Here is a 121325-nt window from a genome sequence, read left to right on the forward strand (position 1 = left end):
GTCCACTACCTTAAACAGCAAATTTTCCACGTGATGTTCAGTTTAAGCAAACGACAGCTGAATACCAGTACCAAGCATGGATTGTGTCGTTGTACTGATTAGATAGTCACATAGCATAGCTCAATAAGGTCGTTGTAAAGCCTAATGGACAATCTAGCAAAAATGGATTTCAAAATAATACGACACCTTTGGTAATTCACAATCACAGCTTTCGTGAATTGCACAAACTTGTTGGGAGGTTGACATACAGAGTGTATCTCTGAAACAAATGCATTGCTTAGTGTTGAGAATTTCAAAATCGAAAAACAGCGCCTTCACTTTACGGGGAAATGGCTTTATCTCAAAATTTTGAAAACATTGACTGGCAGCCTTTCACCCAAATATGACTGCGGGCCCAAGGGGCGTGTTTAGTGTGTGTGTGTGGTTGTGTCTTGGAAGTGCAAGTTTCGATGTCCAGGCCAGTATGAGCTGTAGTCGTGCCTGCGTCACAGACGTAATCATAGATTCCGATCAGGCAGTGGTTCTCTCTCTATTCAGCGCTGTTGATGATTTACCAGCCCACTATTCCTCTTACGGTGGTTATGGGGATGGAGAACCATTGGTCGGGTACGCCTTCGTTCCGTCCCACAACATCACAGAAAGTGACATATTCCCGAATGGCATCGGTGTCCTACCCCAGGGTCACCAATTCTCAATCTTCAAGAAGTCGCATGCCGAAGAAGCAGCGAGAATCGTCAACTACCTGGTCTCACTCCCCACTTTAAAGAAGTTCAAGGAGGATGCCGATCGTCTCCGGGCAATTCTGAACGAGGGCATCTACTTGTACGCCACCTCCACGGCCGTGCTGCACCGTGAGGACACCCATGGTGTACTGTTGCCTCCGCTGTGGCAGATCAATTCTCGGCATTATTTCCCTGGGCCGGTCATCAAGCGTGCTTTCGACCTGGCTCGCCGCGGTAAGGTTGGCGGTTCCGACGTCCCGGCTCTTCCTCTCCCTACCTTTACCACTGGTACTCACCGGGACCCGGAGTTCAAGCTTGCCTGGTGGAGAGAAGATTGTGGCTTCAACGTTCACCACTATCACTGGCACCAGGTACGAAGCATTTCCATTTACAGTGCAATCATGAAGAAAACCACCACTTATACAAAAAACTACAACAACAAAATTAATATACTAGAACTTGGTATTAATTTTTGTATTATGGTTGGGAAAACCGCAAACACATGAAAACTGATCAGAGGAGAGTTGGTAAAATTATTGAAACTGTACAATATTATGTCATTTAAGTTTTCACGTCTTGGGAATACTGCGTCGTTTGATAGGTACTAGATTCGCAGGAAGTATGAACCGGGCTTTACACGAATGAAGTCATATTATGCATAATAACAACGTGGTTGTGCCCTGTTTTACTCTTTCCAGTTTGGCAATACATATCTTGTTTTTAAAGGCACTGGACACCTCATGTTCTCAATATGCATAAAATAACAAACCTGTGAAAATGTCTACTCAATTGGTCATTGAAGTTGCAAAAGAGAATTGTGAAAGAAAAAACACCCTTCTTGCACAAATTGTGTGCTTTCAGATGCACACTAAAATACGTCAGCTGAAGAATTTTATTAGTTGAGTGAGAAAATACCACTTTCTCAAAAAACTACGTAAACTATGAAAACTTTGAAAATATCCTCACTTTTTTGCTGTTTTTGTTCAGATCTCTGCAAAATTAAAGAGTCGAAGGAAATGAAACCAACCACACTTAAAAGGTCCATAGCAGGCGTTCAAATGGTTTCCTTTGCATCAAGACTTACACATAGTTGTGTTGGAATAATCACTACAGAGTAGCAAGTAAAAAATCGCTTTTAAAAATCGATACCTGGTTCCAGTTGCAGGAATAATGGGACAACATCCATTAAACCTACACTTAAATCCAGGGATCGGTTTAAAGGCAGTGGACACTATTGGTAATTACTAACAAAATAATTGTTAGCATTACAACTTACTTGGTAACAAGCAATGGAGGGCTGTTGATAGTATAAAACATTTTGAGTAACGGCTCCCTCTGAAGTAACGTAGTTTTCGAGAAGTAATTTTCCACGAATTTGATTTCGACGCCTCAGAATTAGATTTTGAGGTCCCGAAATCAAGCATCTGAAAGCACACAACTTCGTGTGACAATGGTGTTTTTTCTTTCATCACTATCTCTCGCAAGTTAGAAGACTAGGCTTTGACAATTACCAATAGTGTCCGGTGCCTTTAATAACAAAGCAAATTCACCCTCATTTGAGTATTCCACACATACATATAATTTATGTTGAATTTCACAGTTAAGTTACCTCAGGGAAATGGTTAAAAGTTATTGTTTTGTATTTGTTGTTATTAGTTATATATTTATTTTCTTTTTCTATTTTTTTTTATTGGAGCTCTTAGAGTCCGTTCATTCATCCCCAGTGAGAACAAAGGACAATCATTTTCTATATAGATACTGATAGATCAATACATTACGAACAATGTGGATACAAAAAGCTATCTTAAAGGACAGTGAACGAAAGTGATATTGCATATCAAACAAAAACATCCCAACTCGAGAAAAAGCAAATTAGTATATCCATCCAAGAAAAAGGTTTTAAGACGAACGTGAAGGTTATTAACTGAAAAGATGAACAACTTCAATTTTTTAGTTTGTGTGTTTATTAGTTTGTTTATTTATATATTCATTTACTTTATTTATTTATTTATTTATTTATTTATTAATGTTTTTCATTTATTTATTTACGTATTTATTTATTTACTTAGTGCTTACTTATTTCCTCCTTAAAGGGACACACCGGCTCACCGTTAACGCAATTTAGGGGTGTAGAATCATAAATAATGTTTTTATAGATGGTTGCTATAAAAAAATCATCAAAATGTCACGTATTTAGCGAAAAATGATTTTAAAAAACCAAAGCGGCCATATAACAAGCTTCCGTTACACGGACTCTTTGAATGTGAATCTTACGTTAGATTTTTCACCATTATTTACATTTTGTAGCGATAATTTGAATACATGATCTTTTTCGTCAATTATTCGTAAATAATTTTGTAACAAAAAAGATTTAAATTTGGTTAAGTAAGTTACTTTTAGACGGCTGAAAGTAAAACTAGCCCGGAAGGTCACGGGATTGTTTGTACCACTTTTTGGTTAGAACAATCACGCGACCTGCGTTTTTGTCTTAAAATGCTCAAATTTGCGGCTAAATTTTGTGATTTTTTTAAGGACTGTTCTTCTTCATTCCTGGAAGACCGTTGAAGTCATATCTTAGTCTATTTTGTAGCCCAAATAGCCCAATTCGGCCGGTGTGTCCCTTTAAATTTGTAATTGCTATTCCTATTATAATAAATATTTATTATGCTTATTAGGCCTAATTTTCCTTTTATTTGTATTATATATGTATATTTGTTTGTGTGTGTGTGGTTTTGCTCGTCATTCATTTTGTTCACAGGTCGTGCCTGGATCCGGCTGCCACTCAAACACTATTCTACCTTGCTTATTTTATTGTCCAGGTCAACCCATATCGTGGCGTCAACGGATTAACCAAGGACCGTCAGGGGGAGCTGTTCTACTACATGCACCACCAGATGTTGGCCCGTTACGATGCCGAGAGGATGGCCGTAGGTCTTTCGAGGGTGGAGCCTTACATAAACTGGCATCTTCCCATCCCGGTAAATAGAATAGTCTAAACACCAATGAATGAAAGTATCATGTATATTGTATTTTTTTCGCATTGTGTATGTACTTACCAAATGAGTCTTTCGCATTGAACGTGAAATTGTGGTAGACCCGTATTGTGAAGGAGCCAAGAGATCCTGTTGGCCGAGATATAATTCACATTAATTGGTAATTAATGTTTGCGCTAAAATCACGAACATGTACAACTATCTTGTCTAAAGTCTGAGTAGTTCTGAAAACAAATTAATCGCTTGACATTTTTTTGATCTGCAGGAAGGGTATAACTCACATCTGACCGACCACTACGGGGACTACCAGTTCGCTGCACGGCCTGCAGGGATGACCTTAGTCGACAATGTGCGCGACCCGTCCGAGCCTGTCCTGGTCATGCAGCAGGAGTACCATCGCAACCAACTACTGGACGCTATCATCACTGGCAAATTTGAAAAGGTACATTATTAAAACAGTTTGCAGTGCATTTAGTCGCATGTAACCTGTGCGTGTGGTGTTGTCTGTCCCACAGAAAGAGTAGGTATTCACATCCAAACAGGGGAACTTTAAACAAAAGAGGACAATAGGGTCCACGGTTCGGGAAAGCTCCCAGGTTTGAAAACGTGTACAAAACTAATGGATGCTAATGCAAAAAAAAAGTTTGAGTAAAAACTAAAGAGGGACAATTAGGAGGTCCACTGTTGCAGGCGTTTACAAGCTTGGGCATGTCTACGCATTCAAACCGAGGACTTTGAGAAGGTTATACCAAAAGGGATCCGGGAAAAAGTCACACCGAGGACGTCCTCGATTTGATTTCGTGTAGAAAACCAATGTGGACGTCTGAAAAATAAACTGTGTCCAAACAATGGGAGAACAAAGAGAAGTCCTCGGTTTACACCATAAACAAACTGCAAAGGGTTCAGAATGCTTGTGCTATACTGACTTGTAATTCCTCTAGATATTCTCAATGTAGTCCATTGTTAAACAAGTTACACTGGTTACCGGTTCGACAAAGAATAGCATTTAAAGTTCTATTATTAACGTATAAAGCCATTCATGGTTTAGCACCAACATACATTCAAGAACTCATAACCATGAAATCCCTCTCTCAGTCTCAATCGACCTACCGTCTCAGGAGTTCTCAAGATCCCACATTGTTATCTCACCCATCTAGGAAATCTAGGGCATCATTAGGTGATCAGGCATTTCTATACGCCGCTCCAAATCTTTGGAATAATCTCCCACCTTGCATTAGACAGTCTTCTTCACTTAATTTATTTAACTTTAAGTTAAAAACACATTTGTTAACTTCACTCATTTAATTCATTCTTGGTCTGTTTGTGTATTTGTTTTTTCATATTTATTTTTGTATTTCATGTAATGCGCAGTAAAGTATATTTATATAGGTATCTGCGCAATATAAATGTCCGTATTATTATTATTATTACTACTACTACTACTGCTGCTGCTGCTGCTGCTGCTGCTGCTGCTGCTGCTGCTGCTGCTGCTGCTGCTGCTGCTGCTGCTGCTGCTGCTGCTGCTGCTGCTGCTGCTGTTGCTGCTGTTGCTGCTGTTGCTGTTGCTGTTGTTGTTGCTGTTGCTGTTGCTGTTGCTGTTGTTGTTGTGGGTGTGTGTGTTTACACTGTATTTCCGAGTGACGTTCGAAAGTCCTGAGGCCGATTATTTCTACTCTCGGGCAGCTCAATTTAATTGGAGAGAAACATTTTGAAGACAAGCGGCACATTATTAACAGTTCGTTTGTGCATGTGAGCCACTAAGATTCAAGCTAATGGCTTTGTTACGTTCTTGTGTCCCCTTTTTTTTAAAATTAAGATCATGCTACAGGTACGTGCGAAGTTACAATAATAGGATGCAAATGCTACAAAGTGTAACGGCCCCGCAACTCGGTTTAAGATAAAGTAATCATATTTCTTGTGATATATTTTTCTCAGCCCGATGGCACCAAAGTGGATGTGGACATCGATGGTCTAGGTGCAGCCATAGAGTCTAGTGTCAGCTCACCCAACTCAGACCTATACGGTTCTGTGCACAACCTTGGCCATGACATCCTGGCCGGAATCACGGATCCAGATTTACGCTACAAACAGGTGCGTCAGAAGGAACATGTTGGGGTATATTATTTTGACTTTCTATTTTGACTTTCTGGGAAATGTGTAATAGCTTCGGTTTAGCATCTGGTTTAGCCAGCATGTGAGTGTGCTCCACTCTTGCATTGTGTACGAATATAGTGTTTTAGATGAGTCCATCAAAAAGCCCATACGATCACAATGTCCCCCAAGTAAGGCCTGAACTTCTTCACGTGAATTGTTACACACCAAGCATGTGTAATGTTCATCCATTGGTGCTTGTATCAGGACCTTTGAAATAAGGGAGTAAAAGAGCAGCGACGACTTCAATGCCGTTTAAAACCGGCAGGGTCGTAGCCGTGTGATAAAGGCCCGGGCCGCCTTTTTGGTTAAGAGGCGTATTATAAAGTAAGAAACTCTGTACAACTTATCCGTTTTCCGACGTCCTTCAGCTCTGTACGTGTGTTGCAATTTTATGTTTTCGGATATGCATTCGTGCGCGTAGTATGCCTCCTCGTGATTATGGGCTAAAATGGCACCGCGAGACCATTCACCCCTGGGGACAAGGTTGTGGGCTAACCCGAACAAACGTATCCGAAAATAACCGGTTAAAAACAGCTCCAGCTGGTCATTACCAGCTGTTTAACACCCTCACGTGACGCGCTGTCCACCAATAGGAATTGCGGAACTGTCTGAGGTATTTATGAATTGTGATTTATAACTCTGTTACCTGACTTGTGATCGACTTGATAGACTCAGCTACAACAGAGAGTGGTGATTGAAAGAGTTACAAAAAGGATACGGTTAGTTGCAATCGTAAAATGTTAACCCAGATGATTAAGCGTTGTTTTAATAATGGGTCTGGTATCTTCACCATCGCGTTTCATAACTATTTCTGACTGCATGTTATGTTTTCCATTAGGCCGGGGGAGTTATGGGCGACAACTCTGCTGCCGCCCGGGACCCGATCTTCTTCCGCTGGCACAAATTTCTCGACAATTTGTTCGTCATGCACAAGATCAAGTTGGTGCCGTACAACAAGACGGAGTTAGGATTCCAGAATGTTCAAGTGGACTCTGTGGAGCTGCAGGTAATATGTCAGAGTTCAAGCGGGACATGAATCTAATTACATATCCGCTCACAGGGATCGAACAATAGTGGACGAATCAATCTTTATCACCGTTCATTAAAATAACATAAAATAATGGCTGATGTGATGATGGTGTTGTGATTGAGTTTAATACATCACCGGTCAGTATATATTAATATTGCATAAAAGACACGGGCTGCAATCCGTGTACGTGAAGTCCCACTGGTTGTTCAACCACACATCCTTCACAATTCTATCACATATGTCACTGCTTAATAATAGACAATGTACGATGTTATCATGTAGCATTCTTTTCAAGGAATTTATCCGTTTTCTGCTTTTCCTTGACTGCTTATCTCAAAGATGGTCAACCCAGATCAGCCCGTTGGACCAAACATTCTGATTACTCAAATGGATACAGTTGCTGTGGACATAAGCCATGATATGTTCATGAATAAACAAGACAAGATTAAGCTCAAAACTGCAGTTAATGTAAGTGATGGTATTCATTGCAAATATGATTAGGTATACCCTTCCCCCCCCCAAAAAAAAGGGGGAGGGAATGTATGTTCGTTACAGGCGGTGGACACTATATATCGGTAATTACCCAAAATAAATATAAGCATAAAACCTTACTTGGTAACGAGAAACGGGGAGAGGTTGGATAGTATACAAATATAACATGGCTTGAGGGTGACTAGTCGATATAGCTCCCCTAGTTTGTCAACTTCCAATACCGAGGGGAGCTCATCGACTAGTCACACGAAATAAACCATGTTATATTTGTTTTACTATACTTCATACATATTCAGTTACCGGAACATGAGTTTTGAGTTTTGACGACTGTGAAACAAAATGCACATGATAAGTTTGTTCATGTGTTGGATGTCGCTAAGATGGATGTTCGTGCGTGTATACAAAACAGTGTCACATAAACGTTGCGCGCAAGTGGACTAACGCAGTTGCGTAAAGTTTCGTGAAATCGGCTGCTGGTCTCGAAAGTCCAGAAATTAAGATGCAGACATATTTGACAACCACACAATAAAGAGTTGTATTGGGTGAGGTTCTCAAAGATGCATTTGTATACCATACTTTATTACAAATGTACAATTGCATTACAAAATGACGAATGCAGTTCGTGAAAACAGTCACAGTGATTATTTTATTCGGCGCACAGTGTGTTATTTCTTCAAATTAGTAAAATGTACATGCACGCAAATGTGCCCAGAGCAAACGTAAAGGGCTGTAACCTGTTTGTCATCAAGTTATCCATGTGGTACCTTTCTGAATGATAGCATCCATACGTGCAATAAACCCACAACTTCTTGTTCAACAGGTAAACGTGACACAAGTGAACCACAAACCCTTTCATTACAAAGTGGGAGTTACCAACAAAAGCGGCAAACCAGTGAAGGCAGCCATCCGCATTTTTATGGCGCCCTCTATTGATGAGCAAGGTACCCAACTTGACTTGGACACCCAACGGCGCATTTTTATCGAGATGGACAAGTTTGTGACAACACGTGAGTAAAATCGTTCATCTGAACATGTTCCGTTTGTAGATAAAAGGAAACTATGAGTAATGGGAAGTGAGATTCAGTAAACATGACAAGGCAGAAACAGGACAAATATTGTGACGTCACACTTAAATAGCAATGTCGGTTTATTTTATTCATAGTGCCAACGGGTAGCGAGACCATCGAACGTAGTTCAACCTGCTCCTCCGTTATCAGACCACGCGAGCTTAGCATTGATGAGCTGAAGGCCAAGGGGGGATCCGGCGGACCGACAAAGAAGCAAAAAACAGACCGTTACTGCGAGTGTGGCTGGCCACAGAACATGCTGGTACCTAGGGGCACAGCGGCAGGCATGCCCTTTGACCTCTTCGTTATGGTTACCAACTGGGCCAAGGACAGCAGCACGGATTACCTGGACCGGGGTACCAGTTACTGTGGTGTGAAGAATAAGTCCTACCCAGACAAGCGCGCCATGGGTTTCCCCTTCGATCGGAAGATTGACAGCAAAACCTACAAGAGAGTGGCCGACTTCGCCAATGGCTTCCCTAACATGATGACGGTCCCTGTTAAAATCACTCGCGTGTGATGTGGATCCCAAAACACCATGTTTGATATTTGATCTTAAAGGCAGTGGACCCTAATGGTAATTACTCAAAATAATTATTAGCATAAAACCTTACCTGCATGGTAATGAGTAATGGGGAGAGGTTGATGGTATAAAACACTGTGAGAAACGGCTCCCTCTGAAGTGACATAGTGTTCGAGAAAGAAGTAATTTTCCACGAATTTGATTTCAACACCTCAGATTTAGAGTTTGAGGTCTCGAAATCAACCATCTAAACGCATACAACTTCGTGTGAAAAGGGTGGTTTTTTTTTCATTATTATCTCGCAACTTCGACGACCAATTGAGAATATTTTTTTCCTACATTAAATTAGAATGATTTATTGAAAAGCAACCAACTAGTAATTTGTTATGCTGTTTTCTTTAGGGGTCGAAATAACACATCTCTGTGGTGATAGTGTTTTATTTTCAACTTTTTTTTTTTTTTTTTTGGGGGGGGGGGGTATGTTACTCCTCGGTTTGTTGTCTAATTTTCAGTTTTCATATTTTTATATATTTCTACTAAAAATGCACTAAAAATGTTACTGAATGTATTTTTATGCTAAATGTGTTTAATAAATGTATGTTATGTGATACGCCTGAATAAAGTAGCAGTATTATTATTCAGCATAAATACGATACCGTAGGCAAACCAGAAGCTGTCAGTGCTCCTCCACGTGTTTCTAAAGATGTTTATTAGCTATCCACTTCAAATTCTCCCCCTACGAAACATTTGTTTATTGTCAACATCGCAACATTTTCTCATTGACGCATAAACCGTCATCCTGTGAGGAACATTATATAAACGCTGTCATTTTTTTCAGACGTGTCTTTTACTTCTGTGTCCAATGTAGCTCTGTGGTAACCTGGAAAAATGCCAGTACTAACTTCCTTTTTGTAGTATTTTTTCCATTTAAAATGGAAATAAGTAAACGTTATAAAAAATAAAATAAAAAACAGTTTTCATTTACACGTCGATCGTAACAACTCTCCAGTAGAAGCTTTTTACTTCCTTTTAATTTAATCGGTGGTAGCAAACCTTTGAAATTTTCAAGTAACTTAAAAAACTGATTTTACTGATACATTCCAATATTCCCTTAGCTTGAGCTTATTTTGTTTCGTTTAACAGACAATTTTGTTTCAACACGACTGTATGTTTTAGAAGGAAAATGAGTTTATGTAAGTGGCAAATCAAATGGCATAACATACTTTTTTGCAGGCGTTTAACATTTTAATGTTTTTCCTACAAAGCTTTGCAGTCAGAACTTAATTCTGATTCTATATGCACATTATAATATTTTTGAATATTGCCTATAAAACTGGTGGAGGTGAAAGCAATATTATGTAACATATCTATTTTGTTGATGTCGTGTTATGAGAATCCCTGCTTGGTCAGTGGACATTGATAAGTACCTTAGTGGGAGAACTATGAGAGCCATATAATTAAGGGCATTGAAGATACAGTGGCACTTGACTTACTGCTTGCGATCTTTTCAAGTTTGGACTCAATTGCTATTTATGTGCCCCTTGATTTTTTGTTTTTCCAGTTTTGGCCCAGATTGGGATAAATTGCTGGCCCCTTGTTTTGTTTTGTTTTTTCCGAAAAGTGAAACAAATTTGAGATAAAAATGTTGGACTTACCCTTGCATTTTTTATTCTTCAAATTTTTGGGCCAAATTGGATGCAATATTGCGATGTGCTCAATATTTGGCTCAAATGGGCCAACTCCTTGCAGTTTGTTTCATTTTATCTCCAGAGCTGTGCATCGAAAGAGTGTATCGAAAACAACAAATAACATAAAGGCCAATAAAGAACGTACAACTGTTTAAACATTCGGGTCGGAATGGGCGATGATGGGTAGTAGTGTTTACAATGAGATTATAAATATTGATAAAACCGAGGACTTTAACAAAAGGGAGTAAGTTTGAACAAATCGAGGAAGTTCTCGCTTTGCTTTCTTGTAGAAAACCAATGAGAACTTCGTTCGAACCCCCCCTCCCCCCCACACACACACAACAAAAATACCAAGTAAATCAATAAATAATGTAATGGTGCTGGTAGAAGTGAGCGTTAATTTAGTAACGTTGGTAAACAATATTTTGTCTTCTTTTGGCATGTAACAACAAATTATGGTGTATATTGATTTAAAATTTAAAAACCCAGTACAGCCTTTAAGCTGGCTTGTCAAATATTGGAGATTTGTCTTATTGCTATAGATCTCAACATGAACGGGGCATACGAAGAGTGGCATTATGGAGTGGATTGAAGCATTCATGATGTGTGTTAAAGGCATTTCTAGTGCCCGATGTCGATCATTATGAACGAGTGACCGCCCTCTGTTGATTCGACCTTCACATTAAAGATAAACATCTCCAAGTTTAACATGGACAGCGCAGTGCTTCAGCGTTTCATGTCTTGAAGATGAAAAATTGATTAAATGTCGACTGCTTGATCCGTTGGAAATTGGGGATTGGGTTTGCAAATCATGAGCTGAATTGTACCTCAAAGGAGAAATTATCAAGGTGCGGATTTTATTCATAACTTTTATTCGTGGATTTTATTCTTGTAAATCTTTGTGCGTTGTTTTTTGTGCAACATTTGTATCTGCCTGTTCCAACCTATTGATATTTGTGGTCCTTTTTAAGCTTGTGTGAGCAAAATAATTTCTTCCTTTTGGAGAGTACGGTTTCTTGTGTCTTACTGTTTTATGTATTAGGGTCATGTTACATGAGGCAAAAACGGTCAACCAGTTGTATGCCAGTCTCCGAGAAGAAAGGCCGTTCACGTTTCAATGTTTTGACAATTTTTTTTCTTTTTTGATCGTAAATTGCCAGAAAATTTACTCATGTGCTACCAAATTGATCCTGTTGGCAAGCACTTCAGTTGATTGCCTGTAATTTGCTTGTAAAAGTCGTCTTGTATGGACACAAGGCCCCGAGTCATCTCTCACAAAAGGCAGTGAGACAACCTTTCGCTCACTGAATCTGAATCTGAATTATATAGACGGCAAAGCATCTTAATGGAAACATCAGATCAACTCTGTGTAGAGAATACAAAGGAGAAATTAATTAAGTTAAAGACGTGGGAGGAAAACTCCTAAAAGGAAACCCATGCAACCAGAGCCCAGTTTCATCTACGCTTTCGTCAAGGGTATGGCCTATATACGGATAAGACCGATCCATGTGGTGATCGGATAATTTGCCTCTTTGGCGTTCCATTTTTTTTTGGTAGGGACTGAAAACTTCCAGCGACACTAAAACAAATTGTTCTTCAGTACTTTTATATCAGAGAAGACGTTCGGCAGATAGGCCTAATTATATTGACTGTGTTCACAAACAAGTCCCCCCCCCCCCCCCCCCCGCCCCATACTTAGTTACAGCCGAACCACTGGACTTGATTCAACTAGGATAATAGGATAACACCAGACAGTTTATCCTAGGAGATCTTGTCTCGGGGGACGCTGTACCCTAGACAAACCAGGTCAAGTGGTCCGGGGGAACAGTTTCACCGGGGGGGGGCACATAATATCCGTCCACACCGGCCGCGCATAAGTTTTCAGACGTTAGGTGATGGAACTGAACATGAAAGGAGTCTCACGGGATTGGGACTTGAGTCAAGTCTATTATGCCAAAACACAAGCTATACCAGCGTGTATGCCCAGTGCTAGACTTAATTCAAGTCCCGTTCTCGTGCGAGAGGTCCCTATGCATTAATCGCTGCCATAATGTAGCTGTTGTGGCACAGGTTGGGGGAGTTTTCTGATGTAGTGTGATTGGACTGAAACTAAAAAGGACTCTCGCGGGATTGGGACTTGGGTCAAGTCTAGCCCAGTGCGCGCTTCAAGTATTATTACAACTGATACTTATGCAAACGCAGCCCAGGCAAATTTAAAGGCAGTGGACACTATTGTTCATCACCAAAAATATTTATTAGCGTAAAACCTTACTTGGTAACGAGTAAAGGGGAGCTGTTGATAGTATAAAACATTGTGAGAAACGGCTCCCTCTGATGTGTAACGTAGTTTTCGAGAAAGAGTTAGTAATTTTTCACGAATTTGATTTCTTTGCGAGAATTGGTTGGTAATATAGATAGGTATATTATAACATAAAGTAATTACTCATTATACTCTGTTAACCACCTCTATATTGACAAATTTCCATTATTTTAATGGTTGGTTTGGCCCAGCCCATTGTAGTTCTTCGGAGAAACACATTTCAAATGTTGTTTATGGTGTTAACCGATGTTAAGCATTTCCTTCGATTTCGAAACGGCTACAACTCTGTGTAGATCTAAACACGTTTATGTCTATACGTTGTTTAGCTCAAATTAAATTAAATCCAACCTCCACCCCTACATCCGTCTTTGTTGAAAGTTGTTCCTCAAAATTGTGTTTTCCAATTATGGATTATTCTTCCTGCGTGGACATAAACGCTCAAGGTTTTCGGCGATATCGCAAAAACGCTACGACCTTTAGAGATGAAATGTTTAGACCTACGGGGGTGGATTTCACAAAGGTAGTCCTAACTTAGGACTAGTCCTAGGCAATGCTAAGATATAGGACCAGTCCTAAGTTAGGATGGGTTACTGGTCCTAACTTAGGACCAGTTCTATCTCTTAGCATTGCCTAGGACTAGTCCTAAGTTAGGACTACCTTTGTGAAATCCACCCCAGGTCAGTTTTATTATATGCAATCAGCAATTGAACGGTTCCACGGTCAAAAGCCTTGCCTTTAAAATGTTCACAGTAAAATTCCTCAAAGAAATTCGAGGTTCACAATAAATTGCTCAAAAAGTCATATTTGGTCTCGAAATAATTGTCCTGCATGATATACATTGAATGTGAAGTTGTCCTCGATCACAAACGAAAGTATTTCTTAAGGTTTAAAAAAGTCTCGTACGGGAAACTAGACTTCTTATTAAGAAAGCAAAATGCTGCTCTTTCGGCATGATGGAGACTACAGGCGCTCTGGTTGACAGTAGAAAGGCCTACAAACAATGCCATAAGTTTCGGTAACTTCAAAACTAGCCTTTTCCTTAATACGTTACGACCCCGTTACAGCTTTATAAGAATGAATGCTTTTAGACAGCCAAGCTCTATCAAGACAAAACGTTGATCCATTAGCAAAAAATGCATCTTCCCAAACTGTAAGGGCGTATACTAGACTTGACTCAAGTCTAGTCATGTGAGAATCCTTCAATTTTTAGTCCACTCACCTAACATCAGGGCCCAATTTCATGGCTCTGCTTACCGTAAGCACATAATCGGCGCTTACGGAAGCAGCGGCGAGTTTTGGCGTCTGCGCGTGCACTCCACGTTACTAGGCATTCTACGCTTACAAGGCTAGCGCATAAATTCGGCGCTTGCACGTAAGCGGAGAATAGTGATCGTAAGCGAAGAGTTCGGCGGAAGGCCCAGATCGCTCCCTAACCTGTGCCGCACCGCGCCATTCTCGGTGCCACGTACATATGTTGACGGCAGAGGGCCTTCTCGCACGAGAATATGACTTGAAATCAAGTCTAGGTGTATACAATCCTGCTCCTTTTTATAATGATGTAGTTTAAAGGCAGTGGACACTATTGGTAGTTACTCAAAATAATTATAAGCATAAAACCTTATTTAGTGGCGAGTTACGGGGAGAGATTGGTGGTTTATTTGATTTCGAGACCTCGGGTTTAGAATTTGAGGTCTCTAAATCACGCATAGAAAGCACACAACTTCGTGTGACAAGGATGTTTTTACTTTCATTATTATCTCGCAACTTCGACGACCAATTCAGCTCAAATTTTCACAGGTTTGTTATTTGATGCATATGTTGAGATACACCAAGTGAGAAGACTGGTCTTTGACAGTTTTCCAATAGTGTCCAGAGTCTTTAAATCAGCCTTGGCGATTGTACATAATAATACACGAAGATTCTATTTAGTAGTTTTAAGTACCAGGGCTTGTATGGTGTTCTTCTCTAAAAGGATGTGCCGTTAATTTAGAGTATTAACAACATTTTAACCTCGTCCTACATGAGTTTAAAATTGAACATGGTGAAAGGAATACTCTTCTGAATTAAAGACGTGGGCTCTCTTCCTGCGACAGAAAGTGTGAGGTTGAATTAAAACCGTTTTGAAATATCCATCATTCACCGGTTCCCTTTTCATAGGTTTTATTTTTCTTTTAGCGTTTTTAGACATCTCTGCCTCTCAAAATGCGTGTCCTTGAATACAACTTTCAAAGGGAATTAATACTAAAATGATCTAAAGCAAAGGGTTTATAACTATTCTTTAGCTTTGTAGAGGGTTCGGAAATTTATCAACTTCTACCTCTCAAAATGCGCGTCCTTGTATACAGCTTCAAAGGAAATTACTAAAAGGGTATGAAGTAATGGTTTATAATTATTTTTTGACTTTGTAGGGGGATTCAGAAATTTTCAACTTCTGAATCGAACTGTCACGGCCCTCTAAATCTTAAGACGCGCTTATTTGATTGACTTCAATCTTTTGAAGAGCAACTTCAGGTACTAAGTGATTCCAAAGTTTACACTTGTCAAGACATTCTGAAAGTTGTTTTTCAAGAAGGCATTAACATTTTAGTAAACTGAAGTTTGAAACGGCAAGTAAACTTGACTCATTTTCATACGCATTGTTGTCTCTTACTTCGTCATTATTACCGATGGTCGGAAAGTTCTATTTCGTGTATTTTTAGAAATGACGGAACACATCACAAACTCTCCTTAGCTTGGTATTTTTACAGGGAGAAGACAATTTACATAATAATGCTGGCCACATACTTGGAGAGCAAAAGAAATCAATTTGCGGGACATATAACGATAGACGTGACCGATAGACGGGGCATTAGAAGAAAAACAAAAACTTTAATAAAACCAATAAGAGGTGTTCCGGGCTGTTGGCCAGAACACCTCAAAATGGGGATCAAATTCAGGATGTATTCTGAGTAATGTCATTTAATGGGTGATAGATGGCACGCTTGTGACACTGGTTCGATTCCCGGCTAGGGTGGGTTTTCTCGGGGCCCTTAAAGATCTGAGCCATGTGAGTATAGAGTTTTGCGTTGGTTCTCTCCTCTGTCACGACGATTTTTCTCCGCCGGGCCCTTCAGGTTTTCCCTACGTGGTCACTTTTGATCCGTGGTCATTGAGTCGAGCATGGCTAGAAGCATGTCGAATGTGGCTTAGCTGAGACTCGAACGCGCTGTAGCTGCGTCCTTTGCAATTCAGCTTCGCCGGACGATTTGTCTCCCAATTTAAAAATTAATTGTTATATTATGTTCATCTAAGCCGAGAGTTGATGTCAGTTCAAACGCAACGGTCGTGGGTTCGGACCCCACCCGAATGAAGCCCGGTTCATACTTCCAGCAAATGCGAATGCGATACGAATGTTGACGTCATAATTCGCAACGAGTAATTCGCAGAAGGGCAACTCTGGGCAACTCACTTGCAAATATCGGTGCGAAAGGAGGGTTGTGACGTCAAATTCACGTCAAATTCGCTTCGCATTCGCATTCTATTCGCAGGAAGTATGAACCTGGCTTAACTTGCTTGTCGGAAAAGTACTGAGTGTACAGTGCTTAAATAACATCGGTTTGAGGGTAAACAAAACACAAGTTAAATCCTTTATCAGCGATGCGAAATTCTATTTCAGCCGTTGGATAGCTTTACATAATTAACCATTGATCATAGTCGGAAAAAACAACCACATCACGCATTATATAGATCTTTAAAACAACATTATTGGATAACTGAACAAATTGTGTTTGTTTTTAAATATATCTTCTATATAAACCCGTACCTTTATACAGTGCAAGTATTAATTCTCCTTCTTCATTGAGTTTTCGTTTGACACACCACACTATACGAAGAAGGTCGGGCCAACCCAACCTTCTTGGTCGTAGCACCTTGTAAACCCTTATAAGTGCTACATAATTGGGTCTCAGAATCCATCACTGCAATAACCTATTTTTCTGAAAGTTTGTATATACTGCATTATACGGGTCAAATGGATTAAACCCAGCTTGCAATGAAATCTGTGATGACTGGGTGACAAATTTTAAACCGTTCCCAGTTGCCTCCCCTGAATGGTTGACTAGCTATGTTTTACCGTGGCATGAAACACCGCTAAGGATTGCCCGCACAAGCCAATAAAACCATGTACCGGATTGGCTGCCAGCACAAACTGTGATTGGCCAAACATTACATAAATATTTAGTGGCAGATCTTCCACTGAAGACTTCATTTGCATGATTTCGGTTTTGTACACATACCATTGGTGATAGGGGTGTGTGTTGGTGAATAATGTGTCTAAGCACGTGCATGAACAACAAATTGCATAAACAAGTTATGGGAGAAATCAACATTGAGCAATGTTGGGTATTCAAAATATCAATAGGCAAAAACTAATGATAAGGAAAGCACGTTTAAGCCCAGATCCATATCATGGTCAACAAAGTTGGCAATTATACTGTGAAGTACAGACAACAGTTTATACGCAAGACATTACACCAAGAGAAAGCAAATGGGCAACAAAAATAACTTAACTTCTAAGAACAATAACTACAGTTGCAGGTGAGGATGGCCAGTAGACCCCTAAGATGGTTCGTGACGAGCATCCCATACGGTGTAGCTATAACAGATAATGGCAATTTTACTAAGTTCTCGAGTGTATCTGAGCAAATCAAAAAAAAAATTATCCGTAGTTGTATACTTTAAACACATAGGATGTGATATGGTCTGTGTAGGTATGTGGTTCAACGGGTTTGGTCAACTCATATATTTTGTGGCCGTTGGGTTTGAGCATTGATCTTTATGGATGCCCGCGATGTAAGGCTTCGGGAGAACATGCATTGAAGAAAGAATGATGGGGCACGGTATGCCGAAGTTGTTTTGTTGCTGTATTCCGCATCCCTTGGATTGCCCCCACTCTTATGTTCGACCTCCAGTATCCCATCGACACAAAAACACACAAACAATAGGTTGATACTTCTCTTTGCAATATACATTTATTTTACACGTTCATAACTGCGACATACCACGATGTGGCGCCCTGTACAATGTAAGGAGTCCTAAAGATAAATTAAAAAGGCGCTTTGTAACTTTTGTACATGTATGTTATGTGTGTGTAAAACATCCACTATTTTTCTTTTACCTCAGTTCACTTCGCTTATTGGTATGAAATGTCTTTCACTAATTTAAGGTACTTTAACTCGCTTGCATGTCCACCTTCCACAAGGCGTTCCCTCTGTCTGAGCTTCTGCAAACTTACAAGCCTTGTGCATCAATCAACACTTTGCTATTTAGTGGAGTTAGATCAGATTGAACTCGGAATGACAACGAACTTAAACTAATTCCTTAGCGGCTTTGCGCAAGTTTGGGAGCAGTGTATATTTTGAACGGTGATTCCAACATCAAAAGGAGCCTGGAGCCGGAGCCGGAGCCTGGAGCCGGAGCCAGAGCCGGAGCCAGAGCCGGAGTCGGGGCGCGAAGTCTATGTTTTAGCGTGTTATTTGCTTTAGTTGAAAATAATTTAAAATTCATTGGAAATGTTTTGCTGTTTTTTTTTTTTTTTTTTATAAATCAAGAGTTAGGGGGGAGCAATACTTGTGCCAAAGAGGTAATTGCAATGCACTGATGTTTATTCAAAGAGTTAACTTGTTATTGAGGTGACCTTTTTAGCTTGTGTACTACTGCCAAACATCACCCCACGGCAACTACAGGATTGAAAGAATTTAATAGAAAAGGCTGAATATTGTCCTCTCGAAATAATAAGAGTGCTTAAAGGTAATGGACACTATTTGGTAATTGCTCAAAATAATTATTAGTCAAAACCTTTCTTGGTGACAAGTAATGGGGAGAGGTTCATGGTATAAAATATTGTGGGAAACGGCTCCCTCTGAAGTGCCATAGTTTTCGAGAAAGAAGTAATTTTCCACGAATTTGATTTCGAGACCCCAAGTTTAGAACATGAGGTCTCGAAATCAACCATCTAAACGCACACATCTTCGTGTGACAAGGGTGTTTTTTTCTTTCATTATTGTCTCGCAAGTTCGATGACCGATCGAACTCAAAATTTCACAGGCTTGTTATTTTATGCATATGTTGAGATACACCAACTGTGAAGGCTAGTCTATGACAATTACCAATAGTGTCCAGTGTCTTTAAAGATGCTATGTCAGATTTTCGGCCGATTTGACCCCAAAAAATTGATTTAAAATTCAACAGGTATTTTGATGGGGGTCGAGAAAGTTACAAGCTTTCATTTGAGCCATTGCTCGAAAAAGTCCGCCAATTATTAGTGTAGCAGTGAAATAAAGTAGTTTTTGTCGGGATCCCGATAATATAACACATGACCAATTCTTATGTGTTTTATAATCAAAAGGTTTTAAATTTTTGTCATGGTTCCTGACCATTAAAAGTAAAAGTTAAACTTTTTTTCGTTAGAGCGGGTGATACCATTCACTAAAAAAAACTATTTTTTTATGTTTGGGGCCAAAAATCTGACATAGCATCTTTAATTAAGTATTGATGTTTTCCCATACACTATGTGGTGCTGGCTGTAACTGAGCCCAGATCCAGAGTCGAAAGGATTTAAGTGAGAGTGTAAAAGTATAGATACACACTCAAACCGGAGACCTATACTAAAAGATGACAATATGGTCCTCGGTTCCGGATAGGTCCACATAAGATTGACAACGTATATAAAAGCAAAGGGAGCTGTTGCCAAAAATTGTTAACTTTTTACTCGATGTAAAAAAAAAAAAAAAATTACATTATTATTGTTCATAATGTTCAATACCAATGAGATAAACGGCGCTTGTAAAAACTAAACGGTTTTTCGAAAGCAGCTGTTATTGACACTCAGTTTCGTTAATACGTGCATGGCATCACGAATACGAGTAATATTGACTGTTTCCAAGGTTTTCACAAGGCTTGAGCACTTTATATTAGCCACTCAAAATGAGCAGCAGTTACAAACGTATAATTAAAGGAAAGGTATTGGTAGTCAAACAATTTATTGACAATTATTCAACTCTTGTTTGGAAGCCATAAACATCACTTGATATTTATAATATCTCAGACAGTTTTGCTGTTCCTATTTGTTGGAAACCTTGTCGCGTGGGGTGTTTAAACGGTTGATAATGACCAGCTGGACTCTGTTTATAACCGGTTAGTCTTTACACAGTACTAGACGTTTCTCATTACGGGCGATGCGGGCGCTGTCGGTGAGTTGGCTGCGTTGTGTGTGAAAGGAAAACGAGAACGTCTAAAATTTTAAACAGTTTCTTACTTTATTACGCCTTTTAACCAACAAAGCATTTATGAATGAGAACAAAAGAGTAGTGACTCGTTCTTAAACGGCCGTTTAAAACCTTGCTGTGTCACGATTGCCGTACGGTAAAGGCCCTTTATCGCACGGCAACGACCCTGCCGGTTTCAAACGGCCGTTAAAGTACTCGTCGCTACCCTTTTATTCCCTTAGTAAAAACGCATTCTAAGAAATTATGTTGTTGTTTTTTGTTGTTGCTGTTTTTGTTGTTTTTTTGTTTTTTTTTTGGGGGGGGGGTGTTGGGGTGTACACTTCTATGTGCGTAGTAAGTGCACATGGCGTTGCGTAAAGAGATGGGTGCATGATGACCGCCTCCGAAATTTGAATGGACAAAAATGTATATATATATATCCTGTAAGGTCTTTGACCCCTATTGAATGCAAACATGTTGGAGCGTCGTAGCTCTCATTGAAACTATAGACCAATCTTCTTTAGGTCGTATAAAAGAACGATGTAGACCGTTTCGCATTTTGAACACAACAAAATGGACTGTCATTTCTTTTATTTGTAAAATTAAAACGTTATTTTTAACGAGAGCGACCCATCCCACTTTGCAAGCTGGTCATCAAAATACCTCAACAAGATAAATGCAAAAAGTAAAAAAGGAAAAAAAAAACATTTAATGTCAGTGTGGATAAAACTGAATATTAAGTAAATGGATTATTTAATCCAATCTAGAGTCACAGAGTGCTCTCTGATTGACGCAATATAGCGTAATCTTTGCATCTCTTTCTTTAGATCTCATGCATCACAGCAGTACACCGACTCGGTAGCAACTACTCTGGGTGTATTCGGGATTGAGCTTTTCTCTTGACCTTCTTCGGTAAAGTAGCACTCCCCCGGAGTACCGAAGTAGTGACCGCATGACGTCACCGTCACGTCTCGTCCTGGCGTGTCGTACATGCCCCATTCATCACTTCGGTAACCTGCATCGTAGGCAGCTTTCAGCTGGGCCAATGAACACAGTTGCATATCACACTGTGCACAGCGCTCTCTGGCCTGTGTCAGGTCGGCACTGGGATACTCCTCTGGTGTGAAGAAGATTGCGTAGTCTGAAAAAACAAATGGTATTTGTAAAGTCACGAAAGGAACTGGATTAAGTGCATACTTAAGCCCTTTTCACACTACAGGTATTTCCCGGGAAATTCCCGGGAAATGTTAGTCGATCTGTTCACACTACAAAAAAAATTCCCGGGAAATAACATTTTCCCGGGAAATAATTTACCCAGTTAAGGGGTAGGGTTAAAGGCGTTAACCCCGGGGAAAAACGTTTTTCCCGGGAAAAGCAGCTAGTGAGAACGAAAGCGGGTCTAACTTACCCCACCTTTTGCTTCCACTGTGTTGAGACGTCATTAATCTCGAAAGGTCACAAACGTCAAAAATAGCGCGCCAAATAATTCGCGTGGTAACAATAGCCCATTTTTGTTTTCTCCTTCTGAAAGTGTTTACGTTTAGGTACGAAAATAAAAGAGAATAACATCTGTAATTTACAAATAAATATATGAATTAAAAAAATTGACCACGTGAATGGAATAGGAATAGAATAAATAGTTGGCGTGAACAAGCTTCCTTCTCGTACACACGCCATGTGTGTATGGTATTTCGGATTTTTACATGTACTTGGCCGTTGGTGGACTTGTGTTGTCCAGAGTCAGATTTGAGTTCATCGATCGACATTGCTGTTTACAACCTGACAGTAAATATTTTAGCTCAATTTGTTGCTCAATTTCTTACGATGGGTAGAAGTGACCGATGGAGTGATGATGAAATTTTGAAACTAGTTGCATTTTGGGCCGACGATGCAGTCCAAAAACAGCTAGATGGGCATAGGCCTACAAGGCACGGGAAAGTTTTCTCAAAATTGGCTGACTGCCTGCGTGGTGCTGGGTATGAACGGACCCCTGCCCATTGCAAAAAAACTGAAAACCTTGGGTAAAAAAGACTTTAGGTCGGTATAGGATACTAGTTTTGTTTTTCATTGCATAAGTGTTCTCTTGCAAACATTTCTTTTTAGAAGAAACATACATTTAAAAGTCGTTATAAAGCCATGAAAAAAATGCTGGCCAATTTAGGGTTAAAGCCTATTCAGTGTTCTTTCTTTGCACGATGGGAAAACAGCACTGTTGATGTCGGAAGGGAAGATTGCTTCTTCTGCTTTCTACTGCTATTGTCAGATTGTGCAAAATCGACCATGCGGTGTTTTTTCTATAAAACCTTTAATTATCTTGGCCCTAACATCATGGACATTATTATGCAATCCTTCGAAAATGCCATTCAGAAAATTTCTAGGCCTTACCCCAGGGTTGATTCCCTTAACCCTGCCCCTGAGCAGGGTGAATTTTTTTCCTGGGAAAACGTCATTTCCCGGAAAATTCCCGGGAGTATTTTTGTAGTGTGAATAGATCAACCAAAAGTTCCCGGGAATTTCCCGGGAAATAACTATAGTGTGAACAGGCAAAAATTGAGATGAACGCCAACACAAAACCTCTGGGTAAAACACGGACACAAAAGTCCATTCAATTACAGTTCTCAAAAGAAAGAAAAAAATTGTCGCAGAGTAGAAGCTCCCTTTCGCTTTTTCTAATAGCAACTTGCTCCCACCACCAGTGGCCGCTCTTCATGGTAGACAAGATTGACCTTTGACCAATACTTCAGCAAGTGCCATGAAACCCGTCAATCGCACGACAAATTCCATCCGATTGTTATACCGCATGTCTTTAAAACACTGTCACAGCAATCGTCTTCTCCTGACAAGACGTCAGCGACGTCTTCCCCGAACTGCAAGACTTCTTCTCCGCCGTAATCACACAATATATTGGTATAACAACACGCAAATACACAATTTATGTGCAGCCATTCTGGGTCGCATGTGGCAAGGATTTTGCAGCCGGCCGCGTGGCATTATGGGAACGGACTTCCGTCCACAAACATTGTAACTTCCGCATGGGCTGACCTGTTTACCACATTTCCTGGGGTTTGATCGTAAGTGTGAAACGACCGTGCATATTCCTGGGAAATAGTACTCCCGGGAGTTACCAAATTGGGATAGTGAGAACGGTTGCTGGGGTGGCGGTGGGGTTAAAAACTCCCGGGATTTTCCCGAGAGTTTATTTCCCGGGAAATGGCTCTGTAGTGTGAAAAGGGCTTTAGTCAGGTTAACAGCACATGGGAATCATACATTCATCCATATAGTGTTGTTTGCAAACGTATTACAAAGTGCAGCTTGGTTTACACAACGCTGAGTAGAGTTGTATTACAAAGTGCAGCTTGGTTTACACAACGCTGAGTAGAGTTATACGTTGTGGCTTTAGCGGCCCCGCCTGCGCAACTATATACGTCATCGCCTCTGATTGGGGGAAAGTTCCCTACGCTCAACAGCATTGTCTGTGCGCTTAACTATGTCTTATGCTTCTAACAAAAAAACATAACAAAAAACAATAAAATATTCGGGCTGCTTAAAGTTGAAACACAAAATTAAAGATTAAAATAAATAGTTAACATCTCAGTGTCATGGGTAGCCTTGTCATGGTAGGCGTTTTACGCAAGCACCGGCCTGCTCTGACTAAACGAAATGCATATGCACAGTACCTCGTTGATACGTCGAACAGCCATGCCTCGACCCCGCGGTATCAAGTACTGTTAGGTGCCATGCGGTATAGTATCTATTGTTACTTGGTCACAGTTTGTACCTTTAAACCTGTAGCCAGCTTGTGTGTTTGCTGAGCCGTATCTTCCTTTCTTAATTCCCCACCTGTGTGCTTTGTTAAAGGCACTTACTTTCATTCAAGACGTGGTCATGCTTGAGGAATTATGCAGTATAAGCTAATGCATGCCATAGCCGCATCCTCTTTCGATTCTGCGAAGCGCGGGACGGGATGCTGACCGGTGCAAACCTCAGGGATGTGATGTGTCTGACGGCGCTACTGACTGGGCGTGGTACTGAGGGTTCTTTGACTACTCTTAACTGTGATGTTCTACCGTACTATACCGAAGGCTACCTACCGGTGGTGAGCGCCGGACTCCCCGTTCCCGAGCACTCCTGGGTCGATTGAGCACAACTTAATGGTATTTGTTTAAATAGTCTTATTTCATTGATTTCGGTCGAATCTTACTTTAGTATCCTAATTCAGTTCATTGACGAATTGTGCCTTGATTTATGCTTTATCTAACTTCATTTTGTCAACAACCTTTGTAAGCTTTGATTTTGTAAATTAATTACTTAATTAATTGTTACTGTACACCGAATGTTTCAACCCTTGTCTTTTTTCAGTTGCTGGTTTTCCATTTCTTTAATTGTTTTGGTAATTCCTTTCTTTATAAGTAGTCTGCCGTGCGTACCAACTTATGGGGTTTAACCTTGTGAGTTGGTCGTACGTAACACTGCATTTCGTGAAGTCAGAGCAGGCCGGTGCTTGCGTAAAGAGCCTACGCCATGGGCAGTAAGGAGATATTTATGGAAAGGGAAAACTATAGTGACATGAATCTCGGAAATATCAGTATCTCCACAAATAGTTTTTGAAACATCATGCTTATCCTTAAAAGGAAACATACCGACTCAGGCAAACTCCCTTTTCAGATTATGTTTATCACGGTGTATTTTATTTGTATCTTCTGTTTACACTATTGGCTGCTTGCTTTGGTTACACAAAAGAGAACAAAATGAAAGTGGGAAAGGTTGGAAGAAAGAATAGTCTGCCTCGTTCACTAATGAACTATTATTGTCCCCCTCTTCCTCCATGCTCTTCCCACTTTTGATTTTTACTGTTGTGTTTCGAACCTCTTGTGGCCAAACCAGCCTCTCCATCTACCAACCCCTTCCCTTGTTTCAACATGTTTGTTGTGCAGTCAATTAGAAAGAGATGATCGAGAAGAGGATCATTATTTTAACAGTGCCAGTTTCATGTATTTTTTATGGGTTTTTCATTGGTTAATTGCGATGATAGTTTAGTCAAAGATTTCTTCGTGGAACTTCAAACGTGAAAATGAACTTCATTGATAATAATAAATAATAATAATATCGGAGTCTTATACAGCGCACGTATCTACCAAACAAGGTACTCAAGGCGCTGAGTGTATACAAACTTTCAAAAGGATAGGTTATTGCAGTGATGAATTCTGAGACCCAATTATGTAGCACTTATAAGGGTTTACAAGGTGCTACGGCGCATTAAGCATCCACAACCAGGAACAGCGGGGCGAACCCCTTCTCTTTTCGATAAGTGCACTGGGTTCTTTTACATGCGTTACACAACACATAGGACCAACGGCTTTACGTCCCATCCGAAGGACGAAGGATTGATACACGTTTGTTTTACCAAGAAAGGTAACAATGACCAATCTAACTTTTTGAAGCACTGTACCCCAAAACGCATTACCTATGAACTGCTATGGCGTTGTCAAAAGTGGGGGGTATTCAGAGGAAAGCACTTTTGCACCATTTCAAAAAGGAACACGTCAATAAAATAGACTTCTTCTAGCTGAAAATAACTATTCTCAATAAAAATGATTTGAACAATGATAAATTACTGATTTTGTTTTCTATTCAAGTTTTCTAGAGATGGTTGCCTGTGGATATTGCTTTTTTTTGCGAAATGGCCTTTACAATGCGAAACATATAGCCCAATTTATACTCTATTCGTGTAGCAACATGAACCTTGTATACACCAAATCAGACAACACGTCATGCATCGAACAAAATTTACCTTGACTATTGGTTGTCATGTCCAAACACAGGTAGTCTTGACGTTCTTGTCCGGCAAGACGTGAAGGCTGTAAATTATTTAAGAAAATAACGTTATATCAATAATTGCCTTAAAAACACTGACATTATTCCCATAATAAAGAGACAATAACGTGAGTGAAGTGTAGTGACAGAATCCCGTGCACCGCGCCAAAACACTTTGTCTGGTGTTGTCAGAGTAGACAAGACAGAAATAAGAAATTGCTTTCAATGTTCCAGCCTTTGTATTCAACGACATAAATGGTTTATTGTTTACTGTTTATTTTTTAAACATTTAAAATCTGGGGTCAAACGACCGAATCGCAATTTGAATTACCTTTTTTTTTTACATTCAAAACACACAAAATGGGATATACAAACTGAAAGAAAACAGACGCATAGGACGGTTTAAATAAAATCTCAATCACACAAGTTAATCCCGTTGTGTGTCAAAGAAAACAATCTCTTCACACTTATCGTAAAAGAATGGTTTGCTCGCTGGTTTTATTAGGTTTGAAGTTTACGTTGAAGCACATTGTAAACCTTTGCGTATAGTAGCCTACTTTAATTTCAAGTATCATCATAAACCAAAACAATGCACATTAACAAACGCATGGCTGAAAACCCGTTAATTAGAAGAACAATAGCAAATACCGGGTTGATATTTTTCAAGGGAATAATTTTTTTGACAAAACGGCACTGCAAAAAGTAGTAGAGCTTTTACGCATAAATTTTGTAACAACAGCACCATTCAACCGCAGTATAATAAGCTCCATACATGAAATCAGTAGCCGGAAATTATATGTTTTCATTGGTACCAGCGCTTCAAAACCAACATTATTATTGCCGCTGTGTAATTGACATTTATTAAGTTATTATTATCTCCAATTGTATAGAACAATAAATGCTGACTGTATAATAATTGCTTTCGACTCGTGAAAATCAACACATCATTAGTCACCTCCTTGTAACGATACGCATCTACATTTGTTTGAACCCCCCCCCCACCCCACCCCAAATGACAACCAAATAAAAAAGTTGAACAAAAAAAGCAAAACAAAAGCAAATAAATTGCACGCAAACAAACAAAACAGGAAAAAGGCGAAATTGTTCCCCCTCAATAGAAGTTTTCCACGGTTGAATGTTGCCGTCTAAAAAGGTTGGTTCTTTATGTTCTTGTTTCGTGCATTAGGCCAATAAAAATAGTACAAGGACAAGGGTGTTTAAGAAACCATTTTCTTCCTTTTTGTACATAAGGGAATCAATGTGTGGTAAAGAGGTTTTCAACTAGTGGTTTAAACCCAACGAGGCCTGGTTCTTGATAATTTACCTCGACTTCGACTTCGTCTCGGTAAAATTTTCAAGAACCAGGCCTCGGCGGATTTAAACCACTAGTTGAAAACCGATTTAACACACTTTGATTCCCATTCGTAAATACCTTTTCGGTCAAAAAACATCAACACCTTTGGTCAAAAGGTAAAATAAATGCAAAAAATTATAATTGTTCAATGATTTCTTTCAACACAACACCATCCAGCTATGAAATTGGAAGGCCCTCATTCAAAACCAGTGGCAATAAAAATTACTGTTTAGAAGCCGACACCAGCGTGTAATACAAGCGTAATAATGGTCTATCATGTGGGTGCGTTCGTTTAGCTTCCCTGGGTCGACCCCGATGTGTGGCGTGTTTTTTTTTCTAGGACGAATGTGGGTAATTATCTGCACACGTTCGTTCTGGGGAAAAAAACGCCACACACCGGGGTCGACCCAGGGAAGCTAAACGACCGCACCCACTATACGTCATGTTTCGCCGGGCAAAAAGACACGTATTGTAAGATTGCATACACCTTTTAGCTGGTTGCCAAAACACAAAGGTTTTGCCCGGCGGTATGCGCGCGAATCATGTTATGGTTTTCGTGTGACGTCAGAGGTCACATCGGCAACAAAAGGTGATTAGACGATGTACCAATCGCGCCATCGTGCACAAAAAAATGGAGCAAGTACAATTCTGCTGCAAGGGTACAGAACATTTATGTTGATTAAATGTTGTCATTGTTGGGTAAAATGACTTTTTGTTGTTTACCCCCGCACTTGTGTAAACTGTAACACGTATAAGGGAAAAGTAAAGGGTAAACTTTTGTACCCATTCAAATAATTAAGTTTAAATGGTAGGTGGACATAATTCCTTTGACATTTTCAGTGCACATAGAAATCACAAGAGGTGGTATGCTTCTTGTTGTCAATTTACAACCCACCACACCATATCTGTAAGGTGCTGTGAGAGAGTACTTCTTAATTTCTTTACCTACCTTAGGTCCCCTTCTTCGATACTAATGCCATGGTGCATGTAATCACATTACACACTGCTACGGTTTCAGATGGAGCTTGCCGCGGTACTACTACCTCATAAAAAATACCTGCCTACTTTCCATTTTGGTGACTGGCTATGCTATTGCATTTATATTTAAAGGAACACGTTGCCTTGGATCTGTCAAGTTGGTCTTTGAAAAGCGTTTGTAACTGTTTAGTATAAAATGCATGTGGTTAGAAAGATATTGTAAAAGTAGATCATAAAGTTAATTTTGGATTTTTACCCATACACCGATGTGTGTTAGCGCTGTATACACTGTACTTTCCCGAGTCCTGTGAAAAAAATATCATAGGCATGCTACTCGGGTGGAATTCGAACCCACGACCAAAATTAATATTTTTTATCCCCGATGCAAATTAACATCTATTAAAAAACAAAATGATCTACACACATACCTCGAAATTGCGTGGTTTTCCTTTTACCTCGTCAACTAACACGGTCGGCCATTAATTTATAGAAGTTTTGACTCCTATAAATGGCAGACCGTGTTAGTTCGTAAAGTAAAAGGAAAACCACGAAATTTAGAGGCAAATTTGTGTGAATCAATGTACTCTACCTTTATTAAACATCTTTCTAACCATATGCATTTTTTAACAAACGGTTTCAGTTATAGGCCAACTCGACCGATCCAAGGCAATGTGTTCCTACGTGAGACAAGTGGTAAAAAAGCGGTACCCAGTTATTATAACAAAGATTAAATCAGAAATTTTGTCAGAAATTTTTGGCTTCAAAGAGGTTGGAAAACGTGCTCAATAGTATTTGAGCTCCAAATAATTAACTTAAACGCATCAACTTTAAAAACCGTAGCTTACCTTGATGCAGGTGTAGGAGTACACCCATCCTTTACTTGCCACCAAGCTTCTAGACTCATCATAGTGTGAAGCGTTAAGGAGCTGACACTGACCTGATGCCATCTTGTAGTTTGAAGATTCACACCAACTCCAGTCTTTGCAGGCATTGTGACATAATTTCTGGGTCGTCGACTGAATTATTGCGTCTTCAAAACCCACTAGTACATAATCAATTATAACACACCATGGAGCTATATACGTATGACGGGATGAGATTGTCATGAACGATAATATCGCTACCATGAGTACGGGTAAAACGCACCAACCTCCCCGAACGGTCTCCATGACTATTCTGCTTAAAAATGTACTCCGACGATAAACTAGACTTGTGGACAAGTCGTTAACGGTCCCACGCGGTGAGATAGTCGAGTTGTGGCGGTGCTCTCGCGAGATCACTGCTCTCGCGCGAACTGCAGGTTGTACTCCCCATTAACGACTTGTACAACCTGACAGCGGTTTGTGCACAGCCTATAGGCACTACAGCCGATATCGCACGGTATCTGATTGGTCGATGTCGTTAAATCTATGAATATTCAACATGTAGATGCCATAAAACAGTACATCTTGTACTGGATGGGTTCGGGAAGTCACATGTACGAATGGACGATCAACAAAACTGTCAGCGTGTATTTCAATGTGCCTACTACGTATCGGTATCTGATTGGTCGATGTCGTTAAATCTATGAATATTCAACATGTAGATGCCATAAAACAGTACATCTTGTACTGGATGGGTTCGGGAAGTCACATGTACGAATGGACGATCAACAAAACTGTCAGCGTGTATTTCAATGTGCCTACTACGACGACGCCGTGTGTGTGTCGTACCCCGAGAGTACTTAATCGGGAACTTCGACGTGCATAATAAATAAATAACTTCGTTGGTCTGTAATCATGGACGTAGCTGATGACACGCTGCCGTGACACTTTTGCCCTTAAGCAAGACACTTAACCATTGCTGCGTCCTTCGGATGGGACGTAAAGCCGTTGGTCCCATGTGTTATGTAACGCATGAAAAAGAACCTAGTGCTTGCACTTATCAACAAGAGAAGGGGTTCGCCCCGGTGTTCCTGGCTGTGGCTGTTGTGTATGCGCCGTTGCACCATGTAAACCATTACACGGTGTGCTAAGGATTCGGTCTCATAGTTTCAAAATCTTCGTCCAATTCATTTTGCAATAAAACATAATCGGCGCTTTGTATCCTTTGGAAAAGGCGCGTTATAAATACGTGTATTATTATAATTATTATTACTGTTTATTATTATAGAGAGTAGAGTCTCTTAATGAGGAGTATAAGTCGGGCAACCAGCAGTTCGCGCGAGAGCAGTGATCTCGCGAGAGCACCGGCACAACTCGACTATCTCATCGCGTGGGACCATAAACGACTTGTCCACAAGTCTCATGATACACCGATAAGTTACATTACGTTCAGCTGGTTATGTGGAGGTGTGAGGTGGGTGTCGTAAGTATAGTACTAACCGGTACACCAATCAGGGATGGCGGACTTTTAGAAAAGATTGGTTATTGACTGGTAATATGTTTCTATACGTTTCGAAAAAGTTTTTTCTTGCATTTTCCCGACAATGTCGACCAGGTATGTTGCTGCTGGATGCAGCAAAACAGCTTAAGATGGGTCAGCTTGCAAAGTGGTCCGGTCCGACGTCTTTTCCAGCGCTGTGCAGCAAACACTTCGAGCAGTCGTGCTTCGAGATACCAGAATACACTACACATTTTGACATGAAGAGAAAAGTTCTTTTCTAAAACATGACGCCATGGCACGGTTGGCTTGTGCGTAAAGCGCTCGCCTCTCACCAAGGTGACCCACCCCGGTTCGATTCCTGGTCGGGGCCATGTGAGTTGAGTGGTGCGTCGGTTCTTTGCTGTGCCACAAGGGTTTTCCAGACTATCCGGTTTTCCTCCCTCAGGAAAAAATCAAACACTCTCAATCTTGGCTGTGCTCCGTGGTCATAATGGGTTGATGTGGCTGGCAGCTGAATGCGCCCCTGCATGCCTGCTTCTCGAACACGTTGTAGCTGCGTCCTTCGCAATTCAGCTCTAGCTGCGAGTAAGGACGATTAGCCCCCCAAATTGTTATTATAATTATTATTATCCCATCAATTTTTCCAGCTATAGTGGGGAAGTCGAAGAAAGTACCTGAAAGACGTCACGAACCTAGAGGAGCATTTGCCTAACGTGAAACAAATCAGGTATTGTTTCAACTTTGAGGGCATGTTTTTTAGCTTGCGTCAGACGTCACTATCTTGTGTTGGCACTGCATGCGATTCATCGTGCCTCGATTGACGTCACAAACAGCGCCCTCTCGGGTCACGCTTTTTCAAATTTGTAAATAACATGGAAACTAATTTTGGTTGAAACCTTAGTTAACTGTTTATTCATGTTCCACTCATCAACACACATTTACGTGACAAAAGCTTTATTTTGCCAAAATGCCACTTCAAGGAGACTTTAGTATCGGCTTTTTGGGGTTATCCTTTAATAATTTTGGTTTTTCTGTTTTGTTTATTTGATTTCATTGTCTATTCTCCTGTTGTTGTGTACGTATTTTTGGCATGTCCTGGTTGTTTAATGACTATTAATGACTATATTGGAAAGGCTGCAATCAACTCAATTTTGGTCGTCGAAGCTGCGAGATGATAATGGAGGGGAAAAAACTAGTCACACAAAGTTCTTTTGCTTTTAGATGCTTGAATTCGACATCTCAAAATCTTAATTCAGAGGTCTCGAAATAAAATTCAAATATCTTTAGTGGATATTTTCTTCTTGCTCGAAAATTGTTCGTTACCATGTACGTTTTTATGCTTACAATTATTTGAGTAATAACCAATACAGGTCGTGACTACTGCCTTAATGTGACTGGAATTTATTCATGGAGACTGCATGTAACTATATTAGATGCCTATTATGTTATGCCTGCGTCATGTGACTTTGGCTTTAGCCACGCCAATCGCGTATTCGGTTTTGTTGCAACATTTAGCTCTGTGCCGGAGGCAGGGGACCCGCTGCTGAACAAATGTTGGGAGCCGTCAGATAATGTTGTCCTGGTGATAGACAGCATGTTCATGTTTCAGTGGGAATCAGTGGTTATTTGAAAACATATGTCTTGCCTATGGACTATTGAAACCTGACACGAGAAAAGTTTCGCCTCAATAAGTTGCGTCTTACGTGATAAGTATGTGAAATTACATTTAGCAATTTTACATTCATTCAATATGTCGGACCAAAACGTATCCAACTCTTTGTTTACCCAAATGTGTGTCTATGACTAATTACTCAAAAACTATAACCGTGTTTGTAGAATCAATATTTCAATAAGTCAAGGCAATTCCTTGACAAGAGAAAAAAAGGCTTGCAAACGCATACCCTTTCCAAACAATATATATTACATGTCGAGGTAAGATTTTCGATTTTTTTTTCTTTTCTTAAGTCACCTGGAAGTGGTATTAAATTTGTCAAAATAAAGCTTTTGTCACTAAGATAATTATGTGTTTTGATGAGTGGAATTTGAACTAAGGTTCTAAGAAACTAGTTCTTATCTTATTTACAAATAATATAAGAGTAGGTCCCGACCCGAGAGGGCGCTGTCCGTGACGTCAATCGAGGCGCGATATTTAAAGAGAAAATGTGCCGTCTGGCCCCGTTCACTGCGTCTAGATGCTGTGCGGACGGTCAACTCGGATTTACCCTGCACCGTGAATCGCATGCAGTGCCAACAAAAAATCATGACGCTATAGGCGCACGCTAAAAACATAACCTCAAATTTCAAACTTACCCGAATTATTGTCAAGTTTGGCTTATGCTCCCCTAGGTTCGTCACATATTTCAGGTACCTTCGTCGGCTCCCACTAACTGGAAAAATTGTTGGGATGACGTCATGTTTTAAAATAACTTTTCTCTTCATGTCACAATGTGTGGTGTGTTCCAGTGTGGCGGTTTCAACTTTCCGCTGTGTTCAGTTTTCCGAATGACCAAATACGGTAGCATTACGTCATGCGATGCCTGCGCACAGCAAGCAAAATTAGTCAATTTTTAGTGCCGTATTGAGTCGTCCGTTACCCTCCGGTAGCTGTCATGGCGGCGTCCACGAGTCGAGTACAACTAGCGGCAAACGCGTGGATCGTATGAGTTGTTTTATAATTATGCAAGCAGAGTGTGACCTGCCTAAAGTTGTACCCATAATACATGTTAAGATTGGGGCAAGAGATTATGTGACTACACAGAAAAAAATCGTAATATAAACAATTCGGGGTCATTGCTGAGAGAACTACAGTACTCGCCAGGGTACTCGCGGCGGTATCTGACAGGTCACCCGGAAAACTGAACACGTCGGAAAGCTAAAACCGTTCGAACAACGTGATGATATGTCCGACTACGTCACCCGGAAAACTGAACACGGCGGAAGACTGAAACCACCACACCGGATTCGAAGCACGACGGCTCGAAGTGTTCGCTGCACAGCGTTGAAAAAGACGTCGGACACCGGACTATTGCTCTTGTGGGTCTGACTATGCAGACTGACGTGACCCTTCTTTAGTTGTGCTGCATCCAGCAGCAATACACTTGGTCGGCATTGCCGGAAAAATGCAAGCATAAAACTTTTTTCGAAACGTACGAACTCACGACTTGGACTTACATGTACTTTGGACGTGTGTTTACTCTACGCATTGCAGGCAAATTCGAGGGGGTCGATGTTCGATCGAGGCAAAGTCTGCCTTGATTGACGTCACGAAAGGGGTAAGCAACTTTATCTATTTTTTCAACTTATAAATCGTGACAAACTATAACTAAAAATAAAAATGTTTCATATTGTTCATAACAAAATAATACTCTTATGTTTGAAAACAAAAACAATATTTCCAGGTGACTTTAAACGGCGGTTATTCAGTATAAACAAGGGAATCAATGTTTGGTGAAGAGGTTTTCAACTAGGGGTTTAATCCCAACGAGGCCTGGTTTTTTATAATTTTACCGAGGCGAGGACCGTTGACAGAGCCAGCAAAAGCAAAAGCGAAAAATGACAAGCAACTATAGAAATAAACAGTATAGCCTTCAATAGAAATCTACAATATAATTATAAGTATAAAGAAAACTAGGTCACCTTTTTTGTATACGTTTGGGCGCCCTTGATTTGTACTTGATAACGCACGTTGTATTGCTGAGAGAAACAATCAGATGCAAAAACTACAACGATCCTTGCGAGATTATGACTAAAGGCCAAGTCACACAGGCCCCGATAACGAGAACGATAACGAGAACCTATAACGAGAACGATGACAATGCACGTGTACGATTGGTTGATTGAGCGTGTATTCTGCGTGGAGCATTCTTCAACTAATCGACGGCGTGCATTTTATCGTTTTCGTTGTCGGTATCGGGGCCAGTGTGATCGATCCTTTTAGTCTGTACATGGTTTGTAAGTATTGAATTTGTAACTGACTTCTGGTCTAAATATCATTGAGCAGTTTTTTGTAACATGATAAAAATGTCCTAGATGGAGTCCGTTTATTTCGATGCAATAATCTCAACTTAGTGTAGTCTCTGCGGCTCCTGCTAGAGCATCTGGTACTTCTTCGGTGAAGTAGCACTCCCCCGGGAAGTTGAAGAAGCTGTAGCATATTACGTAACCCTCGTGTTACGTCCTGATGTGTCGTACAGTCCCCAGCAGTCATTACGGTAACATTTACGGTAGAATCATAGCGTCATATTTGAGTCTCCAGGGCCCAATTTCATAGAGCTGCTTAGCGGCCGATTTTGTGCTTATACAGTGCAATTTCTATTTCATAGCGCTGCTAACCGTAAGCACACGAAAAGGCGTGCTAACCTTCCGGTGCTTACCGCACGAAAATAAATGACGTCACAATGCAAATCCACGGTAAACACGCAATATGGCAGCACAATTTTTCTGCTAACCTGTGAAATACGCTAAGGCTTAAGCAAATTTTTTTGCTACAGTAAGCATGCAACCGTTAAGCAGCGCTATGAAACTGGGCCCTGCTGGAGAGGTCTTCATGCACCACAGCAGTATACCGACTCGGTAAAACTTACTCGTGGTGTATTCGGGATTGAGCTTTTCTCTTCACCTTCTGCGGTGTAGAAGCACTCCCCCGGATCATCGAACCAGCCATCGCATGGCGTCACTCTCGCGTCACGTCCTAGGGTGTCGTATAGGCCCCATGTATTACGGTAACCTGCATCGTAGGCAGCTTTCAACTGGGCCAATGAACACAGTTGCATATCACACTGTGCACAGCGCTCTCTGGCCTGTGTCAAGTCGGCACTGGGATAATTCTCCGGTGTCAAGAAGATAGGATAGTCTGAAATATAAATAGTACTATGTTGTAAAATTTAGCATTAAATGTTCAAAGGTTAAAACTAAAAATCAAAAGTTAAAAAACTAAATGATGGGAGATGTTGCCGAACCTCTCCAAGGTTTTCAAATTATTTGCTTGCATGTTTTATCCCTTTTTTATACAATTTTCAAAGGGAAATATTTTGGAAAGCAACAGGTAAAGAAGTGCGTTGGTATTTCAAAGAATGACACATAAGGTGGTACTTTACTAGGTCTTTATCAGTTTTGTTTTTACTCGAATTATGGCATACTGTTTCCTTTGCTGTTTTAGTTATTTACGGACGAGCCGAGTGCGCCCTCATTATAAGCATGCTTTGCTTCCTCGCGATGATGTCAAAACCAAAGGGTGCGTTCGTTTAACTCCCTTGGGTCTACCCCAGTGTGTGGCGTTTTTTTTTTTTTTTTTTTTTTTTTTTTCAGGACGAACGTGGGTAATTATCTGCACACGTTCGTCCTGGGAAAAAACAACGCCACACACTGGGGTCGACCCAGGGAAGCTACACGAACGCACCCAAAGCAATAGGCACCTTGGCAAATACCACGTTGAGAAGCGCGGCCATGTGCGTTCGAGAGCGGCGAAGTGAGCTATCCATGACGGGCGCTATTATTCTTTTCAGAACCGCCTCAACTCATTTATAGATTAGATGCTGTTACCGCAAACCTTTCTATATCTTCTAATTTAGTCTCATGAATAAACAAGTTGTATTTTCAGGGTCATGCACATCAGCGGCTTGAGCGCAGGCCGGCCGTGCTCTCCACTGAATAATTCATTTTCAACTCAAAAATACCATCGTCCTTGAAATTGAAGTGGACACGCCGACAAACCATTGCACTTTATGCACTTTGGATGTAATGTATATGCAAGCCGATCCTCAAACGCACGCAATAAACTTTATAGTCAACCAACTCGGTGACTTTGAAATTTAACATCTATCCCAGAGGCATTCAACAGCCCGAACGGGAGACTTTCATGACGCTTGGTGGCAGCAGACTTACCAGGTAAAATCCATTGTTCTCGGTAATGTGCGCATGCTCAGAACTACGTAAACAATGGAAATTTACCTGGTAAATCTGCTGCCACCTAGCACCTCAAAGTCTCCCATTGGCTCGTATTTTAAGGCGAATGGTTGGCGTCCCTATGAAATGATACGCCATTTAAAGTAATTAGCCTGAATAAACGCTTATTATTGAGTACCGCCTAAAAACTCAAAACTTTCACCACCTACCGGCTCGGTTTAGTTCAGTCCATTAGTGAACACATCATAAATAATTTTTAAAAAGGTCAAATTTAATCACTGTCAATTTTTTTTCTTCACCCGAATTCATGCAAGTTTAATATGTTAAAAAATGGACTGCAGTTAGCGGTCGGTTTTGCACAACAATTCTTCCATCAAAAGAATGTGGGTTTATTTTCTCCTTCCCTGAACGAAATTGATAATGGTCTTGCAAAACGTACGTCACTATGTGCCTTGTATTTGGAGGTAGACAGCAATACTTAGGGTGCCTTTGTTTTATTACTATGCCTCCAATTATATAACAAATACATCCACAGTTTACGTTGAGACACAAACTCAAACTCTTTTGCATTCTCATGGATTAAGTTAAAGGCACTGGACACTACTGGTAAATACTCAAAATAGTTGTCAGCATAAAAACTCAACTGGTAACGAGTAATGGGGAGAGGTTGATAGTATAAAACAATGTGAGACACCGCTCTCTCTGAAGTGGAGTAGTTTTCGAGAAAGAAGTAACTTCCACGAAGATTTGATTTCGAGACCTCATTAGAATTTGAGGTCTCGAAATCAAGCATCTAAAAAGCACACAACTTCGTGTGACAAAGGTGTTTTTTCTTTCATTATAGTTATCTAGCAACTTCGACGACCATTTTTTTTAGCCCAAATTTTCACAGGTTTGTTATTTTATGCAGTTTTTATATGTTTAGAGACACCAAGTGAGAAGACTGGTCTTTGACAATTTACCAATAGTGTCAAGTGTCTTTAAGCCTCGTTACTTATTTTGTTTGAACTTAATAAAGGAATTGACTAAAAAGAGTACGGTACAACCTCGGTATAGAAATGACCTTGATTATCAGTGAGTTCTTAAAATATAATTAATTACACTGCAGCGTAATCCTCAAAATGAAGAACATTTCTGTATATTGCAGATAGCTACGATCATTCTTAAAGGATTTGGGTACTTTTTCAAAATGTCCATAGATTTACATTAAACTTACAGGGTTTGAAGATAATGATAGTCGAAAGCTTCCCTTCAAATATTACTTACTGAGGTGCTGTAGTTTTTGAGAAATGAATAAAAATAATGTAATGAAAATACGTTTGTAAATGCTTAAAATAATTTTGGTCTCATGAGACCAAAATTATTTTCATGATAATTTTTTTTATTGTTTTACTCATTACCCAAAAACTACAGCACCTCAGCACGTAAAATTGTCAGGGAAGCTTTTTGCTATCATTATCTTCAAACTGTGCAAGTTACGTGTAAATCTGTGGTCATTGTTTTTGGTTTTTTTCCTACAAAAAGTGCATACACCCTTTAAACTCCACCGATTAACTATATCGTATTACATTCAATGCCAATTAGGCTGAATTAAAGCAGACCGAGTAATCGTTCACACTTAAATTAAAATAACACTATTCACAAACACCACGACGGTTGCCTGAAAATTCTTCAGTATTGATAGGCTTTAAAAGAGTAGTGAATAAATCCTTTATTACGTAAATCCGAGGCGAATAGTTTTGTTTCTTTCATTTCCTTGTCATTAGTTTCGAAAAGATAAAGGACACAGTTTGTCAGAAAACAAATTTGTATATGTGGTGATTTTTCTGGGGTGTTTTTGCGTCTGATTCATAGTAAATCAAAAGACTTTTTTATTTTTAGAATTGGTTGTAATGAACTTCGTATTTAGGACATTTTGCGGCTGTACTTTTGGTAAAAATTTTCAAAAAACAGTCTTCCCACTTGCTGTACCTCAACCTGACGTATAAAACAACAAACCCGTGAAAATTTGAGCTCAAGATCGGTAATCAAAGTTGGGAGATATTATCGAACGAAAAACACCCTTGCCACACGGAGTTGTGCGCTTTCAGATGCTTGCTTTCGAGACCTCAAAATTAATTCTAAATCTGAGGTCTCGAAATCAAATTGATGAAAAATATTTTTTTTTCTCGAAAACTACGTTACTTCAGAGGGAGCCGTTTCTCACAATGTTTTATACTATCAACCTCTCCCCATTACTCGTTACCAAGTAAGGTTTTGTGTTAATAATTTTTTTGAGTTATTACCAATAGTGTCCATTGCCTTTAATGACGGTCAATGTAAATTGGGCTACGGGATCCAAAAAATTAATGTTAAGAAAGAGCAAACTTACCACTGCTAATAGTGTCTTGACACGAGCTTTGTTGAGTTAGATTGGTGAAGATATTCTGTAAAAGAATCGAAAATATCTCCACTGATGTATTTCTTTGTCTTGAACCAATCACCAATTTCTTTTTTGCAAAGATAAATCAATGACCTACTTAGAAATTGCGTTATTTGTTCTGGTTTTTATTTTTTCTTCAAATAAAAGCTCCCATCCAACCTAATGAAATTTTCTTACCTCTTCCGGCCCATAATAGTAACTGTCGCTACTCTCAGCCAAGGCTTGCGGGACCTGCGACGCTGATGCCCCGTTCAGCTCACACAGCTTCTCTCGCTCCCAGTAATTGATGGACAAACAACGGGTGTCAGATAGGCACAGATTGCCGCAATATATCAACGATTTGCCCGTCACGTTGCGGTACCCATATCCGCGTAAAATCAGCTTACTGAAATACAGGTTACGAGAGGTACTCGTGGTTGCATTTTGACATGACTTATTAGCCTCGGCCAAAAGGAACCAAGTGACTATCAAAAAGATAATACTAAGCCTCTTCTTCATCATCGTCAATATTGGTGACGATTACTCTTAACTTGTATATTGCATGTGATCAAAGTTATCAAACTGTAGCATAAAATGAGTTTTCTTTTAAGATGAACAGCCTTGCTCAAGTAGGTTTTCGTGTTCACTCCGGGGGAAAAAATGACGTAAAGAAACCCACACGTTTACATGTAGGCATTACACACAATGTGTACTTTGTGTATCACTACCACTCGAGCACGATGTCCGTAAATATGCAACTGTGCGCAGGTCATCCGCACTCGTATTACCATATAAGGCAGTTCATACTGCGTACGCAGTAGGTTTTTCTTCGTATTGACTCAAGATGTTCACAAAGCTTTTATTTGACTTTAACGAATAGGCCTACCATTAAAACGTTTTTCGTGGCCACATGGTATAATTTTTTACGTTTCCCTCCAAAAACATTTTATATCGCTTCCAACCTATAATCGTCTTCCTAAACTACCTTTGTGAATATAACTTCGCTGGTTAGGTTTCACTTGTCCTTGTCATTTGTCTCTGTCGTGCCTTAGTTCTTTTTTTACATTATGAATTAGGCGCACGTAACACTATGGTCAATATCTAGCATGGAAGCCGGCCTTTAACAAACTAATCTGTTTAAAGTGTAATTGACTGGCCTACATCAAAACGGTTTTTGTCGTGGCCACACGATCTCATCTATTTCACTTTTCCCTCTATAAACGTTCCCTCTATAAACATTTCGTGCATATTATGTTGAGATACACCAAGTGAGAAGAAATGTGTCCAGTGTCTAGCCAGCACTATTTAAGCATGTCTATTTGTGGCCGTTCCCGGATGTCTGTTTTCACGAAGTATGATAATAAATATCAAAGCTAACTGAAAGAGGGTGCGAAGGATTTGTTACAATAACCACGATATAAACTAGTTAAGAAATAGTTAGATGCACTGGACACCTTTGGTAGTTGTCGAAGATAAAGAATCTGTAAAAGATTGGACTCAATTATTGGTCATCAAAAGTTGCAAGAAAATAATGAACGAAAAACAAACCCAAAAACCTTGTGTGTGCTTTCCGATGCTTGTGGGTGAGAAATTACCTTCTTCTCAAAACCTACATTACTCTTTCGAGGGTGCCTTTTCTGGCAGTGTTTTATACTTTATCCACAGTTCTCCATAACTCGTTACCAAGGATCTGGGTACTTTTTCAACACAATACAAAATGTCCATAAATTTACATTGAACTTATACTCAGTTTGACAATAATTAAAGATGGCACAAAGCTTCACTTAAAGTAGCACTTGCTGAGGTGCTGTAGTTTTTGAGAAATGGGGTGAGTAAAACAATGTCACGAAAACAATTTTCGTCTTAGTCTGTCAGTGAGACGAACATTATTTTGCATGTAAAAAACGTATTAACCAGTTTTTGCATGATAATGGTAAATACCATAACTGGTTAAACCATTTTTACATGCAAAAACTGAGACTAAAATCATTTTTGTGACATTGTTTTACTCATTTCTCAAAATCTACAGCACCTCAGCAAGTATTAAATATTTTAAGCGAAGCTTTCTTATATCATTATCTTCAAACTGTTCCAGTTTAATGTAAATAATATGTGGACATTGTGTAAAAAGTACCCAGACCCTGTAAGTTTTTATGCTAAAAACAACAATTTTGTATGCTATTTTTTAAGCGTCTGTTACGGTCGATTCATTATATTGGCCGCCATCTTTGATGCCAAACAATGGAAACGTGCACGTGCAACCGTTCACTAATGACTGCTCTTCGTCATGACGACCTCAATGAAGGAACTGTTTCGGGCTTGTGACGTCATGTGAACGGTATAATTGAACGCACATCATAGCGGACGCATGGTGACATAATTCGGACGCAATGTCACAACGCGTATTATGTTACGTCACCCGATTTTAGGTATTATGTTTGACCAATGTGTTCGACGTTGATTTGTCGAAGATCGCGTAATTGGTAGCTTATTTGAATAATGTTCGATGTTCGAATGCGCTGGCGTAAACTGCTCATCGGGACAATGGACGAACAACGTGTACCTTTGGTTGGGTGAAAGGTTTTGTACACAAGTTTGTAAACAAAATAAATGAGGTTTAAGATTTTACTGAGGACACTATAGCCTGGGGTTCTTGATTGAGTTCCAGCTGACTTTGAACAATGACCGTTTCCCGCTGCGGTAAAATTACAATAACCAACGACGACAACAACCATCCGGTAAGTGACGTCATTCCGATTTTGGTATTAAAGAACACAACTTTCTCAAGTTGTACATCTGTAATGGTCATTACGTAAGATACGAATGGTCCTAGTTCTCACTCTGTTGGTGTTTTAAACTTTACAAATTCCTGGGTCTGAATATTATTCCTGATTCCGGGCCCCAGAGGGCCTGACCCATTCAGGAAAGTGGATAAGATTGTAATTGGGATTCTGTTTCCTTTTTACATACCTCTGGGTCATTGTTGAAACATAGATTCCGGGCTTTCCGGTGAAGTTTTTTAGCGTATAGGCCTACTTTAAAACTATTTTGTATTTCAAAACAGAACAGATGTTTACATGCACTAACAATTAACGGCTTCATAATTAATTTTATTTTATACGAGGAAAGGTAAATATTTTGCCAAAGAGGCCTTCACTAAGGAAATAAATAATTTTGATTGACGATTGTCCGTCATGAAAAAGCATGACGATCTTTTTATGCTAAATTTAACAAAGTGCTTGAATGCCTCAAAATGAATGACTTCTGTATTTGAAACGCAGTAACAACTGGAGAGGCAAAAAAGACTTACATCGAATGCACGAGGACAAAAGTACGACTCCAGTTTTATCTGAAATGGAACCTACAAACGTAGTATTTTCGTAGAAATCAGAATTAGGGAATTAGAAATAAACTTTTTTTTATTCTTTGTTTTAGGTTTACCAAAGAGTTTGGCAATTGTCAAAAAAGGATTATACAGTAATCCAGATTAAGGACAAACACCAGAGAATTAAGATGATTCTTCGACCGTTACCACAGCAACCATCCCATAAGGTGAGTAAATTGCATCCCAAATGTTCATGTTAAAACCAAACAGCACTTCACCCCATCCCTTACGACGATACCACATGACCGGTTTGAAAAGACTGTCGCCGGCCCCCATGGCTGTGTGTTCTCTACAGGGAAGAGGCGAATCCTTGTCCAGACTCTTATACTGACAATACCTTCAAGATAACCAAAACTGTAAAGACACTGGACACTCAGATTGGTAATTGTCAAAGACATGTCTTCTCACTTGTTTTCTTGGTGTATCTCAACATATGCATAAAATAACAAACCTGTGAAAATTTGAGCTTGATTGGTAATTGCGAGATAACTATGAAAGAAAAAAACACCCTTGTCACACGAAGTTGAGTGCTTTCAGATGCTTGATTTCGAGAGCTCAATTCTAAACTTGAGGTATCGAAATCAAATTCGTGGAAAATTGTTTTTTCTCGAAAACTACGTCACTTTAGAGGAAGACGTTTCTCACAAAGTTTTATACTATCAACGGCTCCCCATTACTCGTTATCATGTGAGGTTTTATGCTGAAAATTATTTTGAGTAATTACCAATATTGTCCACTGCCTTTACATGTTTAATAATTTGACTTGTAATGGCATACAAATGTTTAATAAGTTCGACATTCACGTCAAGGACCTCTGGGCTCTGCTATAAAGAATTGAGATTTATTCTTTTGGTGGCAATCAATTATAACTATAAGCTAAATATACTAAGCAAAATCTGGTGTAACAAAGCAAGCCATCATGGTGATACTGACAACTCAAACATTTTTAATTTGACTAAGAAATAATGGACTTATCAATTTGAGGTCTTTGTAAAATCACTTGTCATTGTGCGTTTGTTTCTTTCATTTTAGTTACATGTCAAAGGACGTGGAAAGCGGCAAGCAACCAAGAGAAAGAAACGACCATCTGATGGTGGCAAGGTTTTAGCGCAAGCCACCAAGAGGCTTCGTGGGACTCCCACTGCCCGGTATTCAGATCAGAGAATACCCAGCAATTTCTGGCTCAATGAGCTCAGACTCAATGCTAAAGATGTTGAGATACTGGACAATGGGGAATGGCTAACGGATGATCACATCTCAGCCGCCCAAACGTTGCTTCGTCGTCAGTTTCCTGCAATGTCTGGTCTTCAAGAGCCCGCCTTGGGTGAGATCTTGCAGTTTCAGCACATGAATTCAGACGGGGTTCAAGTCATGCTGAACGGTGGCGGACATTGGGTGACAATCAGTCAAATGAACGGCACAGTCAAGCTGCTGGATAGTGAGAATGTTGGTCTCTCTCCGAAACTGTCCAGTCAGATTATGAATCTGTTCTCGGGGAGTGAGTGCGAGCTGCAGCCCCCTACCGGTCTTGAGATCCAACTGCCGAAGATGCACCCACAGCGTGGCTCTAGTGACTGCGGTGTATTCGCCTTGGCTTACGCCACTGAGATCGCCTTCGGAGGTCAACCTGAATCCACAGTCTTCGACCAGAGGTCAATGAGGGGACATTTTAAGAGATGCTTGTCCTCTTTGCAAATGGTTCCCTTCCCAAAGTTAAAATGTTCTCAAAGGAGTGCTAAAGACATCGGAGGGAAATCTGAAACTATATTATTTCAGTGTCTCTCGTGAAGAAACAGATTAGAATGAATTCACTTATCTCAGATGTATGAGATCTATAGATAAACAAAACTGTTATTAGATTGTACGTTAAAAGAGCTGTTATTACAATGGGCTATTATTCACCAGTCAAGGAAAGAAAGATGAATTTTTACTGTGCATAATTATATTTATCGTGGTTTTGATTCGGGGTCGTATTGTAAGATTGAAGTGGTGACTTTCAAACAGGAAATCCTGGCTAGAGAAATTAGTACCCAAATCTTTTACTCAATCATGAACCTCAAAAACCAAAATTAAACTGCAATTAACGAAATTGTTGTTTTGTTTAAGATAAAAAAATATAATAAAAAAATATATTGTCTATAAAACAAGAAGGAGACAGGGCAATCACCATCCTCCGGCCCGCCCCAATTAATGCTGTATTAAACTTACTTTTGAAATTAAATTATGACTCAGAGCCATCAAATAGTTTACATCCATGTTTTTTAATTAACAGATTTGAGAGGGATGTTAAAACACTTTAATACAGTCTGTCTTTTACTGCGTTGAAATTTGTTATTTACTTATTCGTCTTTGAGTTTTTCTAAACACAGATGCCTATTGCCGTTTTGAAACCATGTCATAAAATTGCAGGAAAAATGTTTGAGTGATAACTCTGTCTAATTTCAATGTAAATATGCATGCATATTATTTTAATAAATTATTGTGATTCAATCACACCAACACAAAACAGTTTCATTTTGCTACTTGTATTTACTTTTCATTAGCGTCTAATGAACACAAATAACAATGTAGTTTCTTTCTGTCTTTGGATATTCAATGTTTGTTAATCAACAGCCAGCGAAAAGAAGTTCTACAAATAATGTGTGATGAAAGTTTTTGGAAACTCACTTCATTGAAATGTTCGTTAGTTTTTGCTCTTGTGTTTTCAAGATAAGAATAACTTAAATTGTTTTCTTTGTTCAACTCCATCATTTATTTCTTTGTTGTTTACTTAAATGGAAGCTTTCGATTTGCTGCTGCAGGGCCGGTGTCAGATGCATTTGTGTCCGCCATGCAATACTGTCCGCTCCGGATACTTTTGCATATGCAATCGTGTCCGGGGCTATGCAAGAACCGTTCGGCGGATATGTACATGACTGTACATGTATGTGCGCGCGTAAGCGAGCGTGCATGCAGTGAACCTACGTATGTGCAGCATGAATATTCACGTATTATCATTCATGACATGTACTTAGCTCGTAAAAAAATGGCGAACGTGTTCCGTCGACCCATGGAGCAATAAACTATTGTCGACCAAGGGCGTTTAATTTACTGCAAGGACGGTTTTGTACGGGGGCGGACACAACTGCATATGCAAATGTGTCCGGGCGGACACAATTGCATTATGCAGCAGCGTCCGGGCGGACACGATTGCATATGCAAAACCGTCTGGCGGACATTATTGCATATGCAATAATGTTCTCCGGATAGTATTGCATAGGGTGCGTTCAATTAGCTTCCCCGGGTCGACCCCGGTGTGTGGCGTTTTCTTTTTCCAGGAAGAACGTGTGCAGATAATTACCCACGTTCGTCCTGGGCAAAAAAACCGCCACACACCGGGGTCGACCCAGGGAAGCTAAACGAACGCACCAATTGAGGACATAATTGCATGCGACACTGGCACCGGATAAAAATAAAATTGTGTTTAAAGGGCGCCCTCTAGAGATAAGTTTTTCTCAGTGAAATAAAATGGCAGCGCGCATAGTGAATGCAGCGAAAACGGTGCGAACCCACTGGAAAAAGTCTACATTTGCAGCAGTGTTTGCCACATGGGGTGTATACTACCTTCAAGATAAATATAAGTATGTATACAATAGTCTCTTAACATCAAAGGTGTAAGAACGAACGAATTCTTTCAGTTAAAGTCATGTGTGTCTGCTGTGCTATGCTATGTCATGGACTCGTGTGTATCATGGTATAGCCGCACCACCGCACGCGGTACAGAGTCAGTGAAATTTGTCACTGACAAGTTATCCTGGTGTCATGTGTTTTCAGTAGGATAACAGGAAAAAATTTCACAATCAAAAACTAAACGATTATTTTAAAAATCATCTTTCCAACTTTTTTACAATGACACTTGCACTTCATCGTGTGTTGAAATCTTATAAAAGTTTTGTTTTTCTGTTGCGAGAGATAATCCACTATTTACAGTGCAGTGCGGCTAGTGCCAATGCATGTACCACATTGGAGCGACGTCATATGTTTTCAAACCTTTCATTGGTTGGCATTTGGATAACTTTCCGTATGGCGCCACCACTGTTTCACCCTTTTTTACAAAAAGGGATATCTCATTGAATGAGGTAAATTAGGTACTATCCTAGTGTCATGTGTTTTCAGTAGGATAATAGGAAAACTGTTCACAATCAAATTTTTTTTCAAATCATCTATCCACGTTTTTAACAATAACAGTTATGGTGTGTTGAAATTTGTTAAGTGTTGGTTTTACATTGTGAGAGACAGTCCGCCATTAAAGGAACACGTTGCCTTGGAACGGACGAGTTGGTCGAAACAAAAGCGTTTGTAACCGTTTTTTATATAATGCATATGGTTGGAAAGATGTTTTAAAAGTAGAATACAATGATCCACACAAGTTTGCCTCGAAATTGCGTGGTTTTTCTTCTACTGTGCGAACTAACACGGTCAGCCATTTATGGGAGTCAAAATTTTGACGTGTTAGTCGTCGAGGTAAAAGGAAAACCACGCAATTTCGAGGCATGTTTGTGTGGATCATTGTATTCTACTTCTACAGCATCTTTCTACCCATATGCATATTATAATAAACGCTTTTCAACGACCAACTCGACCGATCCAAGGCAACATGTTCCTTTAACAGTGCTTATGCATGCACAACATTAGTTGCGATAACGTAACCCTCCTCCCGACGGCCACCCAGGCCGGAGCGTTACGAGTCTGTTTCGAGCGGAAACGGTTGATCTGGTCCAACACGTACAATTTTGACAGCTAGTCACCAGATTTGCCCCATTTTTACCACTTTCAAAAATCATGACACAAATTCTGAGGGTACGAACTTAATCCGCAATGTCTAATGCAGCCTGCCATAATACTCAAAACAAAACACCATTGAGGAAATATTTCGAAGAAAAATTGACAAAAACTTACCAGAACCGGAGCGAAATTCACAGGTTCAAATGTCGAACCTGCGTGGGGCGGAGCTTCGGCTCTACGTGTGTGACGTGTAGTTAGTTCGTGGCAATGCGTAGGGTGCATTGTGTAGCCGGGCAACTGTGCACACATGTACATGCGGTAATAATGCACTGTACATGATTGTACGTACAGTACTGTACACCAAGTATGTACGTGTACATGTACATGTACTGTTGAACTACACGTCACACACGTAAAAATGGGGCAAATCTGGTGACTAGCTGTCAAAATTGTACGTGTTGGACCAGATCAACCGTTTCCGCTCGAAACAGACTCGTAACCCGCCGGCCTGGCGGCCGTCGGGAGGAAGGTTATGTTATCGCAACTAGCACAACATTGGAGCAACGTCATATGTTTTCACACCTTTCATTGGTTGGTACTTTATTGAATATTCAGAAGCTAGTATGACGTGCAAAATAAATCAAAAATATTATTCAATTACTACTTAACAAATTTAATTACATTATTGTCCTAAGGCATTATGGCTACTAATTAGAATCCAGAGATATCATAAGGCATGATGAGTTTGCGCATGCGCACTTGGTTCTTCACGCAACAATGGTGTCGTATGTCGTATGGATGTAATAAAGAAGGAACAACTTTTTTTTGCTTTTTTGAGGCCTGATAAAAATTTTGTATGCTTTTGTGCACTAAATCGAAAAACACAATTGAATACCAATCATCCTCATGTGCTAATATCAAAATTTTGAACCACCTAGGGACCGGAAAGTCGCAAAAAATGTAGAAATATACTATAATATTTCCATCAAAACACCACAAACGGTAAATGAAGAAGTCAATCACAACTCACCTTCTGTGAAAAAAACTTTCTGTACAAAGAGATCTAATCGCGCATGTACATGTAATTGACCGTCCTGCAGGAGGTCTCCCATCTTTTCCCACTGGTAAGACAGGGGCATTGTCAGGGTTTTCTTTTGTTACTCTGCAGCTTGGCGGGTCGTTCGAACTCCTTCTCTTCCTTCCTCCATGATCTAATGTAGTTGCGATAACGTAACCCTCCTTCCGACGGTGGAGCCGCAGAGTTACGGGATTCTTTCGAGCGGCAAACGGGAATTTGGTCCAACACGTACAATTTCGACAGCTTCTTAGCTAGTCACCAGATTTTAATCATTTTTTCCACTTTCAAAAATCATTACACAAATTCTAATCTAAGAACACGAACTTGATCCTTAAAGAGAACTCAATGTCTAACAGTAATAAATCCTTTCATAACACTCAAAACACCATTGAGGAAATATTTTGAAGAAAAAGGCCAAAATCTTACCAGAGCCCAGAGCGAAATGGTCACAAATTTCCCAAGTTGATATTTTTTTTACTTGAGTGGGCGGAGCTTCTGCTCTGTGTGCCCAATGATTAATGGGACTTGAGACTGACTTGGGACCGAGATGACTTGACGCTGTGTTGACTTCACACTAAGTGTACAAGACCCGAGCTGATGTCCGGCTGATTTAACCTATTGTATCTGATGTTTTTATTTTACAGGGCAAACCTTCTGAGAGAAGAATTCTGTCGCAGAGCAGTTGTAAGTACTCCTGTACTAAAAAGATGGTTTTTTTTAATGTGACACATTCTTTTCATGCCTGGTTCAGTACTTTCATATCAAAAAACCAAATACGACTAATTCTATTGAGCTACAAACAAAGAAACTCTCCAATACCCTCCAGAAACCCACTACTCTGTGGTAAATTAACAGCAAAGTTTGGACATTGATAAAGGTCAATATAACGGCCTGAATGATCGACGTTTTAGGACTTGCAGTTCCCTGATCTACAAAGTCAGACAACTTTTGGAAAAGCATTTTGGAGGATTTTGGCATATTTTGGCCGAGTGGTCAAGCTTTCTGGACTCAGGTTCTAGTGTTTCTGATCAGTAGAATTTGGATTCAAGTCAGTATTGATGATTGCGTTCAACACCCCTTTAAAGTTGACTGTCATTACCGACAAGTAACCAATCATCATTGACCTGAGATACACCCAAGATTTGGGGATGGTTAAGATATGGCTTTGATAAAATCTTTCTAATCCTGCAGATTTATGGTCAGCAGTCCATTAAATATGCAACAGAGAAACCAAGAAAGGTGACAGTAATCTTGAATCCAGCGGCCAGAAAAGGGTAAGTTTCATCTTCCAAGTTAAACTAGTCTTCGTATCCTTGTGACCGAGTCATCAACGTGTCGGTTTGAATCCTATTCATTGCTCGTTCAATGTCAAATTATTTCCAGTCCAGCAGGTGACCAAGTCTTCAGGGTGTTAGTCTTGATTAGAGATGTTCATTTTGTAAAGTAGTCACCGATATCACAACAGGAATTATATCTGTATCACACAAACATCTGTTTTGATCCAGATTTGTAGACTTGTCCAGTCCCTCTGAGCCATTCGATGTTGAGCCCTCTACTGGTGAATAAAACAAATACAATGTCACCAATCCAAACTATCAGAGTGTCGGTTCAAATCCCATTCTGCAATTCCGTAGGAAATGTTTTTGATCTTGGACAAAAAGACAACCAAAAGTCTGCAAAACTGTATCCGTGTTTCTATTTGCTGACGTGTGTGCAAAAACACGATAGTCGCGGATACAAAATGTTGATGTATCAGTATCTGTATCTTTTTTTTTTTAGAAAAGCTAAAAAGTTGTTTGAGAAGAATGCCGTTCCTCTGCTACATCTTGCTGGAATTGACGTTGAAATCATCAAGGTATGTTCCATTTGTAACTTTGTATTGGACTGAGGACTGCACTAGTAAACTGACCATGCTTTACATGGGATCAGGTATACCACCAGAATAAGATTTCTATTGTTAACTCAGAATTGAGTTAAAATAAATGGATTTTGTAAGAGAGAGGAAAGATTGCATATATCACTCAACTAGAGCTGAAGTTAACAGTCATTATCTGACTTCACCTTACAGACTGAGAGTGAGGGGAACGCCAAGGAGAAAGTCAGTTACGTTGAGTCCACAGATGCCCTGGTGATCGCTGGTGGTGATGGTACGGTTGGAGAAGTCATTACTGGTCTGCTACGCAGGGAGGATGAATCGACAGTCAGTTTAAAATGGCCTCTGGGAATCATTCCGCTGGGTACAACTAACAGCTTAGCCAAGTTCTTATACGCAAGTGCAGAGTCAGATGTGAGGTGAGTGGTAACTCATTGACAGAATTATCAGGACCTGCTTATAATCAAGATTTAGAAACTACGGTACAAATTGGCAGCTACAGTGATGGTTACTGCTAGATTCTAGCGCCACACGCTTCTCGTGATATTTATGCATGACGTCATAATTCTTACCCAAAACGAGGCTATGGGCACACGTCCCCAATCACTCGCAGTGGCTGCGCCCATCGCCTCGTTTTGGATTAGCATTGTGACGTACCTCATGCATAAATATTAAGAAAGGCGTATTATCCGCTGAAGTATAGCACATCCTTAGCAACACCCTTGGCAAGAGCCGTAGTTGTAGCTGAAAATTGGGACATGGCCTAATAATATCACAGCCTTTTCAGTGCGCTCAATGTTTAAATGGAAGGTCCAATGACAAGGTCCAACACAAACCCACGACTCACAGCATGTCCTCTGTTAAGGCCTGGTCCCACTGCAGCGATAATGAGAACGATAACAACCACGACGCAAAGAGAACGCGCTCAATTGGTTGAATTGCTCCACGCAGAATACGCACACGCTCATTCAACCAATAGAATGCGTTGGCGTCGTTATCGTTCTGGTATCGCTGCAATGGGACCAGGCCTTTACCAGGCATGAGAATCTTCCGGATTTTTCCGGAATTCCGGATTTTTCACTTCAAAATATGTGGTCTCCGAGTTCAATGTGAATTTGCTATAAAATTCGGGGGGTAGGTTTTTGGGGGTATACGTTTGAATTTCTCTAATCCCTCTTCTCTAGTCAGACAATGTCAGTTTACCTTTCCCTTTGTAATTGTTATTATCGCGGATCCACACACGTACGGCGTTCATGAAAAAACGGCACCTAAACAATAAATTGCCGTCCAGCAACTGGCTCAGTTTACGGCTTGTGGTCTTCCTGGCATCGTCCATGCATAATGCAGCAGCAGCGACAGATGTATAAACTTGCCTCATTCCTCGCTTCGTTTATAGTCGTACGGTTCAATAATGTTTGCGTGTAATGTGCTTGCTGCTGCAGCAAAGATAACACGTGTGGAGACTTTTGAAAGTCTACTGAAAAAACAATGCACGTGTTTGCACCATGTGTACTGTGTACGTGCAGGTTTGTACACGAACCAATGAGCAGTGCGGCACGAATCTGAGATCGCCGGCAGGCCATGGGAAACTGGTACCTGTTATTGCCTCACAACCAGCGAAAGATAAATTTGGAACCAGCGAACACACTGTACGTCCGGACGACGTGCTTTCTTCATTGGTTCTATTTCTATGTTGGGGTCTAATCTCAACCTCGTTCCAGTTATACCCTATGCTGAATAACAACCTCTTTCTCAAAAACACATCGCTCTCGCCAAATATATAGGCCTATATATATTTTAAAATGTGCGTCGCCGACGGATCGTTAAAATCACAAACATTTAACTACAAAAGAATTTCTTTTACACAACCGAATTTCAAATCAAGAACCTATAAAAATGGTTGTTGGTGAGAAAAAAAGCATTTTCAAGGGCAGATTTAAGGGATAAGATCGTCAAAAAAATAAAAATATATATATATTTTTTTTTCCTTTCTTTTTCCGGAATTGTAACACAATCGCAGGCGAACCCAAAATTGTTTGAATTGTTTGAGCTTTACATTCCTTATTTTCCCTTAAACCTATTATAAAAAAAAAAATTAAAAAAAAACACACTAAGGTAGCTCATTTCTACCTGGAAAAATAAGTGTCAGAAATGCATCAGAGAGCACCACAGAGCTTCTAAAATAGCCAGAGCTCCCAGGGCCCTTAAGCGGGCCCTGGACCCCGGCCGTAAGGGACTTCGCGCTGCGCGCTCGTGTTGTGTGCTTCGCACACAAAAATGATGGAATATTGACATTTCCAATCAACTGAATTTTTTTCCTGTTTTTTTGACATCACCCATTCTCATGCCTGCTTTACCCTAGGTTTTTTTTTCTTCTTGCCCTTGGTGCAACTTCAAAATGTTTCCAAAGACTTTCAGATTTTGCAAAGATTGTTTGTAAAATGCACACTACACAGTAATACCTGTAGGGATTTTGACTTCCAAAATGGTACAACCAAGATTTGGGTGATGAAGTCAGGGTCTTAACACTGGTCTGATATATTCTTTACTCTTAGGTGGATGGGTAATGCAGCAATGAGTCTTAACACTGGTCTGATATATTCTTTACTCTTAGGTGGATGGGTAATGCAGCAATGAGTCTTAACACTGGTCTGATATATTCTTTACTCTTAGGTGGATGGGTAATGCAGCAATGGCAGTCATTAAAGGAGTAACAGAACCAGTAGATGTCATGGCAATACAGGTAAGGAGTTGACATACATCAGGGCCTAATTTCATAAAACCTGTTAGCACAAAATTGCTTAACAAAATTCCACAAAAGTTTACATTGCTGCAACTGGCGCCCCACTTATCTTTTGCGTGGCAAAGAAATTGCCTTAACAGACAGTTCTGCTCAAAAGCATTATAAATACAATATGGCCAAGGTCTTCTTGATTAAAGAGGATTGAGAAAATTTTTGTTGAAAGGCTGTGGACACTATTGGTAATTACTCAAAATAATTATTAGCATAAACCTTACTTGGTAACAAGTAATAGGGAGAGGTTGATAGTTGAAAACATCGTGAGGAACATCTCTCTCTGAAGTGAAATAGTTTTCGAGAAAGAAGTAATTTTCCACGAATTTGATTTTGAGACCTCATAATAATTTAGAAGTTGAGGTCTCGAAATCAAGCATCTGAAAGCACACAACTTCGTGTGACAAGGGTGTTTTTTTCTTTTATTATTATCTCGCATATTATTTGATGACCAATTGAGTTCAAAGTTTTACTTGTTTATTATTTTATGCATATGTTGAGATACAACAAGTGAGAAGACTGATCTTTGACAATTACCAATAGCGTCCAGTGTCTTTAAGCTGCGTCCAATTTTAAGATACTTTGGCTCTTACTGCGGCTAGTGGCTGCAGTGATAACATTGACGACTGTGACTTTCGATGTTGTATGGTGGGAGCTGCTTTTGAACCTTTTCCCCATGAAACAATGTGGCAAATCGGTAGAGAGCACACTTTTGTGAGTTAACTAATTCAAATTTAAAGCCTCTTAAAGGCAGTGGACACTATTGGTAATTACTGAAAATAATTATAATCATAAAACCTTTCTTGACTAGAGTAATAGGGAGAGGTTGATAGTATAAAACATTGTGCGAAACAGCTCCCTCTGAAGTGACATAGTTTTCGAGAAAGAAGTAATTTTCCACAAATTTGATTCTGAGACCTCAAGTTTAGAATTGAGGTCTAGAAATCAAGCATCTGAAAGCACACAACTTCCTGTGATGATGGTGCGACAAGGGTGTTTTTCTTTCATTAATATCTCTCAACTTCAACGACCGATTGAGCTCAAATTTTCACAGGTTTGTTATTTTATCCATATGTTGAGATACATGAACTGTGAAGACCAGCTTTTGACAATTACCAATAGTGTCCAATGTCTTTAAGAGAGTTAGAAATGCAGATGGTGAACACTTACTGGCTGAGTTTTAAAAATTGAGGGTTGAACAAAGACAATTGACCAGAGCAGGACTTGAACCAACGACCTCCGCAATAACATGTCGCCCGCTCTACCAACTGAGCTATCAAATCCTTAGGTTGGAGGTCTCCCTATTTGGTCAACATCTTTGTTCAGAGGTGCCAGTTAGAAGCCATTTAAAGGAACATTACAGAATTGGTTTTTGTCAACAAAACCGTTGCTGGCAGTGTAAGCACTTTATGTAGTCCACCCTATACATTAACTTCTCGAAGGTTTGAGATCGATCGGCCATCTAGATCGCGAAAGAATAGTGAAAAACCAATTACAAATTTTGCATTGTATCGATGCCCAAACAAAAATGAATAAAACGCTCACTGAGCGATTAACTCCAAACGCTAAATTAGATTATTTATTTCTCATCAAGTGTGACATTTCAGACAGAAATATTTCAAGGGATGTGTTCTACTATCATCATTATTAGACCATGTAAGTTTTATGTAAATCTGTGATCATCACGACTTTTGTTTCTTACCAATTCTGTAATGTTCCTTTAACTGGTAACTGCTGTTATAGCAAGGGATTACAATGATAGCCTGGGATTCTTTAATGCAAAGGGAAATTTTTTCCTTTTTTTTTTCTTTTTTTCTCTGTTTTTTGTTTCAACAGGGAGAGGATGGACGTAGTGTTTTCACAGTAAACAGTCTAGAATGGGGACCCCTTCATGAAGCCAGGGAAAACAACACAAAGTAAGTTCACAACACACTTTGTAACTTCTGAATCATAAATGGAGTCAAACTACAAACACTTAAAGTCAATTTGACAGTCTGAGACCATAGAGTACCAAGACTGGCTAAACTGGTCTTTAGAATACATCAGTCAGGGGTTCGAATCCAACCCAAGTATTCTGTAGATTTTTTTCCCTGCAGGATTCTGAAAGCACCCAGTATCCAGCAGTGTTGTAGTCGAACCCAATAGTCTGAGACCATAGAGTACCAAGACTGGCTAAACTAGTCTCTATAATGCAGCAGTCAGGGGTTTTAATCGAACCCAAGTATTCTGTAGATTTCTTTTCCTGCAGGATTCTGAAAGCACCCAGTATACAGCAGTGTTGTAGTCGAACCCAATAGTCTGAGACCATAAAGTACCAAGACTGGCTAAACTGGTCTCTAGAATACAGCAGTCAGGGGTTCGAATCCAACCCAAGTAGTCTGTTGATTTCTTTCCCTGCAGGATTCTGAAAGCACTCAGTATCCATCAGTGTTGTAGTCAAACCCACTAGGCTGAGACCATAAAGTACCAAGACTGGCAAAACTGGTCTCTAGAACTACAACACTGTTAAACAGTGCTTATCAACATATTATAATTCTACAAATGCTGTCTTCCAGATACTGGTACTTTGGCCCCTTGAAATGGAGACTGACATATGTATTCAACAGCCTGAAAAGTGTAAGTTCATATATTTATTATTCTAACTATTTTTTTATGTTAAGTCACTAGTTATAGTGCCATTCTGCTTCTGCTTGTATCTGTACTCAACGTCCTGTTTTGGTTCTGCGAGGAAAGCTTTTTTTTAGAAAGAATATCTGCTCAAACATTAAACCAGACTTAAACCCCCAACAAAAAAGTTTAGTAGCAATCCAGTGATGTTCTGTGCCATTGATTCTTATCAAACTAATAAAAGTGACTTTGTAGCCATTCCCAGATCAGCCTAAACCTCAAATGATGAAGCGAATGTCTAGTTAAAAGCGCCCAACAATTTTTTTTTTTTCGCCATTCGCATTTTTACAGATTGCATCTAGAAATAATTTTATCACGAGTGATAACCATTTTAGTTCAAATAGCAACTCTAGTAACCAAGATGATACACAAAAAGGCACAACATTCTGAGCACAAAGGCCATTTGTTGAAAAAAAACTATAGATTTGTCTATGCTCACCCTCAGTACGCAAGCTTACTATTGTTGGCAAGAGAAAGATCAGTTCTTTCTAATGATGTTATGAAATAGGGTTGTTATAATGCAATCCCTTACAGTTTGAATGGAAGGATTTGAAATGCCAAACAATTACGGAGCACCATATGGTTGCAAACAAAAAAGAGCGTTTGGGTGTACAGATCACACTGAGAAAACAAAGGCCAAGAACTTAAAACATTTATTTGGTTGATCTGAATGATTTTAGTATGATATGAAATGAGATACAAGGTAAGATATTTTGTATTACTTAATATGCTCGAAAATAAAATTGTCAAAGTGATAATAAGAGGAACATTTCAACACCAGCTTTCTTCTGTGCAAGAATTTGTGCTTCTTGCTTGAATGTGGGTGGGCACCAGTGGTTGTTTATCTCAAAACCGAGAGAGGGTTAACAAACTTTACTTCCCATCTTACCAGGTTTGGCCACCAGTACTCTCTGCAAACATTAAACACAGACCTCCCATTGATGAAATTGAACCTGTTATTGAAGTAGCTACATCAATTGGTATTGACTGGTGGGCATGGATACAGAGGCTGATGATATGGAGGACTGCCCCACCCACACAAGAAAAAAAAGGTATGTGAAACTTATCAATAAACCTTTGTTTGGTTTGAAAAATTAATTGTCAAAACTGGGCATTGATATAGTGGTGTGTCGTGGTTGTGGATTAGAGCACCAGACTCTGGAGTTTCTGTTTAGCAGAGTGTGGGTTCAAGTCCCGGACGTGACACTCGGTCCTTAAAGGTCCTGTCACATTGTTGTGAAAAGAGCTAATGTGTGCCCGACGTTCTTGGAAATTTGGGTGTACATTCGTTGTTATTAGTTCGAGACACGATGTCATTCGTTCGTGACACACTTTTGGCATAAGTTGCTTTCGTAACAGTTTGCCTACAATTACATTTGAAGATCCACCAACATGTGCTTTTTCTCTATTAAGTGTTCATGTCAGACTGTTGCGAAAAGAGCTAATGGGTGCCCGACGTTCTTGGAAATTTGTGTGTACATTCGTTGTTATTAGTTCGAGAAACGATGTTATTCGTAAGCAGTTAGCCTACAATATTCTTGGAGATCCACTCACTTTTGACTTTTCCCTATTTAATGATCATGTTTATGTCGATTTAAAGCCCTTGGACACTTTCGGAACAGAAAGAAAAATTAAAAGTTCACAGATTTACAAATAACTTACAGGGTTTACAGAAGGTAATGGTGAAAGACTTTTCTTGAAATATTATTCCATGAAATGCTTTACTTTTTGAGAAAACTTAAAAAATTATTAATTCTCGATATTGAGATTTACGGATTTATTTTAAACACATGTCATGACACGGCGAAACGTGCGGAAACAAGGGTGGGTTTTTCCGTTATTTTTTCCCGACTGATTGAACCAAAATTTTCACAGATTTGTTATTTTATATATAAGTTGTGATACATGAAGTGTGGGCCTTTGACAATACTGTTTACTGAAAGTGTCCAATGGCTTTAAGGAGCCTACATTACATTCTTCATGGTAAGTTTGTCTCTAGGATTCATTTTAATTTGTCTACAATCATATCCCTGCTCAAAGAGAAATATTTCTCTGAAGGAATGGTACTTCAGAACAATTTAGATCAGTTGAAACTTTTTCACTGGTTGTTTAACTTTTTAAATTTTTGCCAGTTTTATGTATCTAGATTCCTTAAATTATTTTACTGTGTATTACTTTGATTTGTATAAATTTTGTCTGGTCCAGACTTTTATTGTTGCTCTTTTCCAGCGCCTTGAGGCGGATTCTTTCTGCTATTGTTTTTGCGCTTTATAATAATCTCAATATTATTATTATTAATATTGACTATTAACTGTTTTCCAAATGATTACCAATCATTTATTTTTCTTTCAGAGTTGGAAAATGAAGAGCCAGAGATTCAGGGGGATAAAGAGGAAGAGATTGAATGGACAGAGGAGGACTTTGTTACCGTGGAGCTAGTGGTTTCTACCGGCAACACTGATGAAATCAAGAAGGTCAGGAACACCAAACAAGTTTCTCATGTACTCCAACATTTAAGGGAACAGCTAACTAAAAACTTGGGATGGAAACCAAATTTACTCTCCCATAAATATATGACCTCTTATTGTTGATGACGTGCTAATTTAATTTTATATTTTTGATGTTTACCTGAGTTTGTTATTTCCCTTGAGATTAATTAGCTTATTCTGCGTGTCAATATTATCTACATATATATAGATTTTGGTTTGGTCATGTGTTGGTAGTCCCAACTTAAAGGCGGTTTCGGTTTGAAACTTCTTGGACCACTACAGTTTTTATTTGTCTTTGTAAATCTTGTTTTTTAATATTGGTGTTTCATATTTGATTCTTTTCTTGTACTATGGGGTGTCGTCGCCGAGCGAATAAGAGCACCGAATTCAAGCTCCACTAACTCTGTTTGAATCCCGGTCATGACACTTGTGTCCCTTAGCAAGACACGCAACTATGTATTATTGCTTCTCTCCACCCAGGGATAAATGGGTACCTGTGAGGGCAGAGATGATTCTTGTGCTTGATTTAGCCCAGTAGCGCATTCGTTGCATGAGGCTGTATACTCCCTTGGGAGCTGAGATGGTTTAAGGAATGATAATTTGAAGCACTTTGAGACATCCTTCAGGTGTGAAAAGGCGCTATATAAGAACTTAATGTTATTATTATTATTATTATTATTATTATTATTATTATTATTATTATATTATTATATTTATTATATTATTTATTATATTATTATATTTATATTATTATTGTGGTTTTTTTTTTAACTCTTTGAAATATATATTTTTGTAGAATCTCTTTGTAATTTGACTGGAATCAGCCTTTGGCTGCGATATGTAGTTTTAATGAGAACCATTTCAAATCCAAACTACGTGAACTAACTATTACGCATTGCTATACCTACAGTCTCCCAGAGCTCTAACATTGACGACTGGCCCAACTGAAGTAACAAGAACAGAGTTTATCCAAGAAGGGTAAGGAATATTAATGACAGCATGACATTGTTGTGCATAGCTATTTGTTGTGGTTAAGCACTTGTGAATTAGGCTTAGTTCATTTGAGTCTATTAAGAACATGTCACATTTTAAACAATTCTTCCTCTTTTATGAATTCTACTTCTTTAGGTGGAGGAGGTTAAGTCCTAGTGAGGATCAAGACAGCAAAGTTGGCATTTATAAAACCCAAACGTCAACAGTTGGGGAAATCAAAATCACACCAGTCTTGAAAGAGGTATGCTAAGACAGGTCACACACTAGCCCCCCCCCCCAGCCTTTCGCAATCTTATCTAGCATCCAGCACTCTTGAGCTACCATCAGTACTCAATACTTAGTCTGTACATGTATTTTTCTGTAATACCAGCTTTAATACCAGCTTCATGGTATTGGGGCTCATGCTTAAACAAATCTGATCTGTTCCAAAATTGTTGACTAAATGCTTTTTTAGTCCGTTTCAAATAAACTTGTTAGGATGAGATTGCTGCCTGCTCGCAGTAATCGCCATCTTAACTCTTTTGTCCTCGATTAATATTACGTTTTTAAAGCAGGAGTAGGAGACGAGTGCTGGTTCACAAACTTTGCATATATTTTTAATAATAATTATCATAATTTGTTTCTCTTGTTTTGTACACATATACATCCTGTACATGGCTAGACTGAGTGTGTGGTTGACATGGATTTTATTCTTAAATCCTTGTGCACTGTTTCTTGTGCGATATTTGTTTCTTTTGCAACTTTTTAACTCTTTGATATTTGTTGTGCTTTAAAAAAAAAATTGTAATGTTTTTTGTTTTTGTTTTTTGGGGGGGAGAGTGGGCCTAATAAGGTTTCTTATGTCTTATCTTATTCAGATAAATATAAATAATTAAGACTACAATTCTGTTTCCTTTTAACTTGACCTCAGGGTGAAGAAGCTTGGTATAGTGTTGATAATGAGAGGCTAGAAGCTCAGCCAATCACAGTCCAGCTACTACCCAGGAAACTTCAGTTCTTCACTGATAGACAAGATAGAGACAACATGATTGGTGAATCAAAAAGCACATGACCAACAGCTTATAGATTGATCATGAATTGGACAAAGAAGAGAGGCAGTATTCCATTCACAGATTCCACTTCTTAAGATGCAACAATTCATTGAAGATTCTGTTGACCTGGAATTGCACAGAGCCTCTGTTGCCCCATGTCTTGGCCTTGGTGCCCCTTTGGAAGTTTCCAACGGAGCAACCTTGAAAATGGCCTGGTTTGCAGAAAAGGTTTTGTACTTTGTATAAATCACTGTAAATCACTGTCATGTGGGCTGGTGTATTGAAACTCTCACAATAAAACAAAACGACGTTAACAAGTGGTACTATGATCGAAATATTATTTTTATATTTCTTATGTTTCTCAGCATTCTGAGGCAAAGACAAAGTACCGGTTATTGTTTCTATTGACTGAAAACATTGAACATTGTTATACCTCTGTACAAATTGTGAAGTTTGATTGGTCGAGAACCAATCATGTGACGCGCAACAAAATGCACGTTACATGGCTCGACGGGCCAGGTAACATGAAAAGTGATGTACACCGGTGTACATCACCTTGATCGTTCCCAGCGTTGGTTGATTTCCAGCGCTGTGTACGAAACAACCGCGGGTTGGATGGAATTGTTTCTTGCTCGTCTGCTTATTAAAAAATGAATAGTTCGTTGTAAATGTTTGAAGATGACAGAACTTTGAGAAGAGGTATAACAATTATACAAAGGTATAACAAAACAATTGTTGCACGCTGTGACACAACCAAGGGTGTCTCAAAACGCTGCCAACATTAATACCTTTGGTCATCGGGCCTTAATTCATTCCTTGCACCCTATCAGCTCCCTTAGGAGTAGACTAAACAGCCTGTGCAACATTAATTATGCACTACTCGGTTAAATCAATCACAAGAACCACTAAAACATCCGACAAAGATTTCAGTTTGTATAAAATGTTTATTTTCAGTTACTCATCTTAACAATGATATCTTGTAAAAGTCTCTTGGCAAGTAACACAAATCTTTAAAATGACAGGATTCAATGTTGCTTTCTACTTTTACTTTTAAATGTAGCACCCATGATTAAGTCAAGCCACTCCATCCGGCTTTAGCTATGACTGTTGGCTACAACAGTAATGTTGAAGAATAGGACTTATTGTTATTGGCATTGTAGCCATAGCCACTCGCAAAGCCATTCATCCAGGCACAGTCTCATTGTGGACATTAAAGAGTCCAGTTTGAAATAACTATCTATTTCAGAGCCTGTTTTTTTTTTTGTGTTTCTGAACCTAAACTGCCCAGCTTGTTGATGTTTTTTGAAACTCTGTAATAAAACAAATATTTCTTACCAACCATGTATGTTGCTGATTTGTGTTGCTTTTGTTCATCCCCTAAAACCAATAATCATGAATACCTCATAGACAGTTTCGCTATTCCTATTAGTGGAGAGTGCGTCACGCGGGGGTATAAACCTTTGGCTTCAGCGTGTCGGACGCGCAAGATTATCATGCGGAACGCAATTCATAGCTAGAGAAACAGCGCATATAATCTAAGCGCGTGCGCGTACACACAACCCACGCGCATCAAACAGATTCTTCACAAAGTTTTTTGAAAAAATATTTCAAGCCTCGAATTTTCAATTGTTAGTGTGTCTAAATTTGTGTTTTTGTAAGGTTTTTAACAAAAGGGCATTTATGAATGGGAATAACAGAGTAGAGACTCGTTCTTGAACGTCCATTTAAAACGAGAGACTTGTTCTTTAACATCTGTTTAAAAACTTACAGAGTCGTTGCCGTGCGATAAAGGCACTGCCAGCTTTAAATGTCTGTTGAAGAACTCGTTGCTACCCTTTTATTCCCTTAGTATTACTTGAGTGATAATGCCTTCTTGTGATAACATGTATATTATGGCTCATGCAGGTTTGGTCTGTAGGATTAATAACACTTTTTGAGTACACGAAAATGGCGCTTTCAGATCACAATAAAATAGACCATACATGTGTCCTACATATATTTCTATCCTGTCAATCTCAAGTGGCAGCTGCAAATGTGGATTAACAAAAGTTAATATTAGTACTCGTGCGGGAAAGTTTTAATCTAATGAAATGAAAAATATCACATATCTCAGTGAAACAAAGGTTTACAAATTGTTTTCCAAAGTAAAATATTCTTCGTACAAATTTAATTTATTTAGTTTAATTTGTTGAGGAATAAATACTCTTTTTAATCCTCGTTTTTTTTAATGAAACTAATAAAACAATTCTGGTCCAGTTTTTCAAAAATGAATAAAATTGAGTTAAACAGCTAATTATTTCATGTGTCACACAGTAATGAAGGTTGCGATTGGTTCCTTTATCAGACCAGCTACCCATGAGCTGGATGCAGTCTTCTTTGTCTTCTTTGTACTGTAATGAAGAAAGCTCTGTCGTTTGTTCTTTCATAAAAGTAAAAACCACACTGCCAAAAATGTTGACCAATGGAATAGTTCAGATTTCATGATCTGTGTCTATACACAGTATTTCCTATTTGCTTTTTCTAAAAACCTCTTCAGGTTTTGTTTAAAATATGCACCATTTTTTGTTTTAATGTATAAAAAAGGACATTACACTTCAGGTACATTCTAGACACCTTAGGTACGTGTGCATCACACTAAATAGAGAGAAAAGTTTCACGCTCATGAACTAAATGCAAAGTTGTGAACACAAAATTTGTTTGGTAATTAAAATAATATTTGAAGGTCATGGAGTTATTTTTAAGTCATACATTATTATGTTCTGGCGTTGTTGACTTCATGAGCAGCAGCTCTCTAATGCTTGCCTTATTTTATATAAAAAAAGTCAGGTTGTTTTTTTCATAATGGAGTTTCGACAGTTTGCTTTTTTAAGAGTGTTTTCATTCTGGGTGAGCCATGCTCAAACATTCTACAGCGAACCTACTAAATATTGAAAAGAAAATCAAACTTTAGCTGTATGAAAACAAATTTGATTCGTTTTCAAGTAGCTTGAAGAGTTTTAAACGAGTTGTTGGGTATATTTTTAAATACCTATATTTCTATGGTATGCTTATCTAGTGTGGTGAACCCATATGACGTTAATAAACTAGAGCTGTGTGTAAAGAGAGTTGCGACATGAACGATCACGATTTCTCCGGTCACGTAGTTGCTGTACGCCTTTTTTGGTCCAAATGCTGCACAACCCAATAGGCAGACTAGGCGACACCTTTGTGTTTGCCCATACATTTTTGGACACAAAATGGACGCCTTATTGCAAGTTGCCGTAACTCTCTCATTAAACAGCTGTTATCAACAGCGCCCTCACTACAGACAAAAGAAGGTACAGAGCCATCATTAATGTTAGAAGAGTTTACAAAATTTAAATTATTTGACCTTGGGTTTTGCAGCAGATTTCAGTGGGTCGTTTAGCTGAAACTAAAAAAAAATGAATCACCTAAATGCACCTTTTTTCTGAAGGCTTGTGGCTTCAGTTTGTTTATAATTAGAGTTCAGTTCGTGATATTCTTGGGCCCTTCTTCCTTGGTTTCTTTTCTTTCTTCTTCTTTGGTGTTGGTAGTTCAGGCGGAACCTACATAATGCGATAAAATGTAACAACAAACTTTCTGTTTTAAAGATTCAAAGGCGTCGATCTAGGTCAATCAAAGAATTCCCAAATCTGAAAAGATGTGTTTTAAGAGATTTTCAGAAGTTAAAAATGTCATCTGTTTCTTTAAGATATTTAGGCAGAGAGAAGAGGAAAGGACATGGTCTGTTTTTAGATGTTGGAGGGAAATTTGTACTCTGATAGAGAGTGAACCATCCAATCCACATGTGAGGCTCTGTTTGGAAGCTGGATGTGAACCACGGTCCACTGGGATCAAGGGAAGACACTACGACAGCCAACTTTATTACTTATAAAGCCAATGTATCATCAAAAATCTGCAGCTAGTATACCCTGCTGCTGCTGCTGCTAGACAGACCAGCTTATACCGCCTTGGAAATCCTTATTTACATAAAACAATTTATGACCATGGGTTATTTTCATCTGCAAACCCCTCATCATCATTCTCTGTATCCATCATGGTGGATGTAGAGCCGCCCAACCAATGTGATCTGATGCACATTGCCACAGCTACCGTGCCTGAGGCTCGGAAAGTAAAATAAAGCAAACCCTGGACCTTCGTTAAACATCTTACCTCTTCTTTCTTGAATGGATTTATATAATCAGAATCTCTCTTGATCAGCCTTAATTCCTGAGACATCTGCAAGATGTATAAAAATAATGTGATGCATGAAGTAAAACTTAATATTAGAGCATGGATGTTCTGCGGTCATTTCCAAACCATGGTGTCAAAGTCTACATAAAATGTCTATATCAAGCCTACATCAGTGTAAAGAAAAGTTAAACATTATTGTGTTGGTACTGGTTTTAACAAGAGATTTTCTTCTTTTTGTTTTAACGGCAGTGGACACTATTGGTAATCACTCAAAATAATTATTAGCATAAAACCTTTCTTGGTGACGAGTAATGGGGAGAGGTTGATGGTATAAAACATTGTGAGAAACGGCTCTATCTGAAGTGCCATAGTTATCGAGAAAGAAGTAATTTTCCACGAATTTGATTTCGAGACCTCAGATTTAGAACTTGAGGTCTCGAAATCAACCATCTAAACGCACACAACTTCGTGTGAAAAGGGTGGTTTTTCTTTCATTATTATCTCGCAAGTTCGATGACCAATTGACCTGGAATTTTCACAGGTTTGTTATTTTATGCATATGTTTAGATACACCAAGTGAGAAGACTGGTCTACGACAATTACTAATAGTGTCCACTGCCTTTAAGATAAGCATTGAGACAAGTAAATCACCGATCTCAGGCTTGTATTTTTAACTGAGATAAGGATAGCTCCCGCTGTTCACAAGCTCGTTACCATAGACACTGCTTCATACCAAACCAAAGTATTCAGGGATAAGCTTGGAAGACAACAGGGCCCAATTTCATAGAGCTGCTAAGCACAAAAATTTGCTTAGCGTGAAATTTCTTCCTTGATAAAAACAGGATTACCAACCAAATTTCTTATTGTTGCATATTGCTTGTTACTGGTATTCAGCTGTAGTTTGCTCATACTGAAAATCACGTGGAAGTTTTGGTTGGTAATCCTGTTTTATCAAGGCAGAAATGTCATGCTAAGGTAATTTTTGTGCTTAGCAGCTCAATGAAATTGGGACCCAGGCTGCAACTGCCTTCATCAAGCCTCCTGCAAACAAAGACTGCAAACAAATTCTCCTTCCTCCCAAGATCCTTTGCAGAAGTGAACACACTACCACAAGATATTCGTGATGCACAAACTAATAGTATTTTTAAGAGTAAACTTCAAGCTATGGATATGGGTAACATCATCAGGGGGGCTCACTTCATGTAAATCATTGCTGCTCAGTCACCTGAACATGTACATCCCAATATATAGAGATAATGCAGTATTTCACCAGAACCAGAACTTACTAAATTCATGAGTTTCTTGTGGATGTCGTCAAAGAATCCCGTCTCCTCAGTATAAGTCACAGCCCAGCGGAGGACTTCTCGTAGCTGTTTCTTCTTGCTGTACAGACTGTGTGTGATGTCGGGAAGTCGTAGAGTTATGTCTCCAAAGAAGGCTAGGTTTTCAAGAAGTAGCGACAGACCTGATGGTAAAACAAAGTTAGAAGTTTACTTGACAGGGGAAAGTTCCAGTGAAATAAGATGTTTCTTTTTGAAAATTGATCATATTGGACAAGAGTTTTGTTGCTAGTAATTTGTCAAGGCGCTGTTTGAGATTTTTTAGGATCTTGATTCTCACCTTCTTTGGTTGTCTCATCTGTTGGGAAGGACATTCCTGGGCTGAAACTGGACTCGGACAGCTTACTTCGGGACTCCGATAAAATCTGGCATACAAAAAGAGAACAAAATCAAAATTATTTATTTTATTAGCCCCTCCTACTGTCTGACCATTGAATATCATCCACTGTGGTTTTGAAAGATAGAGAAACTACGCCAGTCTGCAATTATTGTATCATGTTGTGAATACATGAAACAAAGTCAACCCTCCTACTGTCTGACCACTCAATATCATCCACTGTGGTTTTGAATGATAGATAGAATGATATGCAAGCCTACAATTATGTCATGTGGTGAATGCATCACATCGATACACACAAGCACAATGCCATACTACATAAGTTCAGATGGTTGGTCGTAAACTCAGTGGAAAATATGACCAAGGGTGAGGGTTTGGGATTGCCCAGCATAATTTGATGATTGTATTGAAATATGGATTTGTGCATTTTGTTTTACCTCATTTGGGAGGTGGAGTGAGGTGGAGAGCCAGTCCACCTAGATTCAAAATGGAAAAGGGTTCTTCCAGGGGACATTTTATAGAGCTCTGAAATATTTCTAAAGCATTTTCTGCTTATTAAAAAAGTAGAAGGAAACCAGCCAAAGATGCTACATATTATTTAAGCTTGGAACCTCATTTTGGTTAGCAAAATTATTTTGTGCTTGTTAGTAAATGAAATAAAACCACTGGTTGTGGATAAAAAGCCATGTATCAGTCTTACAAACTCAAACCAAATGCTTCGTTGAAACACACCAATTTCTTTCCTGAAAACATGTCAATGCCCTCAAAAAGGAAAGTGCGTGACTTTGCAATACTGAGAAATTAAAAAGAAGCAGATTAGCTGAAGAAGCCAATTATGTGAAAGCAGTATCAATCGGAACCCAAGATTTCCAAATGGTTAAAACTTGTACCGTCTAATACGTTGGTACATGTACTGTACCTGTTGCATTTTATCAAACAGCATATCAATCAATTTAAACTGCTGTTGGTAGTCATAGCTGGCCAAAATGCTCTGCGTCGCTTCCTGCTGCTGAAGTCTCTTTTGGTGGAAAAGCTTCTGAACTGATAGAAGTCAAGGCATTGTCAAAATTATATAATCAGAGTTATACACTCTTTTAAAACTTGGTCAATTCAAATGAAAATGAAACTAAAATATTGAGTGTAGTTGTTAGCTAGGCACTCCATAGTTTATTAGTTACATTGACCCTCAATGTGTAGGTCATAGGTCACACTGCTGGTACGACTTGTGTACGTTTGTAGTTGTCTTTCCGTACCACAAACAATGAAGTAGCCAAGTTGTTTTTATACAGTTCTTCATATCTGAAAGCGAACAAATTTGTGAGAACAAGTTTCTTGCAACTTCGACGACCAACAAGTCCAAATTTTCACACATTTCTAATTTCATGTATGTTGGGATACCTCCATGGGTACACCAAGTGAGAATACTTGGTCTTTGACAATTACAAATAATCATTAGTGTCCAGTGTCTTTAAAGACCGTCTTGAGAAGCTAACTTACCAGCAGCTAAAGAAGTAAGTAGAAGTTAAGACCATTGAAGTAACCCCCCCCCCAAAAAAAAAAAAGAAACGAAAACAAAATAACAGATTGTTTACACTACCACTGTCTTATATCAATGTACTAAATCACTTAAATCCAACATGACTCCTATATAATCAACTTTGATACGTTATCATAAAGTACACAATACTGTGCACACAAATAATTTGGCCCATTGTCAAGGAAGAGCTTGATCAAATATCTGAAAATATTCAGGCAATTTATTGTTCATTGTCATCTATATGTGACCCAGTTCTAACCATCGTATGATGTCTGTCTACCCATGGTGTGATATCGTGAACCCTGTAGCTGTAAGGTGAATGAAATCGTCATCAACCTATCGGGCAACATGGTTTGAGTTCACCTTATAACAGACCTGGAACTTCATTGCTATGTAATACATGTACTAATAGAGGGCAAGGTGTGACTATGAAAAAAACTATACCTCATTCATAGTGTTTTGTAATTTAAGTGACATTAGATCTAGAAGTATTTGTAACCTAAAACCTTTATCCTTGACCTTGCAATGGCCTTATATTTTAGACACAGACTGTCCGAAAGGTCGAGGTCGAATGCTTCAACAATGCAACTACTTTAAAGGACACTCATCATATAGGCTCTACATGTACACCTGCTACTTTGTCCTTCCTGTCTCCTATTAATTACGATGAGTTACAACTCTGACCTCCTGCTTCATGGTGGAACGAACTCAGCATAAGAGGAATGTTAGTGACATTCGTTTATCATTTTATCGTAATGGTCCTGAAAAAAAGGCTGAATGAATGGGGTAATCAAATAATCAAAGAAGATGGATTAGGCCCAATGTTACTTCTCCCCCACCCCCCCCCCCCCCCCTTTAGTACTAGAAACTATATCAGGCTCCCCTGCTCACAGGGGAGCCTTATATTTTCTAGAAGTAGGCCCAATGTTATGGTACTTTAAAATCCATTTTGGGCAAATTTGTATGCAAAGTAACTGTTGAGTTTGGGTTATAATTGTCAATCCTGCATTGCACAGATCACAAATCCAAACATTGGAAAAAAGGATACACCGTTTGAGCTCCATGTCACTTTCTCCACTGCTTTCCTTCTTAACATTAGCACCATCATCATTGTCTTGCCCCCAAACATGCGATGATATAATGAGCAACTGAAGAGATATCCACGTAAGCTCCATTCTTAAATAACTTGTGCAAAAAACAGGAAACCATGAAATAATATCTGCAGGCTGGCCAAGCACACGACGACATCCACTCTCCGACCCTCTACAGTAGCTGCACACGTGTTTGTTTATGATTGTTTCAGTGAGTAAATCATGTGACCAAACAGCTGTTCATGCACAGTCTCTGTTTCGTGTCGCTAACTAGTCTTCGCCCAAGACGTCAGTGATCGATAGTGGGTGCAAGAGGGCGCGCTGTTATTCAAGCAGATTGCAAAACATTGAGGATGATTCAAAAGAGGACGCTTTCGAAAAACATGCAAAGTTTAACATCATAGAGGTAGCCTCCCAGTGGTTTTACTACTTCCTTTGTTCGGCTTGATGTTAAGTCAGATGATTGTCAGATACAGAGCGTTACAAATTTATAGGGCCTCTTTAACCATAAAAAGGCTCAGGTTATACCAATATATAAAAAAGGCTGCAAGCATGATGTTGGAAATTATTGACCCAATTCTGTCTTATCAACATTTTCGAAATTATTTGAAAAGTTAATTATACCCGATTGATTTTGTTTATTTACAAAAATGACCTTTTGACAGAATCACAGTTTGGCTTTAGACGTAACAGCTCGACTGATAGCTACTTCTTTTGTTGTTAATAAATTGTATAATGATCTAGATGTAAACCATTTTTCAGTTGGCATTTTTCTGGATTTATCTAAAGCATTTGATACAGTTAACCATGATATCTTGATGCGTAAATTAGAACATTATGGTGTCCGAGGAATAGCGCTTGACTTGTTTAAAAGTTACTTATGTAATAGATCCCAATAATATGTTTTGTACAATTCTGTAAAATCTACTGAACGGCCTATTACTTGCGGTGTACCTCAAGGCTCCGTTCTGGGTCCCTTATTATTTATCTTGTACATTAATGACATCTGCAATACATCAGAAAAAAATACATTTTGTTTTTTGCGGCCGACACAAGTTTGTTGTATTCAGATAAAAATGTAGACTTAGCTGTGCAGAACCTTAATATTGAGCTCAGGGTAATCACTTCGTGGCTTTTAGCAAATAAATTATGTATTAGCGTTCTCAAATATAATTATATTATATTTTGTGCTAGCCAGTCCAAGTACACTCAGTCTGTTCCTTTAAATCAAAATAATGCCAATCTTGAGCAGGTTAAGGGTGCTAAATTTCTGGAAACTCATATTGATGAAAATTTGACTTGGAAGAAGCATATTGGCACTAGAGCAGTTAAAATATCTAGAAATATAGGAATAATGAATCGGCTAAGAAATTCCTTCCTTGTAGCATAATTACTGACCTTGTACAACTTTTTTATTTTACCTTATCTTTATTACGCAATTTTGACATGGGGAAGTCCAACTCCTAAATGTAATAAACTTCTCACTCTCCAGAAACGTGCAGTTCGGGTTATTTCCAAAGCGGACTATTGTGAGCACTCTGGGCCTTTTTTTTTGTAGTTTAAAACTGTTAAAATTCGTTAAACTTTATCATCTTAACATATAAATATAGGAATAATCTTTTACCTGCTTGTTTCAAGTCCAGTTTTACACTAACAAACCTCAAACATCCACTCCTATTATACCCGTAGCGCTGCTAGGAAAAACCTGTTTGTTATACTATCGTAGAACCTCGTTGTCAAAAAATGATGTTGTCCAGCGTGGCACTTTATTTTGGAATAGTCTAGATGACTCTTTTAAATCACTGCGTACTCTCTCAACTTTAACCAAAAAACTTAAAACTCGTTTTCTTAGTGAATACTAAAATTCTGATGTTATTTTTGTGTGTAGAAATTGTAACGGCTTTATTTTCTGTCTTACACCTGTCAGTTTTGTCCTGTTAGTTTTGTCCTGTATTTTTAATGTATGTCTGGTTTTTATGGTCTGTGGAACAAAAGCTGTGCTTTCCCCGGACCTAGATATTGCCTTTTGTCTAAAGTTTCACAATTTAATATATGTTATATTTACATTAATTTGATCCATATTACTCTGTGTTATACCCTATTTGCACATTGAATAAACGTTTATATCTATTATTTATTGCCATCTACTGGGGTAAGCATGGCAGTTCACTGTACTAACTTTGTTTTAAAGCGAATGTACACGTTTGGTAATTGTCAAAGACCAGTCTTCTCACTTTATGCATAAAATAACAAGCCTGTGAAAATTTGGGTTCATTCGGTCATCGAAGTTGCGAGAAAATGATGAAAGAAAAAACATCCTTGTTGGACGAATTTGTGTGCTTTCAGATAGGAATAAAAGACTTCTAGCTAGAAGTCTTTTATTATTTTAGTGAGATATTACCAATTTCTCAAAAACTACATTACTTCAGAAGGAGTCGTTTCACACAATGTTGTATACTATCAACAGCTCCCCAATGCTCGTTACCAAGTCAGTTTTTAAAGGAACACGTACGTTGCCTTGGATCGGACGAGTTCGTCTATAAAAAGCGTTTGTAACCGTTTGTTATGAAAATGCACATGGTTGGAAAGATGTTTTAAAAGTAGAATACAATGATCCACACAAATATAGAAATTGCGTGGTTTTCCTTTTGCTTTGCGAACTAATGCGGTCGGCCATTTATGGGAGTCAACCATATGGCCGACTGTGTTAGTCGACGAGGTAAAAGGAAAACCACGCAATTTCGAGGCATATTTGTGTGGATCATTGTATTCTACTTTTAAATCATCTTTCCAATCATATGCATTTTATAACAAACGGTTACAAACGCTTTTCAAATGCCAATTCGACCGATCCAAGGCAATTACGTGTTCCTATAAGTTAATATTTGTTTTGAGTAATTACCAAACGTGTACCTTCCCTTTAACAGAAACATAAACTCCCAAGGTGCCTCAGTGCCCGGGGCAGCCCGGGGCACATAACAAAAAGGGTCTGGGGCACATAACAAAAAGGGTCTATCTGCAAACTTGACTTGCGGCGCGGAAACCTGGCAGCGAATCTGGCTTAAGACATTTATTGGCATTCAACCGCCCTATGGGCGTCAACCTGTAGACGCTCTCTGGTCTATCTAGGGAGTCTGAGGGGTGATGTGCCCCCTCTCAGATGTTGGAATTTAACGTCTTTTTCAAGCTATGAAATCTTTACGGGATTGGTCCGGGCCCGCTTAATTATATTACTTTGTTTGCAGGGCCCTAATAGAAACCAGTTATTTTTTTACTAACCCGGTTTACCCTGGGTGAATAAAAGAAATAAAACAATAAGGGGGGGGGGGGGTGGGCGAGTCGTTCACGTTGTTAGTTAGAAGGTATTGCAAACGTTGTATGGTTGTGGGCAAGGTCTCCTGTCCAGGTTGAACTCATTGTGAGAAACTCATTGGCAATTGCACTATATATCTTATAACAGTTGAATCTGTGGTTTATTATTTTCTTTTTACAAAATACAACCAGAATGTATTATCACCAAACCCCCAAAATACTTTTAAAGCTATCTCATAAAATAGAAAACAAAAATGCAAGAAAACAGCTACAACAGGTTCAACTACACTTTTTCACATTTTCACATTTTTCTTTAATACAAAGCATTGTTTCTTAAAGTTCTTTCTAAAATGAAACAATCATGCTGTTTTTCTTCATAAAATATTGATTGGGGTACAAAGTTAGAAACTAGTGAACTTAAAACAAAATTAATTCCTTTTTTATTTACTCATTTTTGTTAGCAAACAAATTTGCCAAATTGCGTACTCATATTTATTGCTGCATCATACCATATAAAAAAAAACGCACACCTCTTTATTAACAACAAAAAGATGAGGGGATAGATTTTTCTATCCCTTGCTCCTCAAACCTATAGCCGAAAAGAAGAAGAGATAGATTTTCTTAGTCCTCGGACTACAATCATGACAAAAATAATGTGCGTTATATTGCTAACAAATATCTGGAATTTATAAACTTTTTAATTGTTAGCTTTAAAAAACTAGATTGATTTCTAAAATCTGGAGCATGTTTTTTACAGTTTAGAGGAAAAAATGGTAAAAGACAAATTTGCTTAAAAATCCTGTTTCGATTGAAATTTTCGGACTTTAATGACAATTTGAAGCAGTAAATTTGAATGTGAAAAAAATGCAGTTAAATGTGAACCTGTTCTACTTGGATTTCGGAACGCCGACAAGGCAAAGCATTAACACAAGAATCACAAGAAAGCTCATCTTTCCCGTCTATTAGACTACAAGCCATTAATCTACAAAACATTACCACAAAGCCTTTAAAGGCACATAACACAAGGTAAATTGTCCAAGACAAGTCTTCTCACTTATTCAAAACATAAGTATGCATACAAATAATAATAAACCTCGTGAAAAATTATGAGAGAATAATTAAAGAAGAAACGAGTAATGTGTTTAATGATGCTTGATTCCGAGACCTCAGCTGAGCTCTCAAATTCAATTCAAATATTTTAGTGAGAAATAACTTCTTTCTTAAAAGCTACGTTACTTCAGAGCGGCGTTTCTCACAGTGTGTTATAATATCAACAGATCTCCATTGCTTGGTACCAAGTAAGTTTGTATGCTATCAATTATTTTGAGTAATTTCCAATAGTGTCCGTGGGGGAATTACTCCAACATAGACCTATTCCCGATGAATTATTACAAACATGCATCTTAAAGTGTATGTAGATGTTTAAAATATGAATCTGAAAATCAATGGAAATAAACAGTTGTTATCGTACGTGGTTGAGCAGCTTTGGCTGCATTTTGAGTTTACTTCGAGGTACTACGGTTGTGTAAAAAGATATCACTCCGTTTCCCCCAAATTACTCACAAGAAGCGGTTTTGTATCGCTCTGTGATCGTTAAAGGAACACGTTGCCTTGGATCGGACGAGTTGGTCAAAACAAAAGCGTTTGTAACCGTTTTTTATAAAATGCATATGGTTGGAAAGATGTTTTAAAAGTAGAATACAATGATCCACACAAGTTTGCCTCAAAATTGCGTGGTTTTCCTTCTACTGTGCGAACTAACATGGTCGGCCATTTATGGGAGTCAAAATTTTGACCCCCATAAATGGCCGACGTGTTAGTCGACGAGGTAAAAGGAAAACCACGCAATTTCGAGGCATGTTTGTGTGGATCATTGTATTCTACTTTTACAACATCTTTCTACCCATATGCATTTTATAAAAAACGGTTACAAACGCTTTTCAAAGACCAACTCGACCGATCCAAGGCAACGTGTTCCTTTAATAATCCCGGTGTCGCCGTCTTTATAACCGTTCGAACACCGCCCTCTATCTATTTGACCTTGATAATTGGCACCATGGCTTTCTCGCAGTCCTCGCCCTTCATGTACCCAATCCAGCGCGTTTCAAGAACTTCCCACAAACCCTTCTTAGTCAGTTCCTCTATGGCTGCGTCCAACTTGTCTTTGAAATCAAACAGACTCTTTTCAGTAACAGTAAGTATGATGAAACCACCTGGCATGGACACACAATTATGAACTGTTATAGTTAATTTACATTGATTGCTAACTTTAAGTAGCACTACTGTGTTTGTTGGACGAGAACATTTTTTATACTTCATAATGAACAATCAACGCCAGGTGTGTCTGTCCCCAGTACACGAGCCAAAAACTACTAAAACAGCCAATAAAGAATGATCTCAGTATTTCAACTATTACCCTTTTATGGCCAAATAGACATCGTACCTGTTAATAACCATTAGTTTTACTCTCAACATTTGCATTTTAGTAATAAATAACTCGAGTCAAAACAGCACCCGGCCGCGCGGCTTTTTTCAGCCGAGAGTCAAAAACGGCTTATCTATTATAATGACCCCTTGAAGCCAGTGACGATTTTCCCCTAATTGAGTTTGAACACAGTTCTCAAGCTTTGGCAAACTGAGGGCTATTACCACATAAACAACCGCCACTGACGTCACGATTCCTTCGTCGCGCGGTTTTTTTTTTTTGACCCCGCGTTTTTCAGAAATTTGGCTGGAGCGTTCTAGAGAAAAAAAAAACATTTTTACCATGTTTTAACGTGAGGGAAGAGACTCGTTATATTTTTTTGTATGTGTCCTATGGACTGCAGCTATTAGAAAACTGTAATATATATATATTTGAGATCATCCTTTATTGGCTGTTAAACAATACTTAGATCTCACAGATTTGTGCACTAATGGGACTCAATTATTCATTCATTCTTTAAGTGTTATCCTCTGATGGGGAGTCAGGCCCCCATCGAGTACTCCCCCCCCCCCCCAAAAAAAAAAAAAAAAAACTTACATAGGAATAATCTTCAGAACAGAGTAAAGTGCCCACTCAAAACCCTGAGTAGGCCGACGCTCTGTAAAGTTCAACTGCACAGAATAATGACTACCCCTGTGTTTTGTTTGTTTATTAATGTTTGTGTATTTTGTAAACGTGTGGCTCTCACCTGGTTTAGTTATTCTGATAAGCTCCGGTAGACAAGATTCCGTCACGTGACCTGGCAATCCCAGCGATGCACACATCATGACAACGTCATAGAAATCTGGGCAAAGAAATAATATTCTGCCACCTCAAAAAATAAGTTCTTTCCAATTTGTACAAGATGGATACGGAAAGATCATCAGTAACGGGGAAAAAAACATCACACCGAACTCGTCCTGATAAAATCATCAAATTGAAACATAATGCCAATAATGCAACCACTATGACTACCGTTTATGGACCATATTATTGTACGAGCAAATAAAAAGTTGAAAAAAAATTGAAACCTGGGCAGTGCTGAAAGCAATTGAAGACTAAAATAATGGAATAAATAACACGTACACGTCAATATTTACAGAGACATTTTTGGCTGATACAAAATTTGTCGTCAAAATGGACAGTAAGAAATAACTTAAGGGAGCCCTCGGCCAACGGTTCCCCCTTACAAAAACCAAAGCAACAAAATACGAATATTATTAAGACTCGAAGTTGGATGGCGAGCCTTTGGGAGATGTAGCACTGGTCTTGTATTTGAGTCTAATAAAATCAACTGAGCGTTTTGTATTGGAGTCTAATAAGTTCAACTGACCGTCTTGTATTTGGGTCCGATGTTCATTCAGAGTTTCACATATAAAGTTGGTGTAGACATCCAGTGTCTTACTCAGGTCAAGTGAAGTCTTAGATGGATCCAAGGCGTCGATGTTAATGAAGCCACGTTTCTTCATCTGTTTAGTAACGAATCCAAATGTTTCGTTACTGGAAGTGTGTTAGAAAAGCTTTGGTTATGGTAATATGGATATTGATAGATTTTCAACAACTTGCCATAAGAAGCCATTTCGGTTTTAAAAAAAAAATTAAAAAGTTGGGTACTCGCCCATTTAAATTAAAGACAATGGACACTTTTGGTAATTGTCAAAGACCATTTTTCTCACTTGGTGTATCTCAACAAATAACAAACCTGTGAAAATTGAAAAAAAAAATTCTTACCTCTTCTCCAACCATTCCGACTCCCGATGCAGCGTCCAAGATCCGCGCTGTCTTGTCAATGATGACGTCAGTAACTACGTCAGCAAAGTTGGAGTGACCCACGTAACCGTATATGAGCGAAGCCTGATGTGTAAACAAACACTTTCAATTCATTTGTTTCCCACAGAGTATTTTCTCTCAAGAGTTTTTATATCTCTGGATTTTCACTCACATTAACAAAATAATGTGCTATGCTAATAAAGTAACATTATTCATCGTGTATTAATGTTTATACAAATTGAGATAAAACACCCATCAGCACCCAGATTGCTACCGTTGGTTCTTATAGCTTAATTTGTTAAAGTCCCAAGTCTTAAACTTCTTCATTAGGGTTTTTCACGGAGAAGTAAAAACACTTTGTCAACGACCGTCGTTCACTGATAGATAAGATATATATATATTGTCCACGTTAACAAACATAGAAACTTGACATCCACTGGCCAATACACAATCAATATCAAAGCATATATAAATTACAAAAAAGTTAAGTTAGAAATATAAAGCAACAAAATACAAAAGACCCGCACACTAAAAAAAAAATTTAAAAAATGCACCAGCAAAAACAACGCCAACCGGTCACAAAATAGGACATCAAGACAACATCAACAGGCTGGGGAAAAAAACAGTCCTCAAGTGTGAATTGTTTCCCATTTCTCCGAGTAAAATATTGTGAAATGTTAGTTATTTTTTCGAATATGTCTTCCTTATTATACTAAAAAATAGGAGTCACTCTATAGGTTTGGGTTGGGTGTTTACAGACATCAAAATCAAAATCAGCTTTTATTGCTTTGCCGTAAATAACGGATGTACTCTTTCGCGCAGCAGCAGCAGCAGCAAAATTTGTAATTTTTAACTATATGGCTCATATCACGTAAATGCCTTTATAGATTTTGTTTGTATAAGGTAACTTAAGATTCTGTTTAAACCTGATCTTACCTGCTTGTAATGAACGGCAAAGTCATCATACATTTGAAGAATCTTGTCGTTTCTTTTGTTTGATTCCCAAATTGTTTGCCGCAAAGAGCGGAAGTCCTCTTTCGCACAGTTTGCCCATGCAGGTTTTGTCCCTTTATACTTATCCTCGTCAATTTTATCTCCCATGGTGTTTCGAATCTTAATTATAAAATCAGAGAGACAGCACATGAATAATAATAAGTGTCTGCTTCATCAAACAATGAGCGGGTATGATATTTTCACCTCTGTCAGCCGTAAAACGAATTATAGTACATTAAAGGCAGTGGACACTATTGGTAATTACTCAAAATAATTATTAGCACAAAACCTTTCTTGGCGACGAGTGATGGGGGAGAGGTTGATGGTATAAAACATTGTGAGAAACGGCTCCCTCTGAAGTGCCATAGTTTGCGGGAAAGAAGTAATTTTCCATGAATTTGATTTCGAGACCTCATAATTTAAAACTTGAGGTCTCGAAATCAACCATCTAAACGCACACAACTTCGTGTGACAAGGGTGTTTTTTTGCTTTCATTATTATCTCGCAAGTTTGATGACCGATTGAGCTCAAATTTTAACAGGTTTGTTATTTTATGCATGCGTTGAGATACACCAAGTGAGAAGGCTAGTCTTTGACAATTACCAATAGTGTCCACTGCCTTTAAAATATAACGAAACAACAAAGAAAATAATGATTATTGATAACAAGTAAAGGTGAGTGTCAATTTGTTATACTGTAAATCATTTTCATTGATTTTACGGTGAGTTGGCTCAGCATCGGTTGCCAATCCTTGAACGGGGAACATTTGCATAGCGGCAAGAATATAAAATAAATTGAATTCGGGCTTTATTTCCCTTTTTATTTTTTTTAATAATAAATTCTTGAATGGGGAACATTTGCACAGCGGTAATAAATATTAAGTTAATGAAATTCTGGCTTTCTTTCCCTTTTTTTAAAAATAATCCTTGAATGGGGAACATTTGCATAGGAGCAATAAAAATTAAGAACATGGAATTCGGGCTTTCTTTCCCTTTTTTAAATAAACCTTGAATGGGGAACATTTCCATTGTGGCAATAAACATTAAGTAAATGGAATTCGGGCTTTCTTTCCCTTTTTTAAATAATCCTTGAATGGGGAACATTTGCATAGCAGCAATAAATATTAAGTAAATGAAATTCTGGCTTTCTTTCCCTTTTATTTAAAATAATCCTTGAATGGGGAACATTTGCATAGCAGCAATAAATATCAAGTAAATGAAATTCTGGCTTTCTTTCCCTTTTATTTAAAATAATCCTTGAATGGGGAACATTTGCATAGGAGCAATTAAAATTAAGTACATGGAATTCGGGCTTTCTTTCCCTTTTTGAAATAATCTTTGAATGGGGAACATTTGCATAGCAGCAATACATATTAAGTAAATGAAATGCTGGCTTTGTTTCCCTTTTATTTGTAAAATAATCCTTGAATGTGGAACATTTGCATAGCGGTAATTAATATTAAATAGATGGAATTTGGGCTTGAATTCCCTTTTTGAAATAATCCTTCAATGTGGAACATTTTGCATAGCGGCAAAAATATTAAGTAATTGGGATTCTGGCTTTCTTTCCCTTTTTGAAATAATCCTTGAATGGGGAACATTTACATAGCGGCAATAAACATGAAGTAAATGGAATTCTGGCCCTCCAAACGTATGATACATGTGTTAAGTCGACCCCCATACTTCATGTACACACCATACTTCATGCACACACCAAACTTTATGCTACAGTACACACAAATGTATATGTGCACCAAGTCGACCCAGGGAAGCTAAACGAATGACCCTTTTACACATGGATCCTATACTTCATGTATATGTGCACCAAGTCGACCCCGGCCCCTCCAAACGTATGATACATGTGGTAAGTCGACCCCCATACTTCATGTAGACACTTACATTCGTGCGGTCACTGTTCCGTGACTGCGTAGCTGTAGCCGGCGGCTACGAGGTGGTGCTTATGAGTTGCGGGGTATTCTGCAATTGTGCCGTGACATTTAAGTCTAACGTTAAAAAAGACACTTTCTAAACGGTCAAAGTAAATTTGAGAAGGGCTGATGTTCACATCAACCGAAGGGCTGCTATTTGTTTTATCGTCGACATTATGGATCGGCAACCCCTTAAAAACCAGCGAATTAAAGAAATAGTCAGTAGAAAAAGAATTAAAACCCAGAGCTAGGATGACACAAAAAACAGCGAGAAGTAGAAAACGAATGACACTACCTACTTTATAACAAGGCGTGCAACAACGTTGTTCAAATTGTTCGTATCTGGTTGTACCTCCACTGCACAGGGTGACGGTGGCAGTTGTGGCGTTTGTAAAAACCTTTATTGTAATTGCAGGTGTCGTACTTGGTGCGCAAAGACTATGGGTGTGTTCGTTTAGCTTCCCTTGGTCTACCCATGGAGGAAGGAATAGAAGGAGCTCGAACGAAGGGACTTCAAAAGTCGAACCTGCGGTACCGCGGTCGTTTAACAACACCTCGTAATCACCGACATACCTTATACAGACAATGGGCGACCTGGCGTATGTGAGTTTGCGCGTGCGCACTTGGTTCTTCACTCAACCATGGTGTCGTATGTCGTATGGATATAACACAGAAAAACAACTTTTTTGAGACCTGATAAAAATTGTGTACACTTGTGCTCACCAAATCGAAAAACACAATTGAATACCAACCACCCTCGTGTGCTAATACCCAAATTTTGAACCACCGCTAGTGACCGGAAAGTCAAAAAAAATGAAAAAATATGCACTGAGTATGACTGTAAGGTTTACTTAGTCGACTAAAATATAGCACACTGCTATAATTACACATTCATAATATTGTGTTGAGCACGTTGGGTAGATTTTAAATACATGCGGATAATAGTCAAGTGTCAACACATTGCTGACAAATCAGGCGGTCTTTTTAAAGCCATTGGACCCTTTCGGTTCAGAAAAGAAAGAAAAAAATCACAGATTTACAAATAACCTACAGGGTTTACAGAAGGCAATGGTGAAAGACTCCTCTTGAAATATTATTCCAGGAAATGCTTTACTTTTTGAGAAAACAGCAAAACAATATAGATTCTCGTTAACGAGAATTACGGATTTATTATAAACACATGTCATGACACGGCGAAACGCGCGGAAACAAGGGTGGGGTTTTCCGTTGTTTTCTCCCGACTCCCATGACCGATTGAGCCTAAATTCTCACAGGTTTGTTATTTGATATAGAAGTTGTGGTACACAAAGTGTGGGCCTTGGACAACACTGTTTACGGAAAGGGTCAAATGGCTTTAAAGAGCCAATATTAGCCAATTATTGTGGAACAAGATGAATTAGGCATCAGCAGTCCATTATAGTCTCTGATAGCCGCAGATTGACTCGACCAAAGGCTCGCAAGAGTCTGGTCTCCTCCTTAACAATAATCACCGCTGTGAAAAGCAGAGGAGACATCCGACTAAAAGGACTTGTATGAAACTGGTACCCTTCTTTGAAAACTTATAATCACAGCCACTAATTAATAGCCGCGAATTTTATCTGACTGAAAGGAAGAAATTCTGGTATAAAACAGCACAAATCTGCACAAAATGTTATTCAAATTAAATACATTTAATGATTGGTTGCTATAATAATATGTTGAATGATTTGTTGCTTTGTTTCCAATAACGTTTACATGATTTGAGAATCTTATGGCCTTTCCCTTACGACGCATACAAAGTTGTCGGAGCGCCAACGTTGGCTCAATGTTGGCTTAACATTTAACGTGATCGTGTAATTGATATAACTGTATTTTCGGGATTACTGGCATTTCACTGTCGATTCCTATAAAAAATACATCAGCATTAGCGATGATTCTGACCATCAAACTTGTCATATAACTAACAAGCAAAGACATTTAATCTATTTTATGACCAGACAGACACACTTAGCCACATTTTGGTCATATCCCCTGACTCATTTGTCGTAGTATGATTCTTGTTATAAATGGTTTGACGACGAAACATCAGACCGCTGACCTAATTCCAACATAGAACTGCGCAACATTTCAACACAACTCCAAAGTTTTCCATTTGAAAGCTTTGTCTGTTTGCAAAAAAAACACAAAACAAAAACAATCAAACAAGCAAACCAACTCCAACAGCATGCAGTGTATCAACGTTCTGTTTCCAATGGTGTCCCCAAAATGATTGGCAATCGATATTGAACATTTCTGCCAAGCCTTTGTTTTGAGATTTCTATTGTAAAGCTGTTTAGCGGTTCCGACCTACTGTCGGAACAGGTGTTGTTTTCGTCGAGATTGTTATTATTTTGTTTGTTATTATTCTTTGTTTCCGCCTAAAAAGTCAGATGGACACTATTGGTAATTACTCAAAATAATTATTAGCATAAAACCTTTATTGGTAACGAGTATTTGGGAGAGGTCGAAAGTATAAAACATTGTGAGAAACGGCTCCCTCTGAAGTAATGTAGTTATAGAGAAAGAAGCAACTTTCCACTAATTTGATTTCGAGACCTCACATTTAGAATTTGAGGTCTCGAAATCGAGCTTCTGAAAGGGCACAACTTCATGTGACAAGGGTGGGTTTTTTTCTTCATTATTATCTCGCAACTTGGACGACCGATTGAACTCAAGTTTTCACAGGTTTGTTATTTTATGCATACTAGCGGGATGCCGCGCTTCGCGCGGCAACCCCGCTAGAAAGCTCTACGTAAAAATGCTGCAAGTGTAGCGTTGTGTACAGGGGAGGGCTAAAGTGGCTGGACAGGGTCACAATAATAAAAATAACTAGATATAGTGTTTGTAAAAACAAACACTAGGTGTTCGGCTATTGTTGGGTCAGTGTTTGAATCAATGAATAAAGTGTTGTTGATAGCTCGTCAAATTGCAAAGAAATCAAAACCAAACAGTTTTCTCGATGTGAAATAGTCTATGGATGATCACTGGAGCGTGACTCTCCCGCACAGCTAATACATTGCACGTTGTGTGTATGCCTAAGTGTAATGTTTATGCACATACCAACGGGGGATGTCACTGTTCTTTAGACGTGAATTTTAAAATTTTCAACCTCTCTTTTGAGCCAGAAGACAAGATCAAAATTGGGTCATGTCTGTGAGGCGTTTACAGAGTTTTTAATGCCCTTTCCGATGATGTATTGATTGTAAAAATCCCTCATGAATTTTAGAATTTTCAACCTCGATTTTGAACCAGAAGACAAGATCAAAAAGGGGTCATGTCTGCGAGGCGTTTACGGAGTTTTTGTTGACCTTTCCGATGTTGTATTGATTGTAAGAATCACTCATGTAGATCAAAAGTTATGATTTTTTGAAATAATAAACTTTGAGTTAGTGTATCTCGTCAACTGATGACGTCATCGTGACGTAACAACTTTTGCATCATCTACTGGTTATTGTCTACAGGTGTGCAAAGTTTCAACTTAATAATGCAAGCTTTGCATCTATGCTTTTTCTTGCGGACAATCGACAGCGAGAGGAAGAAGAAAAACCCCCAAAAAGAAAAAACCGAACAATAACAAAGAGTTGTTCAGGCTGTTACCCGAACACCTAAAAACTAAAAATCAATGCAAAACACCTGTAGGGGATGGAGGGGCCCATAAAAAGCAAACCTTAACGAGTACGGACCCCCCTTTTTTCTAACGAATAAAGCAATGTAAACAATCCTTTTTAGTGGCTGTAATCTTATGTAGCGGCAAAACAGTTCAAAATTACAGGAAGAACAAACACAAAAACAGTTAGCGTAAAATAAAACTTAACCATATATAACAGATAAACAAAATAGGCAAAATAAATACTAGAGAAATTGGGCCCCACAACTCTTGCTGGAAAAAACCCATGTCGAAATATACCATTGTTATCCATTAGAGACGTTTTGTAGTCACTTTGGTTGGGGAGCGAGGAATCTAGCACTAAACACACGAAAATCCCATGGCTGAGACATCAGCTAGTTTAAATACACCAGAAGATTTTAAAGTATAAAGGCTTATAGTTTGATGAATAATATGACGAAAACAAAGTTTTATTCTTTTGAACTGAATTCATGATTTATTGTCTCAATTTTCTCACGTAGCCGTTTAGTAGGGTGTAGTTGGAAGCAGTTTGCTAGCAGCCATTAACCCTTTTTTAATAAAATCAGTAAATTAATAGTTTTGCTTGTTACATAAACTAAAATTGAAGAGGATGCCTGAATTGACTAATACAATCGGAGTTGGATGAGGTGTAGACTTGATTCAAGTCTTAGATTATGGTTATTCTTCTTCATCCCAGGCACGAAAAACGCCCCCACATTATTAGCGATCACGCGGGCCCTAACGCGCAATCTCAATACGCACACGTTGCAACGTGTGCAGGCTGTGTATAAGTAAACTTCTTAATTAGTTACTGTAAGTCGACTTGGTGAGATAACTTATGTCAGTAAGTCGACTTACCATTTTATCTAAGTCGACTTGGTGAGATAAATTATGTTGTTAAGTCAACTGATTGTTTTGAATAAGTCCACTTAGCAAAATAATATGTCGGCAAGTAACTGATTCCACGAAATAAGTCGTCTTGATGAGATATGTCGGATGACGTCATCGTGACGTAACTCAAACGGTTTCTTCTCCTGATAAATATATAACTATGTGTGAAGTTAGAAGTTCATACAGGTTTGGGAAGTGTGCTTTTGTTAGAGGGCAAGGAACGGAGATGTATTTTTGAAGAAAAATATACAATTGCAAACTTTGACCTTCCGGTACGAACGGAAGGAGGGGTCATACGATTTTGACGTTAACTTTTCAAATGTAGTCCCAGTCTTGATCTATCAGATGCGTAATTATGAATATCATAACTATAAAATTCGAAGACATATAGCGAAAAGCAAATGGTCACTTTTTGAACCTAAAAACCTTGTAATTCGACACCTGATGACGTCATCATGACGAAACTACAACGGTTTCATCTACTAATGAATATCTAACTATGTGTGAAGTTTCAAGTTTATGTGAGCTTAGTAAGTATGTCTTTGTTAGCGGACAAAAACCACGGAGAAGAAGACGAAGTAAAAAAAACAAAACAAAAACTAGATATAGTGTTTGTAAAAACAAACACTAGGTGTTCGGCTATTGTTGGGTCAGTGTTTGAATCAATGAATAAAGTGTTGTTGATAGCTCGTCAAGTTGCAAAGAAATCAAAACCAAACAGTTTTCTCGATGTGAAATAGTTTTAAGGTAAAGCATCAAAAAGTGTCGTTTCAACCTAAAAGCCTTTAAATAATGCCTCTTCAAAGCATTTTACAGGCACTTCCGGTTTAAAAAGGTCAAAAGGTCAAGAGAAGGTCACCAACATACCAATTTTTGTGAAGTACGTGAGGGCCTTTCATATGATGTATAGATTGTCAAAATAGCTTATGTGGTCGAGGAAATGTGAACTGATGAATAATGACGACTGGAGAAGAGACTAACTAACCGGAAGGGAAATGTTTGTTGAAAACGCCTTGAAAACAGACTACGTACGTACTTAAAGCCCTTTCATATGATGTATAGATTGTCAAAATAGCTTATGTGGTTGGATCCTTATGCATAATGACGACTGAAGAAGAGACTAACTAACCGGAAAAGAAGTGTTGGTTGAAAACGCCTTGAAAATAGACTAAAAACGAAGCTATTTATAGGAGAAAAAAAAATTAAATACAATAAAATTGGTTTGAACCAGAAGACAAGGTCAAAAGGTTAACCGCCTTGAACGAAGACTCAGATGTAAGCGCGACTGATGATGACCACTAGGCCATGAGGCACAAGGCATTATGCGAGGGTTTACATGTATTTGTATCAACAGAGGGGATTATGATCCGGCGAGATAATTCTCGTATCATGATTTTGCGAACATTGTCACTAAATATGAACTGCAAACGCCTTTAACTATTAAGTAGGGTTGAAATGTAGTATTAGATGCCTTTAGGGGTTTTTGACGACGACGTTTTTTTGGAAGCTTTTTCGCGCTCTATGGATGATCACTGGAGCGTGACTCTCCCGCACAGCTAATACATTGCACGTTGTGTGTATGCCTAAGTGTAATGTTTATGCACATACCAACGGGGGATGTACATTGTTCTTTAGACGTGAATTTTGAAATTTTCAACCTCTCTTTTGAGCCAGAAGACAAGATCAAAATGGGGTAATGTCTGTGAGGCGTTTACAGAGTTTTTAATGCCCTTTCCGATGATGTATTGATTGTAAAAATCCCTCATGAATTTTAGAATTTTCAACCTCGTTTTTGAACCAGAAGACAAGATCAAAAAGGGGTCATGTCTGCGAGGCGTTTACGGAGTTTTTGTTGACCTTTTCGATATTGTATTGATTGTAAGAATCACTCATGTAGATCAAAAGTTATGCTTTTTTGAAATAATAAACTTTGAGTTAGTGTATCTCGTCAACTAATGACGTCATCGTGACGTAACAACTTTTGCATCATCTACTGGTTATTGTCTACAGGTGTGCAAAGTTTCAACTTAATAATGCAAGCTTCGCATCTATGCTTTTTCTTGCGGACAATCGACAGCGAGAGGAAGAAGAAAACCCCAAAAAAGAAAAAAACGAACAATAACAAAGAGTTGTTCAGGCTGTTACCCGAACACCTAAAAACTAAAAATCAATGCAAAACACATGTAGGGGATGGAGGGGCTCATAAAAAGCAAACCTTAACGAGTACGGACCCCCCCCCCCCCCCTTTTTCTAACAAATAAAGAAATGTAAGCAATTCTATTTAGTGGGTGTAATCTTATGTAGCGGCAAAACAATTCAAAATTACAGGAAGAACAAACACAAAAACAGTTAGCGTAAAATAAAACTTAACCATATATAACATATAAACAAAATAGGCAAAATAAATACTAGAGAAGAAATTGGGCCCCACAACTCTTGCTGAAAAAAAAACCATGTCGAAATATACCATTGTTATCCATTAGATACGTTTTGTAGTCACTTTGGTTGGGGAGCCGAAATCTGGTCCGCCGTCGTCGCTGGGAAAAAATGAACTTGGTGGGGGAAACTGAGTGAAAATCGGTCTTAAATTTACTCTTTTACTCTTCAAGTTCGTTGTCTCTGTCTATGCGGAGTATGGTCATGGCCATGGACATGATAACGTTTCTACATGGAATGGTTAATGTTTGGTTTATTTAGTTAAAACAACGATGTTCACACTGACTTTAATACAACACCAAAATATACGTGGACGTTGTATAAAATGTATAACATTAACATAATTTCGTCGAGATATAATTTTTACCACAGGTCATGATCGTCGTGTAAACTGTAAACAATCATTGCAAAAACCTATCCATATCCTATCCGATATACTACGTCCTACATACGATTGGATTCACCTACCTCAGGAAATAATATTGAAGTTTTGCCTCCTTACTGCCGACTGTTCTGACCGAAGAAACTTGTGTGACTATGAATGACTGATCATCGTTCATGTACGTTTACATTTGTAATTGAACGTGCGCGTTTAGCATGCAGCAGACAGCAGTAGTACTAGTAGCTAGCAGCGCACACACAGTCGGTTTATTTTAATGGCTGCCGACAAAGTTTTGAGTTGTACGTTCGTGCAATACGTCACGAAATCGCGTCACGCTGATTGGTCCACTGTCCATAAAGTTGGCGTCCTTTTTTAATCGTTCGGAGGATTGAAAAACAAAATAGACTCTGCGGATAATTGTTGATTTATTAAATCGATTTGGACTAAAAATAAATCTTTAGGATTTATTTTAATTTTAATCCTATAAAAGATTTAAATTTAAATCTCTGTAATTTAGAGTGTAAGCCTACTGGGTGAGTTATGGCAAATGTTACTGTGCACAAAGTAATTTGGCCAACCTTCTGCCAGTTGGCATTATCTTGCCAGTAGCTGGCCAACTCTGGGCCAATTAGTGCCAAACTATAATGGCCCAAAACAGAAGTGCCAGCATCGGCGCGAGCGTTATTGGGCCTGTGCAAAGAGTATTGGGCCAGCCTTCTGCCAGCAGTGGGCCATATTTGGCCAGATAACGGGCTGATTCTTGGTCAATAGTGACATGACTGTAATGGCCCAATAAAGAATTGTGCCAGCATCGACATGAACGTTATTGGGCATGTACATGGTGAGGTATGGCAACTGTACTGGGCCGATTAATTGCCAATGTTTCAACTGTAAATGCCAGTATCGAGCCAATACAGATGTTTGCTGGGAGACTCCTTTCGCATTGGAGATTAGCCTTGGGTAATCTTGATCCCATGTTGACCGGAAGTGGGGTCATAACTCAAGAACTACACAACCGATTTAAAAACAAATCAGTTATAGACTCTTTGGGCAAAGACCAAAACTGTAATTTCTTGAAATCAGACCAACCTTTATCTTTGAAGCACTCAATCGAAGCAAAAGACCACGGAACAGCTTTGTGCTTGTGTACATACACCTAATGTCTAGTTAATTAATTATTGTAATATTTTTAAAGATTTTGAATTATGTTGCAAGTCAGCGGAATGCTACGATGACATTTTGAAATAAATAAATCATAATTTAATTTTTAAAATTATAGCAAAAAATGTTATAAACTGTCATAATGCTGACCTCAACATTGTTGGTCGTTGTTACCAACGTTGGCTCAACATTGATCGCGGACAAAAAAACCAATGTGGTAATGCCGACCTAGAGCCAACATTGGTCCTACGTTGGAAACCAACACAATGCCAATATTACTGTCCCACTAATAACCAACGTTGGCTCGACATTGGGTACCAACGTAAAACCAATGTGGTAATGCCGATCTAGAGCCAACATTGGTACTACGAATATAAACCAACATACTGCCGATATTGATGTCCCACTTTTAACCAACGTTGGCTTAACATTAAAGGAACACGTTGCCTTGGATCGGTCGAGTTGGTCTACAAAAAGCGTTTGTAACCGTTTGTTACAAAATGCATATGGTTAGAAAGATATTTTACAATGAAGTAGAATACAATTTGCCTCGAAATTGCGTGGTTTTTCTTTTACTTTGCGAAATTTGACTCCCATAAATGGCCGACCGTGTTAGTCGACGAGGTAAAAGGAAAATCGTGCAATTTCGAGGCATGTTTCTGTGGATCATTGTATTCTACTTTTAAAATATCTGTCTAACCATATGCATTTTATAACAAACGGTTATAAACGCTTTTTATAGACCAACTCGATCGACCCAAGGCAACGTGTTCCTTTAAGTGCCAACGTGTTCCTTTAAGTGCCAACGTAAAATCAATGTGGTAATGCCGACCTAGTGCCGACCTAGTGCCAACATTTGGTCAAAAGCAAAATAACACGAAACAGCTTTGTGTTTGTTCAAAAACACCTAATGTCCGGTTTATTATTATAATAATACCGTCTTCAGGCGCTGATGGTGATCAAAAAACTAAAGGATAAAAAGGTTGATGTCGCCACAACCACCCACTTAAATTCAACGAACCAATCTACGAACAAACAAACTATTTTACAAGGATATCCATTATATAGCTTTGTGTTTGTTCAAAAACACCTAATGTCCGGTTTATTATTATAATAATACCGTCTTCAGGCGCTGATGGTGATCAAAAAACTAAAGGATAAAAAGGTTGATGTCGCCACAACCACCCACTTAAATTCAACGAACCAATCTACGAACAAACAAACTATTTTACAAGGATATCCATTATTTAGATTTATTGTTGCAAAAAAAGATGTGTCAGCTCTGGGATTGTTGTGTGTTTTTGCTAGTTTCCTCTCCCCTTTTCTAAAGACACTGTACACGTTTGGTAATTGTCAAAGAGAGTTCTCACTTGTTGTATCCCATCATAACCATAAATAACACGCCTGGGCTCAATTTGGGCTCAATTGGTCATCGAAGTTGCTAGAAAATGATGAAAGAAAAACACCCTTGTTGGACGAATTTGTGTGCTTTCAGATAGGAATGAAAGACTTCTAGCTAGAAGTCTTTTATTATTTTAGTGGGAAATAACCTCTTTCTCAAAAATTTCTAAAATATCTGTCTAACCATATGCATTTTATAACAAACGGTTATAAACGCTTTTTATAGACCAACTCGATCGACCCAAGGCAACGTGTTCCTTTAAGTGCCAACGTGTTCCTTTAAGTGCCAACGTAAAATCAATGTGGTAATGCCGACCTAGTGCCAACATTGGTCATACGTCTGTGCGGCACCATAATGTAGCCCGAGCCCTAAATGTAGCCCCAAACATGTATACCTAAATGTAGCCCGGACCTAACATGTTTGGGGCTACATTTAGGTCAGGGCCACATATAGGTACATGTTTGGGGCTACATTTAGGTCCAGGCTACATTTAGGGCATGTTTGGGGCTACATTTAGGTCCGGGCTACATTTAGGGCTCGGGCTACATTATGGTGCCGCACATACGTCGCAAACCAACACAATGCCAATACTGATGATCCACCTATAACCAACGTTGGCTCAACATTGCGTGCCAATGTATAACCAATGTGGTAATGCCGACCTAGAGCCAACATTGGTTCTACGTCGGATACCAACACAATGCCGAATATTGTTTAAAGACAGTGGACACTATTGGTAATTACTCAAAATAATTATTAGCATAAAACCTTTCTTGGTGACGAGTAATGGGAAGAGGTTTATGGTATAAAACCTTGTGAGAAACAGCTCCCTCTGAAGTGCCATAGTTTTCGAGAAAGAAGTAATTTTCCACGAATTTGATTTCGAGACCTCATAATTTAGAACTTGAGGTCTCGAAATCAACCATCTAAACGCCGTAACTTCGTGTGACAAGGGTGTTTTTTCGTGTGACATGTAATTCGATGACCGATTGAGCTCAAATTTTCACAGGTTTGTTATTTTATGCATATGTTGAGATACACCAACTGTGAAGGCTAGTCTTTGACAATTACCAATAGTGTCCACTGGCTTTAATTACTAAAAACCAACGTTGACTCAACATTGATCGCCAGTGTAAAACCAACGTGATTCTGCCGACCTACAGCCAACGTTGGCCCAATGTCAGAACCAAACATAGTGCCAATGCCGATCGTGGCGACGTAGTGCCAACATTGGGCCAACGCCAAAAGCTGACACAATGCCAACGGTGCCGACCAAACACCAACGTTGGCCCAATGTATGAATGTTATCTGGGAATCTATACTGTTGGGTTTTATTTTAACAAAGCGTCGGCCAAATTAATTTTTAGTTTATTCTCATATGAATTAATTGTCATGTGCACTTTCTGGTCAACACCTTCCGGGGCGGGCGCCCCGTGTAACGAAGTTCCCTGATAAAACATAAATTTGATATAAATTCATATCTCTGGAACCCTGCATTTTTGTACAAACTAAATAAAAACGTTAATTGTATTGGTCCTTCGGCAGACCCATACCTCAAGAGGTACACAGCCGATTTCAAATGGCCCCTTTTCAGTTATAGACTCTTTGGGCTTTAAAAAAAAATTACCACATGTTGACCTTTACTTCCGGGTCAACCGGAAGTGGGACCATATTTTAAGAACTACACAACTGGTTTCAAACTTTTTTTTGTTATATATACTCATATGGCATTGAAAATTAGCCTTAGGTAACCTTTGACCCCATGTTGACATTTACTGAATCCGTGTCAACCAAAAGTGGGACCATTATCTCAAGATCTACATGACCGATTTTAAAAATTATTCAGCTTCTAAGGCTTATAATATATTCCTAAGGCTTTGCAGTTTAGCCTTTGGTAACCGTGACCCCCATCTTGACCTTTACTTACATGTCAATAATAACAACCGTATTTCTATAGCGCCTAACACCTCCAAAAGAAAGTCTCTAAGCGCTCAGAGGAAAATAAAAGAATAATTAAAGGCAGTTGACACTATTGGTAATTACTCAAAATAATTACCATCATAAAACCTTTCTTGATTACAAGTAATGGGGTGGTCAACCGAAAGTGGACACCATAGACCTTATCGCAAATACCAATGCGCAAGCGCAGACTGTTGAATGAGGTGCATTGTGGGATATATATGAATCAAATTTGTAATCAGCTAGACCACAATGCACCTAATTCCAAGCTTTACGCGCGCGCCCCAGTATTTGCGAAAAGGTCTATATCAAGAACTACAACAATTTTGAATTTTTTTCTCAATTATAGACTCCTTGGTCATCGAAGCACATAATCCAAGCAAAATAACACGAAACAGCTTTGTGTTTGTTCAAAAACACCTAATGTCCGGTTTATTATTATAATAATACCGTCTTCAGGCGCTGATGGTGATCAAAAAACTAAAGGATAAAAAGGTTGATGTCGCCACAACCACCCACTTAAATTCAACGAACCAATCTACGAACAAACAAACTATTTTACAAGGATATCCATTATATAGCTTTGTGTTTGTTCAAAAACACCTAATGTCCGGTTTATTATTATAATAATACCGTCTTCAGGCGCTGATGGTGATCAAAAAACTAAAGGATAAAAAGGTTGATGTCGCCACAACCACCCACTTAAATTCAACGAACCAATCTACGAACAAACAAACTATTTTACAAGGATATCCATTATTTAGATTTATTGTTGCAAAAAAAGATGTGTCAGCTCTGGGATTGTTGTGTGTTTTTGCTAGTTTCCTCTCCCCTTTTCTAAAGACACTGTACACGTTTGGTAATTGTCAAAGAGAGTTCTCACTTGTTGTATCCCATCATAACCATAAATAACACGCCTGGGCTCAATTTGGGCTCAATTGGTCATCGAAGTTGCTAGAAAATGATGAAAGAAAAACACCCTTGTTGGACGAATTTGTGTGCTTTCAGATAGGAATGAAAGACTTCTAGCTAGAAGTCTTTTATTATTTTAGTGGGAAATAACCTCTTTCTCAAAAATTACGTTACTTCAGAGCGAGTCGTTTCCCACAATGTTTTATACTATCAACAGCTCTCCAATTCTTGCTACAAAGTCAGTTTTAAGTTAAAATCTGTTTTGAGTAATTACCAAACGTGTACCTTCCCTTTAAATAGATTTATCAGGAGGATCCATTAAAACTTTAGTGCCAGTTGAAGCCGCTATTTTATGTATAGTGGTGAAACAATGCTGAACAAATTTGTTTCATCCACAAATTGAAATTATGAAAATGAACGTCTTTACTGAATACTCAGTTTATTGGTAATAGAACGGATCACAAAACTAAATTTTAACGTTGAAGCGCCCCTATAAAGTGTTGTTCTTAAATAGTATTTGTTGTTGTGTGGTTTTTTTCCTTTTTTTCTACAGGCGTGTTTCTTATCCCCTATATAATTATGCTGTTCTTGGCTGGGACGCCACTATTCTTCCTTGAGACGGCGTTTGGCCATTATGCCACAGCCAGGGTCCAGTCACAATATGGAAAGCTTGTCCGCTTTTTACAGGGAAACACTTGTTTCTCCTCAGTCGATTTATTCGTTTTCTTATATTCATTCATTATTTTGCTCATCTAGTTTCCCTCCTGATCATGTTCAGTTAGTTGTTTTTGTATAATTACTGCATGTGTGCTTTTTTATTCAATACTTACTGTGTTCATTATTATCTGGATTGGTTCTTATTTTGTCTTCTTCACTAATGCACGTAATTTTCTAATAAACATCTTTTATCACATCTGTATCACTTCAGGCAATGGCGTAATAAATTGGGTGCAATTTATTATGAATGTTTGTTTCATACTTAGATTTAGTGACGGAGGTTCATTGTGTTTTTCACAATGAGCATGTTCCTAGAAATGTATAACAGCTGGCCTTGATCTAAAATAGTACAGCTCACATTAGTTATTGGAAATAGACATTCAAGTTTGAGATTTAATCTCTTTAATTAAAGTCACCTGGAAATAGAATTTTTTTTCTTTCAAACATAAGAGTATATGCTTACGAACAATAAAACAATTTTTTTAGTAATTGTTTGTCACGATTTATATGTTTAACAAATATATAAAGTTGTTTGGGGGGCTGACTCCGCCTACCCCTTTTGTGACGCCATTCAAGGCAGACTTTGCCTGCAATGCGTATAGTAAACACACGTGCAAAGTACATGTACGTCCAAGTCGTGAGTTGGTACATTTCAAAAAGTGTTTTTCTGCATTCTACATGTACTTTGCAATTGTGTTTACTCTACGCATTACAGGCAAAGTCTGCCTCGATTGACGTCACGAACAGTGCCCTCTCGGGTCGGGGTCTACTCTTAAATTTGTAAATAACATAAGAACTGATTTTTTAAAACCTTAGTTAACTGTTTATTCACATTCAACTCATCAAAACACATATATTAGTGACAAACGCTTTATTTTGAAAAAATACCACTTCCAGGTGACTTTAAAGAAAGCCATACAATTAAAATGTCATGTTGTTTTAGTTTTTCCCTTTCAAACCCTTACAGTTCCTATAGTCCTTTTGCTATCGGGTGACCTCAATCCACCAATATCCTCCTCTAATATGTCACACTTCACCAAAGATTTGCATGCTTAAAGGCAGTGGACACTATTAGTAATTACTCAAAATAATTGTTATCATAAAACCTTAATGTGAGAAACGGCTCCCTCTGAAGTGACGTAGTTTTTGACAAAGAAGTATATACCATGAATTTGATTTCGAGACCTCAGATTTAGATTTTGAGGTCTCGAAATCAAGCATCTGAAAGCACACAACTTCGTGTGACAAGGGTATTTTTTCTTTCATTAATATCTCGCAACTTCGATGACCGATTGAGCACAAATTTTTTACAGATTTGTTATTTTATGCATATGTTGAGATACAACAAGTGAGAAGACTGGTCTTTGACAACTACCAATAGTGTCCAGTGTCTTTAACCCAGTGCTAAACAATTGTTATATTGGGCCTAAAATGATACTGATAGGCAATAATTGTTGATACATTGGGCCTACCCCTATCTTAATAATTCACTTTGATAACGAAGAGTACAAGATTTGGGAGGGGTCAAAGTTACCTACTCTATGCTCCTTGCTTTCAATTCCTCATCAAGTGGGATTCGAACCTGAGACCCGCCCATTATAGACCAGTTGTCTCAACCCGTCGTTCTCACACAAAGAAGCAAGACATTACTCGAGTCTAGCTTTGTGTTAAGTTCATCACTGCGTACTGAGTTTTGCGTCATTCCTAAAGCAACCAACAAACTTCTCAATTTGATCCTATCCAGTGTCTATCCAGATAATACTGCTTAAAAAAAATTCTGCTAAGCAAAAGTTAGTAGGATACCTGTCACAAATGGTACACATTTGAAATGTATTTTTGGTTGGTAACCTTACTCTGGTAAGTATGATTTATCTTCTACTGAGCTGCTTTCTCCTGCAGAAGCAGCTCTTTAAAATCGGGCCCATATGACCTTTCTTTTCTTTGTCTTATCTATAGTGTTCTTTTACAAACAAAACCGAAGAATGGAATCCGATCTTCATGATATCCCTGATACACATTTTTAATAAAGGCCAGCTGTTTATGTTTCCCTTCACCAGGAATCGGCTGGGCCATGGTCATCATTTCAGGTATGGTAGTCGTCTATTACAACATCATCATGGCGTGGACAGCTTTCTTCATATTCAACTCTTTCACCCTGGAGTTACCTTGGAAGACATGCGACAATGAGTGGAACTCAGACGACTGTGGATATGCATTGCCACCAAACGGTTCTATGATGAATGGCACGTGGATCAGAAATCAAGAGAATAACACCGGCACAGGAATACTGGAGGTGAAGTTTCTTTTCTGTTTCTAAAGAGTTTGGATACTAATACACAACATTAGAATGCCACAGATTTAAATTAATGACAGCAAAGATTCGTCTTCTCACATGGTGTATCTCAACATATGCACAAAGTAACAAACCTGTTTAAATTTGAACCCAATTGGTCGTCGAAGTTGCGAGATAATATTGTTTGTGTACTTTCAGATATTGATTTCGCGTGAGGTCGCGAAATCAATTTAAATAATTTACTGAGAAATTACTTATTTCTCAAAAAACTATACGTTTCTTCAGAGGAAGCCGTTTTTCACAATGTTTAACACTACCATTGCTCGTTACCAAGTAAGTTTCTATGCTAACCATTATTTTGAGTAATTACCAATAGTTTCCAGTGCCTTTGAATGAGGGTGTATACACTCTAGGTAAGTACTCCAATTAACTACTATACAAGCTTTCTTGGTAAATAGCTCTGAAAACTGTTGATATTATAGAACATTAGTAGAAACGACAATGAAGTAGTGTGGTTTTAGAGCAGGCGATTTTTGTTCTTCTTTTATTATTCTCTAGCAACTTTTGTGACCAATTTATCCCAAATGTTCACAGGTTTGTTATGTTATATGTTGGGAAACACCAAGTGAGGATACTGGGCTTTGTCAGTTACCAAAAATATCCCCTGCCTTAAGCACTTAATAATCAGTATTTCACCGAATCTTGCGATAACAAAACCACAGGTGGAATTCTTATGTCAATAGATTATGTCTCTGCCAATGTTTTATTTGTATTAATATAGCATCTGTGCTTCGAGCTAAAAAAAAAACACAATTAAAATCACAAAGCACATCATCAGTTTGCTGTTATCTGAGTCAACTGATGTTTCAAGTCAACATCTGGGCCCAATTTTAAAGAGCTGCTAAGCACAACAATTTGCTCAGCACAAAATTTGTGCCTTGATAAAACTAGGATTACCAACCAAATTGCCACGTGATTTTCAGGATAAGCAAACAGCAACTGAATACCCATACCATCAAGCAAAATGCAACAAATATGGAAGAAATATCATGCTAAGCAAATTCCCGTGCTTAGCAGCTCTATGAAATTGGGCCCAGTTGTGACTTTATAGTCGAACTGAAGCAAGTCGCAGACAGTGTCAACAACTCTTTGATTATATCAACCACGGACAAATAATATGGGCTCACAGATTGAAGGACAAATTTAATGCTCACGTTCATCGGTGCATAGGTGGATTGTGAGTCAAGGGAAAGATGGACAATATATCAATTTATGTATTCATGTATGATGATTCTAAAAAAAAAAATAAAAAAAATTAAAAAAAAAGGCTCATGAACAGCGTTCGTAATATTATTGTCAAATACCAGCATCCGCACCTGATGTGACCGCATAATTATATACAATTAAATTACAAAACATGCGAATCTAGCTCACTCCGGTTTTGAATGCTCTTCACGCCTCCCTGCTCAATATCGCATTGAATTTAAATTACTTTTGCTTGTTGTTTTCATTCCTAACAAGGTTCCGCTCCTGAATGTAATTGTCAGTTAATTACCCGTAACATTCCTTTTAGATGTCTTTAGATCACCCACTTTTACGTTAGTTGTTGTTCCTCAAGCTCAAAACTCTTGGGTAACAATCTGCTTCTTAAAAATCCGCAATAGTTTAAACTCAAGCACTCGTCAGTTTTCAGTAACCTTAATAACGTAACAACGAATTTTCACAATTTTATAAAACTTATTGTTGTTCAAATTTGGTAATAGAACTAGCTGTTCCAAAACAATTTATCAACCAAAAGGACCTATTGGTTTGCAAATAAAACTGCGTGGTGCCCATTACGCGTGGTTTTGTCTTGGAGGGTTTTGTCTTGGACAAATGGCAGTGTGTCCCCCACTTTAAAAAAAACTTGGGCGGGGAAAAACGTCCCTCCCACTCTTTTGATGGGGGAGGCGCAATTCTATCAATGCTTGAGCATTTAGGTGTGAAGCCTTTACGGCTCAAAAAACATGAGGAATTTCATAATTGTGTCCCCGTCCTTTAAAAGCTGGGTATTGACCCCAACGCTCTCCAATGGAGCTGATTTGGTTTAATTTTAAGGAATTGTTTAAAGCCCAGTGACCGGGGGGTAATATAGGTTTTCTCGGTCAATTTCGAATAAAAGAGCAGCCAATTTAACCACCAAGCTATACTATTTCGCGCAAAATCGAATGCTACTCAAAAGGGTCATTCGATTTCGTTTTGGGATTAGTCAAATGTAATGTTGCGTCATTCAAATTAACAAAATAATCATTCAATTTAACAATTCATCAAAGCAGCTTTCAAATTCGCAGACGCTTCTTGATGCGTGTGTGTCACTAAAAAGAATGACGCTATGCTAAATTGAACAGAGTGCTAGAGGAATTTGTCTCGACCCAAAACGAAATTGAATGGCCGAATTCTGAATTTGAAACGCAGTAACAGCTGGAAAAGCAAAACAGCGTAATTCGAACGCATGAAAATTAAATTGACTGCTCATTTGCCGAATAACCTATAATTTGAAGCGCGCCATTCGGACGGACGTGAAAAGCGCTATATATTAAAACTAATTATTTTTTATTATTACTAATACAATAAGACTGTCTCCATGCGCTGATGGTGATAAACAAAATGATAAAAGGTCGTTGTCGCCACAAACAACCACCCACTTTAAAGGTAGTGGAAACTATTGGTAATTACTCAAAATAATTATTAGCATAAAACCTTTCTCGGTAACGAGTAATAGGGAGAGGTTGATAGAATAAAACATTGTGAGAACTGGCTCCCTTTGAAGAAATCTAGTTTTCGAGAAAGAAGTCATTTTCCACGAATTTGATGATTATGATTGCAGCGAATACCCAACGGCCGAACATTTCCCATGTCATTCATGACATGCACTTAGCTTGTTAAAAAAATGGCGAGTGTGTTCCGTCGACCAAGGGCGTTTAATTAACTGCAAGACGGTTTTGCACGGTGGCGGACACAACTGCATATTCAAATGTGTCCGCGCGGACACAGTTGCATTATGCAGCAACGTCCGGGCGGACAAAAATGCATATGCAAAAACGTCCGGAGGACATTATTGCATATGCAATTATGTCCTCCGGATAGTATTGCATAGAGGGCATAATTGCATGCGACACAGGTATCTCACTTTCTACTCGCTAATTTATTCTGTCCGCAGAGGACTCTGTCCTCCAACATAGCCTGGGGGATTCAAAAGAGGGCGCTATTCTGGAGGGAGGCATAAACTTCTGCCAAATGCAGGGGATATTTTTGGTAACTGACAAAGCCCAGTATCCTCACTTGGTGTTTCCCAACATATAACATAACAAACCTGTGAACATTTGGGATAAATTGGTCACAAAAGTTGCTAGAGAATAATAAAAGAAGAACAAAAATCGCCTGCTCTAAAACCACACTACTTCATTGTCGTTTCTACTAATGTTCTATAATATCAACAGTTTTCAGAGCTATTTACCAAGAAAGCTTGTATAGTAGTTAATTGGAGTACTTACCTAGAGTGTATACACCCTCATTCAAAGGCACTGGAAACTATTGGTAATTACTCAAAATAATGGTTAGCATAGAAACTTACTTGGTAACGAGCAATGGTAGTGTTAAACATTGTGAAAAACGGCTTCCTCTGAAGAAACGTATAGTTTTTTGAGAAATAAGTAATTTCTCAGTAAATTATTTAAATTGATTTCGCGACCTCACGCGAAATCAATATCTGAAAGTACACAAACAATATTATCTCGCAACTTCGACGACCAATTGGGTTCAAATTTAAACAGGTTTGTTACTTTGTGCATATGTTGAGATACACCATGTGAGAAGACGGATCTTTGCTGTCTTCAATGTAAATATGTGGCATTCTAATTTTGTGTAGTAGTATCCAAACTCTTTAGAAACAAAAAAGAAAGTTCACCTCCAGTATTCCTGTGCCGGTGTTATTCTCTTGATTTCTGGCACACTAATATTTATGACTCCCACCATCGTCTGATTGATCCACGTGCCATTCATCACAGAACCATTTGGTGGCAATGCATATCCACAGTCGTCTGAGTTCCACTCATTGTCGCATGTCTTCCAAGGTAACTTGTCCACGCCATGATGATGTTGTAATAGACGACTACCATGCTACTTCTGCAGGAGAAAGCAGCTCAGTATAGAAGATAAATCATACTTACCAGAGTAAGGTTACCAACCAAAAATACATTTCAAATGTGTACCATTTGTGACAGGTATCCTGCTAACTTTTGCTTAGCAGAATTTTTTTTAAGCAGTATTATCTGGATAGACACTGGATAAGATCAAATTGAGAAGTTTGTTGGTTGCGTTAGGAATGACGCAAAACTCAGTACGCAGTGATGAACTTAACTCAGAGCTAGACTCGAGTAATGTCTTGCTTCTTTGTGTGAGAACGACGGGTTGAGACAACTGGTCTATAATGGGCGGGTCTCAGGTTCGAATCCCACTTGATGAGGAATTGAAAGCAAGGAGCATAGAGTAGGTAACTTTGACCCCTCCCAAATCTTGTACTCTTTGTTATCAAAGTGAATGATTAAGATAGGGGTAGGCCCAAAGTATCAACAATTATTGCCTATCATTGGTTTTAGGCCCAATATAACAATTGTTTAGCACTGGGTTAAAGACACTGGACACTATTGGTAGTTGTCAAAGACCAGTCTTCTCACTTGTTGTATCTCAACAGATGCATAAAATAACAAATCTGTGAAAATTTGAGCTCAATCGGTAATCGAAGTTGCGAGATATTAATGAAAGAAAAAACACCCTTGTCACACGAAGATGTGTGCTTTCAGATGCTTGATTTCGAGACCTCAAAATCTAAATCTGAGGTCTCGAAATCAAATTCATGGTATATTACTTCTTTCTCAAAAACTACGTCACTTCAGAGGGAGCCGTTTCTCACATTAAGGTTTTATGATAATAATTATTTTGAGTAATTACTAATAGTGTCCATTGCCTTTAAGCATGCAAACCTTTGGTGAAGTGTGACATATTAGAGGAGGATATTGGTGGATTGGGGTCACCTGATAGCAAAAGGACTATAGGAACTGTAAGGGTTTGAAAGGGAAAAACTAAAACAACATGACAATTTAATTGTATGGCTTTCTTTAAAGTCACCTGGAAGTGGTATTTTTTCAAAATAAAGCTTTTGTCACTAATATATGTGTTTTGATGAGTTGAATGTGAATAAACAGTTAACTAAGGTTTTAAAAAATCAGTTCTTATGTTATTTACAAATTTAAGAGTAGACCCCGACCCGAGAGGGCACTGTTCGTGACGTCAATCGAGGCAGACTTTTTTTCTTTTTTTTCCGGCAATGGCGACCAGGTGTATTGCTGCTGAATGCAGAAAAAACACTTTTTGAAATGTACCAACTCACGACTTAGACGTACATGTACTTTGCACGTGTGTTTACTATACGCATTGCAGGCAAAGTCTGCCTTGAATGGCGTCACAAAAGGGGTAGGCGGAGTAAGCCCCCAAACAACTTTATATATTTTTTAAACATATAAATCGTGACAAACAATTACTAAAAAATTTGTTTTATTGTTCGTAAGCATATACTCTTATGTTTGAAAGAAAACAAATTCTATTTCCAGGTGACTTTAATTAAAGAGATTAAATCTCAAACTTGAATGTCTATTTCCAATAACTAATGTGAGCTGTACTATTTTAGATCAAGGCCAGCTGTTATACATTTCTAGGAACATGCTCATTGTGAAAAACACAATGAACCTCCGTCACTAAATCTAAGTATGAAACAAACATTCATAATAAATTGCACCCAATTTATTACGCCATTGCCTGAAGTGATACAGATGTGACAAAAGATGTTTATTGGAAAATTACGTGCATTAGTGAAGAAGACAAAAAAAGAACCAATCCAGATAATAATGAACACAGTAAGTATTGAATAAAAAAGCACACATGCAGTAATTATACAAAAACAACTAACAGAACATGATCAGGAGGGAAACTAGATGAGCAAAATAATGAATGAATAGAAGAAAAAGAATAAATCGACTGAGGAGAAACAAGTGTTTACCTGTAAAGAGCGGACAAGCTTTCCATATTGTGACTGGACCCTGGCTGTGGCATACTGGCCAAACGCCGTCTCGAGGAAGAACAGTGGCATCCCAGCCAAGAACAGCATAATTATATGGGGTTAAGAAACACGCCTGTAGAAAAAAACGAAAAAAAAACACCACACAACAACAAATACTATTTAAGAACAACACTTTATAGGGGCGCTTCAACGTTAAAATTTAGTTTTGTGATCCGTTCTATTTCCAATAAACTGAGTATTCAGTAAAGACGTTCATTTTCATAATTTCAATTTGTGGATGAAACAAATTTGTTCAGCATTGTTTCACCACTATACATAAAATAGCAGCTTCAACTGGCACTAAAGTTTTAATGGATCCTCCTGATAAATCTATTTAAAGGGAAGGTACACGTTTGGTAATTACTCAAAACAGATTTTAACTTAAAAACTGACTTTGTAGCAAGCATTGGAGAGCTGTTGGTAGTATAAAACATTGTGGGAAACGACTCGCTCTGAAGTAACGTAGTTTTTGAGAAAGAGGTAGTTTCCCACTAAAATAATAAAAGACTTCTAGCTAGAAGTCTTTCATTCCTATCTGAAAGCACACAAGTTCGTCCAACAAGGGTGTTTTTCTTTCATCATTTTCTAGCAACTTCGATGACCAATTGATCCCAAATTTTCACAGGCGTGTTATTTATGGTTATGATGGGATACAACAAGTGAGAACTCTTGTCTTTGACAATTACCAAACGTGTACAGTGTCTTTAGAAAAGGGGAGAGGAAACTAGCAAAAACACACAACAATTCCAGAGCTGACACATCATTTTTTGCAACAATAAATCTATATAATGGATATCCTTGTAAAATAAACTGCGCCAATAAAGTATCTAAACACTTACAAATGGTCAGATATATCGGAACCTGAAATAGTATGCCAAAAAATAATTATTCATTTCTATTCACCGTTAATTTCTGCACACTTTGACACATCTTGTGTTGCGCTACGATGTTGTTTAGTGGATTTATGGACACTTGAGTGGCTTAAGGTCGAATTTCAAAAGTTGCAAAAGCCCCCATTCAAGCTAAATCGTTGTATTGTGACGAGTAAGATCAGCGTTTCTTTTGCCCGCCCTTAATAAATGATTTGTTTGTCGCGTTTTGGATAAATCGGTTGCGATGAACATCAGCAATAATTGTCAGTAACCAAGCAAAGGGGTCAAAGATGGGAGGTATACAACAAAATGGGTTAAGAGCCAGAATCCCTGATTATGGTTAGACAGGGAAAGGTGTTTCAAGATAACAGGAAAGATGGCTCAACTGACCAAACAGGAAAGAGGACGGATCTTGGAACGTCACCAGCGACGGTCAGTAAAATGGTGGAATGGCTACCAAGCTCAGGGAAATGTGGACAACCTGCCAAGGAGTGGCCGCCCGAGTGTGACTTCTGCAGCAGAAGAAAGTGAACAAGTCCATCAAGCCTGACACCACTCTCGAGGGATTGCGACGCATCCTGATCAGGAAATGGCAGGGGATTGACCAGGGACAGATCAGATGTCTCGTTTGGAGTATGAGAAGACGACTCCTTGCCGTTAACAGTGATGGAGGACACACCAAGTATTGAGGACAGGATATCAGCAGTTTTAGAGTTAAAGATACGGCCATAAATTTCATGGTCAAGTAAACGAAACGAGTTTGTGTCTTTTGTCTTGATTTTGTCTGTGTGTGAGGCTTGTGTGAGTTCCCTTCTGGAATTGGGGTGAATAGGGGCTTTTGCAACTTTTGAAATTCGACCTTAAGCCACTCAAGTGCCCATAAATCCACCCAACAACATCGTAGCGCAACATAAGATGTGTCAAAATGTGCAGAAATTAACGGTGAATAGAAATGAATAATTATTCTTTGGCATACTAATTCAGGTTCCGATAAATCTGACTATTTGTAAGTGTTTAGATACTTTATTGGCGCAGTTTAGTTTGTTTGTTCGTAGATTGGTTCGTTGAATTTAAGTGGGTGGTTGTGGCGACATCAACCTTTTTATCCTTTAGTTTTGATCACCATCAGCGCCTGAAGACGGTATTATTATAATAATAAACCGGACATTAGGTGTTTTTGAACAAACACAAAGCTGTTTCGTGTTATTTTGCTTGGATTATGTGCTTCGATGATCAAGGAGTCTATAATTGAGAAAAAAATTCAAAATTGTTGTAGTTCTTGATATGGTGTCCACTTTCGGTTGACCACCCCATTACTTGTAATCAAGAAAGGTTTTATGATGGTAATTATTTTGAGTAATTACCAATAGTGTCCACTGCCTTTAATTATTCTTTTATTTTCCTCTGAGCGCTTAGAGACTTTCTTTTGGAGGTGTTAGGCGCTATAGAAATACGGTTGTTATTATTGACATGTAAGTAAAGGTCAAGATGGGGGTCACGGTTACCAAAGGCTAAACTGCAAAGCCTTAGGAGTATATTATAAGCCTTAGAAGCTGAATAATTTTTAAAATCGGTCGTGTAGATCTTGAGATAATGGTCCCACTTTTGGTTGACACGGATTCAGTAAATGTCAACATGGGGTCAAAGGTTACCTAAGGCTAATTTTCAATGCCATATGAGTATATATAACAAAAAAAGTTTGAAACCAGTTGTGTAGTTCTTAAAATATGGTCCCACTTCCGGTTGACCCGGAAGTAAAGGTCAACATGTGGTAATTTTTTTAAAGCCCAAAGAGTCTATAACTGAAAAGGGGCCATTTGAAATCGGCTGTGTACTTCTTGAGGTATGGCCCAGATAGCATCACAACATAGAACCAACGTTGGGCCAACGGAACACTTTCAATGGACCAACATTGGCTGTCAACATTGGCCCAACGTACTTTTGCTCATCTGTCTTATGTTGGGCCAATGTAAAAGTTGGCCCAACGTTGGCCCAACGTAGACATTGGCTCAACATTGGGTCAATGTCTTGCCCATGTATGTTAAAACATTGAACCAATATCAGGCCAACGTAATCAAACATTGAGCCAACATCATTCTGCCAACAGAACAGTTTCATTGGGCCAACGTTGGCTGTCGACGTTGGACCAACATACTTTTGCTAATAGGAGTTACGTTGAGCCAATGTTAAAATTGGGCCAACGTTGGCCCAACGCAAACATTGGCCAACGTATAGAACCAATAAAAAGGTTTATGTTTGGCCAATGTTGATTACCAATGTAGAAGTAGAGGGGGGAGCCATGATGTGCTAGGTCAAGTTGGGTAAAGTTTATGTGTGGGCTGTGCGTTACCTGGAAACAGACGCCATTACACAGAGCACAACTTGTGTGTACTACTCGTGTAGCGTAATAATAGCCTATGTTCTTATATCTCTGTACCTCCAGATTATTTATGATATGTATTATTCTCATTTATCTTCAGTATCTCCATCTGGCTGGTGCTTGGGGTTTGTTTCTGTTTCTTTAATTTTGTGTTGAGACCATACTACTGTGTTAGTGCATATATTGTTCCTTCATTGGAAGAAGTCGAGGAATAAACAGTAGGAACACTTAAGACTTGATTCAGCGCATCCTTATTTTAACTAATAAGCGGACGAAGGAGGAGGACAAATCATGGCTCCCCCCTCTACCTCTACAAAATGGCGACGAGGATGGGATGCGCCGAATAATCAATCACAGACCCCAAGCTCCAAAGTTGCCGTGGATTATATAAACCCAGACTTTGGATTTTTTCTCCAATTGTAGTGGAGAACTGATATAATGTGAGCGATGTCGCATTTTCGTTGCGATTTATGGATGTGATGGCCATCTAATAATTGCCCCCTGCATCGACAAGAGGACTTCTTCTATGAATATATATTTTGTTAACATTTTATGATGTGCAACTTTCATTGTATAAATTCTGTTTGTAGAATTGTTTGTAATTTGACAATTTAAATCCAAGCTTTCTAGATCTGTTGTAGTTAAAAGGCAGTTGTGTCCTGTGTGAGTCTGTTAAGATTCATTATTTTGAGAAACAGATGATTTTGGAGCCAGTTGTAGGCCAGTGCTTTGGATAAAGTGTGTTTTAGTCAAATAATTTTCTTGTTGCACACATAATATTGTAACTGTGAGTTTTCAGCTAACTGCATATTTCTTGTTGCACTTGTGTGATGGTGTACTACTTGTCTCGGCAAACTAATAACTGTTTAAGTCTTTCTAAGACTGTGTGTATTGTCAGTTGAGAGTTCGTGAAATGCAATAGTACTTTTTGTCTACCGTGTAGGTGAGACATCTTTTGGACTTGTATTTTTGTCTGTATAAAGAGCAGACTGTTTTGAAGGTCGATAATTTAGGCCTCAGTGTATTTCAACAAGCCATAATTTATGTACATTGCTTATAGAAATAAGAAGAAGATAATAATAGTATTCAAACTATGTCTGTGCCAGACAATGTTTCAAAGTCAAACAGTGCTTTAACTGAAACCATTGTGAGTTCCTTCTGCTAGTTTTTTACGTGAAGACGAAGACGAAGATGAGTGTCCTATTAATACAAATGTGGTCGATATCATCAAAGCTGCATTAGATGCTAGATTTTCTAATATTTTCAAGTGTCTTGAAAATTTGAATGCAGACACTGATAAATTGCAGTCACCTGACCCGATTGATTTTTCCCCTTCTATTTCTCATGTGAATGATGTATTTTGTGAGGAGGCTGTGCCGCTTAATATTAAGCCAGTTGTTTTTGAAGCTGCTAGTTTTTGTTATGTAGAGGTGGCAGGAGGAGTTTTTGTTTCTCCTACTGTGAGTGTTTTTAACGATAGCCACCATGTCAGCTTCAACCGCCCCTCATTTTGTTTGCCAGATGGCAAAGCGAAGGAAAAAGTAGGGAAGTCTCCCTTGTATTTAGGGATTGCAATTTATTTTCATATTCATGTACCTGTCTGGGCCGTAGCGGTGACCATCAGTAGACCCACTGTACATTTTATCTTGGGTCTGTGGCCAAATGCCATTACTTAAATTTTGTGTAAATAGCAGAGGATTGTCTGTTCACTATAGGTGACGGAACATGCGAGTAGCACCTCTACAAGTTGTTTAGGCCTATTTGTGTTCAAAAGTGAACCTTTTTCACTAATATATCTACATTGTGCCCAAGGAGGTAATTGAGTAAGTGAGTTTTATATTTTGAAGTGTGAACTTTCTGGGGAAAAACAGATAATTGACTTTCTGGAACATGTTCATATTGTGATCTTAGAGTGTTTTTTTTGAGAATTTTAAGTGCTATTGTTGTTATGTATCAATCACTATATTTATTGGTTTGGAGTCATTTATGTACACTTCGATGTGAGTATATGGTTACCCTAAGTACGTGTAGTGACGGGTTATGTTCAGCATGAATATCTAGCAAGTTATCAAGTTGTGTATTTTTAATGATTTCCAATTCATATATTTTGTGACCCTAAGAACTTTAAGTGACGGGCGTTGCTCCTAAAATACTGTTTGAAAGGCATGTTTGATTAGTCAGCATTTTATTCCTAACAAAAGGATTTGCTAGACATTGGTTGGCTTTATACAGTTTAATGAGTAATAATGTGATTGATTGATATTAAGTGCTATTTAAAGCCATTTTATTCTCCAGTTCCTCTGATTTGTGACATCTGTATTGTATAAAGATCACTGAACTTGTATTTTTGAGCTAAAAATAGTTCTTGTATTCACATATCTGTGGGTAGTTGAGATAAGTATAGTTTTGCCTGCCTTGTGATATCCAATTGAGTAGTAAGAGTAGTAAGAGTAAAGAGTAGTAAGAGTATAGTGTAGTAAGAGTGGTAAGATTGCCTCACGTAAGAACTTTGAGAGTCTTGAATCACCATTTATTGTCATAGTATGTGGAATCAACTCTGGTTGACCTTAAAATGTATAACAATGTCTAAACAGAAACGTGGCCAAAAAGACCTCAATTAAAATGTATAACATTGTATGGACTACGCCGTTCCAAACGACTCACTGCTAAACGCGGGCAATATCCTGCCGCGATTACTTAGATTTTAGAACTATGCTCTACTCTATACAAGTGGCTACCTGTACATTTCACAGGGCATGACCTAAGTGTCACCACAATATATGTATACATTGAGTTGCACGTGTTTTGTATGATAATAGTTTGTTTCACTTCTGATGTTCAGAAAGAAAAGAAAAAAAGGGAAAAACATAAATGACCAGGATCATTATGTCATTTAAATGCAGAAGGTATGAAGAAGTATATCCCACTGATGAGGGGAATCATCCTCAGACATTCTTCTCTTTGATTTTGGTTAAAGCTGTGTTGTTTAGTTAATTACATAGTGTGGTTTTTCAGTGTTTGCTTTTGATTTAATATCACGAGACACCTTGACACACTGATAACCATGCTCCGTTTATAGACTTAAGTATTTTTCTTAAGGTATGTTTTACCTTTCTATTTACATATTTATTTTTGTATATCTATATACCTTCTCTGTTCCATGTTTCGCAGTGGGAAATTGTGGGAAGGTTTTATATAAGAAGTGTTGAGTATTTTGAGTAATTCTTGGTGATTATTGAGAAAGTTTAAGATTACACGTATATCCGTTTTACGTCTACACTCTCAAATGAGAGTAGAGAAACTCATTACTTTTTTGAAGAGTTACAAGTTTTGATAACTATGGTTAACTATGGTAAATAGACACACAAAACGCAAAAAAAAAAAAAAAAAAAATACTGTGTTTGATTGGATTTTACTTGTGTAAAGTGAGGTTGACTAATGTTATAATACTTTCCAATTGAAACTTGTGGTATTGATGTAAGTTAAAGTTTAGTTAATGATGTAAATTTATGATTGTTTTTCTAAAGGTTTCAAAAAGAAGCAATCAGTGAGGAGAGATTTGAAGATATATTAAGTATTTAAAAATTGGATCGTTCGAGGGCGACTGATCTTTAAAGTAGGGAAATTGTGGGGAAACGGCCTTTGAGGTATTTACATACAGCGTCCCTTTAACGTAACGTTTCGCGGGCCTAGTGCTGTATCACTCTCAGGATGAGTCCCTCCGCGATACAAAACAGTTCATGTCATATTCTCATTTACATTGTTTTGGTATGGAATTAACAAGAATTTGTGTATTTTTGATACCATGTGAAACTCCATTAAGTTTTGGTGACAACAGAAAGTAGTTTGATTAATTATTAGTTGGCTTATTGGGGGTTTCTCAGTGCGTAGTGTTTACGAGAGGTTAAGTGGTTCTTGGCAGGGATCCGAGAAGGCCTCTTGCTTGGCGATTAATGTGGAGAGTGGTTATTACCTTGAAAGATTGCCGACTTTGTTGCCGATATTTGCTTTTTATTGTGATTTTTGGGTCCATCAATAAGATGAATAGGGGAGTTTAAACAACATAGAGATTGGTGGTAAGTCTCATTTTCATATTTGTAGTTGTTCTTTATGTGAACTTTGTGCGGGAAGAAATAAGTTTTATGCTGGGCAGTGACGTGAAGTTCACAACGTATACGTATACAGTGGGTAGTGTAGACTTGATGACAAGCCGTTAGGCGCTGCCTATTTGTCTGCCTTTCATGCAACAGTCACAGTGCGATGTTACACATGCAACAGTCGTAGGTAGCGCGAGGCAGCTGACTGACTCACACACATACTGGGATCGAGGGTGTGTGTATCGTCCCCGCAGCTACACCGCGCTGTAACTACACACCGCGCTTAACAATTACCGTCTTGACTTCAAGACTATGGGTAGTGTAATGTTAATACATGTATGTTCACTCGCCATGTGTGCTAGGTCAAGTTGGGTAAAGTTTATGTGTGGGCTGTGCGTTACATGGAAACAGACGCCATTACACAGAGCACAACTTGTGTGTACATATACTCGTGTAGAGTAATAATAGCCTATGTTCTTATATCTCTGTACCTCCAGATTATTTATGATATGTATTCTCATTTATCTTCAGTATCTCCATCTGGCTGGTGCTTGGGTTTTTTTTCTGTTTCTTTAATTTTGTGTTGAGACCATACTACTGTGTTAGTGCATATATTGTTCCTTCATTGGAAGAAGTCGAGGAATAAACAGTAGGAACACTTAAGACTTGAGTCAGCGCATCCTTATTTTAACTAATAAGCGGACGAAGGAGGAGGACACATCATGGCTCCCCCCTCTACCTCTACACCAATATTGGCCCAATGTACTTTTGCTCATCGGCATAACGTTGGGCCAATGTTAAAGTTGGCCCAACATTGGCCCCACTAATAATCTTTATGTTGGCTAAACATTGAGCCAACGTATCATTATTCAAAAATATTGACTTTGAGTTTATACTTCTGTTCATGAACTGAATTGTCTTCATGGTTACTTCAAGTAGGCCTAGTTAGGTTCTGTGAACAGCTACTTATCAGTTATAATATTTACTTGTGATTTACAATACGAATAACTAAATACTTTCTTAACTGACTACAATCTATAATACATGCCTATGCATCCTTCTGCACTGTATGTTTTGTCTTTATAGTCCAGGATCCATAGACTTTCCATTCATGGTTTGTTGTTAATTCAAATTTATTCATTGCTGCTGTTTTTATTGTAATGGACTTTTTTATTGCAAAGTAATTTCATTTAAATTTAATATATTTGATATACTTTTTGCATTTTTAAAATGCTGGTTGAATTTTCGTCTGATAATGAAAGTTTTACTTTCTGACATCTGTTTACTGTTTTTTTTTTAGCGCCAAGCCATTTTGGCAAAATGGTATAGAAAACTTGTTCTGGGCCAACACTGGTTTCCAAGTGGCACACCATTTTGGAAAAATAATGGTATAAAAAAAACTGTTCTGTGCCAATAGGCCTACTGATTTTGTAACGGCGCACCATTGGGCCGGCATTGAACCGACATTGGTCATAATATGCAATTTTATTTATTTATTTATTTATTTCTTGTTTATCCAGGGAAATCCGTTCAGTGAGAAAAACTCACTGATCTCCCATGGATCCCAGCTTATAACAATCTACAGAATTTTCAAGGCAGGGTGACAAAGCTGTGCCACAAGATGGCTTAAGATTGTGAAAACAATTACAAACTGACAAAGTAATGTAATTTGTTGGAATTTTTTACACTTTATTGTAATGGACTTTTTTATTGCAAAGTAATTTCAATTAAATTTAATATATTTGATATACTATTTGCATTTTTTAAAATGCTGGTTGAATTTTCGTCTGATAATGAAAGTTTTACTTTCTGACATCTGTTTACTGTTTTTTTTTTTAGCGCCAAGCCATTTTGGCAAAATGGTATAGAAAACTTGTTCTGGGCCAACACTGGTTTCCAAGTGGCACACCATTTTGGCAAATAATGGTATAAAAAAACCTTGTTCTGTGCCAATAGGCCTACTGATTTTGAAACGGCGCACCATTGGGCCGGCATTGAACCGACATTGGTTATAATATGCAATTTTATTTATTTATTTCTTGTTTATCCATGGAAATCCATTCAGTGAGAAAAACTCACTGATGACTGATGCCGACCTAGAGCCAACATTGGTCCTATGTCAGAAACCACCACAATGCCGATATTGATGTCCCACTAATAACCAACGTCGGCTCGACATTAAGTGCCAACGTAAAATCAATGTGGTAATGCCGACTTAGCGCCAACATTGGTCCTACGTCGAAAACCAACACAATGCCAATATTGATGTCCCACTTATAAACAACGTTAGCTCAACATTGCGTGCCAACGTAAAACCAATGTGGTAATGCCGACCTATAGCCAACATTGGTTCTACGTCGGATACCAACACAATGCCGAATATTGTTTAATTACTAAAAACCAACGTTGGCTCAACATTAATCGCCAGTGTAAACCCAACGTGATTCTGCCGACTTACAGCCAACGTTGGCCCAATGTCAGAACCAAACATAGTGCCAATGCCGATCGTGGCGACTTAGTGCCAACATGGGGCCAACGCCAAAAGCTGACACAATACCAACGCCAACGGTGCCGATCAAACACCAACGTTGGCCCAATGTATGAATGTTATCTGGGTGCTACTGCTACTGCTACTGCTACTGCTACTGCTACTGCTATTATTGCAACAATGTTAGCTCACCATTTAACTGTTTACATCTGTTTTCATAAATATAAAAGTAATAAAAAACTTATTAAGTTTTTTTAATGACTTTTATATTTATGAAAACAGATGTAAACAGTATAATGGGGAGCTAACATTGTTTGTTATGTCAAAAGTTGCACTAATAGTTGCTAGCTCATAAATGAAAAAAACAATTTCCACACCGGCTGTTGGAACCCTTAATAATGCTCCAAACATGAATAATTCACAAATACAAACTAAGGTAAAACATTTTAGCATGTGAACTTTTAGTGCACCCCAGTTAAAATCTAGGGTGCGAAGGCTTGAATCGTGTGGATTGATTGTTCAGACCCTACGTGATTGTTTTGGGTTTCCCTCTTTAATGGTTGCCTATACCACATCTAAAACTGAAATTTCTTAACCACTACACGAGTACCTTCAGGTATATGGTTCTTTCGAAAAAGATTTATAAAGAAAAACTTTACATGTAGTGGTTGTATATTTACAAACACTAATTGTTCGGTGTACACATCTAGTTTTTTAAATCAGAACTTAACCCCTTTAATCCTAACCCAATGTGTTTTATAAAATGGGTGGGATTCGAACCTACAAGGTTTGCACTGCTGGAGCAGATCTCTTACCGCTGCTAGAGCAGGGCCCCATAGAGCTGCTTAACGGTCGATTTTGTGCTTATATGGCGCAACTAGCAAACTTTTCATTTCATAACCTCGCTTAAGACAGGTCAAAAGGTCAAGAGAAGGTCACCAACATATCCATTTGTATGAAGTACGTAAAGCTCTTTCATATGATGTAAAGATTGTCAAAATAGCTTATGTGGTTGAGGAAAACATGAACTTATTAAATACTGATGACTGTAGAAGAGACTAACTTATTGAAAGGGGGAAAGGTATTTTGAAAACGCCTTGAACGCAGACTATACACGAAGCTGGGGCGCTTTATGGATGAGCACTGGAGCGTGGCAACCCATATGCCCAATAATTCGATAAACACTTTATCGCCGATAAACACTGTTTATCGCCGATAAACTATGTTTTTCGACCGATTAACACTGTTTTTCGAGAAAAACAAGTTTTCTTCACGGAAACACTGTTTTTCGCCGATGAACATAGTTTTTCGCTGATAAACAGAGTTTTTTTTTTTTGTTTTTTTTTTTCCCCTGGAGGGGGAAATTTATTCAAGTTTCTTCAATTTACAAAGCTACACAAACTACTGGTAAAACCAACTGCTTATAGAACGATACTAAGAGAGAAATGGCAAACTGCAAAAACAGGAAGTTTGATGATTATGCAAGGCATTTAGTTGGTACATAGCAATACAAAAGGCTCCCATTTGGTATTGAACTTATCTAAGTTGTTATTCTTAACAAAGATCATTTTTTCCATTACAAAATAATGATTTATTTCCTTTTGGATAAGAACAAATGAGGGCTTTCTGTCGTTCATCTTCATCCGATAAATATGAAAACGGCAAAGAATGAGAATTAAATTGAGAGCAGACCATTTTCTATTAAGGACACCAAACAACAAAGAGTTGTTCGGGCTGTTGCCCGAACACCTAATAAAAGTATATATATATATAAATGTTATGAATCTTTGGAGCTTAAGATCCTCAATCATTTTAAATACAATTCCCAATCTAATTATACTGTCTTTCCGAATACGCCTCTCTTACCATGTATGCATAAGGAACGTCGTCATCCAATCTAACCCAAAACGGGGCTATGGGCGCAGCAAGTAGTTGCGGACGTGCGCCAATAGCCTCATTTTGGGTTGGAATTATGACGTCATGCATAAATATTAAAAGAGGTGTATAACACCCATTAAAAGAGGCGTATAACATATGTAACCATATTACATTTCGCAATAATTTCGTAAAGGACTTTCATCATCTAGCGGGGTGCCGCGCGTTGCTATTAATTATGACCAATGGTTCTGAAAGTTTGAATAAGCTCGAGACTCTACGTTATCGCAAATACTCAATACGCACGATGTACGCGCTGAGTAATGTGCCCTGGCTACAACAGCATGCACCTCATTCTTCAGTTTGCTCTTGCGCAATGGGTGTTTGCGGAAAGGTCAGTCCAGTCTGTGCGCACCAGGTACGACACCTACAATTGCAATAATAGTTTTTTTTTTACAAATGCCACAACTGCAACCGAAACCCTGTGCAGTGGAGGTACAACCAGATACGAACGATTTGGACGCCTTGTTATAAAGTAGGTAGTGTCATTCGTTTCTACTTCTCGCTGTTCTTCATGTTACTATTGTGCCATCCTCTGGGTTTATATCTTTTTTTCTACTGAATCTTTCTTTAATTCACTGTTTTTTGGTTGCCAATCCATATATGTCGACAATAATAATAGTAGCCCTCCGGGTGATCAGCCCTTCTCAAATTTACTTTCACCGTTTACAAAGTTTGTTTGGCAACCGATGCTACGCCAACTCACCATAAAATCAATGAACATTATTTACAGTACAAACAATCACTCGACACCGTTACCATTATCATTATCATACCATTATATTACCATACCGTTATATTACCATTATAACCGTTATCATTGTCATTACTTGCTTTGATGTTTCGTTATCTTTTAATATGGGTTTTCTCTGTCAAATTCGGAAAATGAGCAGTCATTTTCATGCATTTTTTCGGTCTTTCAATTTCGTTTTGAGGCATTCGAGTTCCTAGCACAACTCATTCTTTTTCATGACACACAATTCATCATTCAATTTAGCAAAGCTGGTTCGACTAGAGATTTTGCTGATTTAAGCGTTTTCAATTTCGTAAAGAGGCAATCAATTTCTCAGAGTTGTTTTTTTTTTTTTTTTTTTTTTTTGGGGGGGGGGGGTAAATTATTCGCCAACCATCAATCTGTTGGTGTGCCAGACATCTTGGCATATTATGTTCAAGAGTGCCAAATTCTTAACCGCATGCCTTAAACATTCGTTAGGAAACGAAAGGTTAACCAAGCGTTTTTAAGATTTCACAATTTCCAGAATTGACTGCCCCGAAATGAAATTGAATGACTAAACGCACGGCTCGAAAAAAGTCCTGCGAATTTGAATGCAGCTTCGATGAATTTGTTAAATTTAATTATTATGTTGTTAAATCGAATGACGTAAAAGTACATTTGACTATAGTCTTTTCAGTAAATCGACTGACCCTTTTAAGTACCATTCGATTTTGTGCGAATAGCTTGGTGCTTAAATTTGCGGCTCATTTTCCGAAATTGACCGAGAAAGCCTATAGTTCAATAATATATTTTTTCTCGGTCAATTTCGGAAAACGGGCAGCCAATTTAGCTTTAATTCGAACGCACAGAAATGAAATTTGGCTGCTCATTTTCCGAAATTGACCAAGAAAACCTACATAATTCGATTTACCGCTGACAGAGGTGAACATAATACCCCGCTCGTTGTTTGATTAAGCAGGTATTTATTGTTCATGTGCTGTCTCTCTGATTTTATAATTAAGATTCGAAACACCATGGGAGATAAAATTGACGAGGATAAGTATAAAGGGACAAAACCTGGATGGGAAAACTGTGCGAAAGAGGACTTCCGCTATTTGCGGCAAAAGGTTTGGGAAGCCAACAAAGGAAATGACGAGATTCGGGAGTTGTATGATGACTTTGCCGTTCATTACAAGCAGGTAAGATCAGGTTAAGTCAGAATCATAATTTACTTTAAAAAAAAACAATCTGAGGCATTTACGTGAAATGAGCCATAGTTCAAAATTTCAAATTGTTCTGCTGCTGCTACCGCTGCTGCTACTCCTGCTGCTGCTACTCTGTTGTTGTTGTTGCTGCTGCTGCTGTTGCTGCTGCTACTCTGCTGTTGCTGCTGTTTGCTGCTGCTGCCGCTACTGATAATGTTGTTGTTGCTGCTGTTGCTGTTGTTGCTGCTACTGCTGCTGCTGCTGCTGCTTCTGCTGTTTGATGCTGCTGCTGATGTTGTTTTTGCTGCTCTAAATAACTATTACATTTCTGCTGCTGTTGCTGCTGCTGCTGTTGTTGTTGCTGCTGCTGCTGATGTTGTTGTTGTTGTTGCTGATGTTGTTGTTGCTTCTGCTGCTGCTGATGCTGCTGTTTGCTGCTGCTGCTGCTGATGTTGTTGCTGCTGATGATGTTGTTGTTGCTGCTGCTGCTGCTGTTTGCTGCTGCTGCTGCTGCTGCTGCTGATGTTGTTGCTGCTGCTGATGTTATTGTTGCTGCTGCTGCGGTCATTGACAAAGTGTTTTAACTTCTCTGATAAAGAGTTTAAGGATTTTAGACTTTAAAAACTTGAGCTATAAGAACCAACGAGATAAATACGGGTGCTGATGAGTATTTTTATCTTATTATGATTGTATAAACATTATAATACACGATGAATAATGTTACTTTATTAGCATAGCACATTACTTTATTCATGTGAGTGAAAATCCAGAGATATAAAAACTCTTGAGAGAAAAATACTCTGTGGGAAACAATATTGAACTGAAAGTGTTTGTTAACATATCCAGGCAGCGCTCAAATACGGTTACGTTGGTCACTCCAACTTTGCTGACGTAGTTTCTGACGTCATCATTGACAAGACAGCGCGGATCTTGGACGCTGCATCGGGAGTCGGAATGGTTGGAGAAGAGGTAAGATTTGGGTCTGAAAGGATAGTAATACCGGGGGTTTAAATAACGATTAGATTGTATTCAAATGTATTTAAACTTTGCATGGTGGAAGTAATTTGCAACAACAGTAACACCATCTGACTATTTCTTTTGCAAGCAGCATCTCAGTAACATAGTTTATAGCATTCCCCTGTAGACGATCAGAGCATACTGATCGAAACGGGACCTCACCGAGGATATTGTATTCAACGGCGAACATACTATACTTGATAACGCAGGTTTAAATGGGCGAGTAGGCCTACCCATTTTAAACCGGATAAGATTATCATTATCAACGCCAACGGGAATTTCAATGGAAATTAAAATAGGGAAACAGGAAGATAGACATACAAAGTGACAAAAAGGGTGTTTTTTGTGGGTTTTTTTTTTACCGAAATGGCTTCTAATGGCAAGTTGTTGCAAATCTATCAATATCCATACTACCATAACCAAAGCTTTTCTAACACACTTCCAGTAACGAAACATTTGAATTCGTTACTAAACAGATGAAGAAACATGGCTTTATTAACATCGATGCCTTGGATCCATCTAAGCCTTCAATTGACCAAAGTAAGACACTGGATGTCTACACCAACTTTATATGTGAAACTCTGGATGAACATCGGACCCAAATACAAGACGGTCAGTTGAACTTATTAGACTCCAATACAAGAGCAGTACTAAATCTCCCAAAGGCTCGCCATCCAACTTCGTTTCCTAATAATATTCATAAGTTATTTCTTGCTGTCCATTTTGACGACAAATTTTGTATCAGCCAACAGTGCTGTAAATATTGACGTGTACGTGTTATTTATTCCAGACAAGGTTTCAATTCCGTTTCAATTTTTTATTTGCTCGTATAATAATGGTCCATAGACGGTACACATAGCATAATATTATTTCTTTGCCCAGGTTTCTATGACGTTGTCGTAATGTCTGGAACGCTGGGAGTGCCAGGTCACGCGACGGAATCTTGTCTACCGGAGCTCATTAGAATAACTAAACCAGGTGAGAGCCATAAAAATTATGTTTACAAAATACACAAACAAATAAAAAAAAAAAAAAAAAAAACAGTGTTTTGTTCAATTGAACTTTACAGACCGTCGGCCTACTTAATGTTTTGTTTGGGCACTTACCCTGTAGTATGCAGATTATACCAATGTAAAGGCCCTGTCACACCATGGCGTATCGCCTGAACGTAAGCCAACATATGCGAAAAATCAAAAATACGTTGGCGTACGCTGATATAAGTTTGGGGTAAGTTTGGGATACGTCGTTTACGTTAAGAGCACGCTGTGATACGCTGCTGTTAAAATTTTGAACACGTCGAGCCTGCGAATTTTTTTTGAGCATGTTCAAAAATCTATCGGCGTACTGAACGTGTGCTTCATACGTTCTGCATAAGTTCCCCGTAAGTTCATGGTACGTTAGACATACGTTGACAAACGTTGACATACGCTGGCATATGTTAGAGGGACGTTACTCGTAGGTTGGTATACGTTGATGTACGTCGGTGACTGCTTCAACTTGGGTATTACCACTTAACAAATTCACGAACAATATTTCGTTTATATCTCACTGATTTGGCTTTAGGCATACGTTACTCATACGCTAGCATACGCTGTCATACGCTGTTATAACTTTGTTATTAGTTAGTAAAACGCTATCCGTGCGTTAGGAATACGCTATGTATACGTTCAATACGCTAAGGATACGCTATAGATACGTCCTTTGCAACACCGATGTCGACTTTTTCGATGCAATTCGTTGGGAAGTTGGACGTTCTTGGACTTTTTTCGAACTATTTTGTGCACACGTTGGCATACGTTCAGGCGATACGCCATGGTGTGACAGGGCCTTAAGGCTTGTTTAGGGGAGCGGGGATAATTCGATGGGGGCTTGACTCTCCATAGGATAACACTTAAAGAGTCAATGGAAAGTTGTCCCATTAGTGCAAAATCCTGTGAGATCTAAGTATTGTTTAACTAGACTTTGACTCGTGTACCGGGAACAGAACCTACTGACAAACTGGCGTTGTTTGTTCATTATGAAGTATAAACATGCTCTTGTCTTTGTCCAGCAAACACAGTATTGCTACTTAGGTTGGCAATGGAGGTAGTTTAACTATAACAGTTCATAATTTTGTGTCCATGCCAGGTGGTTTCATCATACTTACTGTTACTGAAAAGGGACTGGTTGTTTTCAAAGACAAGTTGGACGCAGCCATAGAGGAACTGACTAAAAAGGGTTTGTGGGAAGTTCTTGAAACGCGCTGGATTGAGTACATGAAGGGCGAGGACTGCGAGAAAGCCATGGTGCCAATTATCAAGGTCAAATAGATAGAGGGTGGTGTTCGAACGGTTATAAAAACGGCGACACCGGGAAGATATTAACGTTCACAGAGCGACAACGCTTCTTGTTTTAAATTTGGGGGATACGGAGCTGTTTACACAACTGTAGTACCTCGAAGTAAACTCAGAATTCAGCAAAAACTGCTCAACCTCTAACGATGTGTAACTGTTTTGTTGCCATTAATTTTCTGATTCATATTTTAAACATACGAACCCTTTAAGATGCATGTTTGTAATAATTCATCGGGAATAGGTCTATGTTGGAATAATTCCCCCACGGACACTATTGGTAATTACTCAAAATAATTGTATAGCATACAAACTTACTTGTGTTGATAAAACATTGTGAGAAACGGCGCCCTCTGAAGAAGCGTTGTTTTAAGTTTTTGTGAAAGAAGTAATTTCTCACTAAAAAAGCTGAGATAATAATAATAATAATAATAATAATAATAATAATAATAATAATAATATAATAATAATAATAATAATACTAATGGGCATGTATAATGCGCCGGTATCCATCTAAAGATGTTCATGGCGCATTGACAAATTTAACGGGAAAAGTTATGAAGTCCTTGGTGAGTCTTGAGAGAAGTTTTGAACAAAGCTATATAACAGATCTCGAATTCAAGCATCAGAAAGCACACAACTCGTTTCTTCTTCTGTTATTTTTTCGCATCTTTTCACAGGTTTGTTATTTTATGCATAATATTATGTTTAGATATAAGTGAGAAGACAATACCAAAGGTGTCCAGTTTGACGTTGTGGTCTCAGCCAACGAATATGGCGGGCAAGATGAGCGTATAGTTTTCTTGTGTTAAAGGCAGTGGACACTATTGGTAATTACTCAAAATAATTATTAGCGTAAAACCTTACTTGGTAACGAGTAATGAGGAGCCGTTGATGGTATAAAACATTGTAGGAAACAGCTCCCTCCGAAGTACCGTAGTTTTTGAGAGAGAAGTAACTTTCGGATTTCGAGACCTCTCTCAGAATTAGATTTTGAGGTCTCGAAATCAAGCACACAAATTCGTGTGACAAGGGTGTTTTTCTTACATTATTACCTCGCAACTTCGACGAACATTGAGCGAGCTCAAATTTTCACAGGTTTGTTATTTTAAGCATTTGTTGAGCTACACAAGTGAGAAGAATGGTCTTCGACAATTACCAATGGTGTCCAGTGTATTTTATGCTTTCCTTGTCGGCGTTCCGAAATGCAAGTAGCTGTTTTCTTGCATTTTTGTTTTCTTCTTTATGAGATAGGTTTAAAAGTATTTTGGGGTTTGGTGATAATACATTCTGGTTGTATTTTGTAACAAGAAAATAATAAACCACAGATTCAACTGTTAGTTCATTTGCCATAAATTCTTGTTTTCTCAAAATGAACTCAAACTGGACCGGAGAATTTGCCCACCAACTATTTTTTTCTTTATTTTATTAACGTGAACGACGCGCCCATTCCCCTTGTCCAATATCGACGCCCTGCGAAGCTTCGATCGCTGTGAAATATCCAAAGTTCCCCTACACAAGAGGACTCAGAAAATAATAAAATATAACACATTATGGCACACGGGTTCCACCAAACTGGTGTCATTTGTTTATTTTAAATGATTATACAACTACACCCAACGACACTACCTCGCCAGGATATTATTGTCGTCTACTGGCGTGGTGAAACACGCAGTGGTGTCCTACTTTATTTTGGTATGTTTACTGGCGTCACTCCGAGTAGTCCCTAGATCATGGCCGGTGTCACACGCAATTGTGTCCGCCATGATGCAATCGTGTCCGGGGCTATGCAAAAACCGTCCGGTGGACATGTAACATGACTAATCTGTGCATGTATATATGTGCGCGCGTAAGCGAGCAAGCATGCACTACGTATCCAGTGGACATAATTGCACATGCAATGATGTCTTCCGGATAGTATTGCATGCGGCACCGGTATCTCACTTTCAGGTAATTCTGTCTGCAGGAACTCTGTCCTCCAACTAGCCCGGGGGATTCAAAAGAGGGCGCTATCATAAGTAGTATACGCAGTTTGCTGTATCAGTGCGGGTCGGGGGGCATAACGTCTCCGGTTTCCAGGGAATTCTGTCCCCCGGAGATTTTGTTCCCATTCCAGTAATGGGACATAGGCTTGGAGCTAGGAGGAGCTACCAGAAGTTTGTACACAGTTTGCCGTATTGGGGGGGAGGGGTGCATTTCAAAGACGCAGAAACTAACTCCATGATAACTCCATCCAACATTAGTATTCTTCGCTGCAACATGGAACCTCCATGCCGCAACCAACGGACAACTCATCTAAACACCATCTCATCAAACAAGGACTGATACTCCATACACACTATCTGGAACTCAATTCCCGGCGCCACAAGTCAAATCAGCCCCCTGACTCCTATAATTTTAAGTCCCTCCTTGAAAATAGAAAATTTGAGTAGGAGCATGCATGCACAAGGGTCTGCACGTTTTTAAAGCCCATTGGCGGCGGTTTGTGCAGTAAAGGCAAGATAAGACAAGACAAGGACAGAATCTCTGGGGTACAGAATCTCCCTGCCACACACCAGTGCCGCATGCAATTATGTCCTCTATGCAATACTATCCGGAGGACATTATTGCTTATGCAATCGTGTCCGCCGGACGGTTTTGCATTTGCAATAGTGTCCGCCCGGACACATTTGCATGTGCAGTTGTGTCCACCCCGTGCAAAACCGTCCTTGCAGTAAATAAACGCCCTTAAAGGAACACGTTGCCTTGGATCGGTCGAGTTGGTCTTTGAAAAGCGTTTGTAACCGTTTTTTATAAAATGCATATGGGTAGAAAGATGTTGTAAAAGTAGAATACAATGATCCACACAAACATGCCTCGAAATTGCGTGGTTTTCCTTTTACCTCGTCGACTAACACGTCGGCCATTTATGGGGGTCAAAATTTTGACTCCCATAAATGGCCGACCATGTTAGTTCGCACAGTAGAAGGAAAACCACGCAATTTCGAGGCAAACTTGTGTGGATCATTGTATTCTACTTTTAAAACATCTTTCCAACCATATGCATTTTATAAAAACCGGTTACAAACGCTTTTGTTTTGACCAACTCGTCCGATCCAAGGCAACGTGTTCCTTTAATACATTCGGCATTTGTTAACAAGCTATAACAAAAAGTGAATTGTCATGAATGACATGGGAAATGTTCGGCCGTTGGGTATTCGCTGCAATCAGCGGAAGCGCGCCCTCAATAGAACATTATGAGGATTT

At 38.6% G+C, this 121325-nt stretch overlaps 7 protein-coding genes across 10 annotated transcripts; 4 read left to right on the plus strand and 3 right to left on the minus strand.

Moving 5' to 3' along the window:
* The first annotated feature begins 382 nt into the window (after nt 1–382).
* Nucleotides 383–8978, plus strand: LOC139936450 (hemocyanin AA6 chain-like). The gene is made up of 8 exons (XM_071931267.1): nt 383–1093; nt 3542–3700; nt 3981–4157; nt 5651–5806; nt 6708–6875; nt 7239–7367; nt 8212–8398; nt 8554–8978. The coding sequence occupies exons 1-8, from the start codon at nt 383–385 to the stop codon at nt 8976–8978; spliced, it is 2112 nt and encodes a 703-aa protein (XP_071787368.1).
* Nucleotides 8979–21063: 12085 nt separating this feature from the next.
* LOC139935919 (uncharacterized) lies at nt 21064–29548 on the minus strand. The gene is made up of 3 exons (XM_071930547.1): nt 29225–29548; nt 26025–26091; nt 21064–21374 (listed from the first exon to the last, which is right to left on the minus strand). Exons 1-3 carry the CDS (start codon nt 29546–29548, stop codon nt 21064–21066), a joined length of 702 nt encoding a protein of 233 aa, XP_071786648.1.
* An 11959-nt stretch (nt 29549–41507) lies between these two features.
* LOC139936264 (uncharacterized) lies at nt 41508–44884 on the plus strand. The gene is made up of 3 exons (XM_071931057.1): nt 41508–41786; nt 42484–42600; nt 43466–44884. Exons 1-3 carry the CDS (start codon nt 41730–41732, stop codon nt 44219–44221), a joined length of 930 nt encoding a protein of 309 aa, XP_071787158.1. The 5' UTR covers nt 41508–41729; the 3' UTR covers nt 44222–44884.
* A 1056-nt stretch (nt 44885–45940) lies between these two features.
* Nucleotides 45941–61460, plus strand: LOC139935914 (acylglycerol kinase, mitochondrial-like). The gene is made up of 13 exons (XM_071930540.1): nt 45941–46053; nt 48920–48959; nt 49467–49549; nt 50055–50130; nt 50344–50567; nt 52822–52891; nt 54779–54858; nt 55498–55558; nt 56502–56661; nt 57962–58083; nt 59009–59076; nt 59227–59332; nt 60002–61460. Exons 1-13 carry the CDS (start codon nt 45941–45943, stop codon nt 60140–60142), a joined length of 1344 nt encoding a protein of 447 aa, XP_071786641.1. The 3' UTR covers nt 60143–61460.
* A 152-nt stretch (nt 61461–61612) lies between these two features.
* LOC139935918 (coiled-coil domain-containing protein 134-like) lies at nt 61613–68797 on the minus strand. Of its 2 annotated transcripts, none has more exons than XM_071930545.1 (6): nt 68579–68797; nt 66913–67034; nt 65937–66021; nt 65603–65781; nt 64296–64361; nt 61613–63688 (listed from the first exon to the last, which is right to left on the minus strand). In XM_071930545.1, exons 1-6 carry the CDS (start codon nt 68703–68705, stop codon nt 63602–63604), a joined length of 666 nt encoding a protein of 221 aa, XP_071786646.1. In that variant the 5' UTR covers nt 68706–68797; the 3' UTR covers nt 61613–63601. The 2 variants fall into 2 exon arrangements, with proteins under 2 accessions (XP_071786646.1, XP_071786647.1); XM_071930546.1 differs by having other exon boundaries at nt 66913–67029; nt 68579–68693.
* Nucleotides 68798–73837: 5040 nt separating this feature from the next.
* LOC139936568 (methyltransferase-like protein 27) lies at nt 73838–86939 on the minus strand. 2 transcript variants are annotated; one of them, XM_071931409.1, is made up of 6 exons: nt 86529–86939; nt 77104–77280; nt 76129–76251; nt 75731–75866; nt 75107–75202; nt 73838–74146 (listed from the first exon to the last, which is right to left on the minus strand). In XM_071931409.1, the coding sequence occupies exons 2-6, from the start codon at nt 77266–77268 to the stop codon at nt 73965–73967; spliced, it is 702 nt and encodes a 233-aa protein (XP_071787510.1). In that variant the 5' UTR covers nt 77269–77280; nt 86529–86939; the 3' UTR covers nt 73838–73964. The 2 variants fall into 2 exon arrangements, with proteins under 2 accessions (XP_071787510.1, XP_071787511.1); XM_071931410.1 differs by lacking the exon at nt 86529–86939 and adding an exon at nt 79387–79892.
* Nucleotides 86940–108219: 21280 nt separating this feature from the next.
* LOC139935916 (methyltransferase-like protein 27) lies at nt 108220–119291 on the plus strand. Of its 2 annotated transcripts, XM_071930542.1 has the most exons (7): nt 108227–108368; nt 109910–110048; nt 114550–114726; nt 115579–115701; nt 116226–116361; nt 116632–116727; nt 117877–119291. In XM_071930542.1, exons 3-7 carry the CDS (start codon nt 114562–114564, stop codon nt 118056–118058), a joined length of 702 nt encoding a protein of 233 aa, XP_071786643.1. In that variant the 5' UTR covers nt 108227–108368; nt 109910–110048; nt 114550–114561; the 3' UTR covers nt 118059–119291. The 2 variants fall into 2 exon arrangements, with proteins under 2 accessions (XP_071786642.1, XP_071786643.1); XM_071930541.1 differs by lacking the exon at nt 109910–110048 and having other exon boundaries at nt 108220–108368.
* The last annotated feature ends 2034 nt before the right edge of the window (nt 119292–121325 follow it).

The sequence above is a fragment of the Asterias amurensis genome, chromosome 4 (assembly GCF_032118995.1).
Source record: "Asterias amurensis chromosome 4, ASM3211899v1".
Classification (NCBI taxonomy): Eukaryota; Metazoa; Echinodermata; class Asteroidea; order Forcipulatida; family Asteriidae; genus Asterias; species Asterias amurensis.

Excerpts from the sequence above, each read along its gene's own strand:
- LOC139936450 (XM_071931267.1), top strand. The coding sequence starts at position 383 with ATGACTGCGGGCCCAAGGGGCGTGTTTAGTGTGTGTGTGTGGTTGTGT. Across the intron at positions 5,807-6,707 it reads CAGATTTACGCTACAAACAG|GCCGGGGGAGTTATGGGCGA; the intron begins GTGCGTCAGAAG and ends GTTTTCCATTAG. Across the intron at positions 6,876-7,238 it reads TGGACTCTGTGGAGCTGCAG|ATGGTCAACCCAGATCAGCC; the intron begins GTAATATGTCAG and ends CTTATCTCAAAG.
- LOC139935918 (XM_071930545.1), bottom strand. The coding sequence starts at position 68,705 with ATGGAGCTTACGTGGATATCTCTTCAGTTGCTCATTATATCATCGCAT. Across the intron at positions 64,362-65,602 it reads ACAAGAAACTCATGAATTTA|ATGTCTCAGGAATTAAGGCT; the intron begins GTAAGTTCTGGT and ends TACATCTTGCAG. Across the intron at positions 63,689-64,295 it reads ATCCATTCAAGAAAGAAGAG|GTTCCGCCTGAACTACCAAC; the intron begins GTAAGATGTTTA and ends CGCATTATGTAG.
- LOC139936568 (XM_071931409.1), bottom strand. The coding sequence starts at position 77,268 with ATGGGAGATAAAATTGACGAGGATAAGTATAAAGGGACAAAACCTGCA. Across the intron at positions 75,867-76,128 it reads TCGGAATGGTTGGAGAAGAG|ATGAAGAAACGTGGCTTCAT; the intron begins GTAAGAATTTTT and ends GTTACTAAACAG. Across the intron at positions 74,147-75,106 it reads TATCAGAATAACTAAACCAG|GTGGTTTCATCATACTTACT; the intron begins GTGAGAGCCACA and ends TGTCCATGCCAG.
- LOC139935916 (XM_071930541.1), top strand. The coding sequence starts at position 114,562 with ATGGGAGATAAAATTGACGAGGATAAGTATAAAGGGACAAAACCTGGA. Across the intron at positions 115,702-116,225 it reads TCGGAATGGTTGGAGAAGAG|ATGAAGAAACATGGCTTTAT; the intron begins GTAAGATTTGGG and ends GTTACTAAACAG. Across the intron at positions 116,362-116,631 it reads TCGGACCCAAATACAAGACG|GTTTCTATGACGTTGTCGTA; the intron begins GTCAGTTGAACT and ends TTCTTTGCCCAG.
- LOC139935914 (XM_071930540.1), top strand. The coding sequence starts at position 45,941 with ATGGCAGCGCGCATAGTGAATGCAGCGAAAACGGTGCGAACCCACTGG. Across the intron at positions 52,892-54,778 it reads TAGATGTCATGGCAATACAG|GGAGAGGATGGACGTAGTGT; the intron begins GTAAGGAGTTGA and ends TTGTTTCAACAG. Across the intron at positions 59,077-59,226 it reads ACAGAGTTTATCCAAGAAGG|GTGGAGGAGGTTAAGTCCTA; the intron begins GTAAGGAATATT and ends CTACTTCTTTAG.
- LOC139936264 (XM_071931057.1), top strand. The coding sequence starts at position 41,730 with ATGACCGTTTCCCGCTGCGGTAAAATTACAATAACCAACGACGACAAC. Across the intron at positions 41,787-42,483 it reads ACGACGACAACAACCATCCG|GTTTACCAAAGAGTTTGGCA; the intron begins GTAAGTGACGTC and ends TCTTTGTTTTAG. Across the intron at positions 42,601-43,465 it reads CACAGCAACCATCCCATAAG|TTACATGTCAAAGGACGTGG; the intron begins GTGAGTAAATTG and ends CTTTCATTTTAG.
- LOC139935919 (XM_071930547.1), bottom strand. The coding sequence starts at position 29,548 with ATGGAGACCGTTCGGGGAGGTTGGTGCGTTTTACCCGTACTCATGGTA. Across the intron at positions 26,092-29,224 it reads ACTCCTACACCTGCATCAAG|CCTTCACGTCTTGCCGGACA; the intron begins GTAAGCTACGGT and ends AATAATTTACAG. Across the intron at positions 21,375-26,024 it reads CATGACAACCAATAGTCAAG|ACTACGCAATCTTCTTCACA; the intron begins GTAAATTTTGTT and ends TTGTTTTTTCAG.